This window comes from Crinia signifera, chromosome 5 (assembly GCF_055691185.1).
Source record: "Crinia signifera chromosome 5, ASM5569118v1, whole genome shotgun sequence".
In the NCBI taxonomy this organism is placed as follows: domain Eukaryota; kingdom Metazoa; phylum Chordata; class Amphibia; order Anura; family Myobatrachidae; genus Crinia; species Crinia signifera.
This window is the reverse complement of record NC_139221.1, coordinates 111,628,857-111,773,035: the sequence shown is the minus strand read 5'-3', so window position 1 is coordinate 111,773,035 and position 144,179 is coordinate 111,628,857. Positions and strand designations below refer to the sequence as shown.

Sequence of the window (144,179 nt, the reverse complement as noted above, 5' to 3'; positions counted from 1 at the left end):
GGGCATAACGGTGTGTTCCATAATGTGTAATGCTTCCCTTTTGTGATGCTGCGCCTTCTTTCCATGAGGCTACACACCCTTTTCATTGGGGTTTTTCTTCAAAGTGAGATCGATATTGCAGTGTAGAAATAAAAGTTAGTATTTTTTTTTTTACGTTGCAGCTTTCCAAACCATCCACACCACCCAGGAGGAGGAGGAGCAGCAGCAGAACCACACCACCCCCCAGAGGGAGACGGGACCCAGTGTGGATGGTAAGTATTGTACAGTATAACACGCGGGGTCCTGCCATGTGTACTGGAAAATACTTGTGGGCCCACCCTGTAACATACAGTAGTGTTGTACCTGTACTGTAGTAATTAAGGCTAAAAAAAAAAAGACGTTAGTACATCAAGTTCAACCTGGACAGTATCTACAGTAACTTGTAACTACTGTACTGACTTGAGTAAAACATATCTACAGTACAGTTTACTGTACAGTAGGATTCCCTAAGTGGCCAAAAATGTATATTCATGAACAGTAGTTGCTGTAACCACCCCCACCACCAATGACTTCCAGAATGTTACTTCTCTAATGGTGAAGAATCCTCTTCTTACAGTAATTCAGTATGGATTTTATTTTCCTCGAGCCTCAGTACAGTACATGGCTGCGTGTCCAAAGTGAACAAAGGCCTGTTACAGTATTTGCACCGTATACAGTACCATCTGGGGTCTAACCATCTACTGTCGGGAAACTGTCCGGCACCCATTCCACACTTTCCTATGGATGGCTACATTAGTGTGAAAGGCACTGCTCACATAAGATTGCAGGCAGTGTACTGCATTCGGAAGTGGTCTCGGGTAAGAGAGTGACTACTAGTCACTGGGCTACATTTAAGAATACCCGTGTTCTTGGGGTTCAAGCCTGCATGGCTAAGTGGGGGACTTCCCTATGACAACCATTCTGCCCCGTCGCTATCCGCTTCTACAACTGTAAGGTGGCAAAGCCCTATCCTCACAACAGGGTTGTCCCTGCTGCGCTGGAGATCTCGCATGAGTAGCCAAGTAGTGCCCTATTCCAAACACACACACACATATTACTCCAGGTAGTTAGAAAGAGGGGATGGGTAGAGAGAGGGGGGAGCGAGCATTACCTGAATCCAGCAGCTCCAGAGGCTCTGCTGGGGACGGGCCCTTCTCGGCATTGAGCCCCCGTCCACTAAATACACAGGAATCATGGGACTGGTGTGGCTGCAGCCACAGGAGAACAGAGGAGGGGGGTTAGTTATGATAATCACTGCCCCCCAATGACTGTATGCTATATCCAAAAACCGAAATATTCTAAAAACTGTGGTTTTTTAATAATATTTTTTTTGGGGGGGGAGGGGGGGGATGTTCCGACCCTTTTTTCATACCACATCCCCTGGCGTCCACGGCGGGCTTCAGGATCCTCTTCAGTGGTATTTCCAATCCCAGGGGTGCAGTGCGCTGGTGACATCACCGATGCGCCTGTAAACTCAGTGCACCCCTGGGACCGCTGGAGAGGATCCTGAAGGCCACAGTGGACTCCGGGGGACCATCGGGTCACCAGGTAAGTACGTTAAAAAAAATTATCCAAAAACCGGAAAAATTCCTTATCTTATCCAAAATGCTCATGGGGAGTTCTTTTGGTTCACTCTATTTGACAAATTCCTTCTTAGATGGACAAAACCATGTGCAGGTGGGGCAGATGTTAATTATGCAGAGTGAATTGCAAAACCTGCAGGTGGGGCAGATGTTAATTGTGCAGAGTGAATTCGAATTTGGGTGGGGTTTTACTTCAAAGTGAGATCTATATTGCAGTGTAAAAATAAAGCAGTTACATCTGCCCCACCTGCAGTGCACATTGTTTTGTCCATCTAAGAAAGAATTTGTCAGAGAGTGAACCAAAAAAAACCCCATGGTCCCGAGCATTTCGGACAAGGAATACTCAACCTGTATATGGTTTTCCTCCTTCTATTTGAGTGCTTGAGAGAATTATTGCTTGGGCTTTGGAGCTAGGGAGACAGCTGGATACAAGAGGCTACAGATAAAAATAACATGCAGTACCCACACACTACATACACACACTTAATAAACAAATACACAAACAAAATGTACCAATAGATGGCACTGTACATTCATGGACCTTAACATTGGGCTTTCAAAAATATCCAAATCAGGCCCAATGATCTATACAGGTTGATAGCATAATGTAAGAGCCATAAAGCCATTTGTAACATTTATGAGAAGCACAAAACATGGAGACCGAGAAACTATAACTGATATGCTGAATGATTTGAGACACCTACAATTTATACTTAAGATAAAATAAAATAGGTCCCAATTACTTTTATTAGACTATAACAGTATTAAAGCTCTGGGCTCCCCGAGCACATTGCACTGAAAGCTTGGAAACAATACCCACAAACTGACTGGCACATCATCTCTACTGTATTGTGTTTATGCTGCCTGTGTTGCCTTGTGTATAATAGGTTTAGAGCGTCCTCTGCTGGTCACTTCATAAATGAAAGAATTTCTAAAAAGGGAAAGGCATCACACTGCATGACTGATATGAACTGGACACCCTTTTTTTTACTTTCTCTATATCTCAAATATGATAGAAGAGAAAATATGTTTTATTATTGTATATAAATGACATATACAGTATTCACACATGCAAATACATTTATCTCTTTATTAATCCTCATATAGGGGAGTGGTAAGGGGCATTCAACTTGTAAAAACATTGACTTGTCAGAAAACAATGCAGGAGCCAAATGTGGTTTCTTTGAAAGATGAATGAAACAGGGATAAATTGCTAGTGATAAGGCTACTTGTAGATAAGAGACACCACAGTGAAGGATGCAGGCAGGAAATTAAGGGATAGGATGCTACAGTGATGAATGTGTTTGGAAAATTGGGAAACATGACAATAGAGGTATGATGTAGGAAAAGGTGGTTATTAAATAGGTTTGGTTTTTTAACCCTTTGAGTGCCAACATCTCAGATATGTGCAAAATAATCCGCTAAAAATGCCAGCGTCACTCACATTTGTTACATAAATTCAAATAAAAATGTAATGTAAAAAAAAATATATATATATATTCTATTTCCCATATAAGGGAAAATTTACAGGTCACGATGATGAATAGAAATGTTTGCTTGGCAATTTTCACACTTATCTTGCCAAATGCATTTGGCACTCAAAAGGATAAAAATAACATATAGCTGATGTGAACAAGAAAAGTTGGTTGAACTTAATTTTGAATAGAGGCGCATATCATTATTTATTTATTCCCAGTTATTTATATAGCGCACACAGATTCCGCAGCACCTTACAGAGAAAATTTGAACATTCACATCAGTCCCTGCCCCAGTGGAGCTTACAATCTATTTCCCTACCACATGTTTTCAGCTTAAACATAGTAGTGTTTGAGGTTGATGCATATGTAACTTAACAACCCATAGAAGTGTACATATGTCCATATGTAGTGTAGGATCGTTATTTCCATGTGTAGAGAAAGACAGATAGATAGATAGATAGATAGATAGATAGAGATATATGATAAATCATTATATACTGTAATAAAAACTACACAAGGGAAGAACTTATGCTGGAGGTATAACTGTATGCAGGGGTGTTACTAGGACTTTGTGGGCCCCATAGGGGTGGTCTGGGAAAGAGGGAGGGTTTCACAGAAAAAGAGGGAATGAGAGAAAGAGGAGTGAGGGTACTAAGTTTAAAAAGTGATAAAATGAAGAGTGAGAAAATACCAGCCAACCAGCTCCTAATTGCAATGTTAGTGTTTGAAAATTGATAGGAGCTGATTGGCTGGTGGTTTATCACTCTCCATTTTATAACTTTTCAAAGCTTAGTACATCTGGAGAATATAGTAACATTTCTTAGGAACTAGAGTGTGCAGGGCTCTAAAAAATGTATATCAGCATCTACTAAGAGGAGGGGTATGAATCATTAATGTAGGTCACCAGCATTATGGTAGACAAGCATTAGGTCGACACAGTTAGGTCAACATGCAGGATGGTAGACTTGACTTTAGGTCGACATGGGTAAGGTCGACAGGGTCATTAGATGAACATGGGTAAGATCGAAATTGAAAAAGTCAACATGTTTTTTTTTTTTTTTCGGAATGCAATACAGTCAACATAAACACTAAAACTGCCTCGAGCTGGAGCTGTCCCCAACACCCTGGAGTGGCCACTGACAGATTGGGGGGCGGTTGGCGGATCCGCCACTACCCGTACGTCACTATTAAAAGAAAGATATGCCGGTCCCCTCAATAGTTACGTCACTGTCCGTGTTTGTATATGTAAGTATTTGTAAGCTTTTCACATAAATAGTGGAATTATAATAAAAACACAACCTAATAATGTAATAACAATCTGTTTTAATAAATTATTTTGCATGCAAATTGAGTAATGTGACCAGACTTAAGCCCCATACACATTAAGAAATCCCGACTGGTGCAGATATTGGCAGCGACGGGGACAGCATCTGCACTTGCAGAAGGGGGTCCTTAACGAGTGGCTGCACCGTTAATGACATTCAAGGGCCCTTCTGAGTGATATCTTTTACTATATTATACCCCTTTCACATCGCACTTTTAAAACGGTAAATTGCCGATTTTTTTTTCATTTTAAAACGTTTAAGCCTGCACTGTGAATGCACCAGAGCCGATTTACCGTTTAAAGTTAACTGGTATTTCGAACCGTGTAAAAAGCAGAGTCCTACACGGTTCCTTGCCGTTTTTTGAGCTATGTGAATGTGTACAATGTGTCTGAAACGGTATTTCAGGCAAACAACACAAGCTACAGAGCAGTGATAGGCTATCCCCTTTAAAATGACAGGCAATGTTGACACTCTGGCTTGAAACGGTTTGACTGCTATGTTGAATGAGACTTAACCGGTATTTAAAACGGTAATCTGCGGCAATGTTAAGGCTCTGACCCGTTTTAATTTCCGTTTTAAAATACCGGTTTTTAAAACGTGTCGGCGATGTGAAAGGGGTATTACCTAGTGAGTATGATGCTTTACAAGAGAGAGTTAGTCAAAATGGTATTTACCATATTAAAAGTAAATATAACACAAAACTTTCACATCAGTTGATCTTTTAAAAGTAAACTAGGCGGAGCTGTCTTCCTATAGCAGTGCCTATGACAACAAAATATGACTAATTGCAAACAAGTATATATAATATATATAATAGCCACAACACCAATGTCTTTATTGCTACCAGCTGGAGAGGTTAATGTGTATTAGCCAATTAGAAACATCACTTTAGTACCCTTGATAGCTTATTACCAGCATTGCATATATTCACAACAGCATGTACTGTAGTCATGCCAATTTAGAAGAAAGCTTCCACCTCCCGGTGGAAACTTTGGAGGATCAGAGGGTATTAGCAATAGATGAGGAGGGTGAGCCAGCTAGCTTCTGACTAGAAATCAACTTCTGTAATCAACAATATACAGGACCAGCTAAAATATAACATTTTAGGAAAGCAAACTTTGAATTATTCAGGGGGGAAATGCATCCTTTACAATTAATTTTTTTTTTTTTTTTATTATGAAAATGTATTATTATAAAATATTCTTACAATTTTAAAATCATGTATTTCTATTTTTCTGCCTGCATACGGTTCTCAGATACCAGAAGTGGTCACGAAATACCGGAAACCAGAAGTGACTGTCCCGCACTTCAGGTCACGGGAAAACGAGCGCCATTTCTGGCCATCAATATTGGCCCAGCACAGACTTCAGTCACTGTGCCCAGGAAGAAGAGCACTAGTTGCTGGAAATGCAACGGCAGTGACTGAGGACCTCTCTTTGGACCTGCTCAGTGCTAAGCTATTTGGAGCCTGGGCAGGGTGCATGTCCGGACTGCATCCCTGCCTTTTACCATCCTTGCCGGCTCCAAATACCCTTAGGTGTAAGAACCTCTTCATGTTTATATAGATTTTATCTGTTTAAATAAAACCTTTCATTTTAATCTTTGGCGCCTGGTACTATTGTCACACCAACTCACTCTATGCATAAATTCTAAGGTCTGAGGGAGACCTCAAAGTGACAAAGCTTAAGGCTGCCATAAGATGGAGCGCAGGAAACCACCACTCCAACACCTTTCTGACTATTAAATATATCCCAAAAGGCAATAAGGGTAAAAATCAATAGGAAAAAGCCTCCATGGTTGGACAAAAAAGTAAGGACAGCAATAAATACTAAGACAAGAGCATTTCAATTTTACAAGGCAAACAGGAATGAGAAGGCATTCAATAAGTACAAAGATGTACAGATGGAGCAGCTCTCGATGGAATCGCCAATCGCCGCTCTGCGCCAGCCACTGTCTTTCAACAGAAAGGGGTGCGCGCACGCGAGACACTTGCGCACTCTGTTCTGTCAGAGCCCTCCACCGGTCTCCAGCAGCTCCCCCAGTCTGCCCCCACTCCCTGCCACCTTGCTGATGGGGACGTGTGAGTGTGTGAGACACTCATGCATCCCTGTCAGATAGAGCTCCTGCGCCAGCTCAGGACATATAGCAATCCTGCAGGCTGGCTGACAAGCTCTCCATCTGTAAATACAGTTTTTAAAGGGGTAATCAAAAGTAGCTAAAAGGGAAAATGAAGAGCACATAGGGCCTTATTCTAGTTCACTCTGACAAATTCCTTCTTAGATGGACAAAACCATGTGCACTGCAGGTGGGGCAGATGTTACTTGTGCAGAGAGAATTAGATTTGGGTGGGGTTTTACTTCAAAGTGACATCTATATTGCAGTGTAAAAATAAAGCAGCCAGTATTTACCCTGCACAGAAACAAAATAACTCACCCAAATCTAATTCTCTCTGCACATTTTACATCTGCCCCCCCTGCAGTGCACATGGTTTTGTCCATCTAAGAAGGATTTTGTCAGAAAGAGTGAACTAGAATAAGGCCCATAGCCACAGAGAGCTAAACCAATCCTAAGAAGTTTTTCAAATACATAAATAGCAAAAGAATAATAAAAGAGTACATTAACCAATAAACGGAAATATCTTTACTGAGGATAAGGAAAAAGCAGAACGGTTAAACATATTTTTCTCATCAGTGTTTACTAGAGAGGAGCAGACAGTGGAACCCACAGGTACCATAAATGGGACAAGTCACCTAGAAAGTAATATTCAGTTTACGACCGATTTGATTTTGCTGAGCCTCTTTTTTTTAATCACAACAAACAAATCCCCAGGTCGTGAAGGGATTCATCCTAGGGTTCTAATGGAATTAAGGGACGAATTACCAAACCCTCTGTATTACATTTTTGAGAACTCATTTTCATCTGGTAACTTGCCTAAAGACTGGAGAATAGCAGAGCTAGTACCAATACTCAAAAAAGGAAAAAGGGAAGACCCAGAAAATTATAGACCTGTGAGTTTAACATCAATATTTGAGGACATTTTAAGGGATAATATCCAAAAACATTTAGAGCTCCATAATATAATCAGTATTAATCAACATGGGTTTGTGAAAAATCACTCAAGCCAAACAAAGGTATTAAGCTTTTATGAGGAAGTCAGCAACAACCTAGATAATGGAAATGCTGTAGACATGATATCATGCCACATAAGAGATTGATAAATAAATTTAGGATTTGGGACTAGGGGTAAAGATTTTTAGATGGTTAGGAAACTGGTTGCAGTCTTATTTAACATATTGGGGTGGGTATCCTCAAAATTTCCATCTTTGCTGATGACACAAAACTGAGCAGAGTAATTAAAACAATCAATGATGTCTACATGCTTCAGAGCAATCTTAATAAACTAGTAGAGTGGGCAAAGAATTGGAAAATGAGGTTCAATGTCGATAAATGCAAGGTTATGCATCTTGGGAGACATAAGCAGTGTGCTAGTTATAACCTAAGTGTGGTTGCACTGGGTATTTCAGAGCTGGAAAATAATCTAGGCGTCCAAATTGATAACAAACTGGGCTGTAGTGCTCAGTGTCATGTAGCAACAAATAAATCCAACAGGATACTAGCCTGTATAAGAAGGGGTATGGAGACTAGGAACGTAAATGTAATTATGCCACTCTACAAAGCTTTGGTAAGACTGCATTTAGAATACGGAGTATCATTCTGGACCAAGCACTATAAAAAAAGACATCCTAGAACTGGAAAATGTCCAAAGAAGAGCAACAAAGCTAATAAAAGGGGTTGGATAATTTAAATTATGAAGACAGATTGAACAAATTGGGATTATTTACACTGGAAAAGAGACATTTACGGGAAGACATGATACATATGTACAAATATATCAGGGGGGCAATATAAGGAACTGTCAGGCAACTTTTTTGTTTTGAGGAAGGACTCTAGGACACGTGGGCATGAGTTTAGACTAGAGGAAAGAAGATTTTTTTTCCCTTAGAAGGAAAACATTTTTTACTGTCAGGGCAGCCAAATTGTGGAACTCTCTTCCTGGAGAGGTGACGCCAACAGACACAAATACATTTAAAATAAGGTTGGACAAACATCTATAGGGTAAAAACATCCAGGAGTACAAATAACAATCATAATCGGTCTTTAAATAAATCAGAATACACAATGCATAATAAGGGATGTAGCAAATGGATCATACACACTAACTAGGGTTGAACTCGATGGATGCATGTCTTTATTTGGCCTTTACTACTGTAACTATGTAATAGTATTCCAGAACGGAGCATAGTTTTATGTTCTTATGTTAGATGACACATGGCTGTTGACAGGTTGGCATATTTATAACCTCTGTAGGTTTCCACCTATTCTGTGTATCATTTATTTTCTAAAACAAAAATTCACACTGCCTAGGATGAAGATGTAACATTACTGTATAACAGATTTTATTTGGACTAATGTTATCCTGTTGACAATTCTTGAGCACCACCTAGTGGTTAATCCATAAGACTGCAGATACTAGAAACAGAAAAAAAATGTTATTTTCAAAGATCATATTGCTTGGATACTATGGGGCTGCTGACAGAGTGGATCACATGTCCATATGTGGAGCATATATGTGTGCTTTTGTACGGTATGCTCCGTTATACCGGTGATGTAGAAATGTATGCAATAGTCATATCTCCACTTGTGACTGAATGTTTAGTAATGTGTCCAGAGATCCCCACAGTTCTTAATACACAGATTTACACCTGATTTACACCTGTCTCACAAACCCTGGTCTGTACCATTTATATATACACTATAAATTATACCAGTTTAATCTTCCCAGTGTAGGTAATGTTACAGGTAAATATTTATGTATCCACATTAGTTAAATTCACACCTGTAATGAAATGGGTTTTTCTCTTCCTAATATTTTTCAGATGCTCTCACCACTTATAGGGCCTTATTCTGATCGGTGCGTAACTTTCCGTATACTTTCGGATGCCGTTTTTTAGCCGTCTGCGCAAGCGCGAGGAACACTATGCGCATGTGCCACGCATGGTCGCCGTACTTGTTCTCACTAATACCGCACAGAAATGTGCACCGCAATCACTCGTGAAATATGGGCGTATTATGGGCGTCATTCGGAATGACACAGGGGCGTAGTTTCAAAGTGGGCTAAACTGGGCGGAAACATGGGCGGACACGGGGGAGTGCACTTATTTTGGTAGACGTGCATTCGGACAGCACACCGAATGCACGCGAACAAAAAGGCAAGAAATATGTGGTGTCCATAAGCAAGTATTGCTTTGCGGACACCACTCGGTCATGCGCTAGCCATTCGGAACACCTAATCACTGAAACCATTGTCAGGTGAACACAATACAATCCACTCCTTTACTCATTCCTTGTTAATTACACGCTTGTCACTGCTTCAATTGGAACCATTGCAGCTTAAATGGAACATTACTAAACACACACATATATATGCGGCACTTTTCTCACACTTTTACACTGCAAATAATGAACACAACTTAATAGTAATATATATGGTCGCCGAGTATTAGATCGACGGTGTTTTTGACGAAGCCGTTAGTCAGACTGTACGGTTTTCTCGAAAGTGTATAGATAGACAGTAGCATATGGTCCATCATAGTTAGATCGAAATATGCAAGGTCTTACGGCAGAAAGGTAGACCGCTATTATGTCGACCTGTATCTAGGTCGACCGCATTTTTATCGACAAGTACGAGGTCGTTAATTGCTAGGTCGTCCGCTATTAGGTTGACCGTTAAATATGTCGACCGTTTCCATGTCGAAAATTACAAGGTCGATCAACAATAGGTGGGCCGCTATAAGGTCAACAAGTGCAAAGTCAACTGTTTATAATTTGAGCACATTTAGGACGCCTTACACAAGGTTCACCGTTAATAGGTTGACACATAAACCACGTTGTACAGCAGTATTCTGACGTGGCACCACAAGTGCCACAATGACCTGGCACTGCTTAGCTCTGCCCACCCCCATTACACCATCACCCATGAAGCTCTCCACCCCTGGGAACCTTCCATCTCACTAGCTGCACCCATTAAATACAGCACACCTATTGCCGGCTAAATGCAGACTCCCCAAGTCTCCCCATAGTCACACAGCCTCCCGTCTACATTTAGAAGCTCAACTCCACTCTAGCGCATTGCCGGGCCCTATCATGACTGCGGCGCCCAGTAGGCAGCTGCCCAGGGTGCCGGGATCTCGGGGGGCGCTAAAGTCTGCCTATCAAATATTCCAGGATTTCTTTGGAGGATCCCTGTTGTACTTAATGCAGCAGGCTGCTCTGGAACCTCTGAGACCTCCCCCACACTTTCCCTAGAGGCATACTTCCCTACTTTGGTGCCTAAGAAGACTTATACCGGCCCTTGTGGCACCTCAAGTACCACAATGACCTGGCACTGCTCAGCGCTGCAAACACCCATTACACTGTCACCCATGAAGCTCTCCACCCCTGGGATCCCTCCATCTCCCTAGCTGCACCCATTAAATACGGCACACCTATTGCCGCCTAAATGCAGACTCCCCAAGTCTCCCCATAGAGTCACACAGCCTCCCGTCTACATGTTGAAGCTTATTCCACGCTAGTTGATAGCGCTTTGCCGGGCTCTGTCATTACTGTGGCACTACAAGTGCCAGAATGACCTGGCACTGTGCAGCACTGCAAACACCCATTACAGAGGCGTAACTAGATGTTTAAGGGCCCCATAGCAAAATTTTGGAAAGGGCCCCCCTGACGCTTTTACTACAATGCCCCTTATGGATGAAGGAAGCGAGAGACAAAGAGGGCGTCAGGAGAAAAACAGATAAAAACAGAGTGAGGAGCAAGAGGAAGAGAGAGAAAGGGGTGGTCAGGGGCATCATGGAAAAAAGAGTGTGTAACAGTGTGTCAGGGTGTGACAGTGTGTCAGTGAGAACATAGACAGACAGATGATGGATGGGGAGGGCTTGGCTGATGAGGGGTCAAGTATGCAGACAGTGTTGCCATATGGGGGCATAGATGGGGTGAATGACGGATAGACAGACAAAACATATGGGACAAAGACAGACATAAGGACAGGCATGACCCCCATAATGGGGCATAGATGGAAAGACCAATGGGGGGGCAGGCATAAATGGATGGAGGGGCACAGACAGATGGGGAAAGTGGGGCATAGGCAGATGGATAGAGCAGCATATGAGGGCACAGACTGAAAGATGGGTATGGGGGGACAGGTGGACAGGTGGACAATGGTTATAATCGGATGGAGCAACTTATGGGAAGACAGACTGACAGACAGATGGGGGGGCATAGAGAGGGGACAGGGCACAATAATGGGGGTACAGATGGATGGGGGGGGAGCAATATAGACAGATGGGCATGCAGGGGTGTGACAGACTAAAGTGTGTGTGTGTCTCTGTGTGTTTGTGGTGATGAGTGGTAGGATGGGGTTTGCTTACCATAACTGGGTCTGTTGTCTTCAGGGGCAGGCAGGCTCTGGACAGCGGCACCTCCTCCCTCCCCTCCACGGAGCACAGCAGCGTCCTCCCTCCATGGGCCAGAGCAGGGCAGGATCCGTTGCCGGGCAGCAGCAGCACCTCCTCCCTCCACTCCACGGAGTGTCTCCAGGGCAGGGATCAGTCAGCAGCAGCGGCACCTCCTCCCTCCCCTCCACGGAGCATAGCAGCATCCTCCCTCCATGGGGCAAAGCGGATCCAGGGCAGGATCCGTTGCCGGCCAGCAGAAGCACCTCCTCCCTCCACTCCACGGAGTGTCTCCGACCAGGGCAGGGTCCAGTCAGCAGCAGCAGTGGCACCTCCACCCTTCCCTCCATGGAGCGTCTTAAGGGGCAGGTTCCGGAATCTCCGACCACCCACAGCAGCACCTTCTTCCTCCCTGTGGCAGCTCCTCCCTCCCCTCCGCGTTCATTCATTATAGTTGACCTTTGGGGCAGCCGCAGCAGCAGTGTGCAGCGCCTGCCTGCCTCCCTCCCGCTCAGGGAAGCTGCACACAGTGGCACTATTATGTGAAGAAATAAAAGTAAAAGGGTGCAGGGGATTGCCTGCTTGGTACTCGGGCCCCCAAAGCCCCCGGGCCCCATAGCAGCTGCATCCCCTGCACCCTCTATAGTTACGCCACTGACCCATTACACTGTCACCCATGAAGGGCTCCACCACTGGGATCCCTCCATCTCCCTAGCTGCACCCAATAAACACAGCACCCCTATACCTGACTAAATCCAGACTCCCCCAACTCACACAGCCTCCCGTCTACATGTAGAAGCTTATTCCACGCTAGTTGATAGCGCTTTGCCGGGCTCTGTCATTACTGTGGCACTACAAGTGCCAGAATGACCTGGCACTGTGCAGCACTGCAAACACCCATTACACTGTCACCCATGAAGGGCTCCACCACTGGGATCCCTCCATCTCCCTAGCTGCACCCAATAAACACGTCACCCCTAAGCACCCCTATACCTGACTAAATCCAGACTCCCCCAACTCACACAGCCTCCCGTCTACATGTAGAAGCTTATTCCACGCTAGTTGATAGCGCTTTGCCGGGCTCTGTCATTACTGTGGCACTACAAGTGCCAGAATGACCTGGCACTGTGCAGCACTGCAAACACCCATTACACTGTCACCCATGAAGGGCTCCACCACTGGGATCCCTCCAACTTATGTTACATTCGACCTATAAGGTTTCGATGTAATGTAAGTGTCGACCTTTACAGTGTCTGTGAAGTGGTGTCGACCTAAGTTCGTTTGTTCTTCCCATGATCGACCAAATGACCGGATGCCACATTAACATATACATTTCATGTCTGAACTCAGTTTTATTTGGTCATTGGTGTAAAAATCTGCATTTACCTACTAAATCAGACTTACTAAGTTTCCCGGGTTTTTAGCAATAAAATTTACTCACCTAGGGGCGTGGCCTATGCGCCGCACGGTTGACGCTGCCGTACGGAACGCAGGGTGTCGCTGATGTACGCCAATTACAGAAATAGGATATAAAGGTGTGTTAGACCAATGTAATGTGGTTGCACACATGTCTGCATCTCAATCTGAGGAGGAGCAGGAGTTGCAGGACCTATTTGCCAGAATGGATTCCAGCACCACCTATGTCCCCATCAACCCAGATCAGCCATTGGGGGAAGAGCAGCCAGATGGGCCTTCTACATCATCCCAATCGGTAGCTGGCCCATCTTCAGCCTCAGGAGAATCATTGGGAACACAGCAGGTGGCTTCCCAACAGAGTAGCCTGGCCAGCACTTCCAGTACAGCGACAGGTGGCCGTGGCCGTGGCAGTGGCGGTGCCAGTGGTCGTGGCCGAAATAGGGCAACAGAGGAACCAACCACCAGAAACATGGCATACGAAGCGCAGGAGCTTGCCATCCTGGTGCCCCGCGCACGGGATTGGATCGAGTGTCCACAGGACCGGCTGACACACACAAGGAGATGGAAGATCTGGGAGGACATAACGGCGGAGATTAATGCGGTGGCTCCACAAGTTCGTGAGACGGAGCACGTTAAGAAGAGGCAAGTTCATGTGTGTTACATTTGAGCAGTACAAGACCAGTAATGTTCACATAAGATATTTGATGAAGTTGGTCAATGGCCGGTCACGTTGCTTGGAGGCACATACATGTTTGCCATGACATTTAATTGATAGTTATTGGAGGGTGAGTGTGAGTGTATCTTGTAAGGGTTGTTTTTCAAATTTAATATAATGTAAGTTTGGTGTCATGAGGCACATGTTGTATTATGTTGCAGATTGCAATGGGTGCTACAGCAAACATGAGGAGTGACATGTATTAATATGTAAATTTTGCTTGCAGGTGGCACGACTTCAAAGCGAACCTCAAGAAGAAATTGACCCAGCGGTGGGAACACAGCCACACCTCTGGGGCTGGCCCCATGCCATCTAAGCTGAAGCTCACCCCCCTGGAGGAGATGGCACAGTGCTGCATTGCAGTTGAGGAGGTCCGGGGGGTGAGCAACATAGAAAGCGAGTCCCCAGCGGAAGTCATGGCTTCTGTGCTTGAAGGTAATTATTTGCCATGCCATAAGTAGCTGGTTCTAATTTTGCATGGAATGTGTTGTAATTGTAATTTTCTCTTTCACCAGCATCCCCACCGCTTGGTCAAGAATCTCTTGAGGAGGTTGAGGAGTCTGTGCCACCTGCCACCACTACCAGGCCCCTGCAGCAGCAGCCACTGTCCGCGGCTGAATTGTCCACGTGGGGGCATGTGCTAGAAAGTATTGTGCAGCAGGGAGACTCGGCATTCGAGCGGGTGCGTAGGGCCGAGGAGGTGCTGCAGGGTTTGACCACCAGCCAGCAGACTATCGCTGTGAGCCTGCAGGCTATGGCTGCCACACAGCAATCAATTGCTGCTAGCCTGCAGGTGCTGGCTGATCAAGCCCTGTGGCAAAACGACCTCCTCCTCCACCATAATGAGCTTATGGTGGAGCTAGTTGCCAGCAATAGGGTCCTAATGTCATCCGTTTCGGGTGCATTACCACCATCAGCACTCCCTGCTGCCAGAGGGGGAAGACGATCCCCCCCCTCCCCAGCATGTGCTCCACCTGGCCCACCATCTGACCGTGGCCGTGGCCGTGGCAGAAGAGCTGCTGCACGTGGCAAGGAGCCTGGCAGGGGCAAACGTGCCCGCAAATGAACTTGTGTCCGCATTAATCTCCACCCTTATGTCTTCCCCAAATCTTTCATTGAGCTGTGTGTGTCAGCTTCCTGTGTCCAATTCCGTGCAGAGGGTACCACATTTGCCCTCGCTTCGAATGTCATGTTTGGTTCCCCTGTTGCCCTCTTTTGGCTACCATTACTGTCTGCTGTGCTTGAAGTGTTGGTGCTCTACTTTTGTTGTGAAGCCACCTGGTGAGTTTCTAATGATTCTGCTGTGGCTATGTATGTCTACAATACATGTTTTTATTATATATTATTTAATATTCTTGCTGCTATGCTTCCTTTTTTTTGTGGCGAATTATAATTTTTTTGCTACGTTCATTTAATAAATGTTTTTTTGTTTCCCCCAAATGTGTGGTTTAATTGCTACAAAACCCAGTCAGGGTTGAAGTGGCCTGCAGAGGGAACTAGGTATTAGGCAGTTCACTTGAAATATATATATATATATATATATATATATATATATATATATATATATATATATATATATATATATATATATATATATATATATATATATGTTAGCTCATACTGCACAGGACTATGGTGTAGCTAAAAGGCAAATGGTATACGGTCATTTGGTCGATCACAGGAAGAACAAACGAACTTAGGTCGACACCACTTCACAGACACTGTAAATGTCGACACTTACATTACATTGAAACCTTATAGGTCGAATGTAACATAAGTTGGAGGGATCCCAGTGGTGGAGCCCTTCATGGGTGACAGTGTAATGGGTGTTTGCAGTGCTGCACAGTGCCAGGTCATTCTGGCACTTGTAGTGCCACAGTAATGACAGAGCCCGGCAAAGCGCTATCAACTAGCGTGGAATAAGCTTCTACATGGAGACGGGAGGCTGTGTGAGTTGGGGGAGTCTGGATTTAGTCAGGTATAGGGGTGCTTAGGGGTGACGTGTTTATTGGGTGCAGCTAGGGAGATGGAGGGATCCCAGTGGTGGAGCCCTTCATGGGTGACAGTGTAATGAGTGTTTGCAGTGCTGCACAGTGCCAGGTCATTCTGGCACTTGTAGTGCCACAGTAATGACAGAGCAGGGCAAAGCGCTATCAACTAGCGTGGAATAAGCTTCTACATGTAGACGGGAGGCTGTGTGAGTTGGGGGAGTCTGGATTTAGTCAGGTATAGGGGTGCTTAGGGGTGACGTGTTTATTGGGTGCAGCTAGGGAGATGGAGGGATCCCAGTGGTGGAGCCCTTCATGGGTGACAGTGTAATGGGTGTTTGCAGTGCTGCACAGTGCCAGGTCATTCTGGCACTTATAGTGCCACAGTAATGACAGAGCCCGGCAAAGCGCTATCAACTAGCGTGGAATAAGCTTCTACATGTAGACGGGAGGCTGTGTGACTCTATGGGGAGACTTGGGGAGTCTGCATTTAGGCGGCAATAGGTGTGCCGTATTTAATGGGTGCAGCTAGGGAGATGGAGGGATCCCAGGGGTGGAGAGCTTCATGGGTGACAGTGTAATGGGTGTTTGCAGCGCTGAGTAGTGCCAGGTCATTGTGGTACTTGAGGTGCCACAAGGGCCGGTATAAGTCTTCTTAGGCACCAAAGTAGGGAAGTATGCCTCTAGGGAAAGTGTGGGGGAGGTCTCAGAGGTTCCAGAGCAGCCTGCTGCATTAAGTACAACAGGGATCCTCCAAAGAAATCCTGGAATATTTGATAGGCAGACTTTAGCGCCCCCCGAGATCCCGGCACCCTGGGCAGCTGCCTACTGGGCGCCGCAGTCATGATAAGGCCCGGCAATGCGCTAGAGTGGAGTTGAGCTTCAAAATGTAGACGGGAGGCTGTGTGACTCTATGGGGAGACTTGGGGAGTCTGCATTTAGCCGGCAATAGGTGTGCTGTATTTAATGGGTGCAGCTAGTGAGATGGAAGGTTCCCAGGGGTGGAGAGCTTCATGGGTGATGGTGTAATGGGGGTGGGCAGAGCTAAGCAGTGCCAGGTCATTGTGGCACTTGTGGTGCCACGTCAGAATACTGCTGTACAACGTGGTTTATGTGTCAACCTATTAACGGTGAACCTTGTGTAAGGCGTCCTAAATGTGCTCAAATTATAAACAGTTGACTTTGCACTTGTTGACCTTATAGCGGCCCACCTATTGTTGATCGATCTTGTAATTTTCGACATGGAAACGGTCGACATATTTAACGTTCAACCTAATAGCGGACGACCTAGCAATTAACGACCTCGTACTTGTCGATAAAAATGCGGTCGACCTAGATACAGGTCGACATATTAGCGGTCTACCTTTCTGCCGTAAGACCTTGCATATTTCGATCTAATTGTGATGGACCATATGCTACTGCCTATCTATACACTTTCGAGAAAACCGTACAGTCTAACTAACGGCTTTGACCAAAACACCATCGATCTAATACTCGTCGACCATATATATTACATTCCGATGGCGCAAATTAATTTATTTATTTTGTCTTAAATTTCTATGTTTCTTAACATTAATAAATAGTTAATTACAGTTCGAAGTTGTCTGTGTGCTTTTTAAAAATGTAAAAGTATATGTGTAACTTGTTTATAATGTTTTAAATAAGCAAACTGTACATACTGTATATAGAATATGTTATGTTCACATGCTGTAAGGGTTAATGTGTGTAATGAATATAGTAGTAATGTGTTTCAGTATATATTAGGATTTAATTGATTCAAATAGACAACAATCCCTTTTTAATGAGGTTGCCTAATTGCATAAGTGGGTCATGTGTTCGCTGTGTGTGCTCCGAAAAATACTGTTGTATTGAGCGTAAATACTCCGCATCGGTGCCTACGGCCAGGTTCCCGTACGTTCTAACGCGGTAAGACCGTGCTTACACTGTAAGACCGTGCCGAATCTGTACGTGTCCACCGCACACGCACGATTTTTATGTCGTCCGTACACAGGCCCTGTTCTTAAAGAGTGCGGCCGTCCGAATGCGGGGGCTCACTGGGCGTTTCTACGGTTGATGTCCGCATAGCGTTGTGTGCGGCCCGCTCCGTAAGAATTCGGTAATGTACGCACCGATCAGAATAAGGCCCATAGATATCCGGTCATTCCAATAAAAGGGATTCTCCACGTTTGCAAATATATGCAAGTCCGGAAGAATTTAGCTACGGATTACTCCTGTACCTCAAGATATGCCAAATTAAGCCATGCTTGCATATATATGCCCATGTGGAGCATCACCTTTATTGGAATGACTGGATACCTATAAGTGGTGATCAGGGCTGCCATCAGACGTTGTAGGGCCCAGGACTGCCAAAATAGGCAGCCCCCCCTATTGTTACAAAAAATATTTTAGCCAAGTTAAAGCAGTAAGGCTGTAACAAATCTTAAGTGACTACCTGAAAAAAAAAAGTGAAGGTAAAATACTCTAAATAATGTTAATTGTTTTAGTGGGGTTCATTTATTATTTATAATAGCCTTGCTGCTTGAGCCTGTAGGCTGCACACAGACAGCAACAGCGGACAGATGCCCCTCTCCCAGTCCCTAGTTTCTATTTAATAACTTAAGTTACCATACCATTAGCACGGGAGGGTGAGGGAACATACGCTGTTCCCTGCTGCATCTGACACAAATATGGCGGCACCAGCTCCTCACATGGAATGACATCACGCCGCGCGGTGGGTGCTCCCGGATTGCCTGCTGCCCACGGAGGCTCAGGCCAGGGGGCTGACATGGTGCAGCAAGCTGCAGCCAGACGTACCACGAGGGGCGTAACTAGAACGGTGTGGGCCCGATAGCAAAATCTTGAAAGGGCCCCCCCACCCACTGTCACTAAAATGCTTCTTAGGTGGGCCCAAGAAAGATTGAGGGAAAGAAGTGTCAAGACTGAAAAAAAGAGAGGCGGGTGTTGAGAGAGAGAGAGAGAGAGAGAGAGAGGGGGGGGGGCTTCATGGAAAAAGAGGGTATAAGAAAGAGAGGAGTGAATGCAAGCAGGAGTGAGAGAGAATGTCAGAGAGGGAGGGAGAGATAAAGAGGGGAGCAAAAAAATGAGTTTCAGGGAGAGAAAGGAGGAAAGATGGGGTTAAGTGGGCAAGACTGTCAAAGAGGGGAAGCGTGGGTAGGAGGGAGACTAGGGGCACAGATAAATAAAGAGAAAGGTGAGATGGAGGGGTAGTGAGTGTTGAGAGGAGGGGATCAGGTGGAAGAGAGAGCAAGTGAGAGAGGGGGGTAAAGACAGAGAGAAAAAGAGTTGAGACAGCAGGAGAGACATGGGATTAAAAGAGACATGGTGGGAGAGGTGAAAGAAGAGAGATGGGTTGATGGAGTGAGGGAGGGGAGTGAGAGCAGGGTTTGAAAAGATTCTGAAAATAATTACTTTTGTTCCTCCTAATCCCCCCCCCTCCCCTTCCCAGTACACAGGTGACAATGTGTACCTCATCCGGTCGCCATCTAGTGCACTCAACAGCACCCGGTCTCCTGGTCCAGCGGTTCTAGGCGGCCAACGGATCTGATGCTCAGTAGTTAAGGCCGGCCGCCATGTTCTCCTGCTCCGCGACGCCACCTGCACTGTCTGCAATTGAGCATATCCAGCGGCCGGGTCTCCTGCTTACGGATCCAGCCGCTTGCTTGTTCTTCTCCGGGACGCTGTCTGCACTATCGCAGCTCAGTTATAGTCAGGCCAGCAACCATGTCTCCTTTTTATGGCTCCGACTGCCTGCTCCGTGTCTCTTCCTCCCAGCTGCTAGGGGCTCCTGCTTAGCGTCGTGGCCCCCCGAGTGCCCGCACTCTACAGCTCCACGTCACCAGTGGCTGGGTCTCTAGCCCAGCGCAGCCACTGCCCAGGCAGCAATTCTTTTTTTAAACATCAAGAGGGTGCAGGGTATTGTCTTGGGGCCCCCCAAGCCGCCGGGCCCCATAGCAGTTGCACTCCCTGCACCCTCTATAGTTACGCCACTGCGTACCACCATGGGGGCCGTGGGCGCTGCTGTGTAGTGAAGGGGTGCTGGCGGTCATGCGGGGTCAGAGCGGTCCAGGCCCTACCCTCTGTCAGAGCGGCCAGCCTGGGACAGCTGTCCCCATAGCACCCCCCTTATGGCAGTCCTGGCGGTGATCGCATCTGCATCAATAACTTTTCAAGGAGATCGAGCATAGTGCTTCACTTATACATATTTATTTCTATATTAGATCTATTTATTGGATCAGTAGACTGTTCTAAAATACAAAAACAGCCAATTATGATCGGGAAAATGGCTGGTGGGTGGGCCTAACTTACGGTCTGTGGGCGGAGCCATAGATGTAAACAGAAGACCGGCTTGTGGCTACAGCATTGCAGGGGTCCCGGACAAGTACCAAAGGCGGCCTGTGAGTAGGTTTTCTTTTAACAGGTACCCCACATGGATTCTTCTGGACAAGGGGACCAAACTACTACTATCAATATATGTAAGTATCTGGATGAATGGGCTCCGTATGTATTAAAGTTTTATATTCTGGTGTGTGTGTTTTTTTATTTGACTACTTGTACTGCTGTGGGATTACAAGTCCCAGCGAGTCCTTTAGTGCCCCGCATGCTAGGACTTGTGGTTCTCCAAGTCCCTGCATGTGGTGCAGGCTTGCTGGGACTTGTAGTTACACAACAATACACAATAGTTTCCATCTTATTTTAGACATTTATCAGCCCCAGGCTTCAGCATGGCCGGGTAAATTCTGGAGGGGGGGTCCCCACTTCCCCAGGATCCCTGCCCATGCTGACCTGTCAGGGGGTGAATGCTTTGGCCAAAAAAGTCTCCCCCCAGCTATGGCATTACCCTGATGGCTGATTGGGCTTGGTGCTGGTTCTTGAAATACGGGCGACCCCTACTCATTTTGTCCCCCGTATTCTGGGAACCAGGACCATCTCTTGAGCTTGGTGCTGGTTTTATAAAATCAAGGGGTTTCCTATTTGTTTTGGCCAGTGATTTTATGAAACCAGTATGAGCCCAGGCTGGTTATGTTTAGAACTGGGGTAGCCAACCCTAGTCCTCGAGAGCTACCAACAGTGCATGTTTTGCAGGTCGCCTCACAGAATCACAAGTGAGCTAATTAGCTCCATCTGTGCATCTTTTAAAATGTGTCAGTGATTAATGAGTGCAGCTTAAACACAAGTTTTTACACATAACCATGCACAGATCTCAATGATCTGTGCATGGTTCTGTCAAATACACCTGTCAGAACCTGGTGTATTTGGTGATTTTTAGTATTGTCTACCAAAAATCGCATCCCTTTAAATTTTAAAATTGTATACTTTATAATGGAAAAACCTCTGGATGCAAATTGAAGTGTTACTAAAAATCGCCAGGTCAGAATGTGAGAATTCACGGCAAAAAGTGCAATTTTTTCCCCGCAAATCGCATCCTAGAAAATGTGCGCTTTTCTGAAAAACGTGTAAAAGCGTAATTTTTTTGCGAAAAATGTAAATTCCTATTAACACCTTCAGGTGGCAATCCCGAGAAATTTCCAGGCTGTTCCTCAGTGCCAAGTTTGGCAAACCCGGTAAAATTCTTTGGATTGCCACTGTTTAGAGCCGGGCAGCGCTGCTGAATTCAATCGCTGAACTCAGGCAGCTTCGGCAATGCCCGGCTCCCTCCTTCCCTCCGGGTTTTCTATCGACGTCTCTGGCACCGGCTTATGACAAACCGGCTGCCGGGAGCAGTGGCGGCAGGCCGGGCAGAGGCTGATTCACAGTTCAGCAGCGCTGCCCGGACCCAGGGAGAGAATGGTGGGGGGTTTTTAGGGAGCGCTGAAGGGGTTAAATGTCACCCTATGTATTTCATTACATGATGAACAAGATTAAAAAAAACACTATTTCCAGAATTAAATTATTTTCATTGTATTTCAAATTCATTGGAAAGCAAGAGATGATGCAGCGCTTTGGGATTTCTTGAGTTCTCAATACTATTCAGCTGTTAACAAAAATAAAATTTGACATGTGACATTACTTATATTATATTATATATATATATATATATATATACACACATATACATACATACCAAATTCACTTACACCATCTTGAAAATAATTTTGGAACCCTAGGTAGAATATACACTTATACATACAGATATTGAATAGAAAAAAATTAAATATTAATGATATTCTTACAAAATACATAGACATCACACAAGGAAGAAAAAAGGATGACTCTCTTTGTTGGGGCAAAACTTTTTATAAATTTGATATTAATTATTTCATGATATGCATAGCAAGACACAGGGGTTTTACTACTCGCACAGGACCCTCATCTATTGGAGGTTTATAGGACGGACCCCCACTTAATACATAAACTGTTCTGTATTAATTATTATGGGAGGTGTGCTACCACTGGACATCGAAAATAGGAAGGTACAATGAAGAGAAGAAGGTATGTCCTTATGTGGTGCACCTATAGAAACTTATACGAATAAAATGTAACTTTTATTGATATTTTAAGAGAGCGAAATATAAAAACACACACACACAACATAAACGCAAGGTGTTTTAAAATAACGGCGGCCCTCTGTTGCCACACACAATAATGTTTAATTATAATTCAAAAACAGGAGTAAGTAGCCAACACTAATATTATTTTAATCAATTATGTATTTATAGTGTTAAATGGCTGAGATCCTCGTGTAGGGGTGCACGTAATAAATTTAATATACACAGTAATGATGTGTCGGCAGTGTTGACACAATTTCACAAATCTTTAATAGATAGCTCCTCAGGTGATCAGAAACCTGTCTGTATCACTACTGTTCACCCAATAGTGGAAACCCCTAGTCAGTATTAGGGTCAGCTCATATAATAAGGTTGACGCTCCAAATAACCAGTGTAGTCATATGGTTTTCATATATCATAGGTGTAGGTTATACACATGAAGGTGAGTCGCGACTCACAAGATACATATTAAGTCTTAATTATTCAGATGGCTTGATTTTCCAGGTATCTGATAGACAATAAAAGTGCCCAAGTATAAACCTACTTAGATAAGGTCTAGGGGAGTCCACTAATGGGAAATAGCAAGCATGTCCATGTGTAACTCAATGTTCCCATACTCAGTTGCCTTCACACTAAATCTCCTCATGTGTACAGGCTGGAATTGCTACGAGGAGATGGTTGTGGCCATTTAGTAGATATGAGTAATTCCTTAGTGGGAATAAATGGTGAGTATTAACAATGTAACACATAGTAACAAAAAATTGCTGCAAGAATCCACCATTGGTTGGGCTGTTACAGTATTGCTGTCATGTGCCTGTGAGAGATCTCATATATATCAGCAGAGGGGATATAGAGATGTCACCCTCAGTCCAGCATAAGTAATATGCAGATATAATGCTGAACACAGGTGGATAGTGCAGACAGTGGGGCAGAACACTGCTCCGCTTACCGCTGCTATCTAGTAGTTAATGAGGCAATTGCTGCAGCCCAATGAGTGGAGATGAGGAGAGCCTCACACTATCTATAGGTACACTGCTACACGGATTATCCTGTAAGGGTAAAAGGCAGTTCAAAAATACATCCTAGTATGCGTGTGGTACAGAGAGCGTCACCGCTAGCCGGCGCGCGCTTCGCAGACAGCTTTTTCACATATACATACATACCAAATTCACTTACACCATCTTGAAAATAATTTTGGAACCCTAGGTAGAATATACACTTATAGATATTGAATAGAAAAAAAATAAATATTAATGATATTCTTACAAAATACATAGACATCACACAAGGAAGAAAAAAGGATGACTCTCTTTGTTGGGGCAAAACTTTTTATAAATTTGATATTAATTATTTCATGATATGCATAGCAACACCACCTTATTCACCACACTTAACGTCACTACTTATAGGAAGAAGCTCGGTACTTATGTATTATCTGGGCTCCCATGTTAAATGCACCCCATTTTTTCATACCCCTACTATCCAACTACGCATGGAGTTGATTTTATATAGTGTGGCGAGCGCAGCGAGCCACCGTGCCCGAAGCGTGGTGAGCGCAGCGAGCCCCGCGAGGGGACGCGGTCTCATAAGAAAAACGGGAGCCCAGATATTACATAAGTACCCATATATATATTTTTACAAGTGAAAAAAGTGCAAAAAAAGGGTGTTAAAAAATCGGCGAAATATCTGATTGTTATCAGGTGACTGTCACGGCGGGTATACCACAGCCTATAGTTCTGTAGTTTGTATGGGCAAAATTGCCTACATTAGTATGGTGCTTTATTGTATTTTTATCTATATAGAAATATCAGGGTTTCCCAGGAATAACAAGACTGTTATAATAGTGGAAAAATAGCTGATTTCCCTTAGTCTCCAATCATTGCTACTTTCTGGCCATGTGTCATATAGACAGTGAACGGATCAGATGAGGGGGTGATTATGGTGGAGACCTGTGGTAGGATCAGTAGAAGGAAGAGGAGTATGGATCTGCTGTTGGGACCCGGATCCTGTGTCCAATGTGTAGTATGCTAATAGATAGTCTGTGCTAGTCCCTCTTTCCCTTTTAAGATACATAGACAACCTGCTCATTATATGGTCAAGGTCTACAGAAGAATTTGACACCCAAATGCAAGCAATCAATCTCATGGATACCGATATTCGATTCACATACTGCTGTGACACGACATCGGTGAATTATCTTGATGTGCCGCTAACAATCTACAATGGTCAAATTAACACCGATATTGATCACAAACCCACTGAGAGAAATAACCTGCTACATGCATCTAGCCAGCACCCTACAGCTATGATCAAGGGTTTGCCATACTCCCAGTTCCTTCGCATAAGACGTATCAACAATGATCAGGAACATGCAGAATTACAGATGGACGAAATGATGCAGAAGTTTCTGAACAGAGGCTATCTTAAAAAAGATCTGGCAATTGCAAAAGCAAAGGCACTTTCCATACCGAGGGAGACCTGCCTGCAAACTAAACCGAAGAATTATCAAGAAGTTATTCCTCTGGTAAGCAAGTATACACCGGCCAGTAGACACATTGTGTCAACATCTAAGAGATACTGGCCATTGCTTACTTCTGATAAGCAACTTCCAACGTTAAAGAATAAACGGATGCTTATTTGTCACAAGCGAGGAATGAACATCCGTGATTGACTTGTTAAGAGTGATGTAAATTTGACACCAACACCGACTACACACTTTTTAACCAAAGCTCCGGGCTCCTACAAATGCACTGGATGTGCTACATGTAGTTATCTTCAGACTGGCAGCTACATTTTACATCCTCACTCTGGTAAAAAAATACCGATCAAATATGTTTTGACCTGCACCAGCCGCTACATTATTTACATGATTAATTGTCCGTGTGGCCTAGTCTATATAGGCAAAACTAAATGCACCTTTAAAGAACGGGCTGCACAACACACTCATGCATAAATTGCCTGCCCCGCCATCCATCATCTTGTCTAACAGGACAAGTGAACCACTTTCCACAGTCTCCTACTGTGGGAAGTGGTTCACCCATGTGAAAATCGCCGTTGCTGCTAAAAATAGCTCAGTGTGTATGCCAACGATTTTCACATTATCATACCTGGTAAAAATGCCAAGTCTGTACGTACCTTAAGGATATACTGTATTTGCAAAATAAGATTACTTTTAATCAACTTTAAATCAGTACAAATTGACGTGATGTTTCTGGTGATAAAAAAAAGACACATTTAGGAACATTAAGAAATCAGTATAAAAAAATCATCTGTTGGGAAATGTGTTTTATAAAGCGAGGGCTTCATAGGGACGAGATTATTTAAAAGACTTTTTCGATTGGTTGTCCTAGAGCAGGCATGTCCAACGTTGGCCCTCCAGATGTTTTGAAACTACACATCCCAGCATGCTTTGTAATAGTTTTAGCATTCTCTAGTAGCAAAACTGTGGCAAAGCATGCTGGGATGTGTAGTTTCACTCATCTGGAGGGCCAACGTTGGACATGCCTGTCCTAGAGCTTGTTACTAGGTAGATTATCAGAGGTGTGGTTGTTAATGTTTGTTTGGAATTGATAGCCAATTAGGTAGTTAGGGGTGAGGTACTCTATTAGGAGGTGTATTAGGCAGAGTGAATGTGATCACTTCCTTTTGAGATTTTTCTGGAAGCCCACCCTCCCTTTCCCTTCCCTCATTCAATTGGGATTTCAATTCTATTGGTTTACAATTAATTTTTCTAATCGGCGGGAAGGCATTTTTGAACAGCGGTCATGATGAGGTATAGGTGGTTAATGTGAGCCAATTGCCCCTCTTTACATGGATGGTTGGGGAGTCCTGCCTTTGCAGGAGGGCATTGGGTACTTTCTTATGGCATGCCCTCACCATGCCATAGAAAGGGGTGGTAGGCAGTCACAGCACTGTTTATGCCTCTAGTTAGATGGGGTGTTTAGTCGCCGCCATTTTGTAAGTTGATGGCGTTTCAGTTGCCACCATTTTAACGGATTTGACTGGAGCTGGTCATATTGGTGCCTTCCTTGCCATCTCTTTACAAATAGGGTCACACCAGTTAATAAATATATATGACCTTTAACACGCAGTTGTTGTCTGTGTTTGTTTTAGTGATAAGATATTTTAATTAACCCCTTCCTGACAGAGCCAGTTTTTGCGTTCCTGACAGAGCCCTTTTTTTCAAATCTGACATGTCTCACTTAAGTGGGGATAACTTTTTTTTGCTTTTACTTATCCCAGTGATTTTGAGATTGTTTTTTCGTGACACATTGTACTTCAAATTAGTGGTAAATTTGGGTCGATACAGTCTGTGTTTTTTTGTGAAAAATACCAAAATGTCGTAAAAAAATGGAAAATTTAGCAATTTGCAAAATGTTAAATTTTCTGCTTGTGAGACAAATAATCATACCACTCAAAATAGTTAATAACTAACATAGACCATATGTCTACTTTATGTTTCCATCATTATTTCAACTTCCTTTTAATTTTTTTGGACACTAGGAGGCTTACAATATGAATAGCAAATTCTCAAATTTTCAAGAAAATTTCAAACACTGATTTTTTTAGGGACCAGTTCAGTTCTGATGTGACTTTGAGGGACTTGTATGTGAGACACCCCCATAAATGATACCATTTCAAAAACTGCACCCCTCACAGTATTCAAAACAGCATTTTGGAAGTTTGTTAACCCTTTAGGTGTTTCACAGGAATTAAAACAAAGTGTAGGTGAAATTTCAAAATTTCATTTTTTTTGCAGATTTGCAATTTTAATACATTTTTCTAAGGAACACAGTACATTTTACTAGAGAAATGTGACTAAAAATTGATTCCCCCAATTCTTTTGTTTTCATAAATATCCTATATGTGGCCCTAGTGTGCACGTTGACCAAACCACAGGCTTCATAATAGAAGGAGCACCTACTTGATTTTGGAGCCTCCTTTTTATGAGATTATTTTTTAGGCACCATGTAGGTTTCTAGGCACCATAAGATGCTAAAATTTAGGAACCCCCCCACAAGTGACCCCATTTTGCAAACTACACCCCTCAGGGAATTCATCTAGGGGTATAGTGTACATTTCAAACCCCCAGGGGTTTCACCAATTTTGATACAACTGGGCAGTGAAAATGAAAAATTACATTTTTTTACACAAAAATGCAGTTCTGGCTCAAAATTTTTCATTTTCAGAAGGTATGAAGGAGAAAAAGCACCCCAAAATCTGTGCCCCAATTTCTCCCGAGTACGGCAATGCCTCACATGTGACCAAAAAATACCAGTTGGGTGCATGGCAGGACTCAGAAGGGAAGGAGTGATTTTTGGATTTTGCAGCTCAGATTCTGGTGGAATTTTGGTGGGTGCTATGTCGCATTAGCAAGACCCCCCAAGCACCAATACAGTGGAACCCCCCCACAAGTGACCCCATTTTGCAAACTACACCCCTCAGGGAATTCATCTAGGGGTATAGTGTACATTTCAAACCCCCAGGGGTTTCACCAATTTTGATACAAGTGGGCAGTGAAAATGAAAAATTACATTTTTTTACACAAAAATGCAGTTCTGGCTCAAAATTTTTCATTTTCAGAAGGTATGAAGGAGAAAAAGCACCCCAAAATCTGTGCCCCAATTTCTCCCGAGTACGGCAATGCCTCACATGTGACCAAAAAATACCAGTTGGGTGCATGGCAGGACTCAGAAGGGAAGGAGTGATTTTTGGATTTTGCAGCACAGATTTTGGTGGAATGAATGGTGGGTGCTATGTTGCACCAATACAGTGGAACCCCCCCACAAGTCACCCCATTTTGCAAAGTACACCCCTCAGGGAATTCATCTAGGGGTATAGTGTACATTTCAAACCCCCAGGGGTTTCACCAATTTTGATACAAGTGGGCAGTGAAAATGAAAAATTACATTTTTTTACACAAAAATGCAGTTCTGGCTCAAAATTTTTCATTTTCAGAAGGTATGAAGGAGAAAAAGCACCCCAAAATCTGTGCCCCAATTTCTCCCGAGTACGGCAATGCCTCACATGTGACCAAAAAATACCAGTTGGGTGCATGGCAGGACTCAGAAGGGAAGGAGTGATTTTTGGATTTTGCAGCTCAGATTCTGGTGGAATTTTGGTGGGTGCTATGTCGCATTAGCAAGACCCCCCAAGCACCAATACAGTGGAACCCCCCCCCACAAGTGACCCCATTTTGCAAACTACACCCCTCAGGGAATTCATCTAGGGGTATAGTGTACATTTCAAACCCCCAGGGGTTTCACCAATTTTGATACAAGTGGGCAGTGAAAATGAAAAATTACATTTTTTTACACAAAAATGCAGTTCTGGCTCAAAATTTTTCATTTTCAGAAGGTATGAAGGAGAAAAAGCACCCCAAAATCTGTGCCCCAATTTCTCCCGAGTACGGCAATGCCTCACATGTGACCAAAAAATACCAGTTGGGTGCATGGCAGGACTCAGAAGGGAAGGAGTGATTTTTGGATTTTGCAGCACAGATTTTGGTGGAATGAATGGTGGGTGCTATGTTGCACCAATACAGTGGAACCCCCCCACAAGTCACCCCATTTTGCAAAGTACACCCCTCAGGGAATTCATCTAGGGGTATAGTGTACATTTCAAACCCCCAGGGGTTTCACCAATTTTGATACAAGTGGGCAGTGAAAATGAAAAATTACATTTTTTTACACAAAAATGCAGTTCTGGCTCAAAATTTTTCATTTTCAGAAGGAATGAAGGAGACAAAGCACCCCAAAATCTGTGCCCCAATTTCTCCCGAGTACGGCAATGCCTCATGTGTGACCAATAAGTGGCAGGACTCAGAAGGGAAGGAGTGATATTTGGATTTTGCAGCACAAATTCTGGTGGAATGATGGTGGGTGCTATGTCGCATTAGCAAGACCCCCAAAGCACCAATACAGTGGAACCCCCCCACAAGTGACCCCATTTTGCAAACTACACCCCTCAGGGAATTCATCTAGGGGTATAGTGTACATTTCAAACCCCCAGGGGTTTCACCAATTTTGATACAAGTGGGCAGTGAAAATGAAAAATTACATTTTTTTACACAAAAATGCAGTTCTGGCTCAAAATTTTTCATTTTCAGAAGGTATGAAGGAGAAAAAGCACCCCAAAATCTGTGCCCCAATTTCTCCCGAGTACGGCAATGCCTCACATGTGACCAAAAAATACCAGTTGGGTGCATGGCAGGACTCAGAAGGGAAGGAGTGATTTTTGGATTTTGCAGCACAGATTTTGGTGGAATGAATGGTGGGTGCTATGTTGCACCAATACAGTGGAACCCCCCCACAAGTCACCCCATTTTGCAAAGTACACCCCTCAGGGAATTCATCTAGGGGTATAGTGTACATTTCAAACCCCCAGGGGTTTCACCAATTTTAATACAACTGGGCAGTGAAAATGAAAAATTACATTTTTTTACACAAAAATGCAGTTCTGGCTCAAAATTTTTCATTTTCATAAGGTATGAAGGAGAAAAAGCACCCCAAAATCTGTGCCCCAATTTCTCCCGAGTACGGCAATGCCTCACATGTGACCAAAAAATACCAGTTGGGTGCATGGCAGGACTCAGAAGGGAAGGAGTGATTTTTGGATTTTGCGGCTCAGATTCTGGTGGAATGAATGGTGGGTGCTATGTGGCATTAGCAAGACCCCCGAAGCACGGTGAAATTATGAACCTAATAATCCATAGATGTGTGGTATATTTTAAAACACTCCTTTATACATAGGCCGGGTTTGTCGGGGCAAGTGTCACACTGGAAAATAGTTTGCTTTCTTATTCCCTTTTTATAGCAAACTTTGCACCTTTTTTGTGTCCTGCCCTTTTTTCCAGTGGAGGGGATTTCATCAGGAAAATGCTGCCCTGGTACAATACGGGGGCCAGTACTAGAAGTACTGGGGCCCTCTGCCTGCTGGTTCCCAAATATTAGGCCCTTTATGACTTCCTCTTGAAAGTGCATAAATGTCCCCCTCTGGCCGGTAGAACGGAATAGCACGTAAGCGTTATACAGTGCCATCTGGATGATATACACGGCCAGCTTCTTGTACCAGATTTTTGTTTTCCGCAGGGCACTGTACGGCTTCAGTACCTGATCTGAAAGATCCACTCCGCCCATGTACCTATTGTAATCCAGGATACAATTAGGTTTTGAGGTGTGGGTACTGGTACCTCGTACAGGGACTGAGGTGGTACTGTCTCCATGAATTGTTGTCAGTATAAGGACATCCCTCTTGTCCTTATATTTGACCAACAACATATTTTCGGTGCATATTCCCCTGCTTTCACCCCTTCTCATTACTTGGGCAATGTGCGTTTTTGGGAGGCCTCTTTGGTTCTTGCGCACAGTACCGCAAGCTGCTGTACCTCTTGAACCAAGGGCCTTAAACAGGGGGATGCTGGTGTAAAAGTTATCCACATAGAGGTGATAACCTTTATCCAGGAAGGGGTGCACTAAATCCCAGACAATTTTTCCACTAACACCTACGAGGGAGGGGGGGCATTCTGGCGGTTCAATTCTTGAATCCTTCCCTTCATATACCCTAAACCTGTGAGTGTACCCTGAGGTGCTTTCACACAGCTTATACATTTTTATGCCATACCTTGCCCTCTTACTGGGAAGGTACTGGCGGAATTTAACCCTTCCTTTAAAATGTATAAGGGACTCGTCTATGCAAATGAATTTATCTGGGATGTACATGTCTTCAAATTTGGCACTGAAATGATCAATGACCGGCCTGACTTTGAATAGCCGGTCAAAGGTGGGATCATCTCTGGGTGGGCACTGTGCATTATCGTTGTAATGCAAAAATTTAAGGATCGTCTCAAATCGAGCCCGGGGCATGGCCATACGGTAAAATGGGGTGCTGTACAGAACATCTGTACTCCAATATTGCCTAATTTCTGGCTTTTTTACTATGCCCATATGAAACACCAGACCCCAAAACGTCATCATCTCTACTGCATCTACAGGGGTCCACCTAGCAAATGATGACGTGGGGTTTTGAGCAATAAACTGCTGGGCATATAAATTAGTTTGGTCCACCATTAAATTTATAAAATCATCAGAGAAAAATAATTTGAAAAAGTCAATTTCTCTGAGACCTGTGGAATCAAATTGGATTCCTGGCATGGCCAAAAACTCAGGAACCTGGGGCTCAAAATTGTCTGGTGGTGGGGTCCATACGAGATCAATTATTGGGGGGGGGGGTCTCAGCTGCTCTACGGGGGCGTCTTTGAGGGGGTCCCTCATCACCAGAGGAGGAAGAGGAGCTTAAGACGAATCCTTCAAATTCCCCGCTTGCATCACTGGCTGTGTCAGAGTCAGAAGCAAGCATGGCATATGCCTCCTCCGCTGAATACATTCTTCTGGATGACTGGGATGACATTTGGGATGACATTTGGGATGCCATTTTTATTTTTGTGTTACTGGTAGTGAAATGTTTCAACACGTGTATAGTGTAGGGGGGGGTACAAACTTTATTTCAACCCGGGGGGTATGTAGTGTGTAGTGTGTATGTAGTGCAGAAAAAAAAAAATACTTTATACAAAAAAAAAAAATTGAAGGGGTTAAAAAAAAAAAAAATTGAAGGGGTTAAAAAAAAAAAAAAATATTGAAGGGGTTAAAAAAAAAAAAAAAGGTCCTGCGCCAAAAATTGAGCACAGATGTTGGTCAGTAACGTCCGTCACTGAACAGCGCTCAAAGGCAACAGGAATTTGATCAAAAAAAAAAAAAAATAGATCAACCCTGTGCCGAAAAAGCTGATCAGTGATGCACGTCACTGATCAGCGCACAGTGGCCACAGGACACCCACAAAATCACAGTGTGTGTAAAAAAAAAAATTAAAAAAAGACCCCACAGCACCCACAAAAAAAAAAAAGGTGATCAGTGATGCGACACTGATTACCAGTGAGGGGCAGCAGGTGCACAACCTTTGGTGCAACTGACAGTGCAACTGGCAGCAACTGACAGGTATATATAAAAAAAAAAAAACCTCTGCACCCCCAAAAAGTTGCTGATCACCTCAGATATAGTGATCAGCACAAAAGGCGGGGGCAGCAGACACAAAATTTAGCACTCTCTATCACTCTCTGTCACTATCTCTCTATCTCTCACTATCTATCACTCTATGACACTGCAGCAGCAGCAGTGACAGGTATATATATATATATATATATAAAAAAAAACCTGCGCCCCCAAAAAGTTGCTGATCAGTTAATTTATACTGATCAGCACAAAAGGGGGGGCAGCAGTCAGTTATATAAAAAATATATAGCACAATCTGTCACTATCTATCTCTCTCTCTCTATCTCTCTATCTATAACTATCACACTGCAGCAGCACAAAATATAGCACTCTCTGTCACTAGGCCTCTCTATCTCTCTCTATCTCTCTCTATCTCTCTCTATCTCTCTCTATCTCTCTCTCTATCTATAACTATATCACACTGCAGCAGCACAAAATATAGCACTCTCTGACACTATCTCTCTCTATCTAACGCTATTACACTGCAGCAGCACAAGTTCACAACACAGGAAGTCACAAGTAACAGGATCCAGGAAGCATCCAGCACACTACAAGCAGTGATGAAGCAGTGATCAGGCAAGGTATTTGCAAGGATCAGGTAAGTATTTGGCAAGGTTCAGGTCAGTATACTGCGGCAGCTAGGCACGGTGACCGCACTGCACGCAATTCCAGACCGGAATGGCGTCTGCAGTGCAGTCACCGTTAGTTTAAACCTCCCTCCTTGGCTGTGATTGGTCCGTCGGTCCGACGAACCAATCACGGCCTTTGGGGGCGGGCGGGGTGAGGTGGGGTGACACCAGTGTCACCCTTACACCCCGCGGTGATTGGTGCTGTACTTTACAGCACCAATCCCCTCCGATCCCGTGTCACCGGCGAACGTTATTCGCCGGTGACACAGGAAAACGCTGTGAATGGCTGTTCACACTGAACAGCCAATCACAGCGATCGCCGACGGGGGGGCGGCATCGCAGCCCCCCCTGGGCATGCACGGACATGTCTGCTGTCAGGGACAGCAGACATGTTGAAACTGTCACCGCGTCTATAGACGCGGTGACAGTTACAAGCCATGACGTACATTTACGCCATGTGTCGGGAAGTACTTCCCGACCATGACGTAAATGTACGTCAATTGTCGGGAAGGGGTTAATGTTATAAGGTTCAATCTCAATAATTCTTAAAACCCCTGAAACAAATCATCTTTTTAGATCCATTTAAAATTTATTTAAAATCTACCTTTAGTAAATACACCCCAATCTTTCATATGATTCCCACATCAGATCCTCTGAAGAATATCACTGGAGGCAACAGTGGAAGACACAAGGATTGATAACCACCTCCAAGGGTAATACATTCTGCATCTTGGTCTCCTATATTTCATCTTAAGGAGTTACATGATCTAAAGGAGATCGTTACACCCAGCTGATACATCAAATACCTTATATTTATTTATTTATTTATTAACAGTTTCTTATATAGCGCATACATATTACGCAGCGCTTTACAGCGAATATTTGAACATTCACATCAGTCCCTGCCCCAGTGGAGCTTACAATCTATATTCCCTACCACATGTACACGCACACACAGACATTCTAGGGTTAATTTTGTTGGAAGCCAATTAACCTATCTGTATATTTTTGGATTGTGGGAGGAAACCGGAGTACCCGGAGTAAACCCACGCAAGCACGGGGAGAATATACAAACTCCGCACAGTTAGAGCCATGGTGGGGATCGAACCCATGACCTCAGCGCTGTGAGGCAGTAATGCTAACCATTACACCATCCGTGCTGCCCATATTTGGTAGTTTCTCGCTTATTTTGCAGAATAAACTATGTCTTGGTAACTGATTCTCTGGTCTCCGAGGTGGCAAAGGCAAGCGTTGGTTAAATAAAGTAATCTGACCCGGTTTTGGTTTACTTTATTATTTGGCTACTGTTGCAAAGATCTAAATGCCAATTTCAGAGATTACCATCCTATCTCTACAACTCAGAACATTTTAAATGCCCATATTAAACATATTGGTTAGGATAGAATACATACAGATGACCAGCACATGGGAAACAGTAGAGAGAATCCTGGCAGGGATCTGATAAAAGATTTACATTCCCACAGCATAACCCCAAACCCGACCCCACAGACTTGTAAGTGCCTAAAGGCCCATACAGACACTACGATGATGCCTTAATGATGATGAACGACCCCATTATAAATCACCTCCTGAACAACTCAGAACGACTTCGTTCAGGGTCGTTCAGGAGGTGAATCTTTCAACATCGTCTAGTGTTTATGCTGTGAATGATGGACGATTACAAACGATGCGCGTACCCGTGGGTCGTTAAAGACCATAGCCATCGTCCATGCATGCAGGTCAATTTGGCTATGGTCGTTAACATTGTTTGTTTTTTCAATAGAAAAAGGACCTGCATCATTTGTGGTCGTTTGTCATCCGTCGTGCACCAGTGATCACTGCAATGCTGAGGTCTTTCATTTTCACTTCAAGGGTGAAAATGAACGATGGTAGTTAAGATGTGACACATCGTAGTGTCTGTATGGACCTTGAGTCCCCCCCCCCCCCCCCCACCGCCGTCTAATCCTAAATCCCACACTAGTGCCTAATCCTAACCCTTACCTTCCCTAGCCCTGTATTTTGAGGAGAATCCAAATTCACAGAATCTGCTTTGCATCCACAAGTTTTTCATTAGAGCTGTGCACAGATCCTGAAGTGTTTCTTGATTTCTTTTCAAATTTATTACAAGAAATATCTAAAATGACTTTAGACCTGTCACAGAGCTTTTACAGTATCATTATTATCTGGCCTGATTCATTGACCGATGCTATGGCAGTTGCTGCTGTGATTGTGTAGATTGAGGATGTGGGAAATTATGTAAAAAACAAGCAGCCTTGAAAAGTATGGAGACGCCCAGCAGAGCAATCACACAGGCACTGCAACTGCATACTGATACTTTGATAATCAGCAGCTCATTTAAGTGAATGGCCATGCAGGATGGCATTTTTAACAGACATGCCAGTGACACATTGCTTGAGTACAGATTCACAGGTGCATGAAGCATTTTGCCAGCACTCCAACATCACTGCCCATAAAGGGTGCCTGAATACAAATTACTCTGCATAAATATAAAGTCTCCAAGTGGCATAGCAATGATTATCTTTATTTTTTGTAGGCAATATAAATGAAGGTTTAGGGAACAGAATGTTGGCTAGAAGCTAAAAGGGATGCAGTTAAGATCCCGGCGGTCGGGATCCCGGCGTTCAGAATCCCGACGCCGGAATCCCGACCGCCGAAATGCCGACACTTTCTCCCTCCTGGGGTGTCCACGACACCCCTGGAGAGAGAATAAAATAGCATGCCGAGCGTAGCGAGGCACCGGGCCCGCTGCGTGGCGAGCGCAGCGAGCCCGCAAGGGGGGGCGATCCACGTCCCCCCCTTGTCGGCATTTCGGCTGTCGGGATTCCGGCGTCGGGATTCTGAACGCCGGGATCCCGAACGCCGGGATTCAATACTGAATCCAGCTAAAATACCTGTCTGCTATTGGTCTTATTTTGGAGAATTGTAATTCGATGTTCCATTCGAATATTATTAAATCAGAGGATCGAGTTTGTCTATAGGAATCACTGTTGATCTAATGACCGATACTGAACGATCCACACCCTTACCAGTCCGTACTAGGAAACATTTCAACTCCACATTTTTGTATGTGGTTGTTATAGTCCAATGTCTAAAATGAATATGTTAGGAGTAGGCTGCACAAAGGACTTCAATACTGTAAAAACCTATTATTATGAACAGTCGACTGATGTCTAGGTTGACATTTTCTTGTAACCCACCTAGAGGACAAGTAATACTCTGTCCATAACATTACACTGGTTTAGATATATACTACAAAACAATAGCATATGTATGGGGATGTGGTCAATAGGCTGGCGGTCGGAATCCCGACCGCCGCAATGCCGGCACTTTGTCCCTCGATGGGTGTCCAGGACACCCATAGAAGGAGAATAAAATAGTGTGCCGAGCTGTTATCATATGCACACTACATATTATCCTATAACATCCTGGTTAATGTTCAGAAAATGTGACATTTTTCAGGGTGTGGTAGAAGCTATAAAATGTGAACTTTACATTGAGTAATTACAATTGCACCACCTAGGTTTCCCTTCACATGTAATGTAAATACATCAGATCCTGTACTTGGGATGAAGAAACCTTTTAGCAATACTGTATTAGAATTCTAGCAATGCTGACAAATTAATTTCCCTTGTAAAAAATTAATGTCCTACACATTTACCTATGCTTCATGTAGGAGTTTTACACAGAATTGCTTTATTGATCACTAAATCTAATTTTCTTTCCTGGAACATAGGATTCAAATGAAATTATTGGTACTTATGTAATATCTGGACTCCCGTTTTTCTTATGAGACCGTGTCCCCTCGCGGGGCTCGCTGCGCTCACCACGCTTCGGGCACGGTGGCTCGCTGCGCTCGCCACACTATATAAAATCATCTCCATGCGTATTTGGATAGTAGGGGTATGAAAAAATGGGGTGCATTTAACATGGGAGTCCAGATAATACATAAGTACCAAATTATTCATTAACGAAATCATTGTGGACATATTTTATTCAACAATCTGTATTTATTTATAGTTTCTTATATAGCGCAGCAGATTCTGTTGCACTTTACAATAGTAGAAAATTATAAAACAAACTGGGTAACAACAGACAGACTTGGAGGTAGGCGGGCCCTGCTGCAAGCTTACAATCTATAGGGATATAGGAGGGAAACACAAGGACAGGCATCAGTAATAGCATAGCAGTCCCACCAAGTCACAAGTTCTGAAGGGAAGCTATATAATACATAAGTGCCTCAGAGGGTTATGCGTGTAGAACGTAAATATGATAGGCTTGCCTGAAGAGGTGCGTATTCAGGAAACACTTGAAAGTTTGGCGGCTAGTGGAAAGTCTTATTGTGCGTGGAAGGGCATTCCATAGGATGGGAGCAGCCCGATGAAAGTCCTGTAATAGTGAATGGGAGCTAGTGGTCCGTGCAGAAGAGAGACGCAGATCTTGTGCAGTGCGGAGTGGTCGAGATGGGAGATATTTTGTGATAAGTAAAGAGATATATGCTGGTTTAGTATGGTTAATAGCTTTATATGCAAGCAAAAGTGTTTTATATTGAATACGGTAAGATGCAGGCAAACATTGAAGACTGGCAGAGCGGATCAGCAGACGATGAGCGTCTTGCAAGGAAGATCAGCCTAGCAGCAGCATTTAAAATGGATTGCAGTGAAGACCAGTTAGGAAACTATTGCAATAATCAATGCGGGATATAATGAGTGCATGGATAAGAGATTTGGTAGTGTCTTGTGTGAGATAGGGTTGTATTTTGGATATGTTTTTTAGATGTATGTAAAATGATTTGGAGAAAGATTGAATGTGGGGAAGAAAGGACAGTTCAAAGAAGAGGATGACCCCTAAGCAACAAGCTTGTGGGGTAGGGTAGATTGTCGAGTTGTTAACAGCGATGGAGATATCAGGATGGTAACTGTTCTTAGTTGGCGGGAATATAAGTAATTCCATTTTGGAAATATTGAGTTTGAGTTGGCAAGAAGACATCCAAGATGAGATGGCAGAGAGACATTCAGAGACTCAGCCCAAAACCACTGGTGACAACTCTGGGGTTGATAGATAGATTTGAGTATCATCCGCATATAAGTGATACTGAAATCCGAAAGAGCTGATTAGTTTGCCAAGAGAGGAAGTATAAAGGGCTGTATCAAGACCTAGGGAGTGTAGTGTTTGTAAGAGAAGAGTGTGATACAGTGTCAAACGCAGCAGAAAGATCTAGAAGAATAAGTAGTGAGTAATGGCCTTTAAACTTTGCAGTTTCCAGACATTCACCACTTTAGTCAATGCTGTCTCAGTGGAGTGTTGAGAGCGAAAGCCTGACTGAATCAGGTCTAATAGGGTGTGAGAGTTAAGAAAGTTTGTGAGGCGAAAGTAGAAAAGTCTCTCCAGTAGCTTGGAGAGGCATGGGAGCTGATAAATAGGACGATAGAGAGAGAGAGGTAGGGTCAGACTTGTGTTTTTTCAGAATGGGATTAATCAGTGCATGTTTGAGCAGAGAAAGAAAAGTACCAGTAGCAGGAGAGAGATTGCAGATTTTACCCCTACGTGGGGTGTAATGGGTAGCTGGAGCCATTTCATCAAGGGCTGTTTCAAGAGTCTGGTAGAGTTGGGAAACAGCAGAATCAGGAGAGGTAAATGTAGAAATTAGTGAGAGCTGTTGTTGCAGGGAGGTGGAAAGTTGTGGAAAATAAATAGCATTAGTATTTCTGCGGGTTAGGGTAGGCTTGCATTATTTCAGTGTCAGTGAGCTTGGGTAATGGAGGAGAGCAGGGCCGGCGCTACCCACTCAGCAGCTCCTGCAAAGCAGGGAGGCGCCATGCTGAAAAGGCGCTGTCTCCCTCCCTGCTCTGCTAAAGCTGCCTCAGCCCCACTGTCACTGCCTCCTGCATGCCGCCCACAGCGCCTGTCTGACAGCGGGCGGCAGTATGGAGAGGCTGAGCAGCTCCCTGCACCGCACACACACTGTCCTCCTCCTGCGACCTGCCCCCTCTTCCTCACGGACTCTTGTGCTGAGGCATGTAGTGCTGTCTGTGAATGCCTGGATGACAGTGTGCTGTGCCAGTGCCAGTCCTCAACACTCCGCCCCCTATATCTCCTCCCCTCTTCTTCTATCGCCACCTCCTTCCCCCCCCCCCCTCTTTCCCCCTCAGTCACGAGTGCTGCACATACTTTTTGTACTGCTTTCGGATCGCATCGCACACACATTGCATGCATGCCATGCGATGCGATCTAGCCCATAACGTATGCGATTCTCGCAGCGTGTATGGGCACCTTTAGTGCCTGCAACATTTTGCGGACACAGCACTGAGATGGTGTATGCATACATGTACGTGCACCAGAGATCCTCCATAGGAGCGCATGTTGCATACACTCCCACAATCGGGCTGCAGCTTGTTGCAATGGCAATGTGAAAGGGCGCAAAATGTATGGTTTGCAGGAGGGCGCCGGACACCCTAGCACCGGCCCTGGAGGAGAGTGAAAGGGTAATGAGATTTTGATCAGAGAGAGGGAAGGGAATGTTAGTAAACTCAGAGACTGAGCACATCCTGGTGAAAACACGGTCAAGGCAGTGGCCTTCCTCATGAGTAGAGGCGTCAGACCACTAGGAGAGGCCGAGAGAGGTTAGAGAGGAGTTTGGAAGCATGCAAAGAGGTGGATTGTCAATAGCAATATTGAAGTCACCCAGGATATTAGTGGAGAGGTCAGAGGATAAGAAATGGGGGAGCCAGACTGAGAAATATTCTAGAAATTGAGTTTTGGGAAGCCCAGGTGGGCTATAGATAGCAGCAACACGCAGAGAGAAAGGGGGAAAAACACTAATAGCGTAAACTTCAAATGATGTAAATGTGAGTGAAGGAACTGAGTATGTGAAGGATTGTGACAGTTATATACTGTACCAACCAATCTGTAGACTCGTCATGTCACTTATCGTGTGAGTTGGTAATTTACACATTGTGAGTTAGATGTATGAAGCAGTGATAAGGGAGGAGAAGTGATAAAATGCCTGCTACTTTATCACCAGCCAATCAGCTTCTAACTGTCCACTTTTAAACCCAGCCTATAACTTAACAGGCAGGAGCGGATTGGCCGGTGATAAAGTACCAGGCACTATATCACTTCTCCTCCCTGATCACTGCTTCATACATCTACCCCTGTGTTTCCAAAAGCTCTAAAAAAGGAACGGTATTTTATGAGTACACCAGAAATCTCTGAAAATAAACTGACAGGAAAGCACCTGCACTTTGCCAGAATGAAGTCACTGTTAATGAGAAGTTGCTGGAACAAGCTACTGTACATGGTGTGGTGCAGTGAGATAGATAGCCGTATACTACGAAGAAGGAAATGTATGAAACTTTGGAACACAGTTCTAGTGATTGCAGAGTCCTCACTGACATGAGTCCCTGAGTGCCACTGTACAAGTATGTAGTTTGTCCATCCAGCATGTCACATATGTGCACTAGGACAAGTTTCTTTTGTGAACAGTATGGACTCAAACATTACCAATTCATGTAAAGGCTGCTTAGGATGTACATTTTTTCAGAGTGGTCCATTTGACTTTTTAATAGTAGTCAAAAGGTTCACTGACTCAGGTTAGGTGGCAAAACAAGTAGGTCAGCCACAATGTAACATTTAAATTCTGTATTCATATGGTATTATCATTATATATATATATATATATATATATATATATATATATATATATATATATATATATATATATATATATATATATATAGCACCTCTAATGATCCGCAGCGCCCAGTTACAGATTTTGTAAACAAAAACAAGAAAACATTGACTTACAGTACAAGACCGTATAGAACAAGTAGAGGGTATATAAACATTTCTGCCTCAGAAGCAAATACTAAGATAAGTAACCGGGTGGCATAAAACCTAGGGAATCAGGGGTAGACTTATTAAGCTCAGTGAAGTGATAAAGGGGGACATTTACTAAGATGTGTATTCTACTTCACATGTGATGTTGCTATGGGCAACCAATCAGATCCGGTCTATCTTCTAGAGCAGGCTTTCCCAACCACAGTCCTCAAGGCACACCAACAGTGCAGGTTTTGTAGATATCCAGGCTTGAGCACTGGATACTTAATTAGTACCCAAGTGATTCTGATTAAACCATGTGTGCTGAAGCCTGGATATCACTAAAACCTGCACTGTTGGTGTGCCTTGAGGACCGTGGTTGGGAAAGCCTGTTCTAGAGAGTGCTAAATAAATAAGAAGCAGATTCTGATTCGTTGCCCATAGCAACATCACATGTGAAGTAGAACAACATCTTAGTAAATTTCCCCCATAGTGTCTGGTTTTTATCCCTGGGCCAAATAGCTCCTACCTGTCATTTTTCAAACCAAGCCTGTAACTTCATAGTTAGGAGCTGATTGGCCTGTGATAAACACCAGACACTATCACTTCGCCGAGCTTAATAAATCTGCCCCTCAATACATCAAAGGAAGTATGGAGATGCAACAGGTAAAGCGAAGGGCACATGAGAGGTCTAACATTCTAAAAGTGGTAGCTGTGATCGTGTTAGGATAAAAGTTGGTTTGGTTGGGTGAAGAAGCGGGTCTTGAGAGCTCATTCAAAGTTTTGTAGAGAGGTGGCGAGTCGGAGAGGGAGAGGTAGAGAGCAGTGCTTGAAAAGTCCTGGAGGTAGGATTGAGAGGTAGTAACCAGTTGGCAGGATAGTTGCCGCGCATTAGTGTACTGTACGTTGCAGTGATCAATGCTTTGAAATATGGCAACCTAGTTTAACCTTGTAAATGACTGCACCCCACACCTCTGGCAAACTCGCACCATATTACACATGCCTCAAGGAGCTTAATTCAGACCTGTGAACAAGGCTGCAATTTTTGCAAATGGAATAATCCATGTTGCACTGCAGGTGGGGCAGATGTAACATGTGCAGAGAGAGTTAGATTTGGGTGGGGTGTGATCAAACTGAAATCTTGATTGCAGTTCAAGAATAAAGCAGCCAGGATTTACCCTGCACAGAAACAAAATAACTCATCCAAATCTAATTCTCTCTATACATGTTACATCTGCCCCACCTGCAGTGCAGCATGGTTTTGACCATCAGCAAAAATTGCAGCCTTGCTAACAAGTCTGAATCAGGTCCAATGTTCCTTCTCTTGGACCACCACAAAAGACTGACCTTAGGCGTTGGCACAATCCTCTTGTAACACCAGCATTCATTCACAAACTCAAGTAGACAGGTCTGAGAATAAAACTTCACAATATTTTATATTCTTCTAAATACAATAAAACAATTTAAAATTACAAAAATAACAAATGGTCTCTGATTTTGCCTTCTTTGGGGTGTCCATCACCTTGCTGTCATTCATCTGGAGTGATACTTCACATGCTCTACTATATAATTATTTTTTAAATGATGATTTGTTGTAGATGAAGTCGTCCGTTTAAAGACTGGTCTCTGGATGTCATTGGAGGGTTTGATTGGCAAAAGGATAATTACAGTAAATACAGCAATATGGAAATAGAAATAAAGAGACCTGAAAGAGAGAATAAATATGCTCACTCTTGTACACTCACTGAATATTTAAACAACTCTTATTACACACACACACACACACACACACACACACACACACACACACACAGGTTTACCGGTGTTTCTCCCCCTCCCAAAAAAAAAAAACCTTCAATCTAGATGTAAGCAAGAAGTGCATCCATGGGGGTTGTTTACTTTAAACATTTCCATGACTCTTAAAAAAGGTGCCCATACACTAGGTCCCAGTGATGCCCACACTTTTTTGAACCATGGCACCATAGAGCATCGAAATGTTTTCAAGGCACTCCTAGGCCAAAAATGTTTCTTCGAGAAATTCAGAAAAAAATATTAAATTAAGTACATTGTATGTATATATCAAAGTTATGTAGTGAGGGACGGGATTTGCTTCTGTTTTTCCACATATATTATGGTTGGCAGCCACTAGCACTAGTTTTGCCTGTTAGTGACCATAAATGATAAATAACTGATCCTAGTCCACCAACCCAAGGCACCCCTGCAAGTGTCATGGAGGCACTGCAGGGTGCCTAGGCACACAGTTTGGGAACCACTGCACTAGGGCAAGCTCAGGGTGATTTGGTCACTTTTCATCAGATTCCAGTGATAATTCCAATGAAAAGTGACCAAATCGCATGTGTTTGACATTGGGTCCGAAGTGCTGCGCATCGCATTGGAGCCTGAAGGTCACAGCAGCTGAACAATACATTTATCGTGCCTCAATGCCTTTCGACAGGCTTCACAGGGGTTGCATAAGATACATTGTATGCAAAAATTACTGCTTACGGTGTATCATATGCAGCCCTGCCGCCAGAGATTTTCAAGGGGGGATAGCTGCCAACTTTTCCACTCAGATAAATGGCACTAGTATATGGGCACCTTTACTTCTCACATGACACCCACGAGTGTGATGTGAGCAATCACACACACACACACACACACACACACACAAAAACTATAAAGCAACAAAATTGTTTGTTTACACCAATTGTGCTTTCATGAGGGCAATGCTCTACATCCTCTATGTAAATAATGAATAATTATTGCACCGTCCCATCAGAATTGTACAGATTTATCCTATTCACAATAAAGCTTTGATGGCCTTACCTACCTAATACCATTTATAAACAGGTCTTAAATTGTTTAACTAAAATGTGGAAACGATACAGGTTGAGTATCCCGTATCCGTGTATCCATTATCCGAATTATTCCAAAAACCGTGGTTTTTGGAAAAAATTCAAATTTTTTTTTTTACCCCCCTAACCCTCTTTTCATACTTATTAAATCCCAGGGCATCCACAGCAGGCCTCCGGCATCTTCTCCAGGGCCTCCAGCGGTCCCAGGAAAGCATTGCACCAGTGTGCGCTGGTGACGTCACCGGTGCACGCGCACACCCGCGCAATGCATTCCTGGGACCGCTGGAGACCCAGAGAAGATGCCGGAGGCCTGCGTGGACGCAGAGGGACCACCGTACACCATCAGGGGACAGGTAAGTAAGCCTAAAGAAAAAATTATTCTAAAAACCGAAAAAATCATGATCCCGAGCATTTCGGATAAGGGATACTCAACCTGTAGTGCCAGGACTACGGCTATAATTAAACTGATTAATCTTCATTTTATCTTCACTTTCTTTAAAAATGATATGGCTTGACCTGACAAGTAAAAAAATGCAAAACCAATCTGTGCTGACAGCACCTACTATTTGCTTAATAACCTGCCATGCCAGTCTTCTCGCAGCATATAGCACAAAATACTGTACATCTGTACCCCACAAAGTAGTGTCAGTGGCAGTCCTGAACTAAGGTTCCAATTGGAAAGATGAAAAAAGTATGGAAAAGGTGCGCTGCTAACTGCAGCTGGTATGAGGATTGTCAGTCCACACAATATAAAAAAGGAGAAAAAAAATTATAATAATAAAAAAAAAGGTGTATGTACTGCTGGCTGAGATAATAAGCCTGTCCTCATACATAGAAGTTGCTTTTAATGTGTAATTATATATATATATATATATATATATATATATATATATATATATATATATATATATATATATATATATATATATATATATATATATATATATATATATATATAGACAAGGGCACTCACCACTTTGATAAAATTTCGAACGGTTTTATTCCATAAAGTTAGGTAAATGCTGACATACCTACGTAACGTTTCGGTCCAAACTGGACCATCATCAGGATATACTGCAGCCAAAACAAATTTCCATCGGACAACCAACCTGGCATCCATCCTCAGGAGAGGATACACATTTGTGTATTCTCTCCTGAGGATTCACTTTTTAGGTGAAAATAACGAAACCTATGAAGATGCTCTGATCTAGTTAAAATTCTGACAGGATGTCTTAGAGTGGTTCATTAATATACTTTAGCATAGTAAAAAACAGTACGAGCTTGTCCTAGTGCAAAGTGACTGACTTTGGAGGGAGAAAAAATCCCTAATAATTGACCCATTCTCATGGTCACAATTGTGAATATTGTGTGTTTTCTCCTGAATGTGTTTATAATAGAAGCAGCACAAATACTCTAAATGGAATTTCAGTGACACTGTGTGAAATAAAACACTGCATAATGGCCCTTAATCAGACCTGATCGCAGTACAAATTTGTTCTCAAAATGGGCAAAACAAATGCTGCACTGCAGGTGGGGCAGATATAACGTGCAGAGAGAGTTACATTTGGGTGGGGTGTGTTGAAACTGAAATCTAAATTGCAGTGTAAAAATAATGCAGCCAGTATTTACCCTGCACAGAAACAAAATAACTCACACAAATCTAAAGGTGGCCATACAGCTACAGAGCAATTGTCAGATTGGGTCGGTTGGAACAAATACCTGGTAATATCTGAATGACAGTTTTTGGCAGTTTTCCATCATTTCAAAGCAAATGGTCAACTGTCATCTGCTCTCATCCATTACTAGGATTTTGTTCCAACCAGCCCAATCTAACAATAGATCTGTAGATGTATGGCCAGCTTAACTCTCTCTCTGCACATGTTACATCTGCACCACCTGCAGTGCAGCATTTTAGCCAATTTTGAGAACAAATTTGTACTGCGATCAGCTCTGATTAAGGGCCATTATGCAGTGTTATATTTCACACAGTGTCACTGAAATACAGGGAATTGGATTTATGCTGCTCTCTTTGCAGTGCATATGCAAAGATAGACAATCCTGTGTACATAAATAAGAAATAACTGTTGCAGTCTGTTATTGAAAAACAGTAACTGTTACAATAAGTATTACAAGTAAAGGCCCATACACACTTGCCGACTTTAAGCTGAAACTCGCTCAAAACATTTTGAGCGAGTTTCAGCTTAAAGTCTGAAAGTGTGTATATACCACCGATGCCCAACTAGCGATCAAGCGCGCTCCTGCATCATCGCTAGCAAAGTGGGCCATCTGCTGGTTTTACCAGCACGTCTGGCGATGATGGCTCATATTTGAGCCATCATCACCAGATGTGTACGGCAGCTGGGCTGAAAGATCAGACTTTCAGCCCGACTGACCACCCCCTCCCTCCCCCTGCTCCCCGGCGCTGGAACATACTCACCGCCGGGACAACTGCGCCGCTCTTCCGCCGCTATCTCCCCCCGCTCTGGCGCATATGTCACACTGATGCGCCACTCAGTTCCCCAGCCCGTCGGACGCCCTGCCCCCTGCTCTGTGTTCTCTCCGCCGTGCTCCACACAAGGAGCATCCACTGCCACCAATGATTTCTTTATTTTCCGGTAATATATACATTGCTGGCACATGCCAGCAATGTATATATTAATGGCACCACTGCCACCAATGATTTCTTATTTGCTGGTAATTAGCTGGTAATATAATTAGCTGGTAATATATACATAGCTGGCAGTAAGTGAATGGATTTCTCCCTACGTGCACAGCTGCAAATTAAATGTTTGCCGTCAAAATGGGTGGGATTTTTCCCGGTCAGGGCAACGCGGGTTGGAGTTTACCTGATTGCTGGGCTCCGAATATATGCACCCCAGCAATCAGTTCTAAATCAGGCCCCGAAAAGAGGAATGCACTGAATAAAAGGGCTTCTGCTCCAACCCTTGTAATTCAAACCCCGCCCATTATGTAAATCGCCTTTTATATGAAAGATTTTCAGCCTTTTCTATGAAAGTCTTTCGCTCTTTAAGGAAAATAGCTCAGTGTGTACGCACTACTTTTGTGACAGATATATCTATCAAAGATTTTGGCAAAGTCTTTTGAAATGAAAATCTTCAAGTGTGTATGGGCCTTAACAGTGTAAACCGTCTAATGCAGGGGTTACCAAACTTTTTTGAATCATGGCGCCCTAGAGCATCAAAATATTTTCATGGCACCCCTAGGCCAAATGCTTCTTATTGAGAAATTCAGAAAAAAAAAATATTAAATTAAGTGCATTGTGTTTATAGGTCACAGTTATCTGGTGAGGGACAGGATTTGCTTCTGTTTGTCCACATATATTATGAATGGTAGCCATAAGCACTGGTTTTGCCTGGTACATTGACCATAAATAATATGAATTGATCCTGGTCCACCAAGCCAAGGCAGCCCTGCAAGTGTCCTGAGGCACACCAGGGTGCCTAGGCACACAGTTTGGGAACCACTGGTCTAATGTATCATTTTACATATCACTTCTGTTTATTGACAGAAAAACAGTTATGAATCCCCTATGCTGGGAACATGAATAGGCTGCATTACAGCATATAATTATGCCAAAGATAAGCCAATATATTAACAGTTAAATACGTTAAAGTGCATTATGCTGTAATAAGTGTAATAAGTATTGCTTATCAATCCTGCCTAGAAATGAACACAGTGATTGGCATATATGTACTGCTGGACACCACTCATAGAATGATTAACCTGTTATTTTTGAATCAATATTCTTGATTTTATTTTTCTAAACATTAAATGTATTTGTTTATTACATCATAATGCACTTCAACATATTTAACTGTTAATATATTGGCTTATCTTTGCATAATGATATGCTGTAAAGCAGCCCTTTCATGTTCCCCGCATAGGGGATGTTTTTCAGACCAATTCATGTTTAAAATAAACTGTCACAAGTAAAGACAATAAACAGAAGAGTTTTAAATCCTGCACCTAAAGAACAGTGTAATGCATTGTTACTGAACTTACTGGAGCATTCATTAAAGAGTTTGTTGGACATTAGAAGACACAGAGGTGCACTATTCTATTAAGGGCAAACAAAAGGGATTTACCCTGGGGTTTTTTCCGTGATCACATCAATTTCAGAGCAACCTCTCCCACAAAAAAAATAAATAACACGTTACGGAGATAACACCATATTCGCAATTGAAACCATTAAAATGGGTTAATTATCAGGGTTTTTTTCTCCCGCCAGTCAGTCACTTTGCACTAGTACAAGCTCGTACTCTCTTTTACCAAGCTAAAGTATATTAATAAACCACTCTAAGACATCCTAATATAATTTAAACTAGATCGCCGCTTCTTTTTAAGTTTTTGTCTTTTTCACAAAAAAAGTGAAAACTTCAGGCCTCTTACCAGAACAGAAGATGACTCAGATCAAAAAGATTTTGCACGTTTCATATTCAGGTCAAGTCACAAATTTCCCACACTAGCCGATTTTTGAATTTCTCAAATTTGTTTTTTTTCCACTCTGAGATTATACATATATATATATATATATATATACACACACACACACATACATACATACATACATACACACACACACATATATATATATACATACATATACATATATACACACATATACATACATACATACATACATACACACACACACACACACATATATATATACACACACATACATATACACACACACCCTATAGAATTATCTCAGCCAGCCCTGGAACATATATTTGTTTTTTTTTATGGCTCCAATAAGCCTTGTTCTAGGATGTTGAGGCAGCCAATCATTGTGCTAGCTGAAGTTTATTATAATTAGAATCAATAATCTCCTCCTATCTGATGCACAGTACCTGTAGAAGCGCTCATGTACAAACTGGATACATACTTGTATAGTTTAATGGTGGGTTCAAATGCCAGTAGAAAAAAGGGAGCACAAGTGTAGGTAATAGCCAGTTGTGTGACAATCCATGTGATGATATCATAATTTAACTTGCAGAATTTTGAGGAAATAAAGTAATGGCGAAAATTATTTCTCATCTGTAAATAAACACATTTGAGTCTGTTTAAGGATATGGTTGTAATATATAATTCTAGACTTAACAGATTTGTATTTGTACAGGATAAAAGTATATTGATGTTTTATTAGACAGCTTACTTGAATAATGTTGGGACTGGATTCAGAGGTGGATGCAGCTGCAACACTGACTGCATCTTTTTGCAGACGAGCTACTGCAACTTTATGCTAAATATGCAGTATTGCACTTTCTAGAGACTTCAACCCAAATCTGCCGCTGTGCATGCAACGCATCAGACATTATGGCAGCCTTATGATCCACCAGAACAGGGCTGCTGGTGCAATGTTGTCTTTGTGTCGCAAGCGGTGACTGAAACAATCAATTGACTAGCCACGAATGTTACCTTCTAGGAACACCCAAAATTGGCGCTCTGTTTAAATACGTTCCACTTTTAATAGCGGTAACCATATAAAAGCATGCGATTTGTGTGGCCACCTCTGAAACTGTGAATAATTAAGTTAGAGAACCAGGTAAAGGAAACATTCTTAAAAAAAAAAAAAAAAATGTAATAATTTAATTGCAAAACTATAAAAAAAAAAAATTTCAACAATGCTTACTTTTTAATTTGGTTTCTTATATATGCTCAGGTCAAAATATATTGTACTTAAATGATTTGTTAACTCCCCAGTAGAGACAGGCTAGAGAAACACCTCCTGAAGTTACAGTGTGACTCCTGCTACCAATGGCATTTTTGAGAATCTGCTCAGGCGATCCAAAATATTCTGGGCTAAAATGGAGCATTTCAAGGATATCAAATTAACGGTAACTACCTATTTGATTCTGAGATGCAATGGCAGACTTAACAAATAGGATGTATGCAAACAATATATTAAAGAAAGAGGTCTTCAGTCAGTCTGTCATTTATTTTCGGCACTTCACCTTGTACATCCCTTTTCCTGTTAACCGATTTGTTAATTCTGCCATGAAGTTTGAGAAGGGAAATATAAAATGTTTTTTTGCCATATTGCTTGGTGATTGTGAAATATAACCTCAGTTGTAGCCTAAAGGGCCCAATTACAAAATAAACTGTCAAGAACAAAAGGCCGGAAGTCATGTGTTGCGGGATGCTGAACAAACTCGAGATTTTTTTTAAGGGACAGTCATTTACGAGGCAACCTACCATACATACATGCTATTCACATCTTTCTTTGCCCAAATTTGTAAGGAGGTTTACAAACCTATTTTTTTATTTTTTATTTTTGTTAAAGTGGGGAGGGGGGTTAATAACATGGTGTAAGCAGTATTTTGTAATACATTTATCTTTAACTTGTATAACTTCCACTAGATTAGAAATCATTTACCAATGAGTTAATAGTAAAATGGGAATTCTAACTTCCAGTCTTGGAAGTAGTCCAACTAGCCCTTAGTATAAAATTCCTTATTTGTACTTCCCTTTAAGATTAAAGTTAATATAATGACAAAGAGCTACGTTACTTATATTAGAAACAGAAACGGCAGTATTGTTGGATATTCCCCCAGCGCTGCTACTTTACCACATGCCATACAGTACCGCTGTTCTCAATATACATTCGTGTGATTCATTACGTAAGGGAATGACACAGACTAGTCTCGGTGTATGAACTCCTGCAGCAACTGTATGTGGCATACAGTACAATGACAACTGATAAGCAAGGCTAGAGGAAATGTGAAAGAGGAATGATACTTTGTACCATTCCGTGTGTCTTATCCGCAGTCACCATCACCAGTATACTCCTTACTATAACTTTGGGCAATATTGTGTCTTCTCATCTACCGACTGCATTAAGAGTATAAAAGTGGAAGGACTGGGCAATGCACAAAATCAGACAAACCGATAAGAGTCTCGGTCATTCCGAATACAGATTTTTGCACACACGGGGCATCATTGTCGGAATTATGCTGGAACTAACTGTTGGTTCTCTAATTGTATCAGGGAAAATATTGGTGCTCTGAGGAATTGTGGCACTAGTCTGCTTAATAACAGGCAAGGAATTTTGTTATTTTACCAGCATGATCCACAATAAAATAATTTCAGAATACTTATAATACGTACTGCTCTTGCAGCCAACATCATGGGAATACCAGTGAGAAAGGTGAAATAGTATCCAGGATAAACACCATGCCACAGGGCAGATAGGAGGAATGTTAAACCTGTGCGATATCTTGGTGCTCTGTCATAACAAACTCTGTAAAAATACAAGATGTTAAACACTAAACCTTCAGATGACCACATTATAAAATGGCAAAAAAAAAAAAAAAAAAAAAGAATTCCATTTTTGGTGGCAATAGTGATTGTAATAATATTTTTTCGGTTCATTTATTACCATCTAAGGATAAAAGGAGGCCATTGAAAAACAATTATTTTGCATCCACAGTGCCTCGAAGGTTTTTCACTCTTTTTTTTAATTAGTAAACTTGTATTCACAGTATAAGTCAATGTTCCTAGAGTCCTAGGGAGGAGGTTTTAATTACAGGTAAGGCCTGGGAACTCGCACAATGCACTCCTGGAACCGCTGGAGATGCCGGAGGCGGTGCTGAAGGCCTGTCGTGGACGCCGGGGACAACGTGGGAGCCGAGGGACCATCGGGGCACCACCAGGGGACAGGTAATTATGCCTGTGGTCCCGAGCATTTCGGATAAGGGATACGCAACCTGTATATATAAATTATTCACATTTTGGTTAAATTTACATTTTAACAATTCAATAAAAAAAGGGACTGATCAGGAAAATCAGCATGGTTAGATCGGCAAATGACTCCCAGATCCACGTTTGACTATTTTCTGCCAATGCAATTTCAACTTTTTACAAAAGGGAATCTGCACTGGTAGAAAAACCAGATGAAAAACATCCGCAATTGAATAGGAATACTGGCTAATTGAAAACACACCTTAATATGCGGTTGCTTAAAAAAATAATGCTTTTATTGTTTGAAATGGCCCAACACATCCTAAGCTGAGCAGACTGTGGGTTCCAGTGCCAGATATAAACTTGAAACTAACAAGTTGTGATAACTAATGTGTATACTTTTTGTTTCATGATATGCAACGTAAAAAACCCTACATACTGTTCACTGATCAGCATTAAAAATACAATGAAAACAAAAATTGCAAATTATACTTATGATAATTTTGTTTCTTCAGAACAACTCCATGACAGCCATCACTCTCTGATTTAGACAGGTAGTTTTTACAGAACTGAGCCCACCTTGGGTAAATATTCCCATCTTCCTCTCCTTAGTCTTTAAGTGTATCCCTATAAATATATGGGAAAATAACAAAGGGAGGGAATATATAGGCTGCCATGGAGTGGTTATAAATTATTGTAAGTATCATTTGCAATATTCTTCCTCACACTCTATGGCAGCCATTACTCTGGGACATACCAAAGCATTTTGCTGGGGAGGGAACAAAACAGTCAAATTCATGATTAAAGACTAATTATTTTGCTTGTGGAAGCACAATTTTCCCAAAGTGGGGGTTAGCCACATCAATGTTATAATAGCTAGAGATAGTGTGTATAGGAGACCACGTTGCCACCGCACAGATGTCCTTCACAGAGACTTGAGCCCTCCTTCCCCATGAAGTAGAAACGGCCCTGGTAGTGTGCCTTCAGCTTCTCTGGAATCTCACAACCATTTTCTTCATAGACAAAGGCAATCACTTCTCTGATCCACCTGGATATAGTAACCTTAGATGCACATGAATGTAAAATGAACAGATGCCTTGTTTTCCTCAAATCTTTAACCCTTTGCAGATAGATGGAAACTGATCTCAAGACACCCAGCATATGTAACTTTTCCTCATCCTCATTCCTTGGATTCAGAAAGAACATGGTATCACCACCTCCTGATTTAAATGAAACTTGGATACCACTTTGTCTGGAAAATATTCAGATAGGGCTCTTTTGCCCACAATGCTTGTATTTGGCTAACTCATTTGGCTGAGGTTATAGCAATCAAAAATACAACTTTCCAAGCTTATCTAATGGCTCAAATTGCAGAACCATAAGCACATGTAGTATCAGATTTAGATCCCATAGTGCCAGGGGTTTTCTAATCCTTGGACGCACTCTTAATTGCCGGAGGGAACTTTTTGATTAAATTGTCATTGAACAATTTCTTATCAAGAAGGATACAAAGTGCTGATATCTGTACTTTACGCGTCGAGACTGCCAGGCCTTTCTCGAAACCTTCATATAGAAATTGCAATACACAAGGTATTTCTAGGAACGCGTACCCCACCAAACATCCCTTTTCTCTTTTTCCTAGAAATATTTTATATTTAACTGAGGAATAGCACCCCCACCACTGATTTATGTAAATTGGGGTTTTGCAAAACTATTGAATAAAATATTAGGTGTGCAGATATGCAATAGGCTCCCTAGCGGAGCAAATGGTAATACACAAGGTATCTCAGTACTTTCATTTTCAGAATAGGAATTGGACCAGGATGTGAATATTTCCCAAATTATATAATAAATAGAGGAAGATACTTTTCCTCGCCTTAACCAGAAGCTGTGCGACTTGATCTGAAACACCTTTTTTGGTTAAGATAAAGTTAAATAAAGAGCCAACAGGTCTGGAGGACTTAGGAGGCACCTGTTGTAGCAACCTGGATGATAATGGTAGATTCCACGGTTCCAGTATGGACAATCTTAATGCTTTTAGGCCAAAATGCAAGAATTGCAATTACTGTGGCCTGTTCCTCCCTGACTTCTTCATGGGGAGATCATAGGAAATGGTGGGAACACATACCCTAGGTTGAATTCCCACTTTAGCGAGAAAGCGTCTATCACCTCTGCTAGTGGTAGGTGATATCTTGAATAAAACCAGGTAATTTTTTGTTTTAATTCAACACCATTAAGTCTATCTGAGGCACCCTGAACCTTCTCACTACCTCTGTGAAGACTTTCTGGTCTAACTCCCATTCTCCTGGATGAATTACGTGCCTGCTGAGAAAGTCTACAATGATGATGTTGTATCTTCCTTGGACATACAGCGCTGACAATGAAAGTAGATTTCTGCCCAGGATAGTATTTTTGAAACTTCTTTCCACAAAACTTGGCTCTTCACTCCACCTTGCCAATTTAAGTAAGTCATGACCACCACGTTGTCTGATAGCACCTTTGTGTATTTACAATTTGATCCTGAAAATGCATCACTGCCATTTGGACCGCCTGCATCTCTCTCTCTGGTTTGAGGAGATCTTTTTTTCTTGCTGGGACCATGTACCCTGGCAAGTTTTCTCTACTAGACGAGCACCACAACCCGTAGCACTGGCATCCATTATAAGTACCACATATTGAGGCTGCTTCAGAGAAGTTTTTTTAACCTTTAAGTCTTCTCCTGACCACCAATTTAGAGAATACCTTGCTGACCAATTTAAGTGTATTCTGTATGCCAATGCCATATCTTCCCTTAAAAAGTGCAATACTTCTTAAGTAAACCTTGCCCAGAGTATAACATCTATTGTGGATGCCATCATTCCTAGTCAACGGAGTATTAGACATAGGGAACACTTTCTTTCTTTGTATCATGGCTGCTAGGAGTTCAATCTGTCCTCTGATAGTGTAATCGTATATTCTACTGAATGTATGACTACCCCCAGGAACTGTAACTGTAGACAACTTTTTTCCTGGTTGATTAGCCAACCATGAGCTTCTAAAATCGAAAAAGACTTTTACTGCTTGCTTTACCACCTCTTCTTACTTGCCACATATCAACAGATCGTCCAGATATGGCCAGATCACCACTCCCTGCATCCTTATATATGTAAATTAGGGACAGTAGAACTTTTGTAAAAATTCTTGGGGATGTGGACAGACCAAATGGAAAGCAGTGGAATTGCAGATGTTGATCCAGAATGCATAATCTTCTAAAATGTCATGTGTTTTTTTGTACACCGGAACAAATATAGTCTTTTAAATCCAGCGATGTCATAAAATATTGCTATTTTACGCCTAGTAAAATTGACTTCAGAGTTTCCAATTTTTTTTACTCTCGTGAATTTGTTCCGAACTCTGAGGTCTAGAATTGTCCTATATCTACCTGATGGCTTTTGTACTATAAACAGTCTGGAATAGAACCCTTTCTTTCTTTCCTGAAAGGGAACCTGTTCTACCACCTTTGATTTTAGAAGGTTTTGGATAATCTGATGTAGGGCCTTGACTTCTTCCTCTCTTGACCACATAAACTTTCTCTTTACAGGAGCGTACTTGAACTCCTGCCGTTAACCCCCTAACAGAACTGCCAGTGTCCACTTGTTTTTGAGTTGAATTTTGCCATCGGGTCACAAAACTTTGTAATCTTCCACCGACGAGAGTAGTCTCAGACTTCCTGTTAGGGTCAGTATTTGCGGTACACTCTCCTAACGGGTTGACGAAAGGACTGCCTTGTCGTCCCCGAAGAATATCTGCCATATTGCTTTCCCGGCCTGTAACCCCTGGCATCTCTATAGTGTTGCTTAGGAGATTGGCCTCTGTATCTGGGCTTTCTGTCCTGAGATAATCGGGCTGATTTACCACATGACATTCTCTGGTTCAAAGACTCAAGTTTATTGCCAAGAGTGACCCTTCATAGGGTAAAGAAATAAAACAATTTTTGGAACTTAAATCTGCTGAAAAAGTTCGTAAACCACACTGCCCTTCTTGCCAAAATGCCTGCAGCCGAAGATTTTGCGGCGTATTCTACCACATCTACAGATGCTTGACACATAAATCATATACTATAGTTTTTGAGTCTATACTCTGTGGCGCTGAACTTAAGTGTCTGCAGCACTAGTCACTTGTAGTTACTTCCCTAGTAACTGGATATAATAGGTTTATGGAAATGGTAAGTGACTTTGTGCGCTGACACCTTCCCAGTGAAAGAGTGACCGTATTAGAAAGTGAATGATACGTAGGTGAAAAATAAATGTTACTTCCCTTATTATGGCTATCTTCACCTCACAATGAGGCTCGCCGAAAATATATAAGAGATGGGGACATGAGGAAGATGGAAAAAACAAATAGTATAATATTGCCAGGGATAACAATTTATTGATATAAAAACACTTAAAACAGCCTGACGAATGGACAAGTAATTCCCGATACGCGTTGCGCGAGGTTGGACTGTTGTGTATGGGAAGGAGGAATCCAGAGCTGGAGATCTGTGAAACACCTGGGACCCAGGTTTATCCGGAGAACTAAGGTCCCTTAAAGGATTGAAAGAACTTTCCTACAGGCGTTCATAATCACCATAATCTGGTAAACCCCCACCCATATCATTAAGGAGACCTTACAAATCGGTCCATTTTTTATCACTGTGAAAAACTATTTTATTGTGTCTTAAGTGTTTTTGTATCAATAAATTGTTATCCCTGGCAATATTATACTATTTGTTTTTTCCATCTTCCTCATGTCCCCATCTCTTATATATTTTCGGAGAGCCTCATTGTGAGGTGAAGATAGCCATAATAAGGGAAGTAACATTTATTTTTCACCCACGTATCATTCACTTTCTTATACGGTCACTCTTTCACTGGGAAGGTGTCAGCGCACAAAGTCACTTACCATTTCCATAAACATGAATCATATAGCCTGCATCATTATACTGAGATTTTTCTGGATAGATTGTCTAGAAATTTTCTCATCTATATCATTTGCCATAGCAGATCCCCACAGTCTCAGTGCCCTGGAAGTAGATGCCATAGCTACCCCCACTTTGAGTGATACTGCTGAAGCATTCTGTAATTTTTTCAGGGAACTCTCAATTCTTCTATACATTCCGTCTTTAAGATTGCCACCGTCCTCCAATGAAAAATAATTTTTGAGACCACTTCTGACACAGCCACATCAACTTTAGGAACAGCACACCAACCATTAAAGGCTTCGTCATTTATAGGAAACATTCGATCAATTCACTTAAAACTAGTGAATCTTTTATCCATATTCTGCCACTTAGTCGTCATTAATTCTTTGAGGACTTTATGCATGGGAAAACCATATTTTTTCTAGATTTGTCCACAAATAATGGATCCTGCTTGTCAGTTACCTCAGTTTCCTTATACAATTCATAGACCTATAGATATACGTAAGAAGGCTATTTACAATATCCAAATTAAACAACCTATCATCCTCCAGAATTTCACCCAATTCTGAACCTGAATCCTCTTCTTCACCCAGCAACACTGGGGAATCTGAATTATCCTCTAAATCCAAGCAAGTTTGGGACCTAGATCTCTTTGATCCCTGTATGTCTTTCAACTCTTCCTTAGAAACAAAATACTTTTTCATCCATGCCATCAGTTGTATCTGACTAGGCTGGATATCTGCTAACTTATAACCCTGACAAACATTGACTCCCTTTTCTGCTGAAAATACTTTATCACATGCTTCATAATTCTTAGACAGATGCTTTTCTTGCATTTCGTCTTTTTCCCAGATGGTTTAGACACACTACAAGAAAAGTAAAGCCTATCACGAACAGTAATAATAATAAAAGAGAAGTTTGTAATTCGTGCCTCTATGAGGAATTACCTCTCAAAGGCACATAACTAGCATAGCTTTGGGAGCTATGGGTTGCCACCGGATCCAGATCGGCAGTTTCAAGTAAACTGTAAGCCACAGTACACTTTTCCTGCCTGTAACATCTCGGCGCCATTTTATCACCCTCTGACCCTTAATAGGTCCGGGCGCATGCACAGAACCGTTCGTCTGAGTGACGTCTGGCCCTCTCCCCTATGAGTGCACTAATTAGTGTGGCGGGAGACTCTGTAGCAGGGTCAGGTGATCTCTAACCCACCCGCATTTATGCTAGCAATCGCAGTGGGAGCCAGGCAGCATGATGAAGGTGAAAGCAGCAGCCGCAAATTCCCGGCTCAAATCTCGGCTCTCCTCAAGCGGGCCTTCTCCTCTGGGTTCCACCCCCTCCAGGGGCAGCTGACTGAGGCGCATAAGGCTGGGCAAAATGAGGTAAGCCTCAGAAAAAAAAACCCACTAAACTGCACTACATATCTAAATGTTGCCCATACACTTATGCGATGCGTCATCGCAATGCATCAAGTGGTGCCCACTGCAGTACCCCATGTCAGGTGCTGGAAGAGGGGTGGTGTGGGGCTGTGTAGGTGGGACCGGAGCTTGTCAGCAGCGGGACTTGTCAGCAGCAGCTGTGACTTTGAAACCCTGGACGGCCCTCTGATTGGCTGAGAGCTCTCTCAGCGGCCTCAGCCAATCAGAGGGGCGGCCTCAGCCAATCAGAGGGCCGTCCAGTGTTTCAGTCATCTGCTGCCGCTGCCGAGTCCCACCGCCTAAAAAAGCCACCGTTCCGGTCCCTGCTACACAGCCACCATGCCTCCCCAGCCCCGTTTCCCGAACCCGCTGATTGCATTCGAGCAATTGCATGTGGTTAAAAACCACATGCGATTGCTCATGCAATTAAATAAATATTATCTGCAGCTCATAATATTTATCGATGCGACATTCGACGGTGTGCCTGCGCATCACATCGAATGTCAGCATAAAAAATGCATGCAATCATTCGATTTATGGGCCAGATGTGGCCGAAATCGAATGATTGCATGCAATATCTCACATATGTATGGGCACCATAACTGTACACAGGAAGAAGACTAAGAAGGGGAAGGGGAGGTGAGCGGAGCAAGGAAAAACAATACCTGTCTAAATCTGAGAGCTGGGACGTTTCCCCAAAGTAATGGCTGCCATGGATTGTGAGTAAGAAATGGTTGCCTCTCCTTTAATGTATAACCCATTTCACAACAAGGTGAATTGCAACTAATTGCCACTTATAATTCCACCTGTGATAGCTATAAATAGCATTTAATGGGTTCTTGGGTTAAAATGGGTTCTTCATCGCCAGAGACTTCTCCCAATAACCAGTGTAAACCTTTACAAAAAAGTTCTGTTGATGCCACATGTAAACTTTTAATGTTCAAAAAACATTCTGAGTTTGGAACAGAGAAGTGCTTAGCCATTTAGGTGGTGATCACTGAATTGTATTTGTAGCTAATAAAAAGTCTCTTATTTTATGGATCTCCTAGAAGGGAATGTGCACCCAGGTTGCTGCCAGCAATAGTGATTTTGGGTAATCTGGAGAGTCTTATTGGAATGCTATATGTGATAGCACCATGGGCCAGATTCTGGTTACCTCTCCACACACCCCCCGCTAGTCGACTATTTTCTGTGCAGCGATGCGAATGGATGTTTTGCATAAACATCCATTTGCGTGGGTGCCCAAATCATTCGTTGATCGCGGACCAAATGATTTCTGGAGCGCTCGCTAATCTAAGTCTCTGGTGACCTAGATTAGCGGCGCCCTGCTCCAAGAACAGGGCGGGCAGCTGACATCCGGTGATGCGAACGCCCCTTCCCCGCTGAGTGCCACAGAGACTGAGCAGTGAAGACCTGCGCATGCGCATAAGTAATTATGAGCAGATCTTCAACATTGCTCCCCGTTGCGAATTCACACTGGGGTCGGTGAACTAGAATCATCCCTTCTATGTATAGGGCATTATGCATGGAGAAGGTACACCTATAAATCTTTATAATTGTGTATTTATAAAAACATAGGCCCTTATTCTGGTTGGTGCGGTAATGTCCGCGTGCGGTCGGTCCGCCGATGTTTTGTGTCTGCGCATGTGCAGAGGCGTCTCTGCGCATGTGCGAGCGGGGCGTACGGCCAAATCCCACATGAAATGTGAACACTCCGAACAGGGGGTGGAGAGGGGCGTGAAGGGCTATTTGGGCTCATTACCATATGCATACGCCCCGCGTTTCATGGGCGTTCCCATGCAAACGCTGGGCGTACGTATGGTAATGCGGTCGTGACGCACATGTAGAGGGCGGACATATGACATCGCCGGATGTCAGCTGCCCGCCCAGATCCCTGCTTTTGCACGGAAAAATGTCCGTGTGGTCTGAGGTTGCGGGAGCTGGTGGACCACTCGGTCCTGCATTCGATGGTCTGCGACCATCGAATGATGGGAGAGGTTCCCTGAGATGGAGGAGGCGTATTCCATGAAAAATACACGTGCGGTCCGTTCGGCCACCTTCTTACCGCGTACGGACGGAGTTGGCGATCCGTATGGAAGGCGGGGTTTCGCACGCACGGTCCTGGCCGCATATTCGGATCCGGCCGCACCGATCAGAATAAGGGCCATAGTGAGGTGCTAGCTGGTTACAGTGGATAAAAGCTAGCAGGGAGAAGGAATAATGTGGATGTATTAAACAATTCTATGATTTCCAAATTGAGGATAGATGCTTTACTTTCAGCAACATGCATCATATTGCTTAGCATTGTACATGTTGAGTCCAAAAACCAAACATTCCAGAAACTGAATTGTTTTTTTCTTGCTAAAGCAACAATGGGGATATCTGTAACAGCACTACTGAGGACATGATATGTAACAGCACGAATGGGGATATCTGTAACAGCACTACTGAGGACATGATATGTAACGGGCACTAAATATGTGCAAGGACATGATTGCTTGGCATTCAAAGTCATTGCCTGAAATAGGACACAAACTTTGCTTCATGTTTTTAAACCTTGTTTTATGCACAAATAAAAATATATTTGTGTTTATTTCATGTGTTTGTACAATACCTCAAGATACATCATTGAAATATAAAAATATTCTGAAATACAGAATAATCCATTATCCAAAATTCTTCTGGACCTGAGCATTTTGGATCAGGGATACTCAACCTGTATTAACATTTTCAGCATAGGAATTCAAAAGTGTTTGGATAGATCTTAACAAAGTCGTAAAACTACATAGAAAACGATGTCCTATGTTATTCAATCCAGTCTTAAAAAAATTGAATGATTTACCTCTTTAACCATGCAGCTGTCTGAATATTCCAGTTGTCTATGTACACTTTAAAACTTGTAGCCGTCTAGTAGGAAAGAGATGACAAACATATTAATGCCAGCAGCTACATGCTAAAGTTTAAATTGTGTAGACCGGTTTTCAAAACTCAGTCATGCCTTAGGGCAAACTTGGGTCTAGATTGACTTTGTAGATAAAACCTATTTTCCTTATCTTAGCATCTTGTCCACCCAACCAGTTTTCTCACTCCCAGTATTATATTTAAACTTTAAAAGACTGAAAAAGAAAACAGGGGTGGAAGTGGTATAGTCAGCAGAGCACATCAATGTATAAAACAATGACATACTTCCATCTATACAAGAGAAATAATTCTTTATTAACTAAAAATGTAAAACACTGTACAAACAAACATCAGATTGCCTAGCAATGTGGCAGATCCAATATGATGAAGCAGCATAGAACATACATAAATACATGGTCAGGTTATAAAGGGGGTCACGGGACAGGAGGACATTTAACATAGTGTTTGCAGAGTGGCTTGTACAACTTGGGCAACAATGTTCCTTTTCGAAAATACAGTATGGTTGTGTTGGGTCATTTATTACGCTTCACCAACTTTACTACTAATACTGCTGCTACTACTCAACTAAAGCAAATTACATTTCAAACTCACCTCTATGTTCCATATATTAAGGTTACTTATTAAATCCCATTGAGCAATTCCATCTTTATCCACTCCGTTAAAGCCATATCCAGCAGCATTATTTATTGCATCAGCTTGAAAAACAAAAGCGGTTCAAATTCAAAATGAACAGTGATGTCCTAAAGGGATTTAGTTATCTTGTATTAACATAAAACACAAAGTAGCATAATGTAATTATTCTGATACATAAAACTGCATCATATAATTAAAATACATGCAATCAATAGAAGAAGAAAAAAAACCCTAAGGCAAGCATCCCAGAACTCAAACTATCACTTTTTATTAGACATGAGCAGTGTGTATTTACTCGGTTCTTTGCACCAAGCTATTGCAAGCTTGGCTTGATTTTAGTTTTGGCTATTTAAAACCTGTGAGAGCCAGTCAGCCAATGAGATGCTGTTTTTGAGATCCAAACCTAACCTAGTAAATCTGAACTGCTCATTTCTATTTTTATAGGCTTTAGCTGTAAAGCGGAAAAAATTTGCTTTGGATTCATCATTCACATTTAAGCAAGGAAGTAGTTTCTATTTCTCCATGTCTTCTCTCTAAGTAATATGACTTTTGTATAAATTCCTACACTATTCTTACCCAATGTCCATGCAAAGTAATACTTAGGCTTGCAAGCCATTGATGCAATGTACAGGTAGCCCAGTCTCACTATCAATGGCGATTCGTTGATAAAATGGTCATCCAAAATATACACAACGGGAAAAGCTTTACTAACAGTCAGAAATAAAATGAGTGATACTACACAGATACAGAGCTTGTTAATTACAGTTTTCTGAAATGAAAAAAAAAAAAAAAATGTTATTACACAAGACAATTTATATATCAATGTTTTACAGTATAACACAATGGAGGACATTAACAAAGTGCAAAATGTTCACTGGGTGGTGTAAAAGAAGCTTAGGAACTGCTGTGATCCCCCTATATGTGACAAGTAGTGTGTGTGTGTGTGTGTGTGTGTATTTTACACACACACACTAATGGGCCCTACACACATGCCGATGTGTGCAGGGCTACCTAGCTGCGCTATGTCGGGCTGTGCTGCGCCGCTATCGCCTAGCACACAGAGCTGACAGCCCACACACAGAGCGAGCTGTCAGCTCTGTGTGCTAAGCGAGCGGACAGCACCAGTGTTCTCCGGTGGGAGAACACTGCCGATGCCGAGATTGATGGACACTGTCCGTCAATCTCGGCCACCGATAAAGACGCGCGGGGACGCGCGCCGATGCAGATACAGCCCCCACACATACACCGATGTGAGGGCATTTGCTAAGCGACTTTGCAAAACTAAGCAAAATCGCTTAGAAAATGCCTTAATATCGGCATGTGTGTAGGCCGTATAAGTTATCTCTGATGACGAGCAATATTGTGGCTTTGACACATGAGAAAGTATGAAATATTGACACCAACGATCATGAAAACTTTCATTTAAATAGTTTACAAAAACTCAATTGTAAATGTGAAACATTCACTACATCAAGGATTCTTTCTGCAACGTGATTTTATGTGCCAATGTCAGCACAACATGGTGCAAGATGGAAAAAGCATGGAACTCCTGAGCACTAGCAGTAATAAGACACAGACATCCAATATTTTGTTATATGTACAATGGTACAAAAATGGACCAAAGTTATACAATTAAGGGAGGATTCAATTACCCACAACAAATGACCACAAGTAAAAATGGAAGGTAGCCTCAGTCTTAAAACCCGAATTGCCTTGTTAATGCCTATTAAAAGTAGTTTCGAGTAGTAATGAGGTGTTAATGTACAGAATGCATGATAGGTTGACTGATCCGTGTGCGAAACTCTATAACTGAATTATCTGGGATTTCTTTTGAGTTGCTGAGGCAGGTGAAAAATAAGAAAAATCTCTAAGGCAGGTGGTATATAACCACAATAACTGCTGACTTTAGGGTTAATTGGATAGTCCTAGGGCAGGGGTGGCCAACCCGCGGCTCTCGAGCTGCATACGGCTCTTTACTTACTGAGCTGCGGCTTGTGCAATCAACCCTGTTCACCGGCAGCTCTCTGCCACAAGCTGCTCTGCCTGTGCGTAATTATGCTGGAGTGGAGAGATCTGCATAAGTCCCTCCCACAGCAGAGTGAGTCACCGCTGTGTGTGTGACAGAGACGGGACCGGAGTCCAGCCAGCCGGGCATCACTTGTGAAGAGAGAAGAGAGCTCTCACGAGTCCCAGCCAATTATAGCTGGCCTTCCACCCCTGCTCCTCCTCCCCCCTTTGTCCCTTTTTCGAACAATCCAATCCAAAATACAATCGTATCGGCTCTTTGTCTCACCGTAACCTATTTTTGGCTCACTGCCTCTCGCCCCTGTCCTAGGGGATCAATTAAGCCACAGTAATGTACTGCAGCTAAACTGAATAAAACCCATATAATGCAAAAATGCCCGGTATTATTTCAAATACTTAAGCATAATATATTCTGTCTGCCACATAAAAGGCAGTCATTTACAGATGTTACGTAGAATTTGTTATGTAGAATTTGCAGCGTACTTACAAAATATTCTGATTAATATAGCTATATAAAGAAGAAGTAGCATTCAGTGCCTGACTCAGCTTCCCAAACATCCCCCTTGCAATAAGACAAAGGAGTTCTATCATTCAACAAATAAGGAACAATCTTACAGGCTACGTAGAGGTTATTTATTGAACACATGTCCTTATCGCAATGTAAGACACAAGCATAAACAGAAAAGGTATCACTGATCCCAATAATAAGTAGAAAGGCAGTACATACAGACTTCAGTTCTGTTCTCTTCTATCTGAAGTGCATGTTTGGGCTTCACTGTTATGACAGAGTCAAAATAATTTTTTTTTATTTAAATATCCGTTTATGCTTCACTCACCACAGAGTGAAAACAACATGGACTGTATCTACATTTTGTTATTAAGATTGTACTTTAGTACTGTAAAGAAAAAAAAAATGTACAAAATATCTAAAAAAAAGGAAGTAAAAAAAAAGAAAGGTGTACCTTTAATACTCACATTTGGAGAAGGTTCCGGAAAGGTTTTATTTCCTTTTCCTATGGAGTTATCTTCTAGTAACTTTCTTTGTATGTGTCTTCCTTCAATAAAAGCAACATAATCCTGGAAGTTGCTACACGGCCCAGCCAGAATACTCATAAAATTGAGGTGGTAGCTGAGGTACTGCAGAAAAGTTGGTCTTCTCCTGGAAAAGGATTATAAGAAATGCTCAAAGCAGTGTAAAACACTTATTTTGTATAAAGTAATTTAACAGCTGGTACCACAACAACACACTTGTGATGCATGTGTGTGGCAGGTACTGTAAGGCCCCTTTCACACGCTCCGGCTCCTACCGGGCGGCGAAACCCCGCACGGCCAGGAAGCCGTGCCGCACACAGCAGTTTACAATGGTAGGGATGACCGTGGCCGACCCGTGTGAATGGACACTATTTGTCCATGCGGAGATGCATTTGTACGTGCGGGGTTTCGATGCCCGGCACGAGCCAGAGCGTGTGAAAGGGGCCTAAATGTATACACAGGATATGTTCTTTAAACCCAAGGTCAAAAGATGACTGTATTTTAAAACCTTAGGTAATCTCTAATATGAGAGTCCATTTGTCTACATCAGGCTTTCCCAACCATGGTCCTCAAGGCACACCAACAGTGCAGGTTTTGTAGATATCCTGGCTTGAGCACAGGTGACTTAATTAGTATATGAAGGATTCTGATTAAACCATCTGTGCTGAAGCCTGGATATCACTAAAACCTGCACTGTTGGTGTGCCTTGAGGAGCGTGGTTGGGAATGCCTGGTCTACATGAATCATACTGTAGGTAAGTTTCTACATTTCATTCAATTAATTATTTGATATTTCTTACTTGACACAATTTTGGAGTTGGTGCTTGCTCAAGGACCCTGGATTCCGACATATTCCTTTAGGCAGAGGGAAAGGTCATAGTTAAGGGGGAAACAAACATGATGACTAGCTCTAAGAAATTCAATGCCAACACATTTTCAAATGAAAAAATATAAACAAAACAAGTCTTTATAATAATTCAACCCTGTCCAAAAAATTTAAGCCAGGTACACAATGACCAGCCTATATATTGCTCCAATGCAGATCAGAACAATATATTGGCCATATAATATATTGTGTATGCATGATTTGCCCACCCCGCAGTCGTTACAAAGGTCTCTCGATGACCCTGCTGCAGAGTCAGGCAACATCGCTAGAGAGAATTCTGTAGCATGGCTTTCCCCATCACTCCATGACATCGAATCTGCCGAACCAGATGAGGGGGCCGAGAACGGGACAGGGTCACGACTGTCGGGACGTCCTGACAGTCATGACCCGGGATTGAATACACCCCTAAGACACAAAAAAAATGTGTGATGCCACAATTTAAAATAGAGCACAAATAGGAGAAAATGCTTCTTTTCCGACCCAAACAAAGCCAGTCAGATTCATTTGGCAGTTCAAACAATTAATATAAAAAGTTATATTTACATACAAATATAAAAATCAGATGTTCACTCTTACCTTTAATTTAAAGTTCAAAATGCATGCATTTACTAGCACTTATAATGCTATTATAGAAACACAATTCTGTCACTAACTCTCTCTCTAACTATCGTCCGATCTCTCAGCTCTCATGCCTCTCCAAGCTACTGGAGAGACTTGTCTACTCTCGCCTCACAAACTTTCTTAACTCTCACACCCTATTAGACCCGCTTCAGTCAGGCTTTCGCTCTCAACACTCCACTGAGACAGCACTGACAAAAGTGGTGAATGATCTGGAAACTGCTAAATCTTAAGGCCATTACTCACTACTTATTCTTCTAGATATTTCTGCTGCGTTTGACACTGTGGATCACACTCTTGTCTTACAAACACTACACTCCCTAGGTCTTAAAGAGTGATCAGATAGGTAATGATACAGCCCTTTCCTGGTTCACATCTTCAGTGTTCGCTTCTCTGACTTCTACTTCCTCCTCAATACCTCTGTCAGTCGAAGTTCCGCAAGGCTCAGTCTTAGGTCCTCTAGTTTGCCAAAGTGGAAGTATAGATTGAGAAAAGCAATCCGCTCTTTCAGATTTCAGTATCACTTCTATGCGGATGATACTCAAATCTATCTATCAACCCCAAAGTTGACACCATTGGTTTTGGGCCGAGTCTCTGAATGTCTCTCTTGGATGTCTTCTTGCCAACTATTTCCAAAACGGAATTACTTATATTCCCGCCAACTAAGAACAGTTACCATCCTGATATCCCCATCGCTGTTGACAACTCGACAATCTACCCTGCCCCACAAGCTTGTTGCTTAGGGGTCATCCTCAACTTTTAACTGTCCTTTCTTCCCCACATTCAATCTGTCTCCAAATCATGTTACACGAATCTAAAAAAACATATCCAAAACAAGACACTACTAAATCTCTTATCTATGCACTCATTATATCCTGCATTGATTATTGCAATAGTCTCCTAACTGGTCTTCCCAAGAACAGACTCTCGCCACTGCATTCCATTTTAAATGCTGCTGCTAGACTGATCTTCCTTAAAAGACTCATCGTCTGCTGATCCACTCCGCCACTCCCTCCATTGGTTGCCTGCATCTTACCGTATTCAATATAAAACACTTCTACTCACATATAAAGCTATTAACCATACTGCACCAGCATATATCTCTTTACTTATCACAAAATATCTCCCATCTCGACCATTCCGCTCTGCGTCTCTTCTGCACGGATCACTAGATCCCATTCACTATTACAGGACTTTCACCGGGCTGCTCCCATCCTATGGAATGCCCTTCCACACACAATAAGACTCTCCACTAGCCTCCAAACTTTCAAGTGTTCCCTGAAAACTCACCTCTTCAGGCAAGCCTATCATATTTAAGTTCTACACGCATAACCCTCTGAGGCACTTATGTATTATATAGCTTTTCTTGTGGATTTGCAACTTGGTGGGACTACTATGCTATTACTGGTGCCTGTCCTTGTGTTTCCCTCCTATATTTGTAATTGTTTAGTCTGGATTTGGGCAGGAAAGGACATTGTATTAGTGGGGGGTGTATAGGACTTTCCCTATTCACACTTATCAGGAAAACATTTGCTGTGGGTGGGGCTATCAATTAAGGCCCAGACACAGGTCTGAGATACTTCTATGTAATCTGAACGGCTGTTTGCTGTGTGCAGCTGTGTTGTGTGTAGTGTAAAGTGTGCGGAAATTTAATAAGAATATTGGAGATAAACAGGAGAGGACAGGAGGACACCCATCTACCTTCTAATATCACCCACACATACTGCTATCAACATACAACAGTGAGCTAAGGACTTCACCACCTCTTACACATACTGAATGCACAGCCTGAACCACACGCACCGAGAGCCCTGCCTGCAGGGCTCGAAGAACTATGCTCATAGCCAGTACTTTCTGTTCACCCTAATATCACAAGTTATATTTTCTCTGTATCCATTTCAGGGTTCCAGATTCCACATCAGTTCTCTGTGCAATGTAGATGTCCCTCTACACCGGCTTCTCACTACCTACCCTAACTCTGTACTTATCTTTCTGAACTAACCTGTTGTATTAGAGCCATGGTTCCTCAATCCTGTGCTATACCTATTCACTCTGCATGCTTTCTGCCCCCTAGCAGGGTGTGTTGTGGCATGGGCCACAGTGCAGGGCTGCTAGGGGTCAAAGGTGCAGGTGGAGGGGGGAGATTACTACTTTGTCCATTCTCTCTACCTGCTGCCTCATGTCCTGACCCTTCCTGCCATGCTCACTTTTTGCCTCAGGTCTCCTTACCTGCACCTCATGTCACCTGTCTGTCTCCCTCTCCTTCTAGATTGTAAGCTCCTTAGAGCAGGTACCTCTTCCCTCCTGTTCTCACAGCACCCTTCTTGCATTTCAACTACAGCTCTCTTACTCACCTACAATCTATACCTGCATCTCTTCTCACTCACGTCCCTATATCTCAGCTGTATTGTGTACTAAGATTTGTGCTGTTAATTGTGGTCTGTTATTGATATTCTGTCACTGTTATGTCTGGTTCGGTTTACCCTGTACTGTTCTAATGTGTTCTATATGTACGGCACTGCGTAGCACTTGGGGCACCTTATAAATAAAAATATAATAATAATAATTATGGTTTCTTCATTACTACAAGTTCAGTGGGGTACAGATCTTCAAAGTAAAAATGGATTGTTATGAAAAGCAAAAAAAAAAAACTTACTGTGGCTTGCAGTACTGTAAATTAAATTATAGTAAAAGGTTGTAAGTAGTGTAAAAAAAGTCTTCATGTTCACCTTTAAAGGCCCCTTTTATTAAGATATAGTACACCGCTACTACTTTATTGCTATAATGCCAAATACTGATCTAGTGGCAAAGTGAATGTCAAGTTAAGTAACTAAACAGATGGGTGAAAAAGTCAAAGTCATGCGAGCCGACAACGAAACACAATAAATAATATGGTCAGGCATTAAAGTTTTCAGAAGACCTAACAGAGGTCAGGACAGGATGTCTGGTCTTCATCTGTGCACTTAAAGGGTATGGCAGTGCCTATCTAAAATGAAAGCTGTCAAGTGGGAGCGGTGTGTTGGTCAGTGACACAGCAGTAGAGTTGATAGCTCAGCGATTAGTGGCACTTCTGAATAAAGTCATTCACTGTGATAACAGTGATGTGTGGTGTGTACCACAGTATCCATGGAAACCTTATTTAGGAATGATAGAGTGACACAATTACCCTCACAGATAACATGAGAATGATTTTGAGTTTTTGAGCAGAAGGATAGTATTGAATTGGAGGCCTTAAGTTTTATTCTAACTTTGTTTTCTCTATTTGTTCTCTTGAAAGCCTGGCTCCAGCGCCTCTTGACCCATCTTCTCAATTAGTGAAGCAGACTGGAACAAGGGCTGCTAATTAAAGCTTTCTGCCATTTGTTACATAAGAATAAGCCTGTTGTGCTTGTTTATGGGGTCATGTACACGTCACTATTAAGCTTGATCAATTATGCCCAGTCTTGAGATTCCCATGGTACCGATCTTCTAGCTGAAACTTCAAAACCACTAACATGATCAGGAGGCACCTCCGGGCCATGGATACTTGTTCAAGCATGATTCTGGTGAGGGTGTATGTATCCTGGTGAGTATTTTTTGCTAATTTTTTTCATCTCTATTTACCCTGAAGAAAGTGCAATTATACACAGAATGTTGGTTTTAGTTTGTATTGGGTCTTTGTGATTTGCATTTTTTTTTGCAAGTTAGATTGAGGTTTTAAAAGAGTAATCTGTTTAAAAAGATAAAACCAGGTTGTTGTTGTCTTTGAAAGGATTAGCCATTAAAACACTGGGCAGACTCACTGGGAACTCTGTGAAGCATGCATCGTGCAGGCTATTATATTTATCCCTAACAGGGTCACCTATCTTTTGCTCTCTCGCTCTACATAATATATGATGTAAAATAGATTGGGAAATCAATTCTTTGGGCGGTATTCAATGTTGCCGGTGAGGGGGGTAAAACAAGCGACCCTCGCCGTTTAATCCCTGCACTGGCTGCTCACCTTATTCAATGTACTGGGGGAACCCTCACTGTCGAAGGAGGTCAAGGATTCCCCCCAAACAGCGAGGTTCACAGCTAATGCAGGGAGCCAGCTGCATTTAGCTTCAAGCCTCGCTGTTTTGGCGGCTGCACATGCCATTTCCACATGACTGTAAAAACAGTGTGAGGTAGAAACGGCATGTGCAGGGAGGTCAGTTGAATACTGACCGTGCAAGCTGTGATAGCGAGGAATCAGCACTGCTAGCTGTCACAGCTTGCAAAAAGCATTGAATATACCCCCATGTATACATCAGAAAAGACATGTTCAGTGACATGTTCAGGATCGCCAGTATTTATTATGAATTGCATATTACATGCTATACATCCTGCCACTTATTGCATGCATAGGCCAAGCCATCTATAGTTGAAAACTACTTGATACATATGGGGAATACAGCAATATAATATTTTGATCACATTTTACCCTTCGTAAATACCACCCTATGTTAACCTAACCACCTTCTACCCTTCCTGCCATTATCCCAATCATTTTCTGATGTTCTCTGCACAAACAGAATAATGTGCCTTGCAGTAAGAGAAAGAGCACATATTGCTCCTCGGTTGTATTTTACTCTTCCGCTAACTAGAAATGCCATACATCTCTTATACAGAAGTCACAGTTATTATTACAGCTTTTCTAAAATAGAGGTGATAGTCTTGAGCAGGAAGCTGGCAAGGCTTCTGTACAGCAGAAGTACTGCTTGGAGATTGGGGATTGTGGCCAGCGGCAGAGAGAGTAACTAAAGAAGTCTGAATTGTATAACTTTGTTTAGGATAAAACCATCAACCCATATCAAAGTTCTTCTGCTAACAGGGAGTCCTCAAATTGGAATGCTATGCCCCTCTGGTAACTCTAGATTGGTAACATTCCTCTCTTGTGGACCAGAAGACCACAGCCCTCATACCATATATAAAAACAAAAAAGTTAAGCCATCCATTGCACTGAATCCAATACATGTTAAAAAGGAATAGCACATTCAATTTCTAAGACAAAAAGGACACACTTAAATAGAAAGCAAACATTGCTTAGTCACATCTTACCATCATGTAGCTGGAAAGCCAATGTTGTGATTTTCTGCGTGACAATCATCAAGGGACTAGAACGGAGAAACAGGTTGCCACAGGCATAGATTATAGAAAGCTTCTACATATCACACAAAAAAAATATTCATTTACTATTTTAATGTATTTTTGTTGGGTAGAAAAAAAAAATTTGGTCCAGCTGGCATAAGGAGTAAATATAAGGTTTAAATTACAGATTCTATTTAACAATGTAATGTGATACAAATACATATCACTATTGGTGGCATAGAAAGTTATTATGATACCACAAATGGCACTCTTCCCAAAGCAATGAATCAGGGAAACAAGGTTTCATCCAAATAAAAACCTAAGAGCGATTATGAGTTTCCACAACATTAATGTATTTATTGCCCTATGCATGTGGCTATGTTAGAGAGCATATGGAATAATAAATATATATATATATTTTTTTTAAACACACACAGTTTAGATCTAGCTTTAAATCTTCTGTTACTAAAAATAATTACAGGATATCCATTCCCATTTATTTGGCCCACTGTTGGTCTTTAGACCCATACAAATGGGGCAACAGAAGTCCTGTGCTGAGCGATGTACTTAAGCACAGATGCAATGCGCCAGTAATGTGTGCTGAGCAATCTGTGTGGACCAGTGTTCTATGGTGAGAGCACTGGCAATATGACTAGATTTTGAGTGCATGCAGTCAAAATCTAGTCATTCAATGGTGACACATGGGACCACACATTGCCGTCGCTGGGGGAGTATACACAAGGGGAAACCCATGCTTAATTTCAAAGCAATCTACTCAGAACACTTAGAAATATCCCTGGAATCATCTTTTTTGCTGTCAAGCCTCCATCTTAAAAAAATTGTCTAAAGCCGGTTGCTTGTTATTATGCGGTGATAAAAATAGTGGGAATTTAGCAGCTGACCAAGTGTGTGTGTGTGTGTGTTCCAAAATGTGATTTGTACCCAAGCCTAAACTGATCAAAATGAATTGGCTTGGTTTTTAAGTCTAAATATTTCTGCCTCTGTGTGTAGGTGTTAATATTAACAAACACCATTATTGCTCTAAAAAGGGACAGACCAGTGGAATTTATCCAATTTGGCCAATTACGCTACAGTCAATTTGGGCAATGACACCATGAAGCAAAATTGCCTCTCATCAGCTTCATCATTTTATAATCCTGCTTTGGCGAAAGCACAAAGATGGTAGAACATCTAGTTTATCGGGTCTATACATCCCTTTATTTGGTATGCCAATGCAAGCATTATAAAAAACAGTATTTTTTAAGTGCAACTGAGATAAGAGACACCATTGCTTTCTGATGATTCAATGTACACATACGCAAATACATTTGACATATTCCTGTATAAATTATCTTCAGGTTTTCTACATAAGGTAAGGTGTAGATTAAACAAATTTTTTGGCATGTCCAAAATTATTATAACATACAGTATAATATGAAATTATATTCAGACTGTGTGTATAAAGGTATATATGAAACAACAGCATTCTGTGTTTAGACTTGCCGCTTTAAAAGTATGGTCATTCTCAGACGGGTGTGGTATGGCGGTCCGACAAATCAGGATATTGACGGTCAGTATCCAGACATTGGAATCCCGACTGCTGGTGCTCCGACAGTGGGGTGAGCACAAAGAAGCCCCTTGCAGTCTCGCTGTGCAAGCCATGCTGTGGGCTCAGCGGCATGCATTGCTCACCACAGGATCAATTCTCCTTTTAGGGGGGTTGTGGACCCCCACAAGGGAGAATAGCCCGTCAGTCAGGCATTTAAAAACAGTCGGGATTCCGATGTCGGAGTAATGGCCATTGGAATCCCGACTGTCGGGCAGTCATCTGGCACCCTTCCCAGGCAATCATTTACAAAACAAAACCAACCTTGTTTTGCCTTGAAACCTCAATTTATAATTATGGCCATTCTCCCACACTACCAGTCTCTCGCACACTATTACATTTATCCCATAGAATTTGATGGTAGATAAGAATCACTTGCCACATCTAGTCTGACCCATTCCTAACTTTTGGGAACCTCAGCCCTTTTTGAAATTTATGGGGCAATTCTGACCTGATCGCTCAGGTCCGAATTCATTACCAAGGCCAATGGTGTATGCACATGTGCAAACCCCGGAGCAAAATGCCTTCAGCAAATGTCACACTCACCAGGGCATTAATGGTGGGCAGGAATGAGGGGTTTTATGGGCATGCCCAAAAAATGGTGGGCGCACACGTAGAAATATTGGGTAGCCACCTGAGATCACGTGTGTGGCCATACCTGCTTGGGGCGGTCAGTTGACGTCACATGACATCAGTGCCCGCCCACAATTCGATGGAAAGAGGCCATCTGAAAAGTATAGACTTACTTTTCAGCCCAAAGGCTAGAAAAATTATTCAACGATTTTGCTTCTTTTTTTGTACAATAAGCTGTAGTTGCCACGTTCTTTACCATGCCTCTAGTCTTCCTAGATCTCAGGGGTCGATTTATCAAGCTCGGTGAAGTCATAAAGTGTCTGGTTTTTATCACCGGCCAATCAGCTCCTACCTGTGAAGCTACAGGCTTGGGTTTGAAAAATGACAGGTAGGAGCTAATTGGACGGTGATCAAAACCAGACACTTTATCACTTCACCGAGCTTGATAAATCTGCCCCTCAGTCACTTGTTTTAGCTATCCTGGTGTGTCTACCCTATTGCATACATGTGTATCATATGTAAAAAGAATGCATTCACCTCTATACCACTTGCAATGACTTTAACAAAAATATTCTAAAAAAGCACTGGTGCAAGTACAGAGCCTTGAGACTACACTCCATTTGCATGAGTGACTGGAAATATATTTATTCAACAACCTATTAAATACATATGAGAAAGTTGTACACTTACCCAGAAAAATCAGTGGTGAGGATGCCGTAGTTAAATATATAAACTCTGTTAATGTGGCACATTGTAAGATACCCCAAAGCCATTATGAAAGAGTACCTGAAAAAAATGTAAAAAAAGAAAAAACTCAATTAAATATCTTTATATTTTCTCAATATTATCATCATTATTTATTTATGTAGCGCCACAAGAGACCCGCAGTGCCCAGTTCCAGAGTTCATAAAAAAGTTAACAAAAAACACTGTTAATTACAGTTTGATTACAGTTTAAGACTGGTGTAATACCAAGATATGATATGCGATCGAAGGAAGTATGGAGATGGTTTAGGTAAAAGAAGGAAGGGAACATGATGGAAAAGGGCCCTGCTCGTGAGAGCTTACATTGTAAGGGGAGGGAAGACAGTGGTTACAAGTGGCAAAAGTGATCATGTAACAGCTGTCTGCGCTCCAGACATGGTTTCCACTTGCACGGTGTCCGCGCTGTCCGCACTATACAGCATCTGCATTTACCCGGTGCCGTGGTCTCAGCGATTGCGCTTCACTCCCTGCCTGTCACTCCCGAGGTTCAGCTTCAGCCTCCTGCGGCTTCCATGCTGCCGCCATTACAGTTACTCAGACCATGTGCCAAACAAATAAGGCTTTCCGCCTTTCCCAGACATGGGAGCAGCCATGTCTTTCCTGTCACATGTTCCAGTTCCAGTCAATTCTGGCCATCACTCAGTCTGGCTCATTGCCCCGCCTTTCCACTTCCACTGCTCCCTATAAATAGGCTGGGTGAAGTCAGATCAGGGCCAGTGCTACTGATCTCATCCTGAGGTTATTACCTGTTGGTGTGTTCTGTCTCCAAGCTGTGTTGCAGGTTTCAGTCCCTAAGGATTCCACTCCTTCCAGTCCTCTCCTGCAAGCAGCAGCCTGGCTTCAACATTGGTGCTCTGACATCGTTCCTCTGCCACATGGATGCTTTGACATCGTTCCTCTGCCACACGGATGCTCTGACATCATTCCTCTGCCACATGGGTGCTCTGACATTGTTCCTCTGCCACATGGGTGCTCAGCCATCATTTCATCTCATCATCGGTGCTCCGTCATCGCAACACCAACTTCACCAGTGGGCTCTTCATCCTTCCACGTCACCATCGCTGTCATCCCATTACAGCTGATCAACCAGGTGCCCTCTACATCGATATCCACCACCATCTATAAATCACATGGATTGCTGCCATCATCGATGTTGCAGTGACTCTCTGTTCTTTCCAGTGACTGCGTAGATCTGCCCATTACCTTCATCCCATGACCATTCTCCTTGGTATCCAGTTCCTCACAGTGGTCAGTATTCATTACCATCTGCATTGTCTATTATACTGTGGACTCCATCTGTGTTCTTACACAGCTCCTTCATATATGCTCTGGACTCCATCAGTGCGTTTAGCACTGCACCAGCTCACTCCCATCTATGCTATATGTTATTGGACTTCATCAATGCCCATACACTGCAGCTAATACCAATCTGGCTATTGTCATTTATGCTTATTCTTTACTGCCTGTGATTCTCTGCGATACCATTCCTCAAACTTACCAATTTTATCTGCTAGTCAATAAAGACTTTTACGTTTATTCTAAGTGGTCATGTTGGCTACTGTCCGAGGGTATCTGGCATGCACCACACCCTCATCAAGGCTCCCAAGTTCAAGTACCAGTCCGCCCCTACGCCTGTGGTTATTTCCAGCCAAGATCTAACCACAGGAGTGACAACAGCGGGTTACGTAAAGAAGTGGGTCATTAAAAAGTCAAATATGCTTTTCAGTATAGTTTAATCTTCTGTACAAAGATACAATAACCCTGGTGCACAGTTATGCATCCAATTTTTATTCCATGTCGAGCTGCAGGAAAACTACAAAGTTCCACCATGCACTGCAACAGTTTTGCTATCATAGAATGCTAAAACGGAGGAAGAGCATGCTGTGATGTGTTATTTCACAACAGCTGGAGAGCCGTGGGCTGGTCAGGCCTGGTATAAACAATGGAAAATACAGGAGCAGCAATACTTGAGACCTAGAAAACAAGGAGGGGGTGGGTATGTGTTATTCCACATACAGGTCTGTTTTAAGTTTATTAAAAAAAAAAAGATACATCTCATGAACTCGGCAGCAAAATCTTTCCACTCTGAATACCATCCATCACACCTATGCACAAACACTATTTCTGCCTATATTCACCATAGAATGAAAACTGCTGTAAAACTTACTTTTAACTGTAGGAAAATACCGGAGTGTTATCTTTAATTATCCCCTCAAAGCCACAGCAGTACCTTGGATTTGAATGGTTAAAAATGGCAGTGATTGTGACGGACAATCATTTGTATGAGAAATATTTACCAACCTAACGGTAGTGGGGTGAATCGCCTAAAAAATATATTTTTTTCAATAGAACGGAGCTGTAAGGGAAGTTTAGTGATCCTGGTTGCTAAGTAAGCTTTAATTCTACTTCTTTTGACACTTTGGTGCGAATCCCGATTTGGACATGGCTGAGAAAACGGACGCATTATGAGGTGATCTAGTATTCACAGGAAGATAATATATTACATAGTTTCATTTTTTAATCATCTCTAAGGTGATACTTTAATTAAGCTCGAGGTCATGCAGTAGCCTCATGCAAGGAGATTCTGATTTGCATGATAAAGTTACTACGTTCAGTACCAGTAAAATTACACATATAAAAGATCGGGCAAGGCTACAGTGGTACCGTGTACTGGAATGGATCAGACCCAAAGTTGTGTGTATAGGAGCTTATCATTTTAGTGTGCTTTCGAACATCTGAGATTGGGTTAGTGAGCACTAACAATTGAGAATCCCGTATCAGTCTGACACTTTTCTTAAGTGTCAGGGGCATACGGTCGCTAGATTGGCACTATGAATGTCGACAAATATTAATTAAGTCGAACACTAAAGGCCGACGGGGCTTGTTTCACCACATGAAAAAGGTAGACAAGGGAAGGTCAAAAATCAAAAGGGTGACATAAGTTTTTCACGTTTTTTTAAGCCAACTTGGTGTGTCAACAGGCGGTATTTCATACCCTATCATCCACTAGGGCAGTGGTTCCCAAACTGTGCGCAGTGGCTCCCTAGGGTGCCACGGCCAATGGCCCTACCGAGGCAGCCTGCTCGCAGCCGTATGTAATTGTTATATCTGTGGTGCTGGCACCGGGCTGGTGTGCGGGAGGGATGTGCCCTAACCAAAGTCTACTTGTGACAGGGGGGAGGGCCTTGGGTGCAGAGTGTGGACGCAATGTATTTAGATGACCGGATCAGCGGGCACATGTGAGCAGAGTCAGCTGGCGCTCAGTGGGTTGTGTGCAGGTGGCTGTGCTCTAGTGAGCGGAATCGGTGGGGAGGCGGGATCTTGCGGGTGCGAGTGTGCGAATAGGGATCAGCGGTAGCCGTCCAGTACCTGGTGGTGGTGACAGCAGCACCACCATGCCCCAGTGGAAGGTAATACCCTGGACTTGTTCTGTACTCGTTTCTCTGGGTAGGTTGGCTGCTGCACTCCCTACATGTGGTATACACTGCAGATTAGAGAGGAATCCTCACAATGTTGCGATATTTGTAATGGAGCTTGTTTGAGTGGGGATTGCAATAAAACCTTTTAAGTATGTATTGCTTTCAGCAGCCAATCATAATTTCTTCACACACACACTCACACCATAAAACCTGTGCCAGCCCTGTCTATTGTGGATTACAAATATTGCAAAATCGTGAGGATTCCACTCTAATCTGAGGACTGCATTCACCCTCCAGCGCTATTAAAATCCTGCAAGGTTTATGGACTCCCTTATTCAATACTACATTCAGATCTCTATTGGTGAACTGAGCAATTGATATTCCACAGAGCTACACAAGCGGGACTCCACCAAATTAAGCATACAACCTTTAAATGTCCAATTAACAATTAGTTTAATACGGAACTTGGAATTAGTCAGGTTTAAAGCGGATTTGTTATTTCACTCCAGTAGAGAAAATGAAGGAGAATAGTATAGTAAGAAAGGGCAATGTTTCATCAGGGGATGTACCAGGGACATGTAAATAAGGCTTCCATTCTAAAGTGCAAATGCCAATATCTTTTTGAAACTCAAACCAAGATACAAAGCTTGCATAGCTGTACTTTTCGCTTACCTGTGAACTTTTTCAGAATTTGCATACATCATGATGCAGTAGCACAGAAGTACTAGTGCAATTATGTGCAGAGAGTACCTAAAAGATACATACATTAGCATCATTTAAAAATAAAATACAAAAAATAATTCATAGGGGGTAAATAACTAAATAAATGATGATTTATATTCCACAAGTATATTCACCTCATACATTGAACGAACAGGTAAGTAAACCTTTTTATAAAAGGAATGTATTATTTTGCAAAACCTGTGGTGTATCAAAGCTTGTCGAGAGAAAAAGTTCAAAACAAATCCACTTCTGTAATTTCACAGGTTGTGTTTGAAAAGTGACAGAAGCTGATGTTTAGTACTTGATCTCTCTCCACTTATATGTCGCCAAGCTTTGATTTAACCCCCCCCCCCCCCCTGTTTTGGCTTTATGAGCAAAGGGTACTTGTGACTTATCTGGGCGCTTGATTTTCTTCATCGCACCTAAAAATCGCGTCAAATCGCATCACATACAATCAGATTGCATGCGATGCGATTTGACGCGATTTTAATATGTGAAGGCACCCAGATGCCTGTTTCATATGTGAAATGGCCCCCCAGAGCCCATTTTTAATTGTATACCCACCCTGATGGCTAAATGCCCCCCATTGTTAACGCCACCCCACTATCAACGCCAACCCGAAGCGTGGCGAGCGCAGCGAGCCCGCGAGGTACGCGTCCTCCGACCTTTTCATACCCCCACTATCCACGTCGGCGTGGAGTTGATTTTATATAGTGTGGCGAGCGCAGCGAGCCACCGAGCCCGAAGCGTGGCGAGCCCCGCGAGGGGACGCGGATACCTGTGAAGCCCGCGAGGGGACGCGTATAGCTGTGAAGGTATCCACGTCCGCTCGCCACGCTTCGGGCTCGGTGGCTCGCTGCGTTTGCCACACTATATAAAGTCAACTAGTTTTTAATATTGCTATTAAGATGCATTTCTGGGCAGAAGGAAATGGGGAAAAAAAGACAAAAAAGTCGCTAGAGTAGGTGCTCGGGAGCTTGGGGCTAGTTTTAGCTGTAGATGGGCAAAGCAATGAAGGCAATAAGAAGATGAATACTTACCAACCAAAGCAAAATACTGAAAGGTAAACACCAACAATGGTGGCGAAAGCATGTCGAACATTAGCATGGGAATGGCCTGAGTGAAGGTAAGTACGGAACCACACTGCAAACACCAAGGCAAACAGCTGACAAGCAACAAAGTTGACCTGAAATAATTAAAAAGGATCTTAAGAAACCATACAGTTTAGTTTTTCAAACACTTTACATAATTTACTAAATTGCGTAGGTATGCCATTATAAACAATAATTCCACTTTACAGTTCTATTTTTCAGAGGCCTGCAAACATCTGAAAGGATTCCTAATGAAGGTAGATATAGAACTAAATTCCATAAAAGACAAGGCATAGTGAAAGTAGATGTCTCAACAATAGTTCAGAATAATTTAGTTTTGCAGAGCTTGAAAATTTGATAGAAGGGGGTTTAAGGGTAAACTTTACTAAAGATTCTGGGGGAAAAAAAAAAGTGGTTGGCCATAGCAACCAATCAGATTCCATTTATAATTTTTTAGGATGCAATGTGCATTCGCGCTGCCTCGGCAGAAAAGCCTATTTCTTGAACCTCTTCCCACTGGGAAAAGAAAAAAAAACTTCTAGCACGCAAAAATGTCGGAATGCCATAAAGGACAGTACTTGTGATTAATTCAAGCGAGAAAGAATGTGTACAATTTTTTTAAGGAAACAAAAAGGAGCAGTCATAAAGTTGTAGGATGTTAGACTTTAACGCAACATTTACACATTTAGAATATGCAGTTTCAGATTTTTCATCTACCCACAAACAGATGTACTTTCATGTTTTTCCAAAGTCCAGAAAGTAGACAACACTTGTTGAGTAGTACAGAAAGGTACATCGGTGTAAAACCAAAATGATTTATAGTCCACATTTTGCAATTGTTACAAATTACATTTTATCTATCAGGGTTTGGTTTAACGCAATATGTCTGGAGCAAAATTTATATTAAGCAAATCACAATTCATTGATCTGAATTAGTGAATCACTCATTTCCCATATAAATCATGATTTGTAATATTAATTTCATTATCCTTTATTATAATGTGCCACAAGGGTTCCACAGTGCCTAAATATATAAATAAGTGAGAAAAACAAGAAAAACAGCAACCTACAGTATAAGAATGAAGGATGTTACAAAAAAACAAACACCATGAGTATTGGGTGCCATTGTAGGTAGAATTTAGTCAAGTAAAGATGGATGGGGTATAAATGTAGATAAGGACAGACATTTATATGGGAGAAGAATGGGTGGCATTGTGCATGCTGGAAGCTTCAATTGGATATTGAAGGGGAGCCTGTGTAGGGCTTGTAAGAGGAAGATGATCTGGGCAGCAGCTTTGAAGATATATTGGAGTGCAGCGAGCTGGTTGTCAGTGAGGCAGGTGATTACAGTAGTCCAATCTGTAAATTACCAGTGGATGATGGTCTTTGCAGCATCCAGGGTGAGATTCAGGAAATATTTTTAATATGGAAATGGATGGACTACAAGAGGTATGGAATGTATAGTATAAAAGAAAAAAAGTGAGGAAAAGTACAACTTGTCCCGCAAAAAAAAAGCCCTCATGTGTCTATATAGCCGGAAAATTAAAAAAGTTACGCTTATTTGAACGCGAGGAGGAAAAAAAAAAAAATTAACAAAAAAGGCCTCGTCAGGAAGGGGTTAAAGCCCTTGATATATTTGAAAGTTTCTATCATGTCCCCCCTTTCTCTTCTCTGCTCTAAAGTATACATATTAAGATCTTTTAGTCTTTCCTGGTACGTTTTGTGATGTAGGCCATGCACCATTTTAGTTGCTCTTCTTTGTACAGTCTCTAATGTATTTATATCCTTCTGGAGATATGGCCTCCAGAACTGAACACAATACTCTAGGTGGGGTCGTACCAATGACCTATACAGTGGCATTATTACTTCTTTCTTTCTACTGCTGATACCTCTCCCTATGCAACCAAGCATCTGACTTGCCTTCTTCATTGCTTTGTTACATTGCCTACCTGCTTTTAAGTCCCCTGAAATAGTGACACCTAGATCCCTCTCTTCCTCAGTAGTTTCCATTATAGTGCCATTTATCCCCTTCCCGACATTTGACGTACATTTACGTCATGGCCGGGAGGTACTTCCCGACACATGGCGTAAATGTACGTCATGGCTTCTAACTGTCACTGCGTCTATAGACGCGGTGACAGTTAGGAGATGTCTGCTGTCCCTGACAGCAGACATCCCCCCTCGCCGCCCAGGGGGGGCAGGGGTGCCCCCCCCGGTCGGCGATCGCTGTGATTGGCTGTTCAAATCTGAACAGCCATTCACAGCGTTTCCTGTGTTACCGGCTGCTAAGCCGCTCGGTAACACAGGGATCGGTGGTGATCGGTGCTGTTAAGTACAGCACCGATCACCACCGATGAGCAGCACCCCCCTCCCACCCACCCGGCACTCGCCCGGCCCGGCAGCAGGCTCACCCGGCGGCGGCAGCGGCAGGAGCGCACGCACCCCCCTCCCCCCCCCCCCCCTGCCAGCCGCAGCAGCAGCATGAGCTGCATAAAAAGTTAAAAAAAATAATGATAATGAACTGAAATGTGTGTGTGTGTGTGTGTGTGTGTGTGTGTGTGTGTGTGTGTGTGTGTGTGTGTGTGTGTGTGTGTGTGTGTGTGTGTGTGTGTGTGTATGTGTATATATATATATATATATATATATATATATATATATATATATATATATATATACACACATATACACACACATATATATATAGATATTCCAAACATATGACGTATATATACACACACGTCATGGTCGGGAGGTACTTCCCGACCGAAGACGTATATATACACGTCATGGTTTTAAACTGTCACCGCGTCTATAGACGCGGTGACAGTTTGGAGATGTCTGCTGTCCCTGACAGCAGACATCCCCCCTCGCGGCGATCGCTGCGATTGGCTGTTCAAATGTGAACAGCCAATTGCAGCGTTTTCTGTGTTACCGGCGGCTAAGCCGCTCGGTAACACAGTGATCGGTGGTGATCGGTGCTGTTAAGTACAGCACCGATCACCACCGATCGCCAGCCCCCCCCCCTCCCACCCGGCAGCCTCCCACCCACCCGGCTGCCGCAGCGCCAGCCCCCCTCCCAAAGCTGGTGACCAAAATGGGGTCAATTGTGGGGGGGTTCCACTGTATTGGTGCTTCGGGGGTCTTGCTAATGCGACATAGCACCCACCATTCATTCCACCACCAAATATCACTCCTTCCCTTCTGAGTCCTGCCATGCACCCAACTGGTATTTTTTGGTCACGTGAGGCATTGCCGTACTCGGGAGAAATTGGGGCACAGATTTTGGGGTGCTTTGTCTCCTTCATTCCTTGTGAAAATGAAAAATTTTGAGCCAGAACTGCATTTTTCTGAAAAAAATTACATTTTTTTACACAAAAATGCAGATCTGGCTCAAAATTTTTCATTTTCACAAGGAATGAAGGAGACAAAGCACCCCAAAATCTGTGCCCCAATTTCTCCCGAGTACGGCAATGCCTCACATGTGACCAAAAAATACCAGTTGGGTGCATGGCAGGACTCAGAAGGGAAGGAGTGATATTTGGATTTTGCAGCACAGATTCTGGTTGAATGACCCCCGAAACACCCATACAGTGGAACCCCCCCACAAGTGACCCCATTTTGCAAACTACACCCTTCAGGGAATTCATCAAGGGGTATAGTGTACATTTCAAACCCCCAGGGGTTTCACCAATTTTGATACAACTGAGCTGTGAAAATGAAAAATTATTTTTTTTCATTTTCACTGCCCAGTTGTACCACAATTGGTGAAACCCCTGGGGGTTTGAAATGTACACTATACCCCTAGATGAATTCCCTGAAGGGTGTAGTTTGCAAAATGGGGTCACTTGTGGGGGGGTTCCTAACTTTTAGCATCTTATGGTGCCTAGAAACCTACATGGTGCCTAAAAAATAATCTCATAAAAAGGAGGCTCCAAAATCAAGTAGGTGCTCCTTCTATTATGAAGCCTGTGGTTTGGTCACCGTGCACACTAGGGCCACATATAGGATATTTATGAAAACCAAAGAATTGGGGGAATCAATTTTTAGTCACATTTCTCTAGTAAAATCTGCTGTGTTCCTTAGAAAAATGTATTAAAATTGAAAATCTGCAAAAAAAATGAAATTTTGAAATTTCACCTACACTTTGTTTTAATTCCTGTGAAACACCTAAAGGGTTAACAAACTTCCAAAATGCTGTTTTGAATACTGTGAGGGGTGCAGTTTTTGAAATGGCATCATTTATGGGGGTGTCTCACATACAAGTCCCTCAAAGTCACATCAGAACTGAACTGGTCCCTAAAAAAATCAGTGTTTGAAATTTTCTTGAAAATTTGAGAATTTGCTATTCATATTTTAAGCCTCCTAGTGTCCAAAAAAATGAAAATGAGGTTGAAATAATGATGGCAACATAAAGTATACATATGGTCTATGTTAGTTATTAACTATTTTGAGTGGTAAGATTATTTGTCTCACAAGCAGAAAATTTAACATTTTGCAAATCGCAAAATTTTCCATTTTTTTACGACATTTTGGTATTTTTCACAAAAAAACACAGACTGTATCGACGAAAATTTACCACTAACTTGAAGTACAATGTGTCACGAGAAAACAATCTCAAAATCACTGGGATAAGTAAAAGCAAAAAAAAGTTATCCCCACTTAAGTGATACATGCCAGATTTGAAAAAAAGGGCTCTGTCAGGAAGGCAAAAACAGGCTCCGTCAGGAAGGGGTTAAACTATATTGAGTCTTTGGATTTCTGAGACCCAAGTGCATGATTTTGCATTTTTTGGCATTAAACTGTAGTTGCCATTCTCTTGACCATTTCTCTAATCTGCCTAGATCCTCAATCATTTGTTTTACCCCTCCTGGTGTGTCTACCCTGTTGCATACCTTTGTGTCATCTGCAAAAAGGCACATTTTACCCTCAATTCCATTTGCAATATCACCAATAAAGATATTAAAAAGCACCAGTCCAAGTACAGATCCCTGGGGTACTCCACTTGTAACCTTTCCCTCATAGATTTCAGTATGATCAGCAGAGATGATAATGGAAGTCAAAAGTGCTAAGGAACTTACCTAAAGATGATTTATAAAAAGAGAAAGTATAGGACCAAGAACGGAGCTTGTACGGATACCTACTATTAGTGAAGTATGTGAGAAGTGGAGTCATGAGAGGGGACAGAGTAATAATTGTCAAAGAGGTAGGACAGTATTAAGCAGACCAAGGAAGTTAAGAAGTTAAGATTTTGCAGGGGGAGAGGTTGGTTGGCCCTTTGATGTGGCAGCAAAAGTGGTCATTGCAAACTTTTTAGTGAAGGCAGTTTCAGAGGATTGGAGAGGATGGAAGTCAGAGGTGGAAAGAAAGCCAGTAAGGTGGTGTCGGACAATATGCCCAAGAAATTTGCAGGCAAAAGGGAGAAGAGGTATGGGTTGGTAGTTGGAAAGCGTTAGGATCGAGATTACAGTGTGTAATGAGAGGGAGAGAATGAGGAGGTGGGCAAGATGGAAAGAACAGAAGGAAAGAGGTAGTGAACAAAGTGGGAGGGAGAGAACCAGATGAGGGCAATTACTTTTCCATACACGCAAAAGAAGTCAGTGTAGGAAGGATGGGGAGTGGTGGTCAGGGAAAGATGTAGGCAGGTTGCTCAAGGTATTGTGGGACAGGATGTCTGGATGTATGGAGTCAATTTTGGATATGTAGTGTGTGGCAAAGTTAAGGGCAGCGAGTGAGTCGGGGCATCAGGTTTGAAGACTGAGTGGACAGAAGGTTGTTGAATTAAATTGTTTAGGAGGACAGACAGTATGATGAGAGCACAAATAAAGAAAATCCACCTAAGAGATGATATCCTCCTCTGTTGCTCAGGAGTACATAAACATTTTTTTGGGATATTATGGTGAATTTGGAGTGTAAAAGGTTAAGCTGATGATCTGCAAGGTGAATACAGCAGATCACCTACATCCTGGCCATAGCTTGTTTAACCTGCTGCCATCAGGCAGACGCTACAGGGCTATTCCCACTGGGTCCACCAGAAGCCTAAAAAGTTTCTTCCCTCAAGCGGTTCACCTGTTGACACGTGAACTCTTGAACACCTCATGGTCTAGTCGCGCCATAAACCTTTGCACATAATCGGACATGGTGTCCCCTTGGAATATCTTTCTGTATGACTGTACATGTTCCCCCACCTGGTTATATTGTTTATATATGTTGTTTACTTGTTACCCACCTGGCTGCTGCACAGCAAACCGAAAACAAATTCCTAGTATATTCAAGTATAGCTAGCCAATAAAGCGGATTCTGAATAATGGTCTACAGTGCAACAAAATCTAGATAAGTAGTAAGGGAGGTGTTGTATAGCTAAGTGGCTTGCTCAGGGCAGGAGAGAAAATAGGAGAAAGAGGAGAGGAATGAGCTGAACATGGAGGACAAGAAACCGGTCGATGGCCTCAATTGTTATCCTTACAATGTTAGGGAATAGCAGAGCGGTAAAAGATAGAGCGTAGGTTATGGTCAGAGAAGTGGGTAGTTGAAGTAATCAGAAATATCGCAACAGTGAGTGAAGATCAGATCAAGTGAGTGCCCATTCACATGGGAGAATGAGGATGTATTGGGAGACACCAAACAATGGGCCTTATTTTGGTTTATTCTTTCTGACAAAATCCTTCTTAGATGGGCAAAACCATGTGCACTGCAGGTGGGGCAGGTGTTACATGTGCAGAGAGAATTAGATTTGGGTGGGGTTTTACTTCAAAGTGAGATCTATATTGCAGTGTAAAAATAAAGCAGCCAGTATTTTCCCTGCACAGAAACAAAATTACTCACCCAAATCTAATTCTCTCTGCACATGTTACATCTGCCCCCCCTGCAGTGCACATGGTTTTGTCCATCTAAGAAGGATTTTGTCAGAAAGAATGAACCAAAATAAGGCCCAATGTGAGGTAAGGAATTTAAAGGCAGAGGATTTTGTGGAGATATCAATTGGGATGTTAAAATCACCTAAGGAAAATGAGTGAAAGAAGGTGAGTGAGCCAGGAAGCAAAGTTGTTCGGGAATATGCAGGAATAGCCGTGAGACAAGTGAAAGCACAGCTACCCAAAGGTCAACAGGTTAGAAGAGGCATATAGGATGGACCTCAAATGTAGAGAATGTCAGGAACAGTCCTGGGGGTATGAGTTGGAAGGTGTAGCTGGAGGATAGAAGAACTCCAAGGCAACCATCAGGTAAGGGGAAAAGACAGAGACACAAGAATGTTAGGCCCCATTAGAAAGCAGCAAAAGTGGTGTCTGGGGGGGGGGGGGGGGGAGCAGGGTTTCTGTAATACAGTAGCTAGGACTGGGGTAGCCAACCCTAGTCCTCGAGAGCTACCAACAGTGCATGTTTTGCAGGTCTCCTGACAGAATCACAAGTGAAGTAATTAGCTCCACCTGTGTCAGTGATTAATAAGTGCAGCAGCTAGGTTGTCTGGAAAATGTGAACTGTTGGTAGCTCTCGAGGGCTAGGGTTGGCTACCACTGAGCTAGGACAATGGTTCCCAATTTTTTTCATTCATAGCACCCTTGAGTACTTTACATGTATTCCGCGTCCGCTCGCCATGCTTTGGGCTCGGTGGCTCGCCACACTATATAAAATCAACTCCACACCGACGTGGATAGTGGGGGTATGAAAAGGTCGGAGGGCGCGTACCGCCGCCCCTCGTGGGCTCACCACGCTTCGGGTTGGCGTTGATAGTGGGGGGCATTTAACATTGTAAGGACCCATCTGGGTGGTTGTACAATAAAAAGAAATCATATACCATCGCATTGTATGCCATTGAATGGCATACAATTTTTTATTGTACAACATCACGCAGCATTGCATCGCATACCATATTTAGTCTTATGGTATACAATGCGATGGGCGCCGTGCTAGGAAACAAGTACCAACTATTTGTACTATTGTAGTCCCACAAGTCCCAGCAGGCCCTTTATTGCCCTGCATGATGGGACTTGTGGTTCTCCAAGTCCCTGCATGCAGTGCAGGCTTGCTGGGACTCATAGTTCCACAGCAAAATACAATAGGATTCTTTCTATTTTTTTTACACCATTTTATCAGCTCGATGCCCACTGCCCAGGGGCATCGAGGACAGCCCCAGGCTTCAACATGGGCAGGTAAGTTCTGGAGGGGGGACCCCTGCCCATGTTGACCAGACAGAGGGATGAATGCTTTGGCCGGGGGGACTTGTATAAAAAGTCTCCCCCCAGCTGTGGCATTACCCTGCTGGCTGGTTGGGCCCGGTGCTGGTTCTTGAAATACAGGGGACCCCTAGTCATTTTGTCCACCGTATTTTGGGAACCAGGACCGGCCCTTGAGCCTGGTGCTGGTTTTGTAAAATCAAGGGAACTCCAACTGGTTTGTCCCTGTGATTTTATGAAACCAGGACCGGCTCTTTGAGCCCGGGGCTGGTTATGCTCAGGAGGGGGAACCCCACGCTGTTTTTTTTTTTCTTTTTACACAAAGTCGCATGTCTGAAAATGCACACATTTTCAAGTCTAAAAGAACAAAATCGCTCAAAATCGCACTTTTTTGCATCTCGTTACATATGCAAATTTGCTGCAAAAAATTAGATTTTTCAAAGGTGCGATTTTTAAACATTACCAAAAATCGCCACCTATTACATTTCGCCCCTGGTGACAAATTATAATTAGTCATCAGTAGAGACAGGATTATATGCATTTGCATATTTGTCCCATTCTCACTGGTTATTGCATATTTTACCTAAAATCTAGTGATGGTGCATATTTTAGGCCCCGCCCTCTTCACAACCACGAGTCACAGCACTGCTTTGCCCTGCTGCTGCTGGCCAGGTAGTGGTAGAGTGTGCAGGCTGGGGCAATATGTGTGCAGTGTGGGAAACTCTTGGCTGCCAATCCATGTTTATAAAAGTCAGTCGGGGCAGATGCCATTACAAAGCTCCTGAACCTTTGCCTGCTCCTGGCCTGGGACTTTACACCAAGAGACAGACTTCTGCAGCAGAGGAGGCAGGTGGAAGGGTTGTGACATCACGCTGTGCGGAGGAAATGCAGTGTCACAGTGAGTATGCGGCGCAGGGAAGAAGCCTTCCACTGCGTCGCCCTCACACGCTATGCTGACATTTGATCCATCGGTGCTGGAGATGAGGGTCCGTGTAGTTGATGCAAGTAGAGCTTTGGACGCTGCAGTCTGCTGTAGCAGCCAGGAAGAAAAAAAATCCTGAGTACAGCACTAGACATCTGCAGATGCTGTGAGCCTATTTTTGAGGTGTATTTGAAACTAATTGTATGCTGATTTTTAAATAAATTAAAAATTACTTTTTTTATTATTTCATGTAGCATATTTTAACACTTTCCATGCATATTTGCATGCATATTTCAAGCTTTTTATGTTGCATATAATCCTGTCTCTAGTCATCAGCATTCTTACAACAAGTTACAGTTCTACATCTTTGAAATTTGTGTTCTTTTAATGATGGGAGACATAGCTTTAAGAATAAAATGCCATACAATGCCATAAAAAATTGTATAAGCACCCTAATGGGTGCTTACAATGTTAAATGCACCCTAATGGGTGCTTACAATGTTAAATGCACCCTAATGGGTGCTTACAATGTTAAATGCACCCCCACGCCACCCCCACTATAAACGTGAACCCGAAGTGTGGCGAGCGCAGCGTGCCCGCGAGGGGCGGCGGTACGCGTCCTACGACCTTTTCATACCCCCACTATCCACGTCGGCGTGGAGTTGATTTTATATAACTTCACAGGTATACGCGTCCCCTCGCCACGCTTTGGGTTTTGGTGACTCGCCACACTATATAAAATCAACTCCACGCCGAGTGGATAGAGGGGGTATGAAAAGGTCGTAGGACGTGTACCGCTGCTCTTGCCATGCTTCGGGTTCACGTTTATAGTGAGGGGTGGCGTGGGGGTGCATTTAACATTGTAAGCACCCATTAGGGTGCTTATACAATTATTAATCGAATAGGGGTCGAAAATCGCGTCGCTTCGCATGCCATCGGGTGTATGGCATGCGATGCGATAAAAACATAGCGCGATCAATATCGGGGGCACCGTGATAATACACAAGTACCCAAATTACTTCATGAGGATACATAATAAAAGGGATACTTCTATAAAGAGATTTGTTCATTCACAAAATGAAAGATAAAGCATCTCATCAATTTGGATTTGTTGTGACAGTTTGCACATGTCCACGATTTGAAAGAACAATCCCTTTATTTTCACATTTATAGCAACTCATGGTTCTGCTTTTAGCAGCTGTAATCATTCTCAGCACAGAGTCACTATGTTTTTAATTATTTTTTTTAATCATATTGTGGGCTACACTGCTTGACAGATGCCTGCAACTCCTTTCTCCAAAAATGAGAGTAATAATACTGCAGTGTCTACTCCCTAGAAATCAAGCATCCTGCTCATTACTCAAAAATGGCTGGCAGATGTGGTGCCACATAAAGGTCCTTGTGAGCAGGATGAGGAAATCAGATCTGCAGTTTCCATTTGGTAGCCTGAGTTGTATCCAACGAACTGCAAATTATCTTTTCACTTTCATTCGGTCTTATAACCTTGGGGATTAGAGGGTATCCGACAGGAGACAGGCACATAACATTTTCTTCAACCAGGGTGTGCTGGCTCCTCCCCTATACATCCCCCTACTAGCCAGTTTTAGAAAATGTGCCCTCAGGAGAGGATGCACACTCCTGGAGCTCCAGAGAGTTTTTCTTCAATTTCTTTTAGTTTGTTATTTTCGGGATGCTGTTTGGGGTTAACAGCTTCCCTGCGACGAGGGAAGCCGGGGGAAGGGACTGCTGCAGGCCTTTCAAGGAACCGAGCTGATCCCTGCTGCAGGTCCACCGACCTGAGAGGGTGCTGTTACCGCGGGCATTGCGCTGCAGCGAGCACACCCCCAGCTGCCGCACACCCCTGGCTCAGCCTGAAAACGTCGGTGGTGAGTGATAACCGGGTCCCCTCAGTGGGGACACCGGTTTTATGTGCGGCATGATGGCGACGCGATGGCCCTGCACAGGGATCGCGCGCAGCTGTTTTAACACTGCAGCCACGCCGACAGACTGGATGCCAGGCATTGCCACTGGACCACCAGGGCATATACCGCTATGTGTGTCAACCCTTATTAAAGGGTTACCAGGAGCCAGTATAAATATTAGTATAGCCCGGACGCCATTACAAGGGGCGGGGCTTAGCTCAGAGCGGGACCTGAGCGCGCCTGTACACTGCTTCCTGCTTCTCATGCTGTGGGCGCCATTACAGCAGAGCAGAGATCACTCCTCAGCGCAGCCTTGAAGGGAGAGAGATCAGTCAGCAGAGACAGCAAGTATAGCGCTGGATATCGCTTCTAGTGAGCTATAAGCCACTGATAGCAGCACACAGTATTGATAATATTGGTGTCTGTGCATAAACGCCGGTCTATCTAATCGGTAGTCCAGGTTACAGGGTGCTGGTGTCCCCCATATTCCTCTGAGTCCCCCACTGCTAGTTAAGCAATTTTACACTGTCATATAGATATATGTGAAACTGCACATAGTGTGTTAGATACATATATACTACTGTACATTCACTGTGTGTGTGTTCAGCGTGACTGCAGTGTGTTTAAGAGGGTATTATTTTCTCCAACATGGTGAGAAAAATAACTTGCATGATTTCCAGCAACAAGTTTGCTCCTAGCTCCACATCACAAGTTGCATGTGAGCAATGTATGTCACCACAGCTCAGTAGCATGTCTCCGCAGCGCAGTAGTTTGCAGGCTGACTCCCAGGAACCTTCATGGGCTACTGGTATGAAAGCCATGTTAGAGACTGTCTCATCACAGCTGGCGACAAATAATTTACAGACTAAGCAAGTCCAACTGGATTTAAAGGTCCTGTCAGCAAGGGTGGATATTCTTACACCCATGCCAGGGGTGTCCCGCAAAAGGGCGCTTGATGCCGTGGCACCTGACTCCGATATGGACGATGGTGATGGTAATGGTGATGGCGATGGTGACGCAGATGATATTGTAGATTCACAGGCGTCACAGTCTAGCTTTCAAGGTACTGAAAACCTGGTCCTTGCTGTTAGAGAAGTACTAGATTTACCTCTAGCCACACCGGTTGAGGGTGACCCATTCTTTGTGTCACACTGAAGGCAGGACATAGTCCTCCCTGAACAGTCTGATTTAGAAGAGGTGTTCAAAGCTGCCTGGAAAAATCCAGAGAAACATTTTACATTGTCCAAGCGTTTTAAATCTACCTTCCCTTTTGATCCCACGGGCAGGAAGGTGTGGGAGGAGCCCCCTATAGTGGACGATTCAGTGTCCCGCCTCTCAAAAAAGGTGGTGCTCCCAGTCCCAGGTACCTCTACCTTAAGGGACGCGGTTGATAGGAAACTAGATGGCACAGTAAAGGCTATGTATACAGCCAGTGGGGCTTTCCAACGCCCGGTGCTTGCTAGTTGCTGGATGGCGAAAGCCATCTTCACATGGGCAGGCCAGATATAAGAAGGCCTGTTGGGTGACATGGATGTGCCTACGGTAGCTGAAAAGCTACGCCACATCCAGGACACAGCAAAGATGATGTGCGAAGCACAAAAGGAGTTAGGTGCAATTAATGCCCGCAACTCGGCCATGGCTGTGTCGGCCCGCAGGGCCCTGTGGTTACGGCAGTGGGTCGCTGACGTGGACTCCAAACGCAGCGTAGAGAGTCTCCCCTTCACAGGGGATAGACTCTTTGGGAGTGAACTGGATGATCTGATATAAAAAGCTACGGCTGGTAAGTCCACATTCCTCCCGTCAGCCTCCACCCTGGTAAGACGCCCTTTAACAGGGAGTTCACAGTAGTCCTTTCGGACCTCTAGACTCAGGTCCAAGGCCAGAGGAGGCTCCACCGCCAATAGAGGCACCAGAGGTAAGCCTAGGAAGGCAGCGGCTGCTGCTACAAGAGACCGTAGCACAAGTGCAGCTACCCCTAAGCCCGCCGCATGACGGGCCACTCCCATCTCGGGATATTCCCGCGGTGGGGGCAAGACTGAGGTTCTTCAGTCACATGTGGGATGCATCCGCCCTCGACCCTTGGGTCAGGGCCATTATTTCACACGGTTACAGGCTGGAGTTCGAAAGACCACCTCCCCAGAGATATTTCAGGTCGGGACTCCCTGCATCAGCAGAGGATCGCAGAATCCTCAGACAAGCTGTACAAAAGCTGATACTAGCACAGGTCATCATACCAGTGCCAGCTGCAGAAAGGAACAAGGGTTACTTTTCAAACCTATTTGTGGTTCCAAAACCAGATGGGTCGGTTTGACCCATCTTAAACCTAAAGTGGTACTTGTGGAGTATCATGGCTCCCATCGTATGCCATATGTAGTGGCATACGATGGCATACGATGCGATGCTTTACCGATTTTTGAGCATTTTTGCTCAAAAATCGTATGCCATCGCATGGCATCGTATGCCATATGTAGTGGCATATGATGTCATACGATGCGATACAATGTTTTACCGATTTTTGAGCATTTTTGCTCAAAAATCGTATGCCATCGCATGGCATCGTATGCCATATGTAGTGGCATACGATGTCATACGATGCGATACGATGTTTTACCAATTTTTGAGCAAAAATGGTGAAAAATCGGTAAAACATCGGATAACATCGTATGCCATATGTAGTGGCATACGATGTCATACGATGCGATACGATGTTTTACCGATTTTTGAGCAAAAATGGTGAAAAATCAGTAAAACATCGCATGGCATCGTATGCCATCGATGCGATACGATGTTTTACCGATTTTTGAGCCATTTTAGCTCAAAAATCGTATGCGATCGCATCGGATGCGATGGCACCCGATTTTGCACTGAAATGCATCAGAATGCATTGAAATGTGTATTAAAGTAGTGAAATGCCCCCAAATGCCATTTTTCATAGTGCACCACCCCCACTATCAACGTCAACCCGAAGCGTGGCGAGCGCAGCGAGCCCGCGAGGGGCGGCGGTACGCGTCCTACGACCTTTTCATACCCCCACTATCCACGTCGGCGTGGAGTTGAGAATAGAATAGTGTGGCGAGCGCAGCGAGCCACCGAGCCCGAAGCGTGGCGAGCGCAGCGAGCCCCGCGAGGGGACGTGGATACCTGTAAAGCCCGCGAGGAGACGCGTATAGCTGTGAAGGTATCCGCGTCCGCTCGCCACGCTTCGGGCTCGGTGGCTCGCTGCGCTCGCCACACTATTCTATTCTCAACTCCACGCCGACGTGGATAGTGGGGGTATGAAAAGGTCGTAGGACGCGTACCGCCGCCGCTCGCCACGCTTCGGGTTGACGTTGATAGTGGGGGTGGTGCACTATGAAAAATGGCATTTGGGGGCATTTCACTACTTTAATACACATTTCAATGCATTCTGATGCATTTCAGTGCAAAATCGGGTGCCATCGCATCGGATGCCATCGTATGGCATTCGATGCGATCGCATACGATTTTTGAGCTAAAATGGCTCAAAAATCGGTAAAACATTGTATCGAAGGCATACGATGCCATGCGATGTTTTACCGATTTTTCACCATTTTTGCTCAAAAATCGGTAAAACATCGTATCGCATCGTATGACATCGTATGCCACTACATATGGCATACGATGTTATGCGATGGTATACGATTTTTGAGCTAAAATAGTCAAAAATCGGTAAAACATCGCATCGCATCGTATGCCATCGTATGCCACATGCGATGCGATGCGATTTTTAGCATACGATGCAGGTCGTGGGAGCCGTGATACTCCACAAGTACCCCTAAAGTCCCTGAACCCCTACTTGAGGGTGTTCAAATTCCAAATGGAATCCCTGAGGGCAGTGATTGCAGGTCTGGAGGAGGGAGAATATCTAGCCTCCATCGATGTGAAGGACGCGTACCTCCACATACCGGTGTGGGCCCCACACCAGGCCTTCCTGAGATTTGCAATCCTGGAGGAACAATTCCAGTTCCAAGCCCTAAAGTTTGGACTTTCAACGGCCCCACGAGTCTTCACCAAAGTGATGGAGGAGATGATGTCCTTACTAAGGGCTCAAGGGATAAACATCATCCCATACTTGGACGACTTGTTGCTGAAAGCAGAGTCAGTGTCCAAGCTGCTGGGGGCCATAGAGACAACAAGACATCTCCTGTCTCAGCACGGATGGATCCTGAATATACCAAAATCTTCACTGATTCCGTCCCAACGTCTCCAGTTCTTGGGGATGATTTTGGACACAGTGGAGAGAAGGGTGTTTCTCCCAGGGGAGAAGATTGCAGCAATACAGCAGCTGTTGAGGGAGGTGCTAGCCCAAGAAAGAGTCTCGGTATACCTCTGCATCAGACTGATGGGAACTATGGTGGCCTCATTCGAGGCGCTGCAGTTCGGGAGACTCCACTCAAGAATTTTCCAGTGGGACCTATTGAGCAAGTGGTCGGGCTCACACATCCACATGCACAGGTTGATTCGCTTGTCTGTGAAGGCAAGACAGTCCCTGCAGTGGTGGCTACATACGCCAAATCTCCTGGCAGGGAGACTATTCAGGATCCAGAACTGGATCTTGCTGACCACAGATGCCAGCCTTCACGGCTGGGGGGCAGTTGCACAAGGGATGCGATTCCAGGGCCGGTGGTCATACATGGAAACTCAGCTCCACATAAACATCTTGGAACTGAGGGCTGTACACTATGCACTTCTGGAGGCTCACTTCCTCCTGGAGCATCAGGCGATACAAGTCCAGTCGTACAACGCAACGACTGTTGCTTACATAAACCGCCAAGGCGGCACGAATAGCAGAGCGTGCATGAGAGAAGTCTTCAAGATTCTGACCTGGGCAGAGACACATGCTGTGGCGATATCTGCCATCTTCATACCAGGGGTGGACAACTGGGGGGCGGACTTCCTGAGTCGTCATGACCTCCACCCCGGGGAATGGAGTCTGCATCCTCAGGTGTTCGAAAGCATTGTAGATCTGTGGGGGCTTCCACAGATAGACTTAATGGCCTCAAGGACCAACCACAAGGTGGAAAGGTATTGCTCAAGGACAAGAGATCCTCAAGCAGAGGCAACAGATGCTCTGACCGCGGATTGGTCATACGACCTAGTATACCTATTCCCGCCCCTCCCACTCTTGGGGAGAGTGTTACAAAGGATCAGACATCAGAGGGTGCAGGCAATCCTAATAGCGCCGGATTGGCCCAGGAGAACATGGTACGCAAGTCTGCAAAACATGCTTATAGAAGAACCGTGGCGGCTGCCTCTAAGAAGAGATCTTCTAGTACAAGGCCCCTTAGTCTACCAGGACTTAGGGCGTCTTCGTTTAACGGCCTCGAGGTTGAGCGGAACATCCTAGCTCGGAAGGGATTTCATTCCTCGGTCATAAACACCATGACCCGGGCCAGGAAGGCAGTGACGGCCTCGCACTACCATAAGATCTGGCGTAGATATGTGTCTTGGTGCGAGCACATGAGTTTTCCGCCAGCAGATTTTAAATTAGACCGTTTCCTGCATTTCTTGCAGGTGGGCCTTGATAAGGGACTCCGGCTGGGGTCTCTAAAAGTTCAAATATCGGCCCTTTCTGTCTTTTTTCAGAAAAAGTTAGCGGTCTATCCTGAAGTCCAGACCTTTCTGTAAGGAGTCTTGAGAATACAGCCTCCATTTGTGGCGCCAACGGCGCCTTGGGACCTAGATGTGGTCCTGGAGTTTCTTCAGTCAGCCTGGTTTGAACCAGTGGACTCCATTGACTTAAAATACCTCACCTGGAAGACTGTGATGCTACTGGCTCTGGCCTCAGCCAGAAGAGTCTCTGAGCTTGGTGCTCTCTCTTGTAAGAGCCCATACTTTATTTTCCATCAAGACAGGGCGGAACTTCGGACAAGACAACAGTTCCTGCCTAAGGTGGTCTCGGCGTTCCATATGAACCAGCCGATTGTGGTTCCTTCTTGTTCAGGGCATAAGGATATTCCTGAGTCACTTGCGGCCTTATTTTGGTTCATTCTTTCTGACAAAATCCTTCTTAGATGGGCAAAACCATGTGCACTGCAGGTGGGGCAGATGTAACATGTGCAGAGAGAATTAGATTTGGGTGGGGTTTTACTTCAAAGTGAGATCTATATTGCAGTGTAAAAATAAAGCAGTCAGTATTTTCCCTGCACAGAAACAAAATAACTCACCCAAATCTAATTCTCTCTGCACATGTTACATCTGCCCCCCCTGCAGTGCACATGGTTTTGTCCATCTAAGAAGGATTTTGTCAGAAAGAATAAACCAAAATAAGGCCCTTGATGTGGTTAGAATCCTGCAGATCTACGTTAAGAGAACATCAAGGATACGTAAGACGGAGTGTCTTTTTGTGTTGTATGACGCACAAAAGAAAGGATGCCCAGCATCGAAACAATCGATTGCTAGATGGATTCGTTCCACTATACAGCAGGCCTATGTGGCAGCCCATCTGACTATTCCGGCCTCAGTGAGAGCTCACTCCACTAGAGCCGTAGGAGCATCCTGGGCGGCTGCTCGGGGTGTGTCAGCATTGCAGCTATGTAGAGCTGCCACCTGGTCTGGTCAACACACTTTCGTCAAATTTTATAAATTTGACACTGTGGCCAGTGATGATACCCAGTTTGGGCAGGCGGTGTTGCAACAGGCTCCGCACGTTCCCGCCCTTTCTGGAAGCTTTGGGACCTCCCCAAGGTTATAAGACCTCAGTACCCCATCCTGAATGAAAGTGAAAATAGGATTTTAAATACCTACCGGTAAATCCTTTTCACTGAATTCAGATGGGGTACTGAGCGCCCGCCTCAGTGCGGTGCTCTGTTGCACAGGTTGTAATCCTGTTATTGCCTACTTGCTGATTGCAATTTCTGGCATTCTGTAAAGTTATAGGTCCGTTGACCTGTTTAGGAGCAGCTGAGTTTTGGTGACTAATTGCTCCACAAATATAATTTATGTCTAAGTAACACAATGACGGGGTTAACTAGGTTTAGTTGAGAGAGTTGTTGTGTTTGTTGTGGTGTGCTGGTGCTAATCTCACCACGTTATCTTAATGCTAATTCCTACCTCACATACGTTATCCTTCCTTCGGGCACAGTTTCTTAACTGGCTAGTAGGGGGATGTAGAGGGGAGGAGCCAGCACACCGTGGTTGAAGAAAATGTTATGTGCCTGTCTCCTGTCGGATACCCTCTAATCCCCAAGGTTATAAGACCTCAGTACCCCATCTGAATTCAGTGAAAAGGATTTACCGGTAGGTATTAAAATCCTATTATTTATAATCTTAATACAGACCAGAAGTAATAGTTCAGATAAAAAAAAAAAAAATCAACAACTTATGTTTTGTAACATAGATGCGCTACTAGTTCTACATATTCTGGCATTTCATAAATTGTCTTGTAATAATACTCAGCCCTAAAGTAGTTGTTTCAGGATCTTGTAGTAGTCTATTATTGACTGTTCCTAGCAGTTTGTTTGCCAACTTTACTACTGTATCAAGACTAATCACCTATCCCTACAGTTGGTTCTTAAATGCCTGATTTGTCAACTTTGTACACCCATGTGCCACTTTGCTGCCACACCTCCCTCCTTTAAAAAACATCTAACACATTTTGTAACAGTGCTGCAGTTTGCATTTAATTTCTGTCTTTATGTAAATAAGTCAAAGTTTCTCAAGCTTGGTCCTCAGGACCCTAAACCGTAGACTTTTCCATGTCTCCTCTCAAAATAAATATGTGAAATAATTAGCTCCATCTGTTGATCTTTTAAAATGTGTAATTTAGTTATACAAATGCACCTGCTAGGTAACATGTGAAACTTGGACTATATCAGGTCCTGTGGACCTAGTTTGAGAACCAATGATTTAAGGCTCATTTAAGGAAATCAAAAGTAGCTGTCTATGTAGATCAGGCATTCCAACCATGGTCCTCAAGGCACACCAACAGTGCAGGTTTTAGTGATATCCAGGCTTGAGCACAGGTGACTTAATTAGTGTGTATATATATATATACACACACACACACACACATACATATACAGAAACTCCCCTAAGGGAAAACAGCACTCACCAGACTTCATACAGTAAGTTCACCAGGGTATGGATGTCCCGTGTTTAATCAGGTAAAGGAATGGAGGTTCCATTCCTTTACCTGATTAAACACAGGACATCCATACCCTGGTGAACTTACTGTATGAAGTCTGGTGAGTGCTGTTTTCCCTTAGGGGAGTTTATGTATCTACATAACACTGTTGTTGAACACTGCTATTTATACGGCACCCCAGCGGCTACCTAGACACAAGGGTGAGAGTGCAGGTCTTGTTTGTATATGTATATATATATATATATATATATATATATATATATATATATATATATATATATATATATATATATATATATATATATATATATATATATCAAACAGTGCTGAATATTATTATTTATTTATTTTTTTAATGACCAACTGAGAGTCAAAAAGTTATTTTTCAAATGTGGCAATTCTCTGTTGGTGATCCAGACTGTTTTTATTTTCGCTCTGTAAATGTTGGTTTAGGATTGAAGACATAAATCTTTATCCAAAAATACAACAACAAAAAAGCAAGGATTATACTTACGATAATACCTTTTCTTCGGAATACTTCATGGCAGCCATTGCATTGGGTTCATCCCTCTCTCTCTCTCTCTCTCTCTCAATTAGACAGGTCGTTTTTTCCCCTAGGATCCCACTCCTCTTCCTTATCCTATATAACTGAGCACCTCCCCTCTGACCATAGTCTTTTGAATGTCTCTGCCCCGATCCTAGGGAAAAAAACAGAAACAGGGAGGGCTAAAAAAAAATAAAAAAAAAATATAGGCTGCCATGAAGTATTCCGAAGAAAAAGGTATTATCGTAAGTATAATCCTTGCTTTCTCCTTCATACTTCATGGCAGCCATTACATTGGGATGTACCAAAGCAGTAGGGAGGGTTATACAATACCTCAAGCCAACGCTTGCCTCAGGACTTCACCTCCAAACCGCACTTCCGCCACATCCAGGGCGTAATGCTTAGAAAACGTGTGTAGAGAGGACCAAGTGGCTGCGTGACATCTCTCTGGCTAACACATTCGCCTCTCTCGCCCATGAGACCGACATTGCCCTTGTTGAGTGTGCTTTAATACCCTCAGGGACTGGACGTCCTACTTTTCTGTAGCAAAAGGAAATAACATCTTTAAGCCATCTTGAAATTGTTTGTTTCGCCGGAACGAATCCTTTCTTCGCACCTTGCGGAAATCACAAACAAATTTTCTGATTGTCTGAAAGCTGCAGACCTGTCCAAAGAAATTTTTATGGCTCTAACCACGTCCAACGTGTGTACATTTTCTTCTCTCTTACTTGATGGATTCGGATAGAAACAAGGTAATATGATTTCTTGATTTAAATGAAAAGAAGATACTACTTTTGGTAAAAAATAATGTTTGGTCTTCAAGACCACTTTGTCCGGAAATATCTTCAGATACTGATCCTGTATACACAGAGCTTGAAGTTCACCAACCCTTCTGGCTGAGGTGATCGCCACTAGGAAGGCTACTTTCCATGTCATAAATTTGAGATTTGCTCTATCTAATGGCTCAAATGGTGCTGACATGAGCCCATTCAGAACCAGATTAAGATCCCATTGTGGAACCATAGACCGAATTCTTGGACAAATTCTCTTAATAGCCTGACAAAACCTTTTTATCAAACTATGATCAGCAAGTTTTCGGTCCAACAAAACACTTAATGCTGATATGTGCACTTTCAGTGTAGACACTGCCAACCCCTTGTGGAAGCCATCACATAGGAATTGCAGCACATGCGACATGTTCGCCTTTGGAAACTGAAACTTTTCTTTGGACCACTTCTCAAAAATCCTCCAGACTCTGTAGTAAATAGCGGATGACACTTTTTTCCTAGCTTGAAGAAGAATTTCAAACACATCTGGCGATAAATGTTTTTCTCTCAACTGTTGCCTCTCAATTTCCACACCGTCAATGACAACTTCTGAGGATCTTGACATCTGACTGGTCCCTGGGACAGAAGATCCACTGACACTGGCAGAAACAGGGGCTCCGCCACCGACATACTCTCCAGCATCGGGAACCAAGCCCTCCTGGGCCAGAATGGTAGGACTAGTATCACCTGACACCTCTCTGCCCTGATTTTCCACAGTACCCTGTGGATGAGGGAGAAAGGTGGGAACACGTAAGCTAGGGTATAGTTCCACCTCTGCGACAGGGCATCGATTCAGCATGATCCCTGCATTAGGTACCTGGAGAAAAATCGAGGAACTTTCTTGTTGACTGACGACGCCATGAGGTCTATTTCTGGCACACCAAAGTGCTCTACTATCAGCTGAAAGACTGATTGTTTTAGTTCCCATTCGCCTGGAATCAATGTACTGCGACTCAAGATTTGATTTTCCTCTCCTGGAATGTGCAACGCTGAGATAGACTGGAGATTTGCTTCGGCCCACGACATTATGTTCTCTACTTCGTCTAACAACACCCGACTTCTTGTACCCCCTTGACGGTTGATATAAGAGACCGTTGTGATGTTGTCTGAAAACACTCGGACATGAGATTCTTTGATATCTTCTGCAAAGAATTTCATCGCCTGCCACACCGCTCTCAATTCTCTGTGGTTTGATGACCACTCCTTCTCTTGCATCGACCACCTTCCTTGGCACGGTCTTCCCAACCCATGTGCCCCCCAACCGGAGGCGCTGGCGTCTGTAGTGATTACTACGAATGTTGGACTGTCTAGTGACCACTTTCTCTCTCTCAGCAGTTTGTAACCCCACCACACTAGGGATTCTCTTACTGCGCTTGGGATTTTTATTATCTGATCCAATGACGTACGACTTCTGGAGAACCTTAGAAGGAACCATTGCAATGGCCTCATCCTCCATCTTGCCCAAGGAGTTACCTCTACCGCTGAGGCCATCATCCCCAGCAAACTCATCGCGGTTCTTAGGGATACGCGGGGGTCGTATGAGCGTAATTAACTGCTGGATTTTTTGGCACCTTCTTTCTGAAAGGGATATCTGGAATGAAACTGTGTCCACTAGAATGCCTAGGAATTGAATATTTTGTGAAGGAATGAGCCGGCTCTTCTCCCAATTGACCATCCACCCGTGGTTTTGAAGAAACTTGATGGTGTAGTCCCTTGCGACAACACTTTCTTCTTCAGACCGAGCTGCTATCAGGATGTCATCCAGATACGCACATATCATGATCTTTTGCCTTCTTAATCTTTCTATTAAAACCACCAGAACCTTCGCGAACACTCGAGGGGACGAAGTCAGGCCGAACGGCAGGCAAGTGAACTGAAAATTTTTCTCTTTTTTAGCAAACCTCAGATACTTTGTCGCTTGGAAAAATGGGAATGTGAAAATACGCATCTTTTAAATCGATTGCTACTAGATAATCATTTTTTCTGATCCCCATCAAAATAGATTTGGTTGTCTCCATGTGAAACTTCTTTTTTCTTAGACGATCGTTCAAATTCCTCAAGTCGAGGATAGTTCTGAATCCGCTTGACACCTTGCTTATAACAAACAAACGGGAATAATATCCTAGTCCCCTTTCTATTTCTGGAACTTCTTCGACTGCATTTGTGTCGATCAGAGCTTGCAGACTTAACTTCAAGACCTCTTTTTCTGTCTCTAGTAGAGGAACTCTGGAACTTAAAAATTTCACCAACCTTGGCTTTGAAAGAAACTCTAAATGGTAACCTTCGGTTACTATCTCTAGCACCCATTTGTCTGTGATGCTTTGCTCCCAGATATGAGCAAACTCCAGGAGCCTTCCTGCTACTGTGACATCTGGCATCACTGCTTCTGACTTGTGCCAGAACTTTCGCCTCTCTTTTTAATGTATTGGCGAAAAAATGCCTGCGTTGTCCCTGAAGCGTACCTGTCTCGAAACGGCCTACCCGGCCTGTATGATCTGGCTTGTCTATATGATTGCCTACTGGAATAGGAATGAAATCTATATGCTCTGAATCCTCTGGTCGAGTTTACTTCCGAATAGAAAGGCACCTTCATATGGAAGAGTTGCAAGCTTATTCTTGGAGTGAGAATCTGCCGCCCAAGATTTCAACCAAAGGGCCCTTCTGGCCACTACTCCCTGAAGTCAGAGAAATCCAATACATCTAACGATGCCTCACAGACGTAGTCCACTGCCATTTGAATTTGCGCCAGACTTTTGCTCATCTGGTCACGAGAGGCTCTGTCTTGCAGGTCATCCTGTAATGCGGCACACCAAACTCTTAATGCTCTAGAAAGGGATGCTATGGCTACACCTGATTTCATCGACACCGATGTTGATATGTGTAACCGCTTTAGCGCACTCTCCATCCTTTTCTCCATGGGGTCTTTTAAGGACGCACCGTCCTCCAATGGTATGGTTGTACGAGTGGTGACTTCAGAAACGGCTGCATCTATCTTAGGGATGTTACTCCATTTCAAAAAGTCCTCATCCTCAATAGGAAACATTTTATCGATCCTCTTAAAGGAACCAACTCTCTTGTCTACATTACTCCATTCCTTTATTAATATGTCTTTAACAACTTTATGGACAGGGAAGCACCTGCCCTTCCTTGATCTGTCCTCGAATAAAGTATCCAACTCTGTTTTTACCGGTTGCTTATAATTCAGAGTCTTATAGAGGTTTTTTAATACCACTTCCACTAAACCTAAATCAAATAAACGTTCGTCTTCAATGACTTCCCCTGACTCAGCAGTGGAATCACCCGAGGCATTATCATCAGAACCAGCAACAATTGATCCACAATCATCATCTATGTCCAAACTGGTTTGTGATCTAGATCTCTTGCTGCTAGTAAACTCCTTTTTTGACACAAAGTTCTTCTCCATCCACTCTCTAAGCTCAGAGATTTGGTTAGACACAGAAGTAGCTTCTTTCTTCTGCAGACAACTTCTACACAACACATTTTCACCAGTAAATGATTTGTCACATTCAGGGCATATTTTATCCAATCTCTTCTTAGCTGACTTCTTTTTTGCAACCACAGGCACACTAAAACGAGAAAGAGATAGACTAACTACCTTTTCTAACCTCAGCAAAGTAAAGTAACCAGTCCTCAAAGAGGACTCACCTGGGCAGAGGTACATTTGGTTTAGGAGAGGCATCCTCCATGATGTGCAGCGCTAGTATCCACTCAAAACTGTGAAACAAGCAGCAACGCCTGTTACACTGGCCAGGCGCTATAAATACCGGCACTTCCGGTATAGAAAGAAGTAGCTTCTTTCTTCTGCAGACAACTTCTACACAACATATTTTCACCAGTAAATGATTTCACACATTCAGGGCATATTTTATCCAATCTCTTCTTAGCTGACTTCTTTTTTGCAACCACAGGCACACTAAAACGAGAAAGAGATAGACTAACTACCTTTTCTAACCTCAGCAAAGTAAAGTAACCAGTCCTCAAAGAGGACTCACCTGGGCAGAGGTACATTTGGTTTAGGAGAGGCATCCTCCATGATGTGCAGCGCTAGTATCCACTCAAAACTGTGAAACAAGCAGCAACGCCAGTTACACCGGCCAGGCGCTATAAATACCGGCACTTCCGGTATATTGGAATGCACGCGGCCTGCTGTGGAACGCAGACCGCGTGCAGGCGCGCCGGAAATGCGTGTCACTTCCCTCCGACGTTTACTGCACAGAGCAGCTATAAACAGACGCCGGGAACAGTGACCACGCCGGACATGCTGCCGCTGCCTCTCCCACTGCTCTGGACAACACCACTCGCGCCCAGCCACCGCTTCTTGGGCATACATTACTGGTGAGTCCTACGCACACATAGTCGGGCAAAAGTTCCACCCGTTCTGCCATGCTTTTTTTAGGGTTCCAGGCACCGCCAATCCCCATAATATAAAGCAGTAAAAAAGATCCATGCCGCCGGCCCAGATCAATATTCAGGGTAAGGCACCGCCATCCCCCCGCTGCCAGGTCACACATATACCTTACCTACACTAGCTAACCTAACTACCTGTTTACAGACAGAGGAGACAGACAGGAAAAAAACTATGGTCAGAGGGGAGGTGCTCAGTTATATAGGATAAGGAAGAGGAGGAGTCGGATCCTAGGGGAAAAAACTACCTGTCTAATTGAGAGAAAGAGAGGGATGAACCAAATGTAATGGCTGCCATGAAGTAAAAAAAAAATCATAAAGCCAGATGCCAACTGAAGCAAGATCTTGGAATACGGTACTCCTTTCTAGGATTTTGAATTTGCCCCAAGTGCCATAAATTAGAAGTTAAAAAAATAAATTAAAAAAAAGACCATAGTTTTGTAGATAAGGGGGTCTAGAAATTTAAGCCCAGATCTTTCAGTGTCTAATAGCGATTTCAATGCGTTGTCCTGTTGCATAAAGAACACTAAATTAGCACGGACTGCTCATACACATATCATTATGCATACATCGCCCCATGTGTATGTCCCTAAACCTTAGAGAGAAAAAGTGGATGGAGATAAAAAAACAAAACAGCCAACTAGTGCTTGTCATTTTTCAAGCACATACAATAATATAGGTGTGTGGGTGTGTGGGTGTGTGTGTGTGTGTGTGTGTGTGTGTGTGTGTGTGTGTGTGTGTGTCTATTGAGCTGCTCATTCCATATAGGTGTGTGGGTGTGTGTGTGTGTGTGTGTGTGTGTGTGTGTGTGTGTGTGTGTGTGTGTGTGTGTGTGTGTGTGTGTGTGTGTGTGTGTGTGTGTGTGTGTGTGTGTGTGTGTGTCTATTGAGCTGCTCATTCCAAATGTGAAATACCTGCACATTGCAATATTTTGCACAGTTAGTACAGGAATTACTTGATGTAGCAGGTATTCTTTCTGATGCACATTCTTGAAACCAACCAAACCTGTTCTTCAAGTATAGGATTCAGTTTGATTGTGGAAGTGAGGTTTCTCAAAAGGCACTACCTACAAGAACTGCAGTCTACACAAAACATTCAGATGACACTCGCTGTAATACTTTGGAGCCAGCAGACCACTGAAGTAGCTATTAGCTTCACAACTTTCCTTTTAGTGTACGTATGCTCACAGACATGTATTAAGGTACCCCAAGTACTTTGCCTGGCATTGTGCTCTCTCCTATACCAAACAATCTTTCTTCAAATCTCTCATCCCTTCCCATTCCTCCAATCCCCGACGTCTCTTTGATACTTTCAACACTCTACTTCGCCCTGAACCACCCCTCCTCCCTTCATCCCTCACTGCCACTGACTTTGCCTCCTTCTTCCTCTCTAAAATTGAGGTAATCCGACATGATATCTCCTTCCATACCCCCTCTGCTGCCCACCCACCCCAATCATCCTCCCCTACCAACTACCCCACTCTGTCATCCTTCTGCCCTACTACAGCTGAGGAAGTCCGCTCCCTCATCTCATCCTCTCCCCCCTCTACCTGTCCCTTGGACCCTCTCCCCTCCCGTCTCCTCAGTTCCCTCTCCCCCACTGGCTGCTCCCACCTTGCTCACCTCTTTAACCTATCTCTTTCTACTGGCATCTTTCCCTCACCCTTCAAACACGCTCTGGTCTCGCCTATTCTTAAAAAACCTAACCTGGACCCTTTATCTCCCACAAGCTACCGCCCTATCTCTCTTCTCCCATTTGCCTCTAAAATACTAGAACGGCTGGTTTACAGGCGTCTCACCAGCTACCTGTCTGACCACTCCATCCTAGATCCCCTTCAATCTGGCTTTCGCCCACTTCACTCCACTGAGACTGCCCTAGTGAAAGTCACCAATGACCTGCTGTCAGCCAAATCCAAGGGTCACTTCTCCCTGCTTATCCTTGTGGACCTATCTGCTGCCTTTGACACTGTGGATCACCCTCTCCTCCTCCACACACTCCAAAACATTGGCCTCTCTGGCACAGTCTTCAACTGGTTTTCCTCTTACCTCTTCAACCGTTCCTTCTCAGTCTCTGCCTCTGGCTCTACCTCACCACCTTCTATCCTTCCTGTCGGGGTCCCTCAGGGTTCCGTCCTTGGCCCCATTCTGTTCTCTCTGTACACCTCCTCTCTGGGTGCACTCATTAACTCCTTTGGCTTCCAATATCACCTCTATGCAGATGACACCCAAATCTACCTCTCCTCTCCTGATCTGTCCCCCACTGTTTTCTCTCAAGTTTCCAACTGCCTCGCTGCTATCTCTACCTGGATGTCTGAGCGATTTCTGAAGCTGAATATGGACAAAACCGAACTTATTATCTTTCCCCCACCCAGAGCTATGCCCCCTATTAATATCTCTATCACTGTTAACAACACCATCATCTCCCCTGTTCCCCAACTCTGCTGCCTGGGTGTCACTCTTGACTCCTCCCTCTCCTTTGCACCCCACATCCAACCCCTGGCCCATTCTTGCCGGTTCCAGTTACGCAACATTGCTCGCATCAGGCCCTTTCTCTCACAGAGTGCAACTAAGCTGATCATCCACTCATTAGTCATCTCACTGCTTGACTACTGTAATGCTCTTCTCACTGGCCTCCCTCAATCCCAACTAGCTCCTCTCCAATCTGTCCCCAATGCTGCAGCCAGGCTTATCTTCCTCTCCCGCCGCTCTAACTCTGCTACTCCCCTTCAACAAAATCTGCACTGGCTTCCATTCCCCTACAGAATCCTCTTCAAACACCTCACACTCACATACAGGGCCATCTCTAATTCCATTGCTCCATATATCTCTAACCTCATCTCCATTCATACACCCTCCCGCCCTCTACGGTCAGCTGACGACTGTCGTCTCTCCTCCACCCTGGTCACTGCTTCCCATGCTAGAGTACAGGACTTTGCCCGTGCTGCACCCCTTCAGTGGAACGCACTCCCTCGCTCCATTAGACTCTCCCCGACCTTGCAAAGCTTCAAACGGGCACTGAAAACTCACCTATTCATCAAAGCGTACCCTTCCACTGCATAAACCAGCTGATTCTCCGACCCCTTGCCTGTTTACATCCTGCTATCTAACCACCACCCCCTCGCTTGCACCTCTTGTAATCTGTCTGTCTCCCCTTCCTACTAGATTGTAAGCTCCTCCGAGTAGGGCCCTCTTCCCTCCTGTTGTCAAAGCCCACTTCTCTTCACATTTCACTCACAGCTCTCCTTTACTCCAACACTCAGTGACCATCTTCATACTCATCTCCATCATTGGCCTCAAGCCTCTAGTTGTATGTTGATTGGGTCCTCACTACTTACATTTAAGCTGTAATGTGTATTGAACTGTGGTGCTCTTTATTTGTACTGTATTTTTGTTATTTATTCAATGTTATGCCAAGTTTTGTCTCCCTGTATTGTTCCTTTGTACGGCGCTGCGAAACACTTGTGGCGCCTTATAAATAAAATAATAATAATAATAATAATAATAATTATTGTGTTCAATTGGAGGCAAATAGCGGTTAAAAAATGTCTATAGGAAAATAGCATCAGGACCAATCTTTATGGCGGTTACCCATGAATGTAAGACACCGCACAATGTAGTAAACTAATGAATATGGTGGTAATAACCCAAGAAATATTGAACAATGGTATATATCAGGGGTAGCCAAATACAGTCCTCGAGAGCTACCAATGGTTCACGGTTTCCAGCTCACCTCACAAATACACAGGTGCACTCATTACTGACTGACACATTTTAAAAGATCCACAGGTGGAACTAATTATTTCACTTGTGGTCTGGCGGGGAAAAAAGCCCCAGGGATAGATGGACTTCCAGCAGAGATCTATAGAGCGTTTGGAAGCACCCTGGCCCCTAGATTATTGTATTTGTATGAGCAGATGGAGCAGGAGACCACCCTATCGCAGTCCATGTCTGAAGCAGTAATTAGTGTCATTCTTAAAAAGGGCAAGGACCCATTAAAGCCAGAATCATATCGTCCAATCTCTTTGCTGACGGTTGACGCAAAGATATATGCGTCGATATTAGCAAGGAGATTGAATTTGGTCCTGGATGAAATAATTCATATAGACCAGACGGGATTTCGGGCTGGTAAATCTACAGCCATTAATCTTCGAAGAGTGTTTACATATATGCAAACGGCTTCAATGGCACGGACGGAGATAGCGGTGGCCTCCTTCTACACCAATAAGGCCTTTGACTCTTTGGAGTGGCCCTATCTAAGAGCGGCGCTGGAGGGGTTTGGATTTGGACCAATTTTTATAGAGAGAGTATTCTCTATCTATCGAAGGCCTACGGCTAGAGTCTCCATTAATGGGTACGTCTCGGATAGATTTCCATTAAAGCGGGGAACTAGACAGGGTTGCCCACTCTCCCCCTCCCTCTTTTCAGTAGCTATCGAGCCAGTTGCTTGTAGACTTAGAGAATATTTTAGCTCGCCCGGTGTGGGGGTGGGGGAGATGGGGGGCCTTGTCTCGTTATATGCCGACGATTTGTTGGTGGGCATGTCGGATTATGAGCATGATCTCCCCCAGATTATTTACTATCTACAGGAGTTTGGAACCTATTCTGGATTAGTGATCAATAAAGATAAGTCACATCTCCTTATGGCTCCAGTAGAGGATGGGGAAGTATTTTATGAGAACAATACTAACATTCCTAGGGTAAATAGGTGCTGCTACTTGGGTATTAATATATCGGTTAACTCGGGAGAGTACGTCGCATTGAATCTTCTTCCCTTAATAGAACAGATCAAGATAAAGTGTAAAAACTGGATGAAACTACCATTAACTAATATAGGTAGAGTGAACTTAATAAAAATGATAATTCTTCCGAAAGTACTATACGTCATACAGCATTCCCCGGTCTATATACCAATCTCAATTTTTAGGAAATTGAAAGGGATATTATCCTCATTTGTCTGGAGGAATAAGATTCCTAGGATTGGATACGACGTACTCACCCGAGATCGGGATAAAGGTGGATTGGCTCTGCCAGATTTTAGAATATATTATGTAGCGGCCCAGCTGGGGCATTTATGGGAATGGTTAACAGATGAGGGTCAAACAAAAGAGTTAGCGAAAATGATAGATCTTGCTATGCCAGGATGTTCACCTCTTCAGGCCATCCTAACATCTAGCTGTAGGAAAAAACATCCACAAATATTAAATCAAGCCATTAAAGTGTGGAAATGGAGCTCAGATAGATACGGATATAATGGACTAGACCCAGATACAGCTATTTTTTCACTGGACACTCTACAAAAAAGGGAATTACAACAACTAAGGGCTAAAATGGACATTAAATCTATAGGTCAGATCTTACAGCAAAATAGAATGAAACCTTTTAATACGCTCCAAAGAGAGCTAGGCTGGGGAGATAATGAATTGTTCAGCTATCTACAGCTAAAAAGTGCCTTAGAGGAATAGGTTAAAAAATCAGGGAAAGAGATCCAGGATAGTCCAGTGAAGATTTTAATAAAAAAAACTGAAAATAAAAAGAATACCGCTAAATTGTACAAACAGATAATGGGTAAAATCCATGAGGATGGGCTTAACAGTCTCTTTGAGAAATGGAAAATAGACATACCTGAGCTAACAGAGGGAGAATGGGAAATAGTGGAATTTCTAATGTTTACCAAGGCTAACTCATTAAGAGTTCAGCAAATTCAATACAATATTGTTCAGAGAACATATTTAACACCACAAAGAATAAGTAAATTTTCAGGCAAAGAACCCTCTCCCTGTCCTAAGTGTAAACAGACGGGTGGTAACTTTTGGCATTTAATGTGGAAATGTGGTGAAGTCCAAAAATATTAGGTTAAAATACAAGAGTTTATGGTTAAATTAGGCATCCCGCAGCATGCTTTCTCCGCTCGATCCTTGGTATTGGGAGTATGGACTAGTGGAGGGATGTCTACTGACATGAAGAAATTTGCAATTGTCCTAACCTCATTGGCAAAGGTATGTTTGGCCCGTACCTGGATGGCCGATAAGGCGCCGGTAGGGGGGGGGACTGGATCCGCCTTGTTAATGAGGTATTAAAAAATGAGAGAGAAATATACTTGGTAAGGAACAGCATGGAGAAGTTCTATAAAATGTGGGGATGTTGGTATAGATCCGTTTATTATGGGAATTAATATAAGATTAATACACGTTAAAAATATAGAATAGAAGATTAATACACGTTAAAAATATAGTATAGTATTTTTTTGAAATAGCAACTGAATGAGGGGAAAAAAATAGTAAAAGAGGATGCACAAAATATCGTAGAGTTTACACATTAAGGTCTAGGGGGTAACGAAATGAATTAATTCTGTATATGTTGGGATCAAAATGAGTAAGAATAAAAGATATCACGAATGACATAAGGATAATAAATACACCTAATCATATATATATATATATATATATATATATATATATATATATATATATATATATATATATATATATATATATATATATACATATACACACACATACAGTATTTACAGAATTTCACAATAAGATATATAGATTGTTGAGTATTGGATAAGAAATGTTTATGTTAAAATTGTACACTTGTAATAGAAATAAGTGGTAATGGGTGTGATAATTTCTCCATGATAAATTGATATATACCATAAAGTAGAAATAACCTGCAAATAGAACTATAAAGGCAGGAAAAGGGGAGGCGGGCAGCTTGGTATATCTAAGTCAAGACTTAAATTACAATATGGAGTCAGACCATGTAGGTTTAATGTTTGTATGTATAATGTTTGTATTTTTGTATTCATGTGTATTTTTGTACTGATGCAAGAAAAAAATCAAATAAAAAAAGTATTTAAAAAAAAAAAAAAATTATTTCACTTGTGATTCTGTGTGGAGACATGGAAAACGTTAACGGTTGGTAGCTCTCGAGGACTGGAGTTGGCTACCCCTGGTATATATGGACGGAATTCTATAACAAATTATTTATTGAAACAGCCATTAAAACACCGAACTGTCAGAGTTCTTTACAAGAGCACATAAAGAACATAACTATAAAATATTACCGTATATTCAATTGCTGTCGGAACTGCCGTCTTATTGGAAAGACATCAGTTTCCCTCTTGAATAGGTCAGAAGAGGTTCTGACCTATTCAATAAGGGCTGTTTTTTTCCTGACAGGTCTGAATGCTTCAACCTGTCTGAAACCAGGTGGATTGGTGGCAAAGCCGCTGACGCACCTGCTTTTGTCGGAAACGCAGCCAAATCCGACAAGTCGAACATGCTGATTTGGCCACTGATTGAATAAATAGTGTCAGATCCATTCCGACAAATGAATGTCAGAATGGATCCGACACTAATTGAATATACCCCATACTGTATGTATCAAAACAGGTATCCTTAAATGTGGGAACATGCACCATTTGCAAACACGTTCTTAACAAGACCAAAATATTTTTGGTTAAACAAGGGGGAGCATGGTTGGTGTAATGGTTAGCATTACTGTACTGAGGTTATGGGTTCGATTCCCACCATGGCCCTAACTGTGTGGAAATTGTATATTCTCCTAGTGCGTGTGTGGGTTTCCTCCAGGTACTCCGGTTTCCCCTCCAATCCAAAAATATAATGGTAGGTGAATTGGTTCCCAAGAAAAATAACCCTAGAATGAATGTGTGTGCATGCACATGTGTTAGGAATTAGAGATTGTAAACTGCATCGGGGCAGGGACTGATGTGAATGTTCAAATATTCTCTGTAAAGCGCTGCGGAATATGTGTGCGCTATATTAATAATGTGAGAAATAAATACATAGGCAACTAAATAGTTTTTCTCCACGGTCGCCACTAAAGTAAAGAGAAACACACACACACTGTACACACTATCTGCTGACAGGTGGAGGGCTGGGGGTGCAGGGAGCCAGGTAAGTCGAGGGCAGATGGATGGAGAGGGTGTGGGCAGTGCTTAGCCACATTTAGACCTCACTGCATGTCACGTGGGAGACATTAGTACCACCAACATAAATTATACCGGATGTTAAAATGTAATACCATTTACCTGGATGGTCTGAATGAGGCAGTCTAACCATTTAGTACTATGATACCTTTATCGAATAACTATTTCTCATAGTTCAACTCCCTTGGTTTACTGAGTAAGTGAAAAATAAATGCTGAATTAGCTTTATAATATTATACTTATAGGCAATTGGTTCTAGGGGAAATAAAACGGACCCAATACTAATTTATGGCGTGGGGCATATTATGCACGTATGCAAACCCTACATGCTAGAGCAGTTTTCTACATATGCAGTCATACATTTCCACATTTTCTAAAGACATATATTGTATACCAATACCTCTACACATACATAATATATACAACCATGTAGTTTCCATGGGGAATTCAACTGTTTATTTGGGTGTATAGGCATGCCATATAATTTTAATCAGCTTGTGCGTCCTATTTGCTTAGTTTTACAAATAAGACGCATTGTATTAGAAAAGAATGCATGCACAGATGCCTGGCGCTACCGAGCCACGCCATAGCCTGACTAGAAGGGCTGTTTGGCACACAAGGAGGCTAGATATATGTGGACACATCTGTAGCAGCAGTGACCAGGAAATGGAAACCACCAGGCGATCCTGCAGTGCTAAAAGTGGAGGCATCAGGGCCATTTGGGGGTAAGACCCTGCTGATGGGTGAGCAGTGCGGTGACCAGGATAGAGGGGTGGGGGGGGGGCGCAGATCATGCAGGAGGGAGGAGGCTCAGTCTCTTTCTATATGCTGCTTGCCAGTGGAGGGGTGGGATTCTGTGCTCACCCCTACCACACCCAACACATTCCATGCTCAGACCGCTCCATCCAGCTGCTGGTAGCTTCTGTTCTCCAGACTGGCTGGGCACTGTGCAAGGACTGGTGAGTTTAAAGGTCCCAGTACTGATGTAAATGGTGTAGCCTGACCATTACAGATTTACAGTGGCACACAAACCATGCTGAGCATGACAGAGCCCCAATTGTCAGCAGGAGTTCCAGTAACACGGCAGTTGATGTGAAATTTATAGAATGCGCTCCAGAGCCCTCTGCAGTGGGTAACATTTTTTGCTAACCCTGTACTCAAATTTTTAACCTTAATTATCTAGGTCAGGGATATGCAATGTGCAGTCCTCCAGCTGTTGTGGAGCTAAGCACCCCAGCCACAGTTTTAGAATGCCCTATTAGCAAACAGTGGCAGGCCATACTAGGATGTGAAGTTCCTAAAGAAGCAACATGATGGGTGTCCCTGCAGCTCAAATGATTCCAAAATGTCAAGTGCACACTGATAATGATGACTGAACGGGATCAATTAAATTGCACATATCCATGTAACCCAGCGGAAAAACAAATATCCAAATCAAGGGCCTGATTCAGAGTTGATCGCAAAAGCAAAATCTTTCTAAAATGGGCAAAATCACATGCACTGCATGTGGGGCAATTGTAACACGTGCACAGAGGATCAGATACGGGTGAGGTGTAATCAAACTGAAATCTAAATTGCAGTGCAAACGTAAAGCCGTCAATATTTACCCTTCACAAAAAAAAAAAAAAATAAAGAACGCTTCCAAATCTAATAGAGGGTACATACGGTGAAATATGCACTATTTTTCTATTTAATTTTGCTTATAGAAGCAACATCAAATAGAACATCGAATACATTTGATGTAGATTCGATCCCAATGCACGTTCCTGTGTAGTGGAAATCGAATAGAAAAATAGTCTTGCTTATAGTACTATATAGTCAAATCAAATGCATTTTGCGTACAGTTCGAATACGCAAGCAAAATCGCACCGTGTGCACCCACAATAACTCTGCTCCACCTGCATTGCACCTGGTTTTGCCCATTTGATAAAGATTTTGCGATCAACTCTGAATCAGGCCCTTAGTTGTGTACACCCAATGCATGTGCAATTATGGCAAATTTATATTTAATTGTACATTTTTATCCAAGCAGCTTGTTGATTAAATTCCCGTTATAAAGTTTGCTAGATGTGTACATTTCTCTGTCAGCTCATAAAATCATGGGCAGATTTAAAACAGGCTGGGGTCGTTTTTAGATTTATGGTGGCCTTTATCCGGCCAAAACTGCTCTGTGCACAGTTTTTATTAACCCCGAGCAGCAAGAGTGTTCAGGGACAATTAAATCGCCTCCATCAAGGATTGTCATGCATATTTCCACAATCCTTATTGCCACCTCAAAAAAAAAAATTATATATATTTTCCCTGGGTACTGCTACACCAAAGAATCAGGCGGCACTCAGTTAGTAGTAAATCAGATCAAGTATATTGTGCAAAATTCACATATTCATGCCATCAACGTTTCAAGACCGGGTCGGTCTTTTCATCAGGATGCGTGCAATAAAGTGCAATAGTGCTAAGAAAGAAACAAAGAAACACATATATACATATACATATATACATATATATATATTTTTTTTTTTTTTTTTAAATGAAGATAAATTCTCACATATTCAATTTGTCCAGTTTAGCTTTGCTGCATAAATATGGCCACATTAACACGAAATGCCTGGGCAATGCAGCAATGAAAGAGTGCATAAATGCTGAGTGGGAAGACCAGAAATGCAGCCCAGAGCATGACTAATAGGCCTATATACAGTGGTACTGTTGCTAGTCTATTTGTTTCCTAGTAGCTTTCAGATTGTATGCGGAGAGCCTTTGCTCTACATTCCAGGATGTTTAGATCAGTGCTGGGCAGGTGCTGAGGTAACCAACTGAGGTGTTTTACTTCCCTGGTCTCACTGTACTCCCAGAGGCAGTTAGTACAAGTGTGTTGCTGGTACACTATGGTACAGCTGCATACACTTGGATCAGCAGAAGTGCAGCAGCAAATACTAAATGTTGTTTAGGGTATGCAGTCCCTAGGTCAGTGATTGCTAACCTTGACACTTCAGCTCTTGTTGAACTACACATCCCAGAATGCTCTGCTACAGTTTTACTATTTGGCCATGCTAAAACTGATGCAGGGCATGCTGGGATGTGTAGTTAAACAACAGCTAGAGTGTCAAGGTTAGCCATCACTGCCCTAGGTTGATAGCAACTAGGTCAGCACCTAAAAATGGTCGACATTGACATTGTCAACATGAATAAGGTTGAAATTAGTTATTCGCCTTTTTTTATAGTTTACTATCCAAATACGCATAGAGTGAGAATATAATAGTGTGTAAAGCGCAGCGAGGCACCGAGCCAGAAACGACGAGTGCAGCGAGCCATGTTTCCACACCTTATTCATGTCGACCTAAAGCTTATTTCAACCTTCTGTCAATGTCGACCATTCCTAGGTGTTGACTTAGCCAATGTCGACCACTGGTGGTCGACCTAGTCACTGCTGACCTAGACATGGTCTCTCATCTATACCAGGGGTCCTCAAACTATTTGCTCTGGGACCCCATCAGACAATAAAAATAATTATGGGACCCAGTGGCGTAACAAAAACTTTTGCTCTTCCCCCCCCACTGGGACAATTTCGTCGCCCCCGCCGGGGCAATTTAGCCCCCCCCCCTGTTAAAAGTGCGGCGGCGCGGGAAGCGCTTCTAACATTGAGATTCAGCCAATCAGCATGCGCCCAGTGTTTTCAAAGTCACAAGCGCTTCCCGAGCCGCCGCACGGCGGAGAAATCGCGTTGTTTCCACTTCACTGCATGGACCCGGGCATTGTCATACTCAGCGCCGCAGGGACCTCCAGGCTCTCCCTGACCACAGGTATCCCTGCGCCGCACGGACCCCCCTGCCAGCTCCCCGCTGCACCCACAAGCAGTGGGGAGCTGGCGGAGAAACAATAGTGCCCGCAGACCCCGGCGCCTCCCCGTCACCGCGGGGGCTACGGCCCCATAGTTACGCCACTGATGGGACCCCAGCAAGTTACTGCAGAAGGTCATCACATCACATCACATGTGTAGTCAGCAGACAGCACATACATGGCAGCATTATGGAGGCACAAAATGATGGGAGGAGTCTACAATAACAGACAATTCAACAGATTTTTCAGACTCCTTGAATCACTGGAGATTAGAAAAGTCATCAGTCTGATGGTCAGCAACATGGAGTCACGACCCCATGCTGAGACCCACAGTTTGAGAACCGCTGATCTATACCATAACCATTGTTTATCAGAAGCTTAGTTCATAGTTAAACATACTTAAACTTATTCCTAACACTATTATAAAATCAGCCAATTTACCATATACAATGGGCAGTATTCAATGGTATACCTAAAATTGACATTTATTGCTAGTCTTGGGGATGGATTTGGGGCGCGGCTCCCCTTGGGTTGGTGTGGCTGAGTTGCTTTCGGGGTGGCACACCCTAACATTTATTTAGCACTATTTATTTCCCACTAATATATTATACTTTCTAGCACTTCACTTTTTAACCTCTAGCTTCTGCTACTTTCTTATTAATACACATTTAGCTTAGTTTTTCATTTGTGTGCTGCCCTGGGGTGACTGGCCTATGCCAACCTTTTCGGGGTTCCGCGCCCCAGATTCAAACTTAGTATTAGGGACCCACCAGAAATGAGGCCACCGTGAAGCTGGTTGGTGGGCAAATATTTCTTGGCCAATTAATATACCAAGAGCCTCTATTATTGATTAATAATATGGAGTGTGCATCTGCACCATGTATTTTTCTTTGCAGAACTACAAGTCCCAGCATGATAGCACCTCATGTATCTTGGGTGTGCATTCTAAGATCCCCCCCCAATAAGCAGTATTCAATGTGGCCAGCGAGGGGGTTAAACGGCGGGGATCGCAGAAAATGTTCTGGGGATATCCTTTGCTGTCAGATGATGTCAAAGATTCCCACAAACAGCGAGGTTCACGGCTAATGCAGGGAGCCTGCTGAATATAGAGGTGAGCCTCGCTGTTCTGGCGGCCGCACAGGCAGTTTCCACGTTGCTGTAAAAACGGTTCAGTTGAACACGGACCATGCGAGATGTGACAGGGAGCAGTCAGCACTTAGCAAAGGTTTTCAAATAAAGTGGATTAGTCTATAAAATGAGGGATATTTGGAACAAAATAGTAGGAAGTATAGTGTAAAATATACCCCCTTTAACACCAAACTTTAAACCTCGATTATTGCTGGAATAACCCAGGTCCAATCTGGTGTGCAAGTGTAGACAGGGGTTATGATACCCAGGTCGTTCCAAAAGCACACAGAAAGCCGGAAACATCAAAGAGGGGGGGGGGGGGGGGGGTGTAAAAAAAAAGTGAGTAGGAAAAACCGGTCACCTAATGGCATCAGACAAATAAAGCAGAGTATAGAGGTAATAAATCAGACAGCCAAGTTCATCACTGGAGATTACTTTAAAATGAGAACCGTTAACAAAAGGGAACCCTTGCCTTCTGTGTCCTATGTGCTATGAAAGTTCCTTCATAATAGGGAAGAAGGAGGCATAATATGGTGGTGTGGTACAGGGTTCTGACAGTCATCAGCCCGACGTCAGGATCCCGACTGGTCGGACTCAGACAGCGTGGCAAGCACAACAAAGCCCCTTGCGAGCTCTCTGCTCTCGCCACCAATTCTAATCTCCCTCTATGAGGTCGTGGACCCCCACGAGGGAGAATAGCTGGTGGCCGTCGGGAACCCGTGCGGCGGTATTTTAACAGTCGGGATCCCGTCAGGCACCCATAATATTTGTCCTTTCTACTGTCCATTTTAAACTGAGTTTTGGAAACAAAAATTCAGGGAGGGGACTGAGATTAAAGGCAGGCATTTTTAAGATAGTTCTCATTTATTGGAGTGCTTTTGACAGCTTTTGTTACTTTAAATGAGATCTATACATTTATTTTTTTTTTTCACATGGACATACAGCACCAAAGGATGATGTCAAAACACTTTAAATAGATTTTCAGTCACTGCAGACACAGATAGAAATAGGATTTTAATCTTAGTAGGCCCAGGTCTACTCATACAGGAAACCCGATGATCATGCCTCCTTGAGATCTCTTTTCCCCAATGACTAATTAGTGCTCAGGTATCTGCTCAAAAGCAACAAACATCACAACAAAACACTCAGGGCGGGGGGAGAGGAGCTAAGCCTTGGAGAGTGATAGAGCGGAGAGAAATAAAGTACCAGTACGGATTGGCTTGTACTTTATTTCTCTCCAATTTATCTCCCTCCAAAAATAGAAAATCTGAACCTCAGTATGGCTGCTAGGACTTCTAATTTGGGAATAAACAAGTGGTCTATTCCTAAAAAGTCATACATTTTAGGCTTATTCTGCATTCCTATCTTAATGCATTTAAATAAATCTTCTTTTGGATACTATAATCATTTATTTACATAGCACCACGATACAGAGAATACTTGTCACTCCCATTGGTACCAGCCCCATGGGAGCTAACAGTCTAAATCATACTTATCTACTCTCCAGGCCCATTGCAAAAACTCGTGTGGCACTCAGGGCCACTTGAAAAATGAGAGTTTCCCCAAGGAAACGGACGTCCACTTATCGGGTGAAAAGGGTGGCCAATGACGTGATTCACTATGAATGGTCACAATGACTCACTCATGCAACCACACCCTCACCACATCAGTCTCTCTCCCCACCCCCTATGCAGATTAGACTTTAGACCAGAATGACTAAAAACTCATGATTCTAGTGCTATAAGCTAGCAACATTAACTTCTATGCCATCGTCTACTTTTATCAGCCATGAAAAACTAAGCACCTGCACCCAATTGTAATTTGTTGCCACATAAATTTTGGGCCGGGGTATTGCGCTGGCATACAGAAAGTCTCAATGGGTTGGTGTAACAGTTTGAAAGAGCCGGAAAAGAGGGATCCCCTACAAAAACAGATTTCTAACTATGCATCAGGATGCATACAGGCAAAATTCAATATCTAGTATAAATAATGCGAAACTAAATTTGCTCTCAATCACTATAATATTCGATCATTTTAAAAATAGTATATTGCCGGAAATCGGGACAGATTGCGAGATTTACATAAACCCAATATTCCCCTAAGTCTCCAATGTTTAATGTGGAGCAACACTGGGTATGTGCAGATCCACCCTTACAACAGTGGTCAAAGTGCCCCCAAAATATGCTCCGAGATTGTCATGTTGTTCATATTAGGTGGTGGTGTCGAGGCGTGCTCCAGAAAAGTCAAAGCTACTGTCTGCATCCTTGGAAATATAGTACCAAAGAATCTCTGAAACACTGTCATCTGCTGGCAGAGCGTGAGACTACATATTTCTCACACATGCACAAACACAGAAGGTAGCAGACTAGCTTTCGAAGCTTTTGCTTCGAGCGGGCTTACAGACACACACACACAAAGGTTGAGTGTCCCTTATCCAAATTACTCCAAAAACCATATTTTCCAGAATGTAATTTTTTTTGTTCTTGCTAAAAGTACTACTCGGACATCTGTACCTGACCCCACTGGGGACATGATATGTAACGCACTAAATACATGCTAGAAAATTATTGCTTGGCATGCTAGGTCAGTGCTTGAGATAGTACAAACTTTGTTTCATGTTTTTAAACCTTGTTTCATGCACAAATAAAATCTAATTGTGTGTGTTTCAGGTGTTTGATGTGCTTATACAACATAAAATCAAAGATATCTCTGAGCCGAGCGGTGCGGGGGGGGGGGGGGGCTGCGCGCAGAGAGGCAATGCGTGGTCAACGCGGCTAGGGGACCAGAGAGCCGGGTAGCGTAGGGGAAGCCGGGCAGCGGGCACACATAGAAATAAAAAATAATAATAATAATAATAATAATAATAAGTAAATGGGCAGCCAGTGAGAGAGCTCTCAGCCAATCACTGGCTGCCCATTCATTTGTATGTGTTTTTTTTTTCTCTACGTGCACCCGCTGCCTGGCTTCCCCTATGCTACCCAGCTCTCTGGTCCCCTTGCCGTGTTCACCGCCAAATGCGCCCACTGCCTCTCTGTGTCTCCTGCCCGGCTCTCTGCATGCAGCCCCCCGCCTGGCTCCCATCTTCCTATACGCCGCGTTCACCGCCCACTGCACGCCTCTAGGCTGCACATAAGATTTACCAAATCTTATGTGCAGCCCATCCGACCTCCCGACTCTGACCCGATGCATACAGGACCACACATCAGGTCGGACGGGATGTCTGCACATGAGATTTCAGCCGATCCATCTGAATCGGGACCTTATTCAGATCGCTTCGCTCGGACACAAATTCAGGCAGCGTTGTGTGTATAAGCATGCGCAGAACCATTTCTGCGCATTTCTGTATGCAGGAAGCTTGCGAACTTGGTGAGAAGTCCGGTTGCCGAGTGCTTGCTTCTGGCCTTCCGAGCAGGTGGTAGAGAGGGGCGCCTGGGAACGCATGCGTTTTTATTTTTTATTACAAAGACACACACACAAAACTGCTAATTCTCTCTGCACAAGTTACATCTGCCACACCTGCAGTGCACATGGTTTTGTCCATCAAAAAGCGTGAACTAGAATAAGGCCCATTGTGACGAGCAGCCTGCATCTGCCCAAAGCCTTGTCTACCCCTGTTACCAAGAGTTGTAAAACTGTTTAAGCTGGTTACAGTATTTTCTTTACATGTCTTTTCGGCCGGCCTGTACAGATGTAATGTTAGGCATTATTTAAAAGTGCTAAAGTTTTATATTATATTGTTTTTATATTTTGATATAGAAATTGTTTATCAATATGTTCACACACAACAGTACATTTTGTGGTGTAAAGCACTTTATTGTACATATGAATAAAATATGTACATAAAAACAGAAATGTCTTGCTATTATTATTATTATTATTATTATTATTATTATTATTTTATTAAATGGGGTATTATCCATGATAAAATCAATGCAGTGTGCTGGGGGGAAAAAGGCCTCTTTAATGAGATCATCTTTACAGCCAATCAGCGGAATTTTTACAAACTTCCCAAAAGACAATCAAAGCTGCTCTTAAGGTCCATACACACTGGGCGACTATGCCCAGTGTGTACAGACAGCGATGATCGCATTCATCGCTGGGGGGAAAGCCACTCAGTGCATACACACTGAGCGGCTTTCCCCCAGCCCGGCGCCGATGGAGGGGGGAGGACGGCGTTGCATAGTGGATCGCTATGCAAAGCCGTCCTGAAAGCCGCTCATCTGCTGGTATAACCAGCAGATCAACGGCTTTCCCGACGATGTTGCAGAAGCGCGCACCAGCGCTTGCGGGCCATACACACTGGGCGGCTTTGAGCTGAAAGCTGCTCAAACCTGCTGTTTTAGATTCCAAACACTTGTTGGCAGGCAGACCAAAAGAAGCAGTGTGAAAGGGGCAGACACGGGAAATTCCCGGGTCTGAGGTGCAGTATGAGGGGGGTCTGTGAGCTGAGATGCTCTGTGCCCCACTAAAAATCCGGCAAGAAAAAACAGGTTTTTGCAGGGGCGGCAATGAGAACATGGTATAACTAAATTAGGCTATTCCTCTAAAGGGAAAGGGTAAATGACAGTGACATTGTGGATCAAATGTAACAACCTGCTTTACATTACTATGGCAAATGTTGTTTAAAGGGGCAATCATAGAAAAAGGCAAAACTAGGTCGGTTTAGCTACTTAAATAATTGGTCCTTTAAACTCAGCAGAATTTACAGTTCAATTTACCCTTTTATGTTAGACACTATCGCATGAGACATGTAGTGTAAACCGATACATGGAGTATCAACAGAAGACACTTGAGTAAAAGAACACTGAAGGCGCCCACACACTACTCCGAATTGGACGAGAAACTGACCCAAATTGGAGATGTTTGACATCCCCCTCGGGTCCAATGCTCGGTCCCGTGCACATCAGACGAGTCGAGGGTCGGATCTGCTGCCCGTCCAACCTGGCCCCCCTCCTGGGCTTGCATGTGGGGAAGGTTTGGGAGCAGCTTGGATGGCCATACATTGTAGTAGTCTATGGCCAACTTGAGTTTTCCGATCACAAAATGAAGGTCTATGACAAAGACATTTACTTAGTGCATGTTGCGGATGTGGACCTTTTTGGACACCACCTCCACACTGTCATTTGAGGGGGTGGAAAGTGGGAATTGGCAGCAATGTGGGTAGGGTCAGTAGGCTGAAGTTTTACCTAGGGTGCAAACAAGTCTTACACTAGCCCTGACTACTACTTACCTTGAAATAGATTTAGAGGGGTATTTAATGTTTGATTCCGACTGTCAAAAACGTTCACAACAGGCAGAATCAGAGACAATCAAATGTTAATTCAACCGTCTGTATTCAATGTTCCCTATGTCAAAATTCACGTGTATTTTGGATGAAAAGAGCCACGGATCCAACAATCCATGAACTGTTCTCAACCATGTAAATTTTACTTGTTAGAAAGTTGAACCTGACCGGCATCTATGCGGTCGAAGATGGCCGCATTGAACAGATGTGTGCCTATATTTGCGCACACTGAATACCCCCCCCCCCCCCCCCCATAGTTGAGAAACATTATGAACAACAGATAAAACAGTACTTCCTCATCTTTGCGGCCACCGCTTACGCTATGGAACTTCGTACTGTGTCCACACCACCATAATATCACCTTTAGTAAAGTTGTGACGAGTGAAGCGGCGCAAGCCACCGTGCCCAAAGTGTGGCGAGCGAAGCAAGCCTGCGAAGGGACAATGATGTTTGCCAAAAATCCTTAAATAGCAGTTAAGTATCGGCTAACATAACTGGCATAGCGGTGGCCCGCAAAGACGAGGAAGTACTACTAAAACACTGAGCTATAGGTTAGGAGAGAGCATTGCCGACCCATAATAAAAGCACCACAAGCCTAGTAACCACTCATCCCAGTGTCATTTGTTGGAGAAAATACAGATCCTCCATCACCGTGCCCTACTCCAGACTCACCTGTTCCAGGGGAATGTGCAGGAGTTGGCTGAGCGGCTGCAGCAAGGTGGAGCCCGTGCTCCGTGGAATCATGCCACCGGGAGTCCCCATCATTCACTTCGCAGCAACCAGCATCCCCTGCTGCCGGTTCTGGAACCCGGGCACCGGCGGGACATGTGCGCACACACAGCGGCAGCACACCCAGGAAACCAAACAAACCGTCTCTGTGGCGGAGATAAGTCAGAGCCCGGCCACTCCCTGCCCTCAGCAGCACGCCCAATCACAGGTGCTGCGGGGGATCCGGGTGCGGCTGCTGACACCCGCCGCTGCCCTCCGACCTGCTCTCAGTCGAGAGAGCCAGCGCTGCGTGCATACGGGACGGAGGCTGGAGCTGGAGCGTCCGCTTTGTTGGGCAAATAGAAACGCCCGACCCGGTACACAGCGCTGGGGCTGCTGCCTCCTCTCTACGGTGCTGGTATCTCTGTTCCCTCATTATAGCTCCTGCCTCAGGGTGCCGGGGCAGGGTAGGAGGGCTGCTCTGTGAAACATGGATGATTTCTTTAACTTGCTGGTGTTGCTGGGTGAGAAACTGGAGATAGAACTATGTAAATCCACGATGTAACCCCCATAAAAATAAGTGGTACTTATGTATTATAGCAGCGCCCCCGATGTGTATCACGCGATGTTTTCATCGCGTCGCATCACTTTTTGCCCCCTATGCGATGAAAGATCGTATAAGCACCATAAAGGGTGCTTTTATGCACCCTAATGGGTGCTTACAATGTGAAATGCACCCCACGCCACCCCCCCCCCACTATAAACGTGAACCCGAAGCGTGGCGAGCGGCGGCGGTACGCGTCCTCCGACCCTTTCATACCCCCACTATCCACGTCGGCGTGGAGTTGAGAATAGAAACTGTGGCGAGCGCACCGAGCCCGAAGCGTGGCTGCGCTCGCCACGCTTCGGGCTAGCTGCGCTCGCCACACTTTCTATTCTCAACTCCACGCCCACGTGGATAGTGGGGGTATGAAAAGGTCGGAGGACGCGTACCGCCGCCCCTCGCGGGCTCGCTGCGCTCGCCACGCTTCGGGTTCACGTTTATAGTGGGGGGGAGTGGCGTGGGGGTGCATTTAACATTGTAAGCACCCATTAGGGTGCTTATACAATGTTTAATCGCATTGTATGGCATTGTATGCCATGTACAATGTCATACAATTTTAAAATTGTATGACATTGTACAGTATCGCGCGATATCGCGTCACATCGCATACCATCGTATGCCTTATGGTATGCGATGCGATGCGATGGGCGCCGCCAAAATACACAAGTACCAAATAAGTTGATGCGTGACAAAAAAGGGACAATATAAATGACAAATTAACTTAATCATGATGAAAGCTGCAAAGACGGGAGTATGGGTCATATTGTCAACCGTGTCTGGGGCAACACCAAAGGTCCACATGGGAAAAAAGATGGATACAAACAAAACACTGACCCAAAGGCCCTTATTCTAGTTGCCCCGGTCGGATGCGTATTTCAGATGGCCACCGAGTGTTCTTAGCCCCGTTTACCATACGGATCACACAGACCGTCCGAATGCGGTAAGACGCAGAGCGAATGGATGTTTCATGTGAACACCTCTCCCATCTGTGGGAACCTCCCCCATTATCTGATGGTCGCCGACCATTGAATGAACGGTCAGGCAGCCCTGAGTGCTCCAGACCACTCAGACATTTTTCCATGTGAAAGCAGGGATATGGGCTGGCATCCGGCTATTACCATACATACACCCAGCGTTTTCATGAGTACGCATATGGTAATGAGCCCAAACAGCCCTTCACGCCCCTTTCCACCCCCTGCTTGGATGGATCCGTACGATCCTTTAATGCACAGAATTAACGCCGTGTTCGGATGTGCAAGCACGAACACAATACATCGGCCGTCCGACCGAACATGCAGCCATCCGACTCAATCAGAATAAGGGTCAACGTTTTTTTGTTTTTTATTGGTGTTCGTTTCTACATCTGACCACATTGGACCCCCAATTAGTGTACGGCACCCCCTTGCTTCTGCCCAGGTGGCTCACTACACTACTACTGCACTCAGCACACTTTACTGTTCCCAATCATAGTTCATGTGGATGGTAAAGTATGAAAAAAAGGGTACTGCCTCATCTTTGCGGCCACCACTTACGTATCATCATCGTTCGCTCGCCACGTTTGGGCTCGGTGGCTTTCTCCACTCCTCACAACTTTGCTAAAGGTGTTACATGGTGGCGTGGACACAGGAGGGTGGTGTGGACCCAGTTAAGTAGCTGCTAACGTAACTGGCGTAAGTGGTGGTCGCAAAATGGGGAAGTACCAAAAAAAGTAAAAAAAATGAAAAGAGGAAGAATCGTGAAAAAAACTGATGTCGACCTTTTCAAGCATCATTGTCCATTTCCACCAATACTGGTCAACTTATTGAATGTCGACCCATAGTCCGGATCTCTTTTACCTTATTCCCCACATGTACAAGAAAAACTTTCCTAAACTTTTACACGATAGCATTTCCTAATAGAAGCTTATGGCAGTGGTACCTTGGGGTGCCCCAAGGATTTTGCAGGCATGCCCTGGTTTGGTGGTCCAGGACTAATTCAAGTTATTTCTAGACGCATATAGATATAGAAAATTATTTTTATATATGTGCTTGATAAATCATTGAACCGATATTGATGTGCTTTTGTGTAAAATGTTCCTAGAGAGTCTCTGAGTAACATAGGTTATGAATCATCTTGCTATCATGTTAATTGGCTAATTAACAAACAAAATAAATGGTGTGAGGACATCTTGTGTCCAAAAAATAGAATGCTGTCAGGCTAGAAATTAGAGACTCACTAAGTAGGTATGGAGTAAATATGGCTATGAACCATCTTGTTATCATGTTAATTGGCTTACAAACATTCACCACATGTACAGTGCATCCGGAAAAGTATTCACAGCACTTACATTTTTCCACATTTTTTTACAGAAATTAAAAAAAATGGATGAAATAATTTTTTTTCCCTCAAAATAATGAAAACGTGAAAAAAGTTTTTGGGAGATTTTTTGCAGATATATTAACATAACTCCCAACATGACCCTCTCCAGGAGGGACAAATTGCTCTGCTCCAGGACTTTCCTCTTAAAGTATGATTGCCATCACCTGTGCTGAACAGGTTAATTGATAAGAAAGGTGCTTCAACACAGGGGATGGTAATCATACATCAAGAGGGAAGTGCAGGAGCAGAGCAACGTGTCCCTCCTGGAAAGGGTCATGTTGGGAAGTATGTATTAAATATAATAAACTAACACGGTCCGTTTTTGCGGTCCGTTCTGTACTTTTAAAGTATACATCGTATCGGATCGCATCCCTTGTGCATGCATTGTGCATGCACTGCGATCCGATACGATGTGTACCTAGTACAAAAAGTATGTGCAGCACATACTTTTTGTACCGTACTATGTGATGCGCGGGAGCGCGCATCGCATAGTACAGAACGGAGCCGGCAAAAATGGAGCGTCTATGGGCTCCTTTACAAATCACATGTACATAAGTATTCACAGCCTTTGCCATGAAGCTAAAAATTGAGCTTAGGTGCATCCCGTTTCCACTGATCATCCTTGATGTTCCTACAGCTTAATTGGAGTCCACCTGTGGTAAATTTAGATAATTGAACATGATTTGGAAAGGCACGCACCTGTCTATATAAGGATCCACAATTGACAGTTCATATCAGAACATACATCACGCCTGAAGTCAAAGGAATTGTCTGTAGACCTCCGAAACTGGATTGTCTCGAGGCATAAATCTGAGGAAGGGTACAGAATACTATATGCTGCTTTGAAGGTCCCAATGAGCACAGTGGCCTCAGACTTTGGAACCACCAGGACTCTTCCTAGAGCTATCTGGCCATCTAAACTGAGCAATTGGGAGAGAAGGTCCCTAATCAGGGAAATTACCAAGAACACGATGGTCACTTTGTCAGAGTTACTGTATTCCTCTGTATAGAGAGAGGAGAACCTTACAGGAGGACAACTATCTCTGTATCAATCCACCAATTAGGCCTGTATGGTAGAGTGCCCAGACAGAAGCCACTCCTTAGTAAAAAGTACATGGCAGCCCACCTGGAGTTTGCCAAAATGCACCTGAAGGACTCTCAGACCATGAAAAACAAAATTATTGGGTCTGAAGAGACAAAGATTGAACTCTTTGGCATTATGTCATGTTTGAAGGAAACCAGGCACCGCTCATCACCAGTCCAATACAATCCCTACAGTGAAGCATAATTGTGGCAGCATTATGCTGTAGGGATGTTTTCCAGTGGCAGGAACTAGTCAGGATAGAGGGAAAGATGAAAGCAGCAATGTACAGACTAATCCTGGATGAAAACCTGCTCCATAGCACTCTTGATCTTAAACTGGGCCGTTGGTTTATCTTTTAGCAACACAACCCTAAGCTTATTGGGCCTTATTCTGGTTCATTCTCAGATGCAAATTCCTTCTCAATTGGACAAAACCATGTGCACTGCAGGAGGGCAGATGTAACATGTGCTGAGAGAATTAGATTTGGGTGAGTTATTTTGTTTCTGTGCAGGGAAAATACAGACCGCTTTATTTATACACTGCAATATAGATCTCACTTTGAAGAAAAACTCTGGGCGGAGCCAGAGATATAAACACAAGTCCCGCTTGTGTATACAGCATTTGTGAGGACCCGGAGAAGCAGAGAAACCAGCATGTGAGTATGATTTATTTCCACAGGATCCCCAAATGGATTCTACAGGACAAAGGGATTAATCCTTTGTGTCAAGATAGTGTAGGTGAGTATAGTATGAGTGGGCTATGTGTGTAATAAACTTTTACACACATAAACTGTTCATATGTGTCTGTATTTTTTCACTATTTGTACTGTTGTGGAACTACAAGTCCCAGTGGACCCACATGCTGGGACTTGTGGTTCTCTAGGTACCTGCATGAGGTTCAGGCTTGCTGGGACCTGTAGTTCCACAACAGTACACAATAGTTAAATCTATTTTAACCACTTATTAGCTTCAGCCTGGGCAGGTAAATTCTGAAGGGGGGACCCCTTCATTGGGGAGGTCCCCACTTCCCCAGGATCCCTGCCCAGGCTGACCGGTCAGGGGGTGAATGCTTTGGCTGGGAGGACTTGTATAAAAAGTCTACCCCCGGCTGTGGCATTACCGTGCTCTCTGGTTGGGCCCAGTGCTGGTTCCTGAAATACAGGGGGGACCTACTCATGCTGTCCAACATATTTTGGATACCAGGACTGGCCCTTGAGGCTGGTGCTGGTTTTAAAAAATCCAGGGGACCCCTATTTGGTTTGTCCCAATGTTTTGGCCCTGGTTATGCTCAGGAGGGGGGACCCCAAGCCATTTAAAAAAATAATAATAATTTAATTAAAATGCACATTACCATGTCTCAAAAATTGCACATGGCCTCAAATTCGTACAATTTCATGACCAAAAATCGCACCATATCGCATTTTTTTGCCACTAATGATTTTAGAAAATGCGATAATGTGCAATTTTATAACCTTACCAAAAATTGCATCCTATTAAATCTCACCCCCTACCTTCATATAATCGTTTGGACAATTATTTATTCATGTTACACTTGCTGTATTTGCTGATAGTAATTTAATATTTGCAGGAATTCATTGTCCCTTATAAAAATATCGGTACTTATGAGTTATCTGGGCGCCCGATTTTTTGATTGTATGCCTTAAGTTAAGGCATACAATCAGATGCGATGCGATATCGCATCGCATCGCATGCGACCATCGGATGCGATGACCCGATTTTTCCATAGGAATCAATGTTAAAATTGACGGAGTCCATTTTAACATGGAATTCAATGGGAAAAAGGGGTCCTTTTCATACCCCTACTATCCAAGTGGGCATGGAGTTGGATATAAACCTGTGGCGAGCGTAGCGAGCCACCGAGCCCGAAGCGTGGCGAGCGGACGGTATTCTGTGTCCCCTCGCGGGGCTCGCTACGCTCGCCACGCTTCGGGCTCGGTGGCTCGCTACGCTCGCCACAGGTTTATATCCAACTCCATGCCCACTTGGATAGTAGGGGTATGAAAAGGACCCCTTTTTCCCATTGAATTCCATGTTAAAATGGACTCAGTCCATTTTAACATTGATTCCTATGGAAAAATCGGGTCATCGCATCGCATCGCATCCGATGGTCGCATGCGATGCGATGCGATGTGCCCGATCCGACCCGATTTAGAAATCGGGCGCCCAGATAACTCACAAGTACCAAAATATCTGTTACCCAAAGTATTCCAAAAACGATAGTGTCCTGAATGTACTTTTTTTTTTATTTTGTTTTTGCTAAAAACCTACTGGGTACATCTGTAACTGGCACTACTGGGGACATAATATGTAACTGGCACTAAATATGTGCATATATTTATATGATTGCTTGACAGTCAAATGCAGTGTCTGTGATTGTATGCAAACTTTGTTTTATGTTTTAATACCTTGTTTCATGCACAATTAAAATATATTTGTGTTTATTTCATGTGTTTGATGTGTTTATACAACATAAAGGCAAGATACCTCACTCAAATATAAAAATATTCCAAAGTACGCAATAATCCGTTATACAAAATTCTTCTGGTCCCGAGCATATTGGATAAGGGATATTCAACCTGTATTATTAAGCACCACCTGGTTTGTGTGGTTAATGTTTTTATGATTTGAAGGCTGGCATCACTCCCCCTAGTGGCTACTGATATCTCTCTCTGTCTGTGTGTGTGTGTATATATATATATTTAGACCATCCACCCAGTGTGTATGCCCCAGCGGTGAGCGCTGCTGCGCGCTCCCGCATCATCGCCGGGAAAGCCGCATATCTGCTGGTTATACCAGCAGATGAGCGGCGTTGAGGATGGCTTTGCATAGTGCTCCGCTATGCAACGCCGTCCTCCCCCCTCCGTCAGCGCCGGGCAGGGGGAAAACCGCTCAGAGCTGCTCCCCCCCCCCCCCCCAGCGATGATTGACATCATCGCTGTACATACACGCTGGGCATAGTCGCCCAGTGTGTATGGACCTTAAGAGTCGGGATGGGTAATCAAATGATGCTTCATCGTTAACATTAGATTTATGGTTCCAAAGTTCGATGTTTAACCCTGCAGTGTTGATGATCCAATGTTTCCTGAACATCGCTAGATTTCTCACCCGATGTTTTTCTCAATTTTCCAATGTTTTTTCTTTTGTGTGTCACTGTGTAGTGCTGTCACTGCTTTTGGCAGCCAGCTCTCTCCTTGTATTATATTCATTGACAACTTAATAAACAGATACAAAACAGTAACACACACTGCGTCAGATGCACTAAGCTTCAAAAGTGATAAAAATGGAGAGTGATAAACAACCAGCCAATCAGCTCCAGCCTGCCATGTCACAGACTGTGTTTAAAAAATGTCAGGCAGGAGCTGATTGGCTGGTATTTTATCACTCTTCATTTTATGACTTTTGAAGCTTAGTGCATCTGGCCCTGTGTGTGGTGGTGATGATAAAGGTACTGTATAGTATACTCCTATATTGCAACAAAGAAATGCCAGTTTTTTTTATCAATGTACTGTACAGTGTGTTCTATGTTGCACCAGCAAAGGCAAAAAATTAGTTAATGTGTATGGCTATTCGTTTAACATAGAGTTTGATGTCACAGTTGCATAAGGCTATGGGCTGAGTTAAAATGTGGTGTCAAGGTCTCTCTGAATTTTTAATAAAAAGCATTAATAAACCAGGTCCGAAGGCTTTACCATGAGGTAAGGATTTGATAGCTCTCATATCTTCAAGTGGGGTCCAGGGAGCATTCTATTCTGTCAACTGGTCTGAAGATAAAGAAGGTAAGTGAATTGTATTTAGGAAAGAAGAAATAGAGGAGATGTTAGGTCGAGTAGTGTTAGTTTAGTGTTGAGGGAGAGGTGCAATTGTGATGTGCCAGCTGATGATCCAATTCTGATTTATCCACATAAGATCTCCAGGCTCCGATACATTGGATGCAAGGGAACACGCAATGGATCTGATCTGATGTTAAACAGCTCAGATTTGGCCAGTTTTTATCCAATATATTGGATAATCCAATATATTGTCCCAATCCATCGGAATTGGTTGAAAACAGGCAAAGTCGGACCTGTGTATGCACCTTAAGTGCTTATCTGACATCTGAGCAGCACCAGTGGTAGTTCTGCCCCTAACCTCTCTGCAGCTTTAGACACCGACACATGTGCAGAGGGACATGCCAGATGAATCAAACAGCACCTGCATTGCTGGAAAGGTGAATATATATCAATTGCTACTTACAAAGCTATAGTATACAAAGTATATAGTACAAATATTTTATAGATTTGTATATCATAATTCAATTTTAATGGAGATCTTAGCTTAGCTACCAAACTTTACTATATTTTATGTATATTCCTAAATCAAATGCTCAGAAATAAAGGAGTTCTATTTGGGCTGGTCTGTCTATGATTTGGAATGCAGAGCTAAGGGAATGATTGATTTGGCCCAGCACGCCTTGCCCAGCCAGGACTCTGTACAGGCAGTGCTGCCACCTGCCTGGTTGATGATCTGCCTCCCGCAGCACCGCCAGTAGTGAATACTACTGTGGTCATTAAGAACACAACACTACTGTGGGCATTAAGTGTATAAGCAGCACTACTGAGGGCATTATTTCTAAGTGACATGACTGGGTGCATTATGGGGGTTATTCTGATTCACTCAGAGAGGCACAATCACTCTCTAAGGAACAAAACCATATGCACTGCAGGTGGTGCTGATGTAAAATGTGCAGCCCTGGCTCTGCCTAATGAGAGTGGGGGTAGGTGGCTAGGGGCATGTGTCCCATCACCTATTCAGGACTAATTTAACCACTGCATGCAGGATTTGCTTTATAATCTCAAATGATTGTTGTGACTCGCTATAGGACTATTGGTTATCAACTTTATCTTAACGTCTCTTATTTTATCCTAAATGATAGTTATTACTGGTGAAATGCAGCTACTGTAGGTTGTGATTTTTAACCTAATCAGAGTGATCGTATGACTTGCTAATTAACTTATCAACTGAATGCTGATGTTTATTTTAACCTACATGATAATTATAAATAAAAGTAATAGTAAAATGTATTAGAATATAAAGACCCCCATACACTACAAAGATATATCTGCTGCTAAAGTTGGATGTAATTTCCCTTGAACTTCCCCTGGACCTTCCCAGCGTGATTCCAGACGATTTTGTATTTTGGTGCCATTTTTGCATAAGACCTATCTCATGCCATTGATGAAGCCAAGCTAAATCGCATGAGATATATCTTCTGGTATGAAATTGTAAAGAAAGAAATACCAGTAGGCGCCTTATGCACACAATTTATGACAATTTATTAAATAATCTTAACATACAAAATGAATTAAACTAGTAAAACATAAAATAATCCACAACAATAATATAAATATAGGAAGTTAAAAACATGTGCACTAGCAAATGCTGAATTGATGGAATTTATATTTACCAAGTCCCGGTAGACTTTTAGCATATGCGCATATGTTGCCAGGTGCTAGTGTCCCGAATTGAAGAATAAAAAACCAGCGTTCTGCAGGAATATATGACACCTGTGAGATTTCCCACAGGGTTTTTTTGTAATCCAAGAAAAAAGGGTTGTTAGAAGGCTTGAGAATAGCAACCAAATGATTGTATAGAACAAATGGAGTCGACACTTCTGTGTCGATGGAGACAGAAAACCACAATTCTTGCAGGTAATGCTTTACAGCGGATCCCAGGTTGGTGAGGAACGAGTGTACCAATAGGCCCCACACCTGTCAGTGTCAGATGTTGACAAAGCAGCCACACCGGCCAGACAGCCAAGTGTGAACCGCTAGACTCTGTAACAGACGGAGGCTGCTTGGGACGGTGGTCTCGTGCGCTCTGCTGTGAGCGTTTCAGGCTGGTTGCCGCAAGGTGGTACAGTGGCTGTAGATTGTCTCCGATGACACACCGCTGCTGCGCTCCTTGAGAAAATAGCGTGAACCACAGTGGACTGGTTTTTGTGGAGCTCAGACGGCTGAGAGATTCTCCAGGTCCACTGGCTCAATGGCGGCAGCAGGGCTCCTTCTTCAAGACGCGTTTCGCCGCGCTACGGCAGCTTTTTCAACCCTCAAGGAGCGCAGCAGCGGTGTGTCATCGGAGACAATCTACAGCCACTGTACCACCTTGCGGCAACCAGCCTGAAACGCTCACAGCAGAGCGCACGAGACCACCGTCCCAAGCAGCCTCCGTCTGTTACAGAGTCTAGCGGTTCACACTTGGCTGTCTGGCCGGTGTGGCTGCTTTGTCAACATCTGACACTGACAGGTGTGGGGCCTATTGGTACACTCGTTCCTCACCAACCTGGGATCCGCTGTAAAGCATTACCTGCAAGAATTGTGGTTTTCTGTCTCCATCGACACAGAAGTGTCGACTCCATTTGTTCTATACAATCATTTGGTTGCTATTCTCAAGCCTTCTAACAACCCTTTTTTCTTGGATTACAAAAAAACCCTGTGGGAAATCTCACAGGTGTCATATATTCCTGCAGAACGCTGGTTTTTTATTCTTCAATTCGGGACACTAGCACCTGGCAACATATGCGCATATGCTAAAAGTCTACCGGGACTTGGTAAATATAAATTCCATCAATTCAGCATTTGCTAGTGCACATGTTTTTAACTTCCTATATTTATATTATTGTTGTGGATTATTTTATGTTTTACTAGTTTAATTCATTTTGTATGTTAAGATTATTTAATAAATTGTCATAAATTGTGTGCATAAGGCGCCTACTGGTATTTCTTTCTTTCCGCTTATCCTTTTTTGGGGGCGGCAACCCCCTCCCAGAGGGCAGCCACTTGCACACAGCACCCAAATACTGACCCACAGCGCTCAAAATATACCTTTTCGTTTGGTATGAAATTGTAGAGGTGCCCATACACTAGCAAGATTTATCTGCAGATCTGGATGGTTGTAACAAAAACATGGTTATGGATGAGTGACAGTTTGTCAGTTTTCCAGCATTTCCAAGTAAATGGTCAATTGTCATTTGCTCTCATCCATAACCATGTTTTTGTTCCAACCAGACAGATCTGCAGATAAATGTGTGTGTGTGTGTGTGTATGGCCACCTTACCATATATCTGATGGGCTGGATTCGGGGGCTAGAGGAACTGGAAATGTCAGTCAAACTTTCTGCAATATATAGCATACGATTTATCGCCTGCACAAAAAGCACTCTTTTTCCATCCGATTCCGATAAATCACAGGTGCAGACCGATCAACCTACAGGCTCCTATCCAACACTCGATGTGCGGCGCCTTAAATGTAAAGTAGAATGTAAGCTCTCACATGCAGAGTTCTCTTTCCTTGTGTGTTTTTACTTCTCTTACTTAAACCATCTAATGCTCTTATCCATTGCTTTCTGTTGAACTAAATACCATATATATTTGCCTTTTGTTACACCCACTTTTCGCAATGTTTGTACAGGTCGAGTATCCCGTATCAGAATATCCGTTATCCGAATTATTCCGAAATACGGACATTCCAGAAAGTGAAAAAAAAAAATTTTTTCGGCTAAAAACTCACTGGGGACATATGTAACAGCATCACTGGGGACATGATATGTAACTGGCACTATATATGTGCAAGACAATGATTGCTTGGCATTCAAATTCAGTGCTGAGATAGTACACACATTTTGTTTCACATTTTGAAACCTTGTTTTTTGAACAATTAAAATATGTTTGTGTGTATTTTTATGTGGTAATAAAATATATTTGTGTGTATATTATGTGTTTATACAGCATAAATGCAAGATACTTCAAAATACATCATTGAAATATAAAAATATTCCGAAATACGGAATAATCCGTTATCCAAAATTCTCCTGGTCCCGAGCATTTTGGATACGGGATACTCAACCTGTATTAACTTTTTTTTTCTCTACATTTTGACACTATTCTTCTAAACAACACAAATGTATTGGAACCATGGCTTCTCAACCCTGTACCACATGGGTCCTCAAACTGCGGCCCTCCAGATGTTGTGAAACTACAAATCCCAGCATGCCTTGCCACAGTTTTGCTATAAGGAAGTGTTAAAACTTTGTCAAAACATGCTGGGATTTGTAAACACTCCCTTATAGCAAAACTGTGGCAAGGCATGCTGGGATTTGTAGTTTCACAACATCTGGAGGGCCGCAGTTTGAGGGCCCATGCTGTACCATTTCACCCTGCATGCTCTCAGCCCCCCTCAAGTTTCAGAACAACTTTCCACGATCTCTTAGTCCATCCTGGTGACACAGCTAACCATATGATGTAGATCAGTGGTAGCCAACCCTAGTCCTCGAGAGCTACCAACAGTGCATGTTTTGCAGGTCTCCTCACAGAATCACAAGTGAGCTAATTAGTTCCATCTGTGTATCTTTTAAAATGTGTCAGTGATTAATGAAAGCAGCTGTGCAGCAGCTAGGTTGTCTGGAAAATGTGAACTGTTGGTAGCTCTCGAGGGCTAGGGTTGGCTACCACTGATGTAGATGGTGTCACATGCCGCCGCGGCATGGAGGGTACAGTACTCACCCGTCTGGCGGCTGCCGTTTGTCCGCTGGGGTCCTGGTCGGGCAGGCGGTGGTGGCATTGTGCGACTGTGAGCAGCAGCATGGATTCAAAGAGAGACGCGACAGTCTGCCTGTTCGGAGGCCGGTGCCGGAGTACGGTGCCTCCATCTTGCTTGAGGGCAAAAGCAGTGGTTGGCCAGGTCAGGCCTTCTCTCATTCTGTCCAGTCGGCCTATGGCAGTCCTTCCATTGCTATAAAGGGGATCTGCCTAAGGCAATCTGGGTCAGTGCAAATTTCTTCAGCCTGCATGCATCTGGGCAAGTCCTGGCCATCCTAGTGCCTATGCACACTGCGCACTCCAGACGGTTGTCCCTGATGGCCTCTGATTCCATCGCTGTTGTCTCTGGTATGCTACACTCTTCACTTGCCTTCCTTCCTGGATATTCCCTGGCTCATCACTATACTCTCCTGATCTGATTCCAATCATCCAATCTTCAATCATTCAATCATCCGTTCATGCAATCATTCAATCTTCAACCTTCAGTTATATATTATCTTCTTTTTCTTCAAATCCAAGTCCTCTGATCCTTGTCTTGTGTTCTAAGAATTACCTGCCTGAATTATCTTGTTTATGCAAAGGACTGCCTTCCTTGTTTTGTTTGCTAAAATCAGAGACTTGTCTTCTATTATTATTTATCCACTCAAGAAGTATTGATGTTGGTGATATTATTCCTTATATGAGTTCATTCATTAAACTTGCTGCTGGTCATGCCTCTCTTCCTGAAATCCGCATGACACCATCAAATCCACCCATTGTGGAGGAGCCAAGGCACCTATGCTGTATCTTTAAAATGCAAGCCTCTCCCCTGCTGCATCCCAGAAGACTTTCAGTTCACTTAGAAAAGAGGCCACTAGGAAAACACCACTCAGCATAACACCTGAACCACATAACATGTATAATAAAACATGAAATACTGATATGAACTATGTCGGAAACAACTACTCACTGAGCTTAAAGGGAGGGAGCACTGTGTCACCAGGATGGAGAAAGGGATCCAAATGGTAAATTGTTACAGTAATCCCTTTTTCTCTTTTGTCCCTTATGATGGCATAGCTAACCATGGGACATTCAAGAGCAGGTTGTTTGGGAGGGTACGCTCAGATCCGCAGCACGTAAAACTGCTTGCCCAAAAGAATCATCCTCAAAAGCAAACGCATGGAAATGGTAACATTTTGAAAAATGTGGACAGAGGACCAGGTAGTAGCATTGCACAGATGCTGGGCTGAAGCCCTGTGACACATGGCCCAGGAAGGATGACACAGCCCTCATCGATTTAATCCAGGCCAGTACCGGTCTACCAACACTAATGTAGACAAACCTAATAACAAACCTCATTCAATGAGCAATCATCTGTTTAGAAGCCGGACAACCTCGCATAGTAGCATCATAGAGAACCAGCATTGAATGAGTCCACCAAAAGAATTAAACTCTCAAGAGATACACCCAAAGGGTCAGAAACACATCTAGAATGTAAGTTTATCTCAGTTCTTAACCTCCAGCAGAGGAGAGAAAACTGGAGAAACAATTTCCTGATTAACATGAAAATCCTTCAACATAAAAGAGGGCTCCATCCGAAAATCCGCTCTATCATCGTGAAAGATTAGGAATGATGGCATGTATGACAAAGCCCCTAATTCTGAAATTTTTTTCCTGGCTGAGGCAATGACCATAAAAAAGGAAAGTTTTTTTGGTTATGAATCTGGGAGATACCCAGGAAAAGGTTATTGGTGAGGACAGGCCACAATCCCAATCCTGACTCTGTTAATCCCTCCAGAGATTATAGGCACCTACAGAGCTAGGATTTCACCTATAATAGCCACGTTTGAAGGGGCAAATTAGGTCTGCCCCAACTCTGGTGCCACCAGGCCTTACAGGGAGACACGGTGCTCAACACCTCCAGAGCGGACAAGAGTAGGACTAACTAAAACCTGTAAAAATATAGGGATGATAATAGACAGATGAGTCAGTCTAGGGATAATGGGCAGCAGACTTGGATATGGACGGGAGGGAGGAATGGCAGGAACTTGTATGTTGTGTTTTGTTGTGTTTTGTTGTGTTGTGTCATGTAGATAAAAGTGTATGTTATATTTACTGAAATATATGATATTTTTGGTATGTTGAATGTTATGAAATTATATATAAAGACTTAATTATAAAAACCTGTAAAAATGGGAAACTAAACAAAATGTGGCACAGCTGTCCCTCACAGGAAAGGATCCTCCAGCAGTCCAAAGTACAAATCTTACTGGACAGGTGACCCCTAAGCAGGTCTACTAAGAAAAGTCGTGAAGTAGGAAACAGTAATACTATTTCCTACAAAACTACTGTAAATGCAAAATGCAATGCATGAAGGTGTTAAACATATCAACAACACCTTTAAGATAGGCACATGGATGCAACAATGCATGAAGATACTAAGAATAAGAGAAACAACCCACGCAGTGATGATGGAAGAAGCACTATGCATGAAAGAGAGACAATATGCCGGGAAAATCTACTACCCAGAACTTGCAAAGACTATTCTGCCATCTTCAGAGGGGGGCTATGGTAGAGACGGAGGCAGTGGTGGTAGCTCTTGATGCCGCCAAGGCCTTCGACTCTGTAGAGTGGAGATATCTATGGGGGGTCCTTCGAAGGTTTGCCTTTGGGCCACGATTTATTAGCCTTGTACAGTTACTATATTCCAACCCCAGAGCCAGAGTAACAGTAAATGGATACACATCTGATATATTCTCATTGGAGAGGGGGACTAGGCAGGGGTGTCCCCTATCCCCGGCATTATTTGCAATCTCTATTGAACCTTTAGCAAGTTTATTGCATGGAGCAGAGGCATTGCGAGGGATTGGAATAGGGGATGTGGTGGATGTAGTGGCCTTGTATGCAGATGATGCACTTCTCTTCCTACAGGACTCAGAGGGCTCCTTAAGAGCTGCACTTCAGATAATAGAGAGGTTTGGGGTATTCTCTGGATTATTAATGAATTGGGATAAAACTTACATTTTCCCTATATCTGGTCAGATTCCCGATCATGAGTGTGGGGGCTACCCTATAAAATGGACAACCTGGTTTAAATACCTTGGGATATGGATCACAAAATATAGATCCTATTATTCACAGCTTCAGTGGCAGGGCTCAGGCTTGGAGAAAATTGCCCTTGTCTGTTTTGGGCCGCATTAATCTATTCAAAATGGCTGTCCAACCCAAATTCTCCACTTTATATACCGAAGAAAGTATTTAGTAAGATTGAAAATATACTGCTGTCCTTTATTTGGAATAATAGAGTAGCCAGAATTGCTATAATAACTTTATATAAAGCCCAGTCATCAGGAGGATTGGGACTTTCAAACTTGAGATTGTATTATATAGCTACACGATTGGCACACCTGGTTGAATGGGTGAAAGGAACGGTGGATATAACAATGGCAAGTTACCTAATGGAACAGGTGGAGTGTTCTACCACTTTTTTTTCTTTTACTCCTTACTTTTCCTTTTTCCTTTACTCCAGTGGCGTAGCTACTTATTATGCGCCCCCCCCCCCCCCCCGCTAAAAAAAAATCGCTCCTCCTCCCCTCGGCAGCCCCCCCCCCCCATGCCCATACCTGCCCACCCGCTGCTGTCTGCGGTACCTGCCTGCCGTGCCGTCACGGTCCCGTAGCGCTGGCTCCTGCTGCTAATAATGAAACGTGACTCTTAGAAAATGGCTGCCCCCAAACTGTCTGCAGTATGGGGGCAGCCATTTTCTAAGTGTCCGTTTTCATTATAGAAGCAGGAGCCAGCGCTAGGAGAGACAGGACTGTGACGGCAGTCACGGCACGGCAGGTACCGCAGACAGCAGCGGGTAACTATAGCAGACCCCCAGCGCCCAAACTTGCTCTGCGCCTCCCCGCCACCGCAGGGGGCTGCGGAGCTATAGTTACGCCACTGCTTTACTCCTCCTTTTTCCTTTACTAACACAGAGAATAATAATATCTAAAACACACATCTAAGGTGTGTGTTTTAGATGTTATTATTATTCTCTGCGTTAACAGCATGTCCGGAGAGGCCGCAGCGATGGGGAAGCCGCCGCGAACAGGGATATGTCCTGTAAAGGCGTTGCTAGGTGACGGGGAAGCCGGAAGATACCGGGTGATCTCAGCAAGCTGGATCACGTGAGTAGCCTAAACTCTTTCTGACGTCCCAGCGCTGACCCAGGACGCTGACATTCTGCGAGTGAACGTGCGCTCCCTCCCTCTGATGCCCTCCGGAAGTGACTGTACACCGAGATCATCTCCATGGCATCGGTAAGGTGTATATATACCGTCTTATTGTATTGCACTTTTACACCCTGATGAAAAATGTTTAATTACATTTGAAACGTTGGTACACCGATTTGGTTTCCGAGTTTTTCTTTACTGGAGTGCCACCCTCATGCACCTGGATACATAGGAGTCCTCTTTCTCCCGGGAGGGCTCCCAGTCCTTTACCAGTGATCAGCAGAGTGCCGGCCACCCCCACCATGTACTCTAGACTGTGTGTATGTATGTATGTACAGTATGTGTATGTAATATATATATATATATATATATATATATATATATTAGTCCAATTGTAATAATGGCACTCACCAGGGCTTCAATCTTTCCAGTAAGGGTTTTAATCCATACAGCAGGAAAAACCTTTTACAAGCACATAGTCAGGTCTGACTATGTGCTTGTAAAAAGTTTTTCCCGCTTTGTGGATTAAAACCCTTACCTGAAAGATTGAAGCCCTGGTGAGTGCCATTATTACAATTGGACTGTGTTTGTGACCTTACTAAAAAGGTATCACTGATGTGCAACCCTAGGCGGATGTTCTTGTAACTGAGTGTGCCAGCCCTATCCAGGATGATATATATATATATATATATATATATATATATAGATAGATAGATAGATATCTATATCTAGGGTTATGTAATTAATCACATTGTGACACCGATTGCAACAATACTAAACATAAAGTATGGACGATCATATTCCAATACTTTGGGGAATACATAATGTAGATATAAGGGGGAGTATTACTATGATTTAGACGTTAATGCATTACGTCCGTCCTTGATCGATTAACGATTCTTTTGATTAAAACTAGAACTACGCAAATAGCGTAGTGAAAATGGCATAGAGGATGGTTGCAATACATTAATAGCATAGAAGTGCAATATCGTTTTCCACAAAGGTTACAAAGAAACAACTTTGGATCAAATATTAGAAGAAACCAACCAAAAAGATAGTACCGGTAGAACTATCCTTTTAAAGTTATAAAAGAAAAAAGAGGGAAATAACAGGGAAGCTTTCAAATTTGCCTTTTTTACCAAGTTCGACCAGAACCACAAACAAGTAGAACACATTTTCAAAAAGAACTGGCACTTACTGCAACAGGACCCCATCCTCAAAGATATAATTCCTCACAAACCGAGATTTATATACCATAAATCAAAAAACCTTAAAGACCATCTGGTGAAAAGCACTCTACCTGAGGAGAGAAGAACCACTATTCGCACCAAGGGTTTCCATTGTTGTGGAATGTGTATATCAAAGACCGTGGAAATAATAGTGAATCAAATGACAATCAAAATAGATGACTTTATAACCTGCGAAACATGAAATGTAATCTACCTAGTAGAATGTACCTGTGGACTATGCTATATAGGCAGAACTACTCGTCCCCTTAAAGTTAGAATTTCTGAACAGCTAAGAAATATAAAAAAAGGACTAATTCAAAACTAAACACAACTGCTCTGTTAATCATATAAAAAAAATTATTGGCATCCAGAAAATCACCAGCACTTGGAAAGATCGTAAAATAGAAAGAATCTTGCGAAAGCAAAGATTAAATTAATTTATAAACTCCAAACATTATCAGGTTTAAATCAAGATTTCGAGATACATTGTTTTTTTTGTAATCAAATTTATTATCATGTCTATTGAAAATCTGTTCTGCCATTCAATCATACTCCTATTTATTTCCTTTCACCTAGATGATTAATACAAAATTATGGTAAATATAATGCACAGTCTTGTAAGAAAGAAATCCCGAACATTAAATTATCGTTTGCTGCATTATATAAGCCAAATACAAAGAAAGGAAACTGTTAAATACTTTCAGATCATTCACTTCACATCCGGGTGCGAGATGCTGACTTCCGCCCCCAATGAAGCCAGGCGGAGGAGAACACACCTCGCGGCGCCTCAACTTCCGGCCACGACACCCGAACATGCAGTGTCAATGGGACTTCCGTCGGCGGCGAGTCAACATCCGGTCATCGCCGGATGGATGTGTTCCGTGAGAGGGGAGGATGCCTAATTAGGATGGCACAGGCTGGGAGACCTAGTGGAAACACTAATATGAACAATTTATATAACGATCGGTTAACTTTTGGGTCACGCTACCCAGAACCGGTAGACTTCAGAATAAAAGGACAACAAACAGCATACTGGTCTGGAATCCTGAGGAAGAGAGAACTACTCTCGAAACATGTTGATTCAGACCTAATGTGACCCATACGGAGAGAGGTGCGTAAGGTAGATAAGCAATCCTATGTTCTCTATTGTGGGCGATATCCAGATTTGACCCCATCTTAGGACCACATTGAGCGCTGTTTACCTGCCACTTTCAAACTGTTTTTTATTATATTTTATCCCTGTCAAATTATTTTATTGAAAATAAAACATTCAAGATAAAGATACCTTGATGAGCTTTATTATCTATGATTCGCCATGAGTACTGGTACGCCACCTTGATGAGTCTTGTGAAGATCCAGAGTAACAGAGCCTAAACGCACAGAGTGTACTCCGGGACTTCTGGGTCAGGTCATGCAGACAGGATACAGATATAAAAATATATTTATTAACAAATTACTTAGTACAAGCTCTCTAAAACAGCTATAAAATAAACAATTTTGGAAATAGCACCATAACAACAGGTCCCAATAAACCTCACACTTGCCAGCACTCTCCCACAATGTCCTGTCCAGATGCAATATAATTGTCCATAATCACAGGAGATTGGTGAAGTTTCTGTATAACGGAGTCAGCAAGTCTGTGAGTCCAGAAGGGTAGCGTAAACCAAGCAGAGGAAACAAGTCTGCAATCCCAAGAGAAGCTAGTAATCCAGTGGCCACCATGTTCCCAGGTACAGTCCTAAGCACACCGGCAGGAGCTGAGACTCCAAGGCCAGTAGCTTCTAGAAGTAAAATCACCCCCAGCTATCTTGTCTTCTCTTTAAAAAAAAACTGTTGGGGGATGCACTTAATCCTTAGGTGATGGGGGATGATAGTGAATCACTCCCTGTTTTAACCCTTATAGTCATGTGTGATATCAGAGGGGCTCCAGTTGCTCCCAACTTCATGTCCTTAGTGTTTTTACAGTGAGTGACTGGTCCCAAATAAAACATCACACCTGGCCCTGTTTAAGAACTATAGTACACTATTCAATTCTATGCTACAATATTGTCAGAATGGACCAGGGACAGTCCATTCTGTCACAAGCCTTATAAAGAAACCTTTTTTTTCAATTCAATGATTTTTATTGACTTTTACATGAGAAACCGAGCAAACAAGCTGGTAGACACGTCAAAACACAAGTGGTACACAACAAGTAGATGATAAAGTGCAGTGTATACAGTGGATAGAAACAGAACATAAAGCAAATATTAAGTGCAGGATTTTAAGAGCACCCCCAGCATAGGATATTATATCGGAAATACCCAAAGGCGCCATTCGGGCATGTATTTAGTATAAAAGAACAGGAGTGCATACTTTACAATCACATTACAGGAAAATGTAGACATCTACCCAGCATAAATTTGACAAAGAATATCCACATACCAAATCAAAACAGGATATTAAAATAAGGTGCTGGCATTGACGTGTGAAACAAACAAAAAAAAATAACCCCTGTTAAATCAAACCTCCCATTAACCCCCCACCCTGTATGACCTATCCCCAACACAGGCATACCGGGTTCCCTAAAACATTTTACCCCCCCTTACTAGAACACTAGCTAACTATACCCCCCCTTCCACCCGAACATAGGGAAAAAAGACTAATGACCCTAACTGAGTTGACACTGGCTCCCCCACCAGCAGTATGTATTGAAAAACTGTTATGTGTAATAGATTACAGTCATAGAAGATGACAGGATATAGTAATATCAGCAGACAAGTATATGTAAAGCAGGATACAATAAGAGAAAGCAGCAGAGTGTAATGTAACATTCACAGAAGATCAAATAAAATTATAGGATATGATAACGTAAGACAACATAATGTAGTGAATAGTGAGCACAATTGGAAAGAGACTCCACATTAGGTAAATGGAGTATTACATCAATCTGGCCACCTGCGAGC

General features: G+C 43.2%; 1 protein-coding gene across 1 annotated transcript; it reads right to left on the bottom strand.

Annotated features, from left to right (window-relative positions):
* Positions 1-42,459: 42,459 nt before the first annotated feature.
* MBOAT1 (membrane bound glycerophospholipid O-acyltransferase 1) lies at positions 42,460-123,473 on the bottom strand. The gene is made up of 13 exons (XM_083187851.1): positions 123,136-123,473; positions 79,299-79,444; positions 78,208-78,285; positions 74,043-74,138; positions 71,144-71,199; positions 65,379-65,433; positions 64,523-64,706; positions 62,099-62,291; positions 61,481-61,584; positions 60,810-60,874; positions 51,035-51,167; positions 48,813-48,964; positions 42,460-42,753 (listed from the first exon to the last, which is right to left on the bottom strand). The coding sequence occupies exons 1-13, from the start codon at positions 123,226-123,228 to the stop codon at positions 42,582-42,584; spliced, it is 1,527 nt and encodes a 508-aa protein (XP_083043977.1). The 5' UTR covers positions 123,229-123,473; the 3' UTR covers positions 42,460-42,581.
* Positions 123,474-144,179: the final 20,706 nt, after the last annotated feature.

Excerpts from the sequence above, each read along its gene's own strand:
- MBOAT1 (XM_083187851.1), bottom strand. The coding sequence starts at position 123,228 with ATGATGGGGACTCCCGGTGGCATGATTCCACGGAGCACGGGCTCCACC. Across the intron at positions 60,875-61,480 it reads TTAATATATGGAACATAGAG|ACGGCTACAAGTTTTAAAGT; the intron begins GTGAGTTTGAAA and ends CTTTCCTACTAG. Across the intron at positions 51,168-60,809 it reads ACAGCTGCATGGTTAAAGAG|AGTTTGTTATGACAGAGCAC; the intron begins GTAAATCATTCA and ends GTATTTTTACAG.